Source organism: Aulostomus chinensis, chromosome 22, assembly GCF_037954235.1.
Source record: "Aulostomus chinensis isolate RoL2024-O1b breed Wild chromosome 22, RoL_Achi_v1.0, whole genome shotgun sequence".
Taxonomy (NCBI): domain Eukaryota; kingdom Metazoa; phylum Chordata; class Actinopteri; order Syngnathiformes; family Aulostomidae; genus Aulostomus; species Aulostomus chinensis.
Window position 1 is genome coordinate 7794971 of NC_141341.1, and position 140558 is coordinate 7935528.

Genomic DNA, 140558 nt, shown 5'->3' on the forward strand with positions numbered 1-140558 from the left:
TGGACATATATAAATACACGTATATTAGCAGTTATTTAAATGTCTATGTTGAGGTAGGCCATGTTACGTGTATGACTGCTTCTGTACTGTGATTTTCAGTTCGTTGTAGTTACCACTGGGAGCCCACCAGGACTGTCGAGTTTGTCTTTTGCCTTGATGAGCTTAGAATAAAAGACGGATGTTCTCCAGGGAGCTCGAGTGGGAGTGATTAGTAAGACTCTTGTCTAACGAGAGTTGTCCATCTCCGCTGTAGGAGAATAAAGCCTGCCAACAGGTTGTGGGCCCAGGCTACGACGGATAAGAGAGTTTGCAAGGAACCGGCCCGCTACACAGAGCTACTGAGATGGAGAAGAGCAAGTGGACAATCGTCCACCGCTCGTACATTCTCAGCGCACAAGAAAATCTATGCAGCGCATAAACTCTGTGAGTGACAGGTGTCCAGCCAATGACACGATACGGTTCACTTCGGCTACGCAGCCAATCATAGCATTGGCAGTGCTTGCTTGTCGCCCTACCCATGCGCGCCGTGGCACCGTGCAGGTTAGGAAACTGACAACCGTGCGGCAGAGTAAGAGACAGCGACGGTAGCTCAGCGGTTGAGTTGTACACCCCCGAAAATATTGAAAGTAAACTAATAGAAATTGCTGCTGTAATTTGATTCTTTTAATAAGCCATGTACCTTGCTAAGCTCCCAGGTGTTGAACAGGTGTGTGGCCACAGCGTGCACATCTGATGGTGCTCACATTGATCCTCAGGGAGCTTGTGTGTACACATGAAAAATTAGAGGGAACAATGGCTGTATCAGGCAGTTGAGTGTGTAATTTCAAATTCCCCGCAAGGGAGGATGAAGTAGTCTGAATCCTGCAACAAACATGCTAAGGGCAGCTAATGCCAACATAAGATAATGCCAACACACAGCAAGCTAATCGCTATCGGAGTCAAACCTGTAACCTCCTTGCTGTTAGGCCCAGTTACAATGCCAAATATGTGAAGATATTCTGAGTCAAAACATAAGTCAGAAAGGATTTTAAAATATCAGTCATATAAACACAAAAAAGAGACTTCAAATGTGTTTCAGGCTTTAATTTGCTTTCCAGAGACAGTAAATATCATTGTTAACAAGCACTGAAACACATCCTGGGCTGTTGTACGAGGCCCTTCTTCAGATGCAAGTCCATGAACTCAGTCCAGAACAGAGAAGATGATGTTGGCACATTTGCATCTCTTCAGGATGATGGCAGGTTTAGCTCTGGATGGCCTTGGTCTGGTCTCCCAGCTGCTTGAGGATGGCTTCCATTTGCTGCTGGAGTTTCTCCATCACTGGCTGCATGCTGGTGGCCAGAGGCGTCATCTGCTCTCCAACGCTGGAGGCAACCGTTTTCATCTGTTCCTGGAGCTGGGCAGCCAGAGGCTCCAGCTGGGTTCTCTTGTCCTCCAGGAAGGTCCTGTAAGGTAGAAGAGGAAGAACCACCTCATTATGAATCAGCAATAAACTTGACAGCCCTGGATATTCTTGTATGGGCTCTTTTACCGCCATGACAAATGGATTCTATTTCAGAATTCTTGCAAAGGCAGCTATAAACCTTTGAAATGCATAGAAGCATAAAGAATATCAAAATGGAAACAAGTTCAGGTGCTTACACTGAATATAGGAGGTTAAAACAAATTAAAACTTCAACTATCAGAATAAAAGAAAAACAAACATGCATTGGTTGCTGCTTTAATGATTTCCAGCACAGAAGAACAGCTTCCCGGTTGATGTTAAACAGCAGAAACTAAACCTTCTGAAGGGATGAGAGGAATCTACTCACTGAGCCTGGCCAGCCAGATCCTGGGATTCCATCAACTCAGTCATTTTGCTGGTTAGCCCCTCAAAAAACTGAGTAAGAGCTGCAAAATCGGGCATATCTTGTGCAATGCTTCCTGTGGGGGGAAAAGAAAGAAAGAAAAGTGAAACAAGTGTGTTCTTGCACGGCCATGTAACAGATCGTATACTTTCTTCACTATTAAATGTGGAGAACTACATGTTAGGTACGTGAATGTCATACCATGTGCCAGTGCAAGCACGACCAGGGTTGCGACGATGGAGTATTTCATGGCTGCTGACTGTTGGGGACCTACCAAAACAAGCATTATGTAATTTGTGATCATGCAAATACATTGAAACTCCAGAGAGAGCGAGCAACGTAGGATTTACTCAGTTCATATTTAAAGTTTCCCATGCAATCATTTATGACTTGTCGCTCAGTCAAGAGTCACTGGTGACGCTTCGCAACAAGGGTACATGAACAACAGTTTAATGATGCTGAAAAGTTAACATACACTTGGTAATGGGTCATGATAACACATAAATAATTGTACTTATCCAGCACTTTTATGTATCATTAAGCATTAATTCCGCATTATTAATGTACCTTGATTGTAAAGTGTTACTGACCTGCGGATAAACAACAGCCTGACTTTCCCCCCCTAGCTTAATAGTTATGAAATGAATAATTTTTGTTACTTAATGTTTTGTCTAAATTGTAGAAAAAAAAAAAGTCAGTCTTTGGTTTATCAAAGCTTAAGATTTGGAAAAACCTGGGGTTTAATTTCCATGAAGTTAAAAAAAAAAAGCAAAAACAAATAGAAGATGACGTTTATGAGAGAGACATTCTCAGCAGGTACACCGCAGATAAATCTCTTGCGAATTCAAATACTTTTTTAAAAACTTGCCAATAAAACAGGAAAGAACATAAAGCAGGGCCTTAACTAGTGCCTTTGGTTCTGTGCAATGATGCTTTACATTTGTTAAATACCTCAATCATTTTCTTTTGATTACAGAAAACATAATAGAACGTATCACCAAAACTCAATATTTGTGGAGCAAATCCTACGAATAACAATGTGTACTAGAAGGATGTTTAGCTCTACGGTGAGAGTGAATTATTTTTTGTCATAATCACGAAGGTGCATAATTCCAGGACCCAGCTGCCGAAAGTTAGTAGACAGTTCTTGAGTTCAGATTCCAGCTCACTGCTTCATTGACTTGCAATGACAGTTGTCTCAGGACAAGCGGCTTCTATTTGTGTCTCAAGTGTATCAAAGGCAGATCAAGACCCACTCACCTGTGCGGCAGGACAACTTGGACCGGATGGTGCCTTCCTGTTGGGCTCGTGCGCCTCTTATAGTCTAGGGCGCTGATTCAGCGCCATCCTGATGTGATTCTGATTGGACAAGATTAAATAATAAAGTTTTATTGGGTGTTTGTGGCTGAGAGAGAGAGAGAGAGAGAGAGACCCTTGCTGCTCAGGCTGCCACCTGGGCAAACTGAATCAAAGTCCAGTCCTGTCTCTGCTGACAGCGTGTGAGCGAGCCTCTTATCATATTGATTAAATAAAAACCCTCAATCATCAGCGACAACAACCTCATTATGACACAGGCCACGTTAGGGGGAACTTCTCATACTGCCACATCAGCTTCAAGATAAGATAATGGAACAGATTTTGATTTCAAAATGGTTCTGTTTTTGCTTCGTCTTTTGCTTTTTTTTTTCCATTTAAGGTGTCAGAATTTTGTTTTCTCTGTCAAAATTACCTTAAGATTGTAATTTTGCTAAAAAAAAAAGTTATTTAATGACATTTTAGTCCGTACATCTGATTATTTTTCATGGATATCTCATCTTTATGATGATCTCTGATTGATTGATGTGCCATGTCCATGTGTCCATGTTTCACCTTTTGACATGGAGCTTGTGACCTACAGTAACTTTAGGATGTAAATTATTTTGTAGTTGCCATTGATTTATATCAGCTGTCTAAAATATAATTAATAAAAAGTTTAATGTAACTCTGTTAAATTATTAAATAATTCCCATTTATTAAAAAAAATAACATCATTTTCTTAATAATACTAGTGAACAGTTGGGTTGATCCAGAAAGTAAAAAAAAAAAAAAAATCAAGAAGAAGGAAAAACAAGTAAAAAAAAAAAAGGTCACGAGGTGAATTCTTATAATATTATAAGAGATTAATATTAGTTTTTTTTAACAAATATGAATTATTACACTATGGTTAAAAGCTATCATGCTTAACTTTATCATTTCGTGTTTATTTAGTATATTTCTGACAGTTGGTATGAACTGAGGTTTGATGTGACTGCCATGTTGGGAGGTTTTGTTGCAGAGACTCTTCAGAGTTGTCTTCTGTTGGAGGGCCCTTGACACAGAAGTCACAGGATTATTCAGGTTGAAATCAGCTGGCGTTTATGTTCCTTAAGTGTGGATGTAAATCTTCCACCTTTGCCTGACACTTAACAGGGTGTTGCTGCTAACTTCTATCTTTATGGATGTGGTAAAGTCATTAATTCCCAGTCTCACTCAGTAACAAACAAATCAGTCAGAAAAAAAACACATTTTGAATTGGAATTCACAGCAGTGGAAAACATGTGCTGCCCAATAAAGCTTGACAGACAATCCAGTTCATTGTAAGGAAACCCTTTGCTTGAGTTTAAAAAGTCAGATTTTGGCTAGAAAGCTTTGATCAAATCCAGATGTGGGAATGCGGACGCTGTTCGCAACCAGACGTTGTTTCACTGTCCAGCATCTGTTCACCACTGGCCAGCACTCCCCTGCATGGTGGAAACAGCTCAGACTTATTTATGTGTCTCAAATTCATCCTCTGAAAATAAAAACGGGTCGAGGATTCGTCTTGGCTGTGGTATGTCAGGCATGTGAGGATGACTCCGACCTGAGCGCCGTGTGAATGTGTTGCAGGATAGTTGGGAAGAACATTTCAGGGGTGCAAAATGCGGAAAGATCAGGCTTTGTTTAGCGCGGCGCAGTTAAAAAAAAAAATAAGAAGAAGGAAATAAAACTTTCCCTCCTTTTGAGCTTTTGCAGATCCACATAATGGAGCCTGCGAGGCTCAGACTCGCCCACTGATAGGTTCCAGAATGGGTTTTTTTACGCTCAGTTCATCAAGTCATATGACAGCATACTGAGAAACTGTTTCCTCGGTGATAGTAGCTAAGGGGATGGTGATAAGACACTGTAATTAAAAACACTGCCTCATGATTCTATACCTTCCTTTAAGTGTACCTGTCATGGTGACTTTGACCTTTGACCACCAAATTAGTCATGCTTGGCCCCAGTACATGTTTGCACTAGAATTCCGTCAAAGTGACCTGTAGGTATTGTCCTCATGTGACAGAGATTCTTGACCCGTGGATGCTTGTGGCAAATTTGGAGAAATTCCCTCAAATCATTCCATGGATACCGCGTGTAAGAGAATGAGGAGGACACGGCTCGCACTTGAGGTGAGAGTGACGTTGCCTTTCGACCATCAAAATGTTTTCAGCTCATTTTTGAGATGCAGATGATTTTTGAGCTTTTTTTTTTTTTTTTAAATCACTCAAGGCATTCCAGAGATATCATATTGAAAATAACAAAAACCTATAGATGTAAATATGGACGGCCCAAAAACAAAAGAGAGCTTGACTACACACCCTCAAAAGCCTACACAGCTAAAGGTACAGGAACAGTACTGGGCTGATCCTCATAATTGGAGCCATTTGCATGTTGTAAATTCTCAAAATTCAACTTAACACCAAAAATAATTGTCCTGAGAAAGCTAAACAATGTGAACTTACAGCAGAGAGAGAGAGAGAGAGAGAGAGAGAGAGAGAGAGAGAGAGAGAGGGGGAAATACCTGTCAGCCAAAATCCAGCTGAAATAGGACCAATTATAATCAATTACAAAACTAATCGTTCTTCAATCATAGATCGATCCTATTGTAACTGATTGCAACGGGTCCCTTACCCTAACCTGATCACTATAATTTCAAATGGACTTCCAAATTTATTTTCTGGGCGATTATATCAGATTAAATACTTAATTATTCACAGGAAAGGAGAGAGAGGAGTGTGTATGTGTATGCTGATCTTTTTTCAGAGGAAGCAAAAAGTCTGTGCAGTTCAACAAACACACAGGAGCCGGAACAAAGTGAACATCGCTGTGAATGAGAGGAACAGAAGCCAGACAACTGCATAGTTGAGGTTATTAACAGATGTAATGAAACGAGAGCACGCCCTCCAGTGAGCCAAACACTCATTACAATTGTTATACATGACCTCCCCCCTCTGTAGGGTGTGCACTCTGCAGTAAACAATGTCAACGACTCAATGTTACACTTATTTCTTAGCTTTCCTGAGAATTTTGGTCCCTCTTTCAGATCTAACTTCTTTAGAAATAATGTTTTTTTAGTAGAACCAGACTGTGCATTTGCAGAAACTTTATTCCAATGCATTTCATTTCTCAGAGGATGCGCCCAAGTTCCCCCTTCAAACTTCCCTGGCCTCTTCTCAGACCACAGAAAGAATGAAAAATTGCACAAGACCAAGAAAGTCATAAAAAAAAAACCTCTGGCGAGCGCAAGAGGTGGTCCCATTTCCTTTTTACGTCTTTGTTCTGCACAGAGTTGGTGGTCCTCTTAAACACCATATCGTCAACTGTTTGGCTGTTTCACAGAAAGAAAACCTTTTTTTCCCCCCACCTTCTTATCAAGTAAACAGAGTTTCTCTGTCACCAGGTTTAATCACATGCTCCACGCTGCAGCGCTGGAAACCCTCAAGTTCTCCACTGTTAGTGCAGGAGGGGAACAGAGGAGGCTCAGATTTCTTGGCTGGATGTTTCTCTGACTTTCCACCGCTGCATTCAAGGTTCTACAGGAAACACTGTAACTATAACAACAGCAGTACGAGAAAAGAGTGGAATTTTCCAACACTGGAGTCACTAAAGTCCCATTTAGTTGGATTCCTTTAATGATTGTAATAATAATTGTCTGGTTCTACTTAAAACAAGAGGGAAGCAGTTCGCATCCGACTCAAATTATAAAGTTTTGCAAATAAGTTGAACATGTTAGCAGTGTAATCAAGAAGACATACAGCCAAGAGCCAGCAAGTGGCTGAAAAATGTCATGTTCAGCATTTATGTCTAATCTTATTTTACTACTATATCTTCCACTATAACTCAGCATGTTTCTTTTTCTCCTCAACAATGCAAACACTTGGGCTGCTTCAGTAAAAGTTTCTTTCTATTGAACACCTCAGGAAAGCAAACACAGCACCAACATGTATGACCTAAGAGCAATTACCATAAAGACACTTCACAAATTATCAGCATCCTTTTTGTTATAGTGATGTTTACACTAAATAAACAAATTTTAGCATTAATATTTGCGATCTAATTATAAAGAAAATTACAATCAAAAATGTTAAGAAAACAAACAACAGAAACAAAGACAAAAAAGAGAGTAACAGCTATGATGCGCACTACTCAGAAGTTACAATATTTTCATACTTTTCACACTTTTATGTAAAAATATTTGTTTTTTATTATGGCAAGCTACAGTGAAGCCAGATATCCAAACACTGTCTTCAAGATACATAAACACTGTGCTCAAAAATATATACTCATCGTAAAAATTACATTCTTTCCACAAACACACATCAGTTTTATGCAATGCATTTCACTGTAAATGGCCACAACCAAGAAAATGGCATAAAATAACCTAAAAGATGACAAACGTACTGGTGTTCAACAAAGTCGTCAACATTACGAGGTTTCCCTGAAGGCAGCAGGTGACTGACAATCCCACAGTCTAATCCAGAGAGGATGCATAGCAGCACTGTTAATGTGTCGGTCCAACAACGCTGAAGTTCAGGTCTCGGCAGTGATTGACTAAAAGACTTCGTTCATTCAGTACTCAGTCTGTGTTTTTGGACCTGTACCCGTCGGGTTGGTCGGTGTTGAGCCCAGCCAGACCCGGACTTCACAAACGTTTCGTTGGGACAATGGAATCTAACGTTATCCCGGACAGTATCCGCCCTCAGAGGCTACAGCCAGGCATTGGGTTCGGTTCAGGAGCGACCGGGACCCTCCGCTCCTCTCTCCGGCCCGGGGTGACGGTACCCATCGCGCCGTTACTCCCCTCCCCGGCCTCCTTTGCCTCTTCCTCTGGGCCTCCTCCTCCACCGCCACCGCTGCAGCTACACAGCTTGTACGGCGGTGTCGGTGCCGGGCTGGGGCCGGGGGCTGCCGGCCACTGTAACCCGGGGAACCCGGCGGTGCTGAAGGAGGCGGTGGAGGCTGTGGTCCGCAGCTTCGCTAAACACACGCAAGGTTATGGCAGAGGTAACCTCCAGTGCTACAATGCTCTGTTTCTATTCAGGTTAATGTGTTTTATTGTCTGGAAGAAGAGTTTTATAGACAAGAAAGACACTTTTAGCGGCGCCATTTGTTTGGAAGTAGATTGACGTTAGCATCAAAAATTAGCCACAGTCCTGTAAGACTACAACTAAACGGAACAGTTTAAAATAACACGTTGGCAACTGGACTATACAGTACAAATCCTTATTTAAGCTCAATACACTGTAACATCTCCTTTGATATTTCCATTCCTTTATTATTTACATAATAACATTGGCTTCAGTCTCAATTCATCACAGGATTAAGCTCCACAGATCTGGGGTTTATTTTACATTTACAAACAATAAACTGTAAATTGGGCAAATACAAGCATTCAAGCTGTTTTACTGGACACAACAGTGGTCCTGTAATGGAAATTGTGAAAAATATTAGGAAAAGTGATAGAAAGAAAAGTCAAGGAATCCAATTTTGTTTTGTTTTTTTTGCCATTGACAAAAGTTAACGTTGCGGGAAAAATCCATCCACTTTTGTCGAAATTGAGAAAAAAACAACAACCCCAAAACAGTTCATCCATCATTTTTATTGCTAACCAAAAATATTTTGTGTCAAATCCAAACTATGCATCATAGTAAGTGGTACCAGATGGGTGTATTTTACTCAAAGATAGGAGATGTTTATGGAAAAAAGCATTTGATTTGAGCTTTTATTGATTCTTACTTCCAGGTTGACACCTTTTTATTTTGACACCTTGCTGGCGAGGGCCATGTTTGAGATGAACTTAAGACTTGGCAGTTGGTGCTAACGTTAAGTCTGAGGAGCCTGTCTGATGGTAATAGGATTTACTTCCAAAAGATTGTCCCTCTGTGGTCTGAATAAGAGCCTCTTCCCTCCTCTCTTCCATTAGGCTTAATTAACACCACCAACGCTGGCGAGACAGTGAAAAATATCGAAGCTCTCTTTTTAGTTTTCATGTTGCTCCAACATTTTGATTTCTTTTTTTTGCAGGGAAGAGAGTTTTGTGTGGATATGAGTTACAGAACGTTTACAAAAGCGTGTGTCATTTATTAGCGTTTGGCATCGATCTTTGCTTTTTCTTCATTTTCAGTATTTGCATTAAGCCAGAGATAGCGGTCACATTTTGTCTGTGACGCTTTTATCATCTATATCGCTACAAGTGCCTGGAATGCGATTTTGTTTTCTCTTCATTTTTTAAAAATTCTTATTTATTCATGAGATTCCCTCATTTAATTATTCATTTTGAAGCTATATTGACGGAGCGCAGTGTTCCACTAAATCTCAAATGATCAAATATGAACGCAGACATCTGCCAGTTGTCCAGAACGTACCATTAATCTATCATTACAGATCATGTTTTAAATAAAAACAGACCAAATGTTGCCGTTTTCCTGCAATGAGTCAATTTTGGAATTTCAAATCTAAATTATTTAGCTTATAATACCTAAGTGGATGACTACCTATGATTAATAATATACTTCATTATTGTCAGAATTCCATTACATGGGAAAGTACGTCAACATTCACGCTTAAAAGTAAACGCTTTGCAGATGATCTTTAGAATAAAACATGAGTGATGATTCAATGCTAGTCAAAGTCAGCAGAGAGGATTTTCTTTCCATATTTTTAGGGCAGTAAAAAAACAAAACATGGAGCAGTGTGTGTAGGGTTTTAAACATCATAAATCTGATGTCAGAATTTACCTCCCAGCTTGTTTACAGTGGCCTCAATATTTGGAAAACCCTGCAGCACTAAACTGTTCTGATCGAGCTCCAGGTTCTGTGTGAGCGAGAAGCAGCTTGCAAAGCTCTGCAGGAAAAGAGGCAACACGAGTCAAAGAGCTTCGGGTAAAGTTGGCTGCATCTCGCATCCCGACAGAACCAGTCCTGAAAAATTAGGCGTCACTCCAATGATGTTTCCTAAGTTTATTTGAAAGTAACGTCATGAGTGCGAAATATGTTTGTTTTTAAAGACACGATATATAACTTTTCCACACTGAATTATCGAAAAGTGGGTCAGGAACTTTAATTTGTTTGTTTATTAGCAGGATACCTGAAAAAGTAAAGACGGAATTTGGATAAAACCTGAAGAACGAGGGATTAACTCTCTGAGGTGAACTGGCTCAAATCGGAGGTCCTGGATCCCCCAGTCTCTTTGCCATTGGCAGGATGTTGGTGTGGATATTTAGGGCTGTAAATGGGATTATTTCTCCAGTAATGTGGGGTTTTGGATCTCAGGTGGACACTCGTGGAACTGCAGTTTTTGACAGACTGCTCCTCGGCTACATTTTCAGCCCTGGAATTTACAGATCGTCTGCATCTGGGTCGATGCTGTTTGTATACAAACAACAAATCCTGTGAGCCCATGCTGCTTCACGTAGCTGTGGTTGCTCCCACGTCTTGTTGTTTTGACTGAGAGATTGCTAGCATGAGCAATTTCTTTCTGTGTATTTAAGCTGCTCCACTGAGGTCATATGGGGGTCATATTCTAAGCAGGAAAGCCCCCCCGGCATCCTTGAGATAACGTTCTCCTACTCCTTCAGTTTCTTTTGTTTAGAGAGGATGTTGCAGAGCGCCGTCAGTCATGACACTTACAAAGTAGATAAATCTCAAGAAACATTTCTGGAATTATTTTGGATGATAACAGAGTTCATAAACCACAATGTGATGATGTTTCTTTTGTGTGTGTGCCCTCCAGTAAACGTGGTGGAAGCTCTACAGGAGTTTTGGCAAATGAAGCTGACCAGAGGGGCTGACCTGCGGAATGGAGCCCTAGTTGTTTATGAAATGGTCCCATCCAACAGCCCGCCATATGTTTGCTATGTTAGTCTTCCAGGAGGCAGCTGCTTTGGAAGTTTCCAAGTACGGCATCTGCAGTTTGTTTGCTTGACTGTTAGTAGCTGTGCCCAATTGGGTTCATGTCCGTGTGTGTGTGTGTGTGATTGCCTCTGAAAGCTAACGCAGAAATTCTGCACTGTTTGACAGTTCTGTCCCACCAAAGCAGAGGCGAGGCGCAGCGCAGCCAAGATCGCGCTGATGAACTCTGTTTTTAATGAACATCCCTCACGTCGCATCACGGACGACTTCATCGAGAAGAGCGTCAGTGAGGCTCTGGCCTCGTTCAATGTGAGTGATGGACGATTGTACATTACTGAAGATGTTTGAAGCACAGATTAACTGCGGTACATCACCAGGCTGGATAAAACTGAAAAAGGATGGAAAAGGACATGGCTGCGACTCCTGTGTGGACAACACTGTGTTGTGAGGCTGACGTCGAGTAACAGTAGCTTGCAGTCGTAGTGCCCCTCGCTATGTGTGCTTTGGGGCCTTGCGTTTCAGATGTACCGAGCTCGACATTTATCTGGAGAAAAGTGTGGTTGCAGTTAAAAAGATGAAATGAAATGTGCTGTATGCATCAAATCCTTTAGTCATAGTCCTCGTATGTGTGTCTTTGTTGCTTGCTTCCGTTGGCAGGGAAACAGAGAAGAAGCTGATAATCCCAACACAGGAATTGGGGCATTTCGCTTCATGCTTGAGTCCAACAAAGGAAAATCAATGCTGGAGTTTCAGGTGCAGAAAAGTTGTTATGTGTATTATGCTTCTTCATTCTTCATGAACAAAGGTAGTCTGAAAATAGTTCTGGCCCTGATACTCAGTGAATGTAGAGACTTTTACAACCAAAACGCTGGTATCTTTACAGCAGAAATATCTGTTAAAGTTTAGATTTACTCCAGATCTTGGATCAAAGTTGTGTTTTGTTTCAGGAACTGATGACGGTTTTCCAGCTCCTGCACTGGAACGGAAGCCTCAAAGCCATGAGAGAACGACAATGTTCCCGTCAGGTACTGAAGGATATTCCAACCCATCACGCAGATGTTCTCAATTATCCATGCACCGTAGAAGTAGTCCAGTTGTGATTTTCATCTCTCACATGAATACAAGCAAATGGCGTGTCAAATCTCTTCCTACATGATACGACTGTTCAAGATGGATGTTTTTTGCTGAAAAATATGAACACGGAGACAAAGAAGTGCATAAAGCTGAAGATTAGTTTGCTAATGTGTTAATTATGTATTCAAGGAGTGTCATTAAGTTAAGAATTTCATTTACAGGAGTGATTTGAGATCAAATTACATCATGCGTCATCACAACCAGGCACACTTAACTAAATATTGTTGTGTATCCTAATTATAAGCATCATAAAATACAGAACCTATTGTCCCTCAACAGTTCCAGTAGCAGGGTTCATGGAAGTAGAAATTATTAGATGAGGATAAAAGTACCCTAAAATCTCTGAATTTATTTCCGTCCCAGGAGGTGCTGGCTCACTACTCCCACCGGGCTCTGGATGACGACATGCGCACTCAGATGGCCGCTGACTGGGTGAACCGGGAACAGAGCGTAGCGGGCACTATCGCCCAGGAGCTGGCTTCCACAGAGCGAGAACTGGAAGAAGCTAGACTGGCGGGCCGAGAACTGCGTTTTTACAAAGAGAAGAAAGACATCCTGATGTTAGCTGTGGGCCAGCTTAGTGCTGCCAACACTGCCACCCTGCCCTCACACTAACTCTACCAACCAATGTGGTAAAAGGCCTTCACTCCCCACTGGATTCCTGGTAACAATATTCACAACTTCATAGATATAAAGCGGATTCTTCTGACCTTTTTTTGTTTTTGTATCTTTTGTAAGGACCAAGTTATCAGGCTTTGATTCACAGTTTGTAAATGCATCCTTAAAACAAGCATTTACCGCCACAGCGGTTACCCCTTTGTGCCAAGTAATCACCAGATTTTTCAGATTACCAGCAGGATTAGAGTGTTGGCAAGGTAACTTCAGGGTCAACCTGGGATTTTCTGTACTATGACAGTGGTTCACTTTTCAATGTCGTATATTACCAAGGTAACATCCCTGTAGCCCCGACCTGCTCTGGGGTGGGTCAAGAGGTAAGACACGAGGTCAAAACATATTAAAGCTCCGCCTGTACAACAGTCCCGTCTCATGGGCAGTGTTGTCAGCACTATTAGAGGGTCTGGCTGACCTCTACGCGTGGATGGGTGGAAGGTCTCTCAGGAGTTCTGGGGTTCTAGACAAGCAACTCTATGAGGGCTTTTCCGCTGAGGGAATTACTGACATTTGCAGGTTAGAGAAACCAGATGAAACCAGTGAATTGGATTCCAGTCTGGCTCTCACAGTACCTCAGACTGTGTCTCGCCTCGCGCTGAGTTTCCTTAACTGGCATATTTATGTATTAGATGCAGCTGAAAGAATAATGCTGATGACGATTTACACACTGTAATCTACGCCTCTCATTCATTAAATGTACGTGGTGAGTGTAGTCAGATCCACTCGTGCCTTAATGATGGAACATTGATATTGAAGTCCTTTAATTAACACCGTCAGACAGTCAGCTGATTGATGACAGCTCTCCTTCCAGGCTTTAGCCGCTGTTACTGTGTATTATGGATTTATATTCCTCATATTTGTGAAGGATTATTGTTTGTTCTCTTTAAGGAATTGGCAGCTCTCCATTTTGGTGATTGGTCATCTCGTTGCCGCCCCTTTAGGTTAAATTTAGTGAGTTTATACCTATTGCCATGGTAATGCTTATCCATGCTGAGGATGTCAGAGTTATCCAACCCAGATATCTTGAAAATACCCTGGATAAGTGGAACCTGCGTCGTAGTACAGACCCCTGCTGACCCTTGGCATCGTTTCATCTTGTATTAACTGAAAGTAAACCTACAGTCACAAAACCTGCCTCTCACCGGTGAATGTACGGAGCGTGTGTGAGAATACAACCCATCAAATCAACCACAGCTTGGAGGAATCGCTCTGGAAATGAAATGTTTTGATTTTGTTTACTTGCTTAACATATTCTTCTCAATGACACGCTGAAAGCATGTTGCTGTACATCTATTAATAAACAATATTTCTAAAGTATTACCGCAGAAATGAAGGGGATCCCACCAAATACTCTACAGTGTTATTCTGCCAGTGGTACTGAGAATATTATGATGTGGAAAAACAAATGTGCATTGAAACATACTGATAGAGTGGCTCTATTGGCTCATGTAATAATTGTTCGCAAAATGTCAGAAGGCGACTGATCGCCCTGACAGCTCAGGTGTCTCAAAAATCGAAAATGAACCACCGCCAGGTTTTCGTTTTTAAATGTGTGTGTATTTGTATGTGTGTGAAGGCCCATGACAACTATCTCAGCATCTGACACTAACAGAATGTATATTTTTCCATGTGCTGCCAACTAAAGGACCTACACAGCGATGTTGTTCAGCATATTGAATTACCTTGTTACAAGAGTTGTGTTTGTCATGTGCTTCGCTGAGAGGAAATCAGAAGAGTTTGTCCCTGACGGACTGAAAAGTTCATAAATCTCAGTAAATGTAAGTTGTGGTTGAGGAAAATCATGAATTTAGATTGTTATTATTGAACCAGCTGATTCATTGGAGTCACTGTATACAAAAACAGTACCAGCACATGTACTTTATGTCTTTTGAGATACTAGAAGCAGAATTTGACTGTTAGCAGTGTTAATGTACATACATTCATGGGCTAAAAACAACGTAAGCTGCACCTTCCAAATATTTTTATGTTGAAGGACCTGATTTCTGAAGTGTTATGTTTATATATCTCAGTCTATCTATTCTGTTACATTGTAATGATGAAGGCATTTCAGCAAGTAGCCTTTTAAAGACCCCTGATGGATCGGAAGTGAGAGTTAAAACTGTAATGGGTGCTGCCGGTGGTGAGGAAATGTGGGCAGCAGTTATGCAAGTTAAACAGCATGAGGCCTCTGAATGAGGCTGGATGCTGGATTGTCAACAGCTGAAATTGATTACATGAAAATTTTAGGAGTTGGGAAATTAAAAAAAAAAAAAAAAAAAAGTTTGAATAGAGCGAGATCTTTTTGATCTCCTCCCTGCGATCACTGTGCCTTTAAGAAATTGGTTGAACAGTCAATACTTACATGTAATTTAAAGGGGTCTTTTAAAGGATATTTTCGAAACAATGTTATTTTTGCCTCAGCTCGTGTACATGTAATGTTGAAGATTAAATGCTTTATTACTGCAAGAGTATCTTACTATGTTACACGACATCAGAATATGAAGGATTTAATAATACTCACCACCATTGGTGTACATTTAGCATCATTCTGTATCATTGTGTTGGTACTTAGTTTGCAAAATCTGTGTGCAAGAAGAGTAGAACTGCTGAATTTGGCAAAAAAAAAAAAAAAAATCCGACAGCTTTTTTTCAGCAAATATTGAAATATTTAAATTGCCCCAAAAATTAAAAAAAAAAAACCTTGTTAGATCCTTTGAGCTCAGATTGAATCTAACCCTGTTTATTCACATTTGAAGTTATCATCCCGGAAATCAATAGCAAGTCTATTTCAAGAGCATGTTCTGCAAGTGCACTCATGCTAAAGCTGAAAAAAACTGAGAAAAAAAGTATTTCACTGAGGTTGTTTGAGGAATGAGGCTGGAGATCTTTAACTATGTGTTATTGCTTTTTTCTTCTAAATTAGGTGCTTATTATACATTTGATTTTTGACCACAAGCTATTAATCTCAGAGCTGTCCTCTTATGAAAGCCTTTGACCTTGATCAGTGATGATTATTCGAAACGGCTTTTTTTTAAACTATGTTTTTGCTATCGATTTTATTAAAGAAAAACGTTTTGCTTTGATGCATGATGTGTTGATTATGTTTTGTTTTTATATGTTTCATATTCTATACAGTATGGTTTTATAAAAGCGTTTCTCAATGCCCTTATTGTTTGTATTTTGTATGAGCATTTTGTATCCCATGTTTATACTTTTAGTACATTTATATGATGTAATAAATTGGCTGATACACATTTATACATTTTCCACTTGTTTCACTCCCACTGCTTTGAAGCCCTGTGTAACGGCAAAAGACAAAGCCTATTGATTACTTTAAAATTGAATAATGTTGTATTCATATTTAACTTTAAACAATAGTTTGCGGTGAAAATAAACCAGGGCTTGCTTTTATTACAGCACATTTGTTCTAAAGTTGATGTTGGACCACGTTTATGAAATGTTCCTTAGCTCTAATTTGTTCTAGTACGTTAAAGGAATTATTTGTCTTATAAACAGGAAGCAAAACCAGATGACTGTATCGTTACTGTTGTAACATTAATTGTAAGTCTGGTTAATTGTCAGTCACTAGTGGTACACGATAGATATCTGGAGTAACACATTACCAAAGACCGTCTGGCCTTGCTTTCCTACTTGTTAGACTTAATTCGGGGCTAAAAAAAAAAAAAAAAATTCAAGGAATAGTTTGCTTTTATGATTTCATTAATGTTACTTTCAAAATTACTTTGTATTACTCTTACAATAAGTTGTTCAACTCAGTATTACTGACTTAATTTCATATGTTCGTTTCACTTGACTACTTCCGGGTCCTGCTGCAGGAAGAGGCGCGGCCTTCAAACGCTATCCTGCGTCGTTGTTCCTCCAACATGGCAGCGGGACCAATATCTGAAAGAAACCAAGGTAAAACTCTCACTGCTGCGCCTCTTTCACCTTTTTTCTTTCACCTAAGTTTTCTTATTTATTAAACGTGTACTGCTCGTCTTGAACCGAGCTCAATTAGCCGCCTTGTTCGTAAACTGGTTGTCGTTATCGAGCCACTCACATGGATGTGAAGTTATCGTTAGCTCGGCTCCGGGCTAACTCATTCATTTTTCTCCGGTTCAATCTAATAAACCCATTTTCTGCGGGTTTGCTGCTTACGACCTTCGGTGTGGAGACACATTTTTCATCGACTTCATCAGCTCGAATATTTGTGTTTGTGTTGTGGATGTAGTTTAATACCCGGTAGCCTTTGTTAGCGTAGCAGGCTAAAACAAGTGGGTCTGTGGCTAAAGCAAAGCAAAGCAAGTCACCAAGTTTCTGGTGCATTTATATCACAGTTGTTTAGGATAAAGTTAGAAAACGCAGCCTGGTCTCCTGAGAGTACATGAATATTATTACCATGGCTAGTTAAGCTAAGTTGTACACAACGTTACCTCGGACTTAATAAGAGGAACTAGGAGCATCTTAACATATTTGTACGACGTATGAAAAATACACAAATTACATTTCCAAAGTATATTCAGATTTGATCTCTTGAGGCTACCGTTGAAGTGTTATAGCATCGAGCAAAGCAATTTATTCTCATGATCGGTGTTCCATCGTTTATTAAAATGATCTTTACTTGTGCTCACAAATATAAGGTGTACAAAGAGCTGTACGTGTTTTTGAATCTCGTAATGATGCCATTTCAAGTTTATATTATTATTATTATTTTGTTTTTTCAGATGCCACTGTGTACGTTGGCGGCCTGGATGAGAAGGTGTCAGAGCCGTTACTATGGGAGCTTTTTTTGCAGGCTGGTCCTGTTGTCAACACACACATGCCTAAAGACAGGGTGACTGGCCAGCATCAAGGTGAGTGACGGCTGCTTAAGAGTGAGGAGAGAGCAAGCACCTCTGCAGAGTATTATGGTGATAGATAAAACAGACACTAGCCCTAACGTGCGTCATTCTTCCTCAGGATATGGCTTTGTGGAGTTCCTTAGTGAAGAAGATGCCGACTATGCCATCAAAATCATGAACATGATAAAGCTTTATGGCAAACCGATCCGAGTTAACAAAGCATCTGCGCACAATAAAAACCTGGATGTGGGTGCGAACATCTTTATTGGTAACCTCGACCCGGAGATTGATGAGAAACTGCTCTACGACACGTTCAGCGCATTTGGTGTGATCCTCCAGACACCTAAAATCATGCGTGACCCGGACACCGGTAACTCCAAGGGTTACGCTTTCATCAATTTTGCCAGCTTTGACGCTTCGGATGCCGCCATCGAGGCCATGAACGGCCAGTACCTGTGTAACAGGCCCATCACAGTGTCCTACGCCTTCAAGAAGGATTCCAAAGGAGAACGTCACGGCTCGGCCGCTGAGCGACTCCTCGCCGCCCAAAACCCTCTTTCCCAGGCAGACAGGCCTCACCAGCTGTTTGCAGATGCCCCCCCACCAGTATCGGCTCCACCACCAGTCCTGACCACACTGGGAGCTGGGATGCCCATGCCTGGTAAGCTTTAGGTGTTATTCATGGAGCATGTTGACGGATACGCAATGTTCTTCGCGTTCATTATTAAACCCCAGTTGCAGCGTGTTTCAGAGCCCTTTCATCATCAGATGTGGGTTGAGCCCATTAATAATATACTGAATAATTATGTAAAGCAACCTCATATCTGCGTGGTTTGAAACATAAACACGGTAGCAACATTTCTTTTAAGCATTTATGGCTGTGCAATCTCTGCGCTAATGTAAAAAAAAAAAAAATCCTTTTTAAATTTCTGTTTCAACGTCATATATTAAAGCGGTCGAGAAGCTCGACGACTTTCTGTTTTTATATTTCTATTAATGGGCTCAGCTCAGTTCCCCACCTACAAGTGTGTTGCGTGTTTCTTTTGACATTCGCGGTCTTCATCCATATTCAGTAGCTGCCGCTGATAATTGATGTTAGCCTGCGTCATGTGGTGAGTGCCACAAAGAAGAGAACGGAAAACTGATCGGATTTTAATCATTCCCAGTATTCAGAATGTTCTCATCCTGAAGTCAGCGCGACGTCCGATTGCGTGGCCTCTTTTATGAAATTCTACAAAGTGGCCCTGATGAATGAAATGTTTTAGTCATTCAGCAGTCAGACGGCCTCCTCGTCGTGCTCATAGAACATGAAATAATCCGGCTGTTCCGTGCAGGTATGCCTCCTCCGGGTGCGTTCCCTCCTGTTCCACCTCCGGGGTCCATGCCGCCATCAATGATGGCAAACATGGCCATGCCTCCCAACGCAGGGACGCCGGGCCCACAAGGCGGTGGACCTCCACCTGGACCGCCACCCTTTCCTCCTGGAAACATGCATCCAGGTAATGACTTGCTCTTGATTTGTGTTTCCTGATGTGTTTCAGTACATGTTGGTATCAAACCTCCTAGTCACTCATTCATTTTAGTTAAATACGTGCTGGCACATGTTGACATGGATTTCACTGCTTATGTTTTATACGTGAACAGATTTGTCAGGGAATATCTGATCATGCAAATTTGCCTCAGGTTTGTGGGGAAAAAAACATCATAAAAATGATCGGTCGAAATGGCAATCAACAGAGTTTCACCATTTGTTTTTGCAAAGAATCTGTAACTTGGATTAAAGAAAACAAATTCTTGAAATCTTTCTAATTTAATTTTATCCCTCCTCGTTGTCTCACACTGTTTTTATGTCCTGAGTTTAGTTTTGCTGAAATAGTTTATAAAAAGTTGTAATCTGTCTCGCAGGAATGCCACAGATGCCCATGCCCCCTCCTGCTCCTCCTGGCATGGTGCCGCCACCTCCTGCACCTCCAGGATCAAATCAAGCACGGGCACCACCACCCCCCGGCATGCCCCCACCCCCGCCCATGGGCATGCCACCCCGAGCGCCGTATGGACCTCCCATGGGTAAGCGCCTTTAAATACAGAAGCAGAATTAGAAACATTTTGTTTGGGAAAATCTCAAGGTAACATGACCCCTCTGTGTCTCCCTCAGGTCACCCCGTGCCACCAGGGATGAGAGGGCCTCCCCCTCCTATGCCTCCACCTGGCTATGGTGCTGGTCCTCCTCGCCCTCCCCCCTTTGGTTTCCAGAGAGCTCCTGTAATGCCTCCAAGGCCACCTGGTGCCCCACCGCGGGTCCCAATGAGGGCACCAATGCCACCATAATCCCCCGCAGGCTCCAGAAAAATGGCTGCCCCCCACCCCCCCCCCCCCTTTTTTTTAACGTCTTTAGATTTGCTCCAGTTTGTAACTGTCTGATTATTTTAATAACAGGTTTGTAACTTTTGGGGTCACTGTACAGATGAAAGACCCTTGACGAATAAAACCTTTAGTACAAGTTATGGCTTTTAATTGATGCCTTCACAATCAGGACCTGTTTTGAAGCCAAAATGGGTCAAATTTATCCACTTGGGTAAAAACGGGTAAAAGAATCGCAGATGGGTGGATGACAAAGGGCCGTTCAGTCTATCTACAGGAGGAGTGAGAGTCTGGTTCATGTAAGTCGGACTTGTTCTGAGTGAGGGTTGGACTCTGCCAAAGCTGCCCTTTGTCACCCCTTCTGTTCAAAACTTTTAAGGACAGAATTTCTAGGCACAGCTGGGCGGTGGAGGATGTTGTCTCTGCTTTTTGTGGATGACGTGGTCCTCTTAGTGCCATCAAGCCACGACCTCCGGCTCTTGGCGGGACAGTTCGCAGCTGTGAAGCAGCAGGGATGAGAACCTCCAAGTCTGAGGTCATGGTCCTCAGCCGGAAAAGAGTGACCTGCCCTCTCCAGGTCGGGGGGGAGGTCCTGCCTCAGGTGGAGGAGTATCTCGGGGTCTTGTTAACAAGTGAGTGTAGGATTGAGTGGGAGATTGACAGGCGTATTGGGGCGGCATCCGCAGTGATGCGGGTGCTAAACCAGTCCATTGTGGTGAACGGGGAGCTTAGCCAAAAGACGAGGCTCTCGATTTACCGGTCAATCTATGTTCCAACCCTCACCTATGGTCATGAGCTTTGGGTAATGACCGAAAGAACAAGATCACGAATACAAGCGGCTGAAATGAGTTTCCTCCGCGGGGTGGCTGGGCTCTCCCTTAGAGACGGGGTGAGAAGCTCAGGCAGTCAGCAGGGACTCTAGAGTGGAGCCGCTGCTCCTCCATGTCACGATGAGTCAGTTGAGGTGGTTCAGGCATCTGGTGAGGAAGCCTCCTGGACGTCTCCCGCGGGAGGTTTTCCAGGGATGTCCGACCAGGAGGAGGCCTTAGGGCCAACCTAGGACACGCTGGAGGGATTATATCTCTCAGCTGGTCTGGGAACGCCTCGGGATTCCCCTGGAAGAGCTGGTGGCTGGGGAGAGGACAGTCTGGGCTTCCTTGCTGAGGCTGATGCCCCCACGACCCGAACCAAACCATATAAGCAGAAAATGACGACAACATCCTTAAGCTGTGAGACTGATGTCAACCTCCCTGCTGCTGTAGGGTCAATATTTATTTATGTTTTAAAAATTTGAATGTGAAGATAAATTCCAAGTAGCGTCTTACGGTCACAGTGCCACCGTACAAGAAGCAGCGATGTAGACAGAACACAGCAATGCTGCCTCCATGCTAGATAATCACTAACACTAAATTTGTATTGCGTACATTAAATGAGGCACTCTTCAGAATGTCACTTGTATTTTTCATTCAGTACTCTACTACCACTGCTGCAAGGGAGGCACTGATACTCTACTGGAGACACCTGCCAGTGGATTTACTTGAAATTAGTTGCTTTATTTATTTTAAATGCAAGATGCCTTGTTTGTTTTTTTTTCTCCCTACAGCATTAGAAGACAATAAGGCCCCTGCTGTTAATTTAACAAGGATTATCATATCCCATCTAGTGAGGGTGTAAGTCATTTTCTTACCAATTCCCCTCTGTTGTATACACCTGGCTTCCGGGGTATTCTTAGTTTGTATCAGGGATGTGCTGATCTGATACTTGGTATCGGCCATTGCTGACCCAAATCTCTGGATGGGAAAATGAGCTGTTATTTCTATTTTCTGAAATTCCCATATAGTACGCTCAAGTAAACATCCACTGCAACGCTGCAGAGAGAGAAGAGCCGGACGGGTTTGAGTTGCACCTTTTCTTTTCTTTTTAAACTGTGTATAATGTGATATCGGATATGAAAAGCTGAGCCGAATATGTACTTTTATTTATATAAACCTTTTCTGTGGCACTACTACACATCCATGGAGATTCTTTCATTTTGAAAGTGAGTTGCAAACGTCCAAAATGTCGGGTCCACAGAGACGTTCATGTGCGTCCTACAGGTGATGGCAGGACAGTGTCAAGAAAGCTGCACGTTTCTGTAGCACACTTGATGCAGTCTGAGTGACCGAGAATGGCAAGTGGTTGGCATGGTAACGGGGGTCAGGTGTGCACGCACGTGTGTGTTGTCTGCACACGCAGTTTGACTTGATATTCATGTGTGCAGCCAATCATCTGTCTGTGAAAAGCAGATGGGTGGAAATTGGGTGTAAGTGAACGCATGCGCGCGGGGATGTGTTTTTTAGCATTTCTCAACATAGTTCATAATTAGTGGGTTATTTAAAATATAAATATGTATATACTAAAACACAATCCGGAGGTCAAGGCTCTCAATTAGTGCAGTCTACGTGCAAATCTGCGCCAAAAACCTCCAGATACTAAGGCGTTAATGTGCTCGTGCGCGCGCCAGGGTTGCATGGGGGGAGGGGACCCCTGCTCATGAGTGTGTGTGGATGGATGGATGGCGTGGGCTCCTCTTCTCCACAGCGCGCAGCAGCAGCAGCATCATCACCACCATCATCATCATCATCACTCGGTTCACAGCAACAGCCTCGTACACATCCTCCTCCTCCTCCTCCTCCTCTTCTTCTTCATCCTCTTCTTCATGCTCATCATCCCCGGGCTGGAGAGGAGCCACGGCGCAGGAATCAAAGGTGAGTTTAGGTTTTTAACGGATTATTCTCCGCTGCAAGATCATGGCGTCTTTTAGCGGTGGTCTCTCTCTTTTCTTTTCTTTTTTTTTTCTTTTTTTGGTTTCCTTTTTGCAGTAAGACATCACGAGGGAGACACGATGGGCGTGTTCTCCAACCGTTTGCTTCACACAGCAATTAAAATCGATTTTTTTTTTGTGAGTGTGTGTGTGAGTGACAGAGATAGAGAAACGGGCCTATAATCTTAACAAAATCGTGACTAGGCTGCTGGCAGGGAGATTTCTTAGAATGAGCACAGATGTTGGGGTGCAGACAAGGAGGCATCCGCTGGTATTTGTGACAGATTTTGTTTTGTTTATTTATTTATTTTTTAATCCGACCGCATTTGTGGGCTGTGAAAATTGGCCTGTTAACGTCTGCCCCCCCCCCCCCTCCCACCCCCAAGTGAATTATTACATTTGTAAAAACGTGAGCTGGAATGAGAAAAATAGAAATCTTCTCATAGACAAAACACAAATATTCGTCAACACACTTGAAGATCTTGGTGATGCTAATCTTAGTAAGTGTGCATGTGATGTAAGAGCTTTCTCTCCTGTTCAGTGAGGATATGGTTATCTGATGCTGATTGATTTTAAATGGGGGGGGGGGGGCTGAGAGAAAGAGAGAGAAATACTAAAATAAAATGAAAGGGTTATTGCAAGCAGGGAGCCATCATATCCATCCTCCTCATCCTCAGGCCCTCCTGTCTTTCCACTGACAGGCGTGTGTGTTGCGGGCTGCATGGCACCTTAGAGACACTCAACTGGACCACAGAGACAAAATGAAAGAGGAAGTGGTGTAAAGCAGTTGAGTTTAACTGCTCGCTTCCTTTTACTGGCCATTAAAGGAAGATGAAACTAATTAATAGAGTGCATGTGTAGTTTACCTGTTGCATAATCAATCTATCTATCTATCTATCTATCTATCTATCTATCTATCTATCTATCTATCTATCTATCTATCTGGGGACTGAAGTTGTTCTTTCCCAAAGATCTTTTCCATTCTGCCACATTATTGAATAGCTTTGATAAGTCATGCTGGCGAGGGCTCTGCCACAAAAACAGTTCCTCATATTGTCAATATATATTTGCATTATGTAGGGTAAATATCACATGCAGGCTGACATAGGAGAAGTGTTTGATCTTTTTGATTTGATTATCCCGAGGTGACATTATGAGTCCAAGTATCATTGCCGCTGACATTTTGATTCATAAATGAATGTTTTTGGTGTTTGTAGGCTGCCCAGATGTTGCTCTCAAGGTTTGTGGCCTAAAGACAATGTACTACGGGAGTATTTTTTTGCCTAACCATTTACTGCAGAAAGTACTTTTAAAGCTCACGATACAGTTTACAATCCGCAGCTGGCTGACTTTATGGTTTCTGTTGTCCTGGGACACTTGAATGCAACAACATGATACAATGTTTTAAATTAAAATTTGCCGCTTGATGGTGCTGATAATAATCCTTTTTTTTTTTATTTGATTGTTGATTTTTGTGCTATTAATCCCAACTGTTGCTCCAAAATATGTCTGTCACTCCTTCATGATTACAGTATGAGCACAGACTCAATCATAGGAATTTACCAAGCAGTTTTTGATGTGAACTTTAGCTGCTATGTGAGCCAGATTTATCAGCAGGGGGATTCTCAGCCACTGAAGTCTTCTGAGAAATGAAATTTGATTATTTTACACAAGAAATTAGACAGATATCCCTGGCAAGACTTTACATCGACAATGTTGAATGCATTGAGTTTGAAGTGAATTAACTGAGGTCACTAAACTTAACGTTACTTTATCAGATAAGATAAAACTGGCCTTTCTCACACGTTGTCATAGCACCGCAATAAGAGGCGGCATAATGGCTGTCTAGTAATGGAGGAGTTGCAGGTTTGACTCCAGCTTCCCCTGGAGACTGCGCTCGAATGCCTAATTGCTCCTGATGAGTCGGTTGGCGCCTACAATGGCGGCCTGCTCCACGGGTGTGTGAGTGTGAACGTCGTGCTCTATAAATTGAGTCAGTGGAAGCAGCTAAATGGAACCCGACCAGGATTCATTTAATTTACACCCGTGCTTTCATTGCCGCGACATGTCGAAGAGTGTCACTGGCGCTGTCGCGAGAGGAGGCCAAAATAAGACAAAACACTTGTGTGGGTAAACGGCAGGGGTTTGAAAAGCGTCCGTTTACTCTTGCTCCTATAGGCTGATATTGTCTTCCAAAGCTTTGTTTGCTCGTCTTTTGTAAGGGTCCATAATGAGTGAAGGACTGTAAACAATCCTCTCCCAGATATTATTGTGTTAGTGTCCAGTGTAGCCTGGCTGAGCAGGCCTGCCGGGGTTTCTTCGATCTGTGCCAGTAAATATGCTTGTCATGCTGACAGTGAAGGATCTACAGGCCGAAATTGAGAAACAAACAAGCTGAATAGGGCCCCTGTATGTTGTAGATCAAAAACTGAAAAACCTTAGACTCTAGATGCCGTTTAACCATCTCCAGAAACTGATATTAACAGTCGGACTAAACAAAAAGGTGCGAATGAACAAATCCTCTTTATACTGAGAGACAATTGTATCATTGATGACTTTATACGGTTGTGGTTTTGAAGAATGATGCATAGGTCTTTGTATTTTTAGAACCAGTTTCAGGCAAAATGCTCGAATGTCATGGAAGATAATGAACTGAATTTAACACTTCTACATCTAGTGTGAAAAAAGGTTTGGAGGCAGCACAGTTAGTTTCCCACTTCAGGAAGTTGTGAGTTGTTTTTTTGTGTGATACACACACACACACACACACACACATACACACACACACACACACACACACACACACACAGCATTGTGTGTGTTCTGATGGCAGGTGGCATCCCTGCTAACACATCTTACAACCCAAACCCCCATATACAGTCAGTTTGCTCTGACTGCTGATATTACACGTGAGCCCTTGTTACCATTTAGCTTTGCTAACAGACTCAGGACCTTATGTGGAATTTATCCAGCTGTAATGCTGACGATTGATTAAATCAACAGCTACTCATCTGCTAAATGTTAAACGGTGTCTGCATTGCTGAGTTTGAAGTCTGGGGTCTAAAAGGGGTCTGGGGTCTGAGATGACAGCCATGATGATTGAGATCAAAGTCAGAGATAAAAGCCAGATATAGAAATGTCACACAGCTCACAACCCTTCAGACAGCGAGCACTCTGCTAGTAGTTGATGATAGAACGAATACTGCTACCATTATCTGATTACAATCTGAAGAAAACATGCTCGGTCAAACTCTACATTCAGTTTAGTTCCTCCACTCATCATGTACCACACATGTCTGTCAATATTCTGAAAATGTCATCTTTCCTCACTATTTATTACTTGATTTTTTTTTCCACTTTCTGAAGAACTGCTGGCCGGGTCTTGGTGATTCCTGATCCAGACGCAGAATTAAAGGCGTCAACCACATTGTGAAATCTGTGTACGCAAAATGGCGATGACAACTCCGTGGTGGCGTGCGGGGAACAAATGGTTTCCTCTTTGGAGTTTTTTGAGTTCTGTTTGGTTTATCCTCTGTTTGTACGCTGTCACTGTTTTGCTGAATTTATTTCACGATCAAAGCCATCTTAACCTTATTACGTCAACTCCAACAGGTTTCCTCTTGTAGGAAATAGTCTTCAGTTGCTCCGTTGTAGGCCAACTGTGATTTTTTTGTTTTTTTTTAATTGCTGCTCATGATTTTGTGCTGATACGGCCTCCTCACATCTTTATTTGTAAAATATTGTCTCCAGCCCTCTCTGTACCACACACCTGCCAGACATTTGAAGCTCCCTTGGACCTTTTATTACCTGTCAGATGTGGCCTTTGTAAATGGCGTCAAAATGAGTGTTGCAGAGATGTTTCTCATTCTCTGTCAGTTGTTTCAGAGAGTATTCTGTGCCGCAAATTCAAAGTGACATGTTGTTTTATTGCCCACGGCCCAAGGCACACAGTGTCTCGTAATGCAAAATTACGGAGGACCCTTCAGACCAAGCACATACGAGGGAAAATGCAATAACATGCTTCGAATATGATACAAATTCACGAGAGAAAGCATAAACATAAATGTGAAGGGGTAGCATTTTAGATTTGCAGCTCGTTTTCCCTTTAAAGCTCATGCTTTCACTCCCTTGTGAGCTTAGGGACCCCACCAAACAGACTCAAATACAACAAGGTACTGAGAAACAACATGAGCCGATGCTTTATAGTTGTTTGTGAAAAAGGAGACGTGGTACTGCTGCAGAAAGTTAGATCGGATATGGATTTCAATTTCAAGCTTCATTTGTTTTAGCACGCAGCTCCTGTGAGTCAGCAGTTGGGCAGTTTTTATGGCTTTATTGGATTGATCCGTGAGGGGTACTCCATTCTTTTTCTTCAGTATCGTTAATATTTTATTGTTAGAAGCAATGATTTAGTTCAGGGTTTTCTCAAGGAAGTGTTTACCGTCTTATTGACAAGCGAGGCGATGACCACCCGTCATGGACCACACAGTGACGTTCCTTTATTCCACTCGTGTCTGATCCTTTAGCGTCACCTTCCACGTGAGTCATGGTCACATACTTGACCACAAACAGACGCTTTCAGGGCATTTCCACACTAGGAAACACCCATTTTAAAACACTTTCGCCGTTCAAGGCTCCACGCCCCACCTTGCTATTATTGTTCGGGTCTGTCTGTGACTCAGCAGAGCTCACATGCTGGGCAGATGTAGAAAGGCAACAGGTGTAGTGCTGAAACACATCATCCCAGGCTGGTGGGGTCGTTTGGTTTCGCTAAATGAAAGAAGAAGTTCAAAGAAAGCAACAGATGTGTTTGAAGCTGCATCCCCTTGATCCTTTTTCATTAACGTTACCCCAACCTGCCTGAATGATCATGAAAGAGAGTACAAGATGAGCTCATTTAATGTCACTTCTCTTCCCAGAGACCAGATAAGCCTGTTCTCAGCGTGCTGAACCTGGAGTCACCAAATCTGTGAGGTGTTTCCTGAACTGAATCCTAGGCACGTTCAGGTTGCCTCTTTGCTTTGCATCCTCTGAATATCTTTAAAAAATGGAGGACAGCTATCAAAACCGGACTGCCTTCATGAAAGGTGCCAAAGACATAGCCAAAGAAGTCAAGCGGCAAGCCTCCAAGAAGGTCGGCCGCACGGTGGATCGAATGACCGATGAGTACAGCAAGCGCTCCTACAGCAAATTTGAAGAAGACGACGATGATGACTACCCCACGCAAGGAAGCCAGGATGGAGGCTACTACCGTGAAGATAGCCAGGCGGCCAATGATGATGAGGGCGGCCACAGCGACTCCACAGAGGGACACGATGAAGATGACGAGATCTATGAAGGCGAGTACCAAGGAATTCCCAGAGCTGACTCAGGAAAGGGCAGCTTGGCTGGAGGTCCTGGCTCTGTGACGGCCGGCGCTCAGCAGTTCAGAGACATCGGTGTGTCCGAAGCAGAGAGGAGGAAGGACCAGGAGGAGCTGGCTCAACAGTATGAAACCATTTTGCAAGAATGTGGTCACGGGAAGTTCCAGTGGACCCTGTACTTTGTGCTGGGGCTGGCTCTTATGGCAGACGGCGTGGAGATCTTCGTGGTTGGGTTCGTCCTACCCAGCGCTGAGAAGGATATGTGCCTGTCAGAACCTAACAAAAGCATGCTAGGTAAGACTTTTCCTGTTTTCAAGGTTCCAGTCATGCTCTCTCACACATTTTCAAAATCTGCTGGCTTCATTCTATGTGTTTCTTCTTGTCAACCAAGTCCCAGTCCCCTGATTAGCGTTGCTGCACCCATCAAGCTTTTGCATGTTGATGTTGCCTTTTTTAACAATGTCAGCAAAAGATGTTCCAGCGTCATAATTCAGAAATATCAAAAAGAATGAAGCACAGCCACTACAACGTATTGAGAGCCATGTTCATTGTACAATTTTGTGCAGAGGAGTAAATGAACAAAGATTGAGGGAAAAGTGCCAGTTTGAGTGCAGGCGTCACATCGCAAACAAATCCAGGGACAATAATGCTCTCGCACAGCGCAAACCAATATATTGTTTATTCGATTCATACCTCTCTAAAGGATATATTCAGTGAATGTTAGAGCTAGCAAAACTAAATGATCTTCTCCAGATGCACCCCGGATGGTTGCTGCCACATTTGTCTTAATTAGTGTCTTACCTCGCATTTTTGGCACTGGCTAATCCCGCCGAGGATTATTCTCCTGTGTTATTGAAGGCCTCTGCTGTTCAAAAACAATAACAACAACAACAACAAAAGACAAGCAGCTGCACTGCATGACAGCTTCATCCATGTGTACAGCCGGTGAACATCGGTCCCTCCCACGTGACTGACGTAACAACCCTGATTGGTGTTTTCAGACTGACAGTTGACTGACCGTAGTTTTGTTTGCTCCTTTCTCAGGTCTGATTGTATATTTCGGGATGATGGTGGGAGCTTTCCTCTGGGGAGCTCTGGCTGACCGGATAGGACGTCGACAGTCTCTTCTCATCTCTCTCTCCATCAACAGTATCTTCTCCTTCTTCTCCTCTTTCGTCCAGGGCTACAGCACCTTTCTCTTCTGCCGGCTCCTCTCCGGTGTCGGGTGATTACAAAAATAATTTTCACTTTGATCTTGGCAACTTAGTAGCCTTCTGTTGGTTGTGTTACTGTAACACAATACCACGTTACAGGCAACAGTTTCCAAACGGGATTTTGAAGTAATTTGCTACCTCATGCTGTGACATTGTGTCTCTCATATCGAAGTATCAAGGTAGGAAAAGTCAGTGCACTGTTAGGCCTCCAGTATTTGATTTTGCAGGGTACAAAATAAAATTCACGTCCCTCTTAAACCTTCCTAAAGGTTGACCTATAGAGAGTCATTTTCGCTCAAATCCTCTGTGACATCACCATGTGAACTTAAAGCCTTCCCTCGCCATTTGTGGACAAGCAACCGTGTCTTGCTTCTATTAAATGCTTTCAAACGCTTGGACAGTTACACTCAGTTGATTTCTGATCTTTGCAGGATTGGAGGTTCAATTCCCATTGTGTTTTCCTACTACTCTGAATTTCTGGCCCAAGAGAAGCGTGGTGAACACCTCAGTTGGCTCTGCATGTTCTGGATGATTGGGGGGATCTACGCCTCTGCTATGGCGTGGGCTATAATCCCCCATTATGGTGAGTATAGTTGCCTTGTCTTGAATAAAAGTGGTTATCATTGCACACTAAATTTAATGTTAACTCAGAGTGAAATGAGATATCAGCAGTAAAGAAGGAAGCTTTGGTGAGCAGGTCAGTGAAAAAAATGCAAATTTCAGATCTCCCCATGGACAGAGGAGGAAAAAGAGCATGGTTCAGACCATCACAACAAATTAAACACACTCACAACACTACTTTGTTACAGGTGGTGACTGTCTTTGGTGACCTGGTACGAGTTAGGATTGTTGTGGAACGTAAGACATGAGCTCATTTCTTCCTGTTGTTTTTTATTTTGTGTGTGCGTGCGTGCGTGTGTGTGTGTGTGTGTGTGTGTGTGTGTTTATGCTCTTAGGATGGAGTTTCCAGATGGGCTCAGCGTATCAGTTCCATAGCTGGCGTGTGTTTGTGTTAGTGTGTGCATTTCCCTCCGTTGCAGCCATCGCCGCCCTCAACGCCATGCCAGAAAGCCCTCGTTACTACTTGGAGGTTAGCAGACGTGCTTCCTGAGAATTCACACTAAAAGGATAGAGGGATGAATGTGCAGAACCTGACTTTGCGACCTTTATTTTTCTTCCCTCCCCGAACAGAACGGAAAACACGATGAGGGCTGGATGATTCTGAAGCAAGTTCATGACACGAACATGCGAGCTAAAGGATACCCAGAGAGAGTGTTTTCTGTGAGTGCATCTGAGGAAAACAACCACCGCGATGATTAACTCAGCAGACCCACAAAACCTACTAATGAAACCATTAGGCAGCTGTGGGGCCGCAGCGTTTGGCACACTTTGTTTTTGAAAGCTGCAGAAGAATCAAAGTGATTTATTCCATTTTTTTTCTTTTCCCCCCAAATATTTTTTTCAGTGACAGGAAACAGACCCTTTAGGAAACTCACCCCAGGATGAAAATGTTCAGAAACTCTTTTCAGTGTTTACATGTGAGCAAACAGACACGAACGCAGACACTTTCGCTTCATGATTACGTCTCACGGGCCAGCCGGTCCTGATTCAACATCGTGGTCCTCTCTCAACATTTTCAGGAAGGAACAGACAACCCAAACCCTCATTATTTCCATGATTAATTCAAGGTGGACAACAAATCACAGGCATCACTGACCTTATTGTGATTAGCTGGGACTCCGTTCTAGAGTTAAGCACATTTTTACCTAATTTCATCTGGAAAATGCAGATTTATTCATGTTTTCCATCCGTGACTGTTGTGCAGATATTAGGAGTCGGTCCACTGGGACAAGTCTTTCTCCTCTGGTGTATTCAAAGCTCTTATTGAAACATTTTTTTTTTTATTAGCAGAGGTCGAGTGTCAGAGCTAATTGGATATTAGCGTGTTACTTTCAGCCGATCCGAAGTTTCATGCTCATCAGTCACTCCTGCCTCACATATTCAAGTGTCAGATCCCCCTCAGCTCAGAGTAACATCCCTGCATGTGCTTCAATGTTGGTAACGTCACACGTTTCCATCCACCGTAACGCACCTTCATCTTTTTTTCAAAAAAGGCAACCAAAAAAAAAAAAAAACCCCCAAAAGTAAAAAAAAAAACCTTTCGAAAACCTTAATGAGGAATTTTAGTAGATTTTTTTTTCATTATTTCCATCGACCATTTTCTAATTTTAGTGTGCCAAAATAGACCAAAGCGAACAGGGGTTATGCTAACAGCTGCTGTGCCGTGAAAACTCTGCATCTTTTTATTCTACTACACCAGCGTGTACACACTCATTGTATACTCATAATTTCAGGCTTTTTAATCTGGATAGAGATTATTTCTTAAACACCCTCAAAGTACTAGATCACATTATGCAACAAGACATGTGAATCAAACTAGAAGCCCACAATTTATCCACAAACCGCGACGCTATCATTTCAGGTGTAGCTACAGATATGGTGAGTCACTGGCTGCTGATTTTACAACATATATGTTGTACAACTAAATAATAACAATAATAACAATAATTTAATGCATTTGAGTTAAACCAGTCATGGAAACAGACAAGGCTGTTGGTTTCGTCTACATTAATACAAACATTTGCATCTTGAGGCTTCGTCCTTCACCGCCTTATCTTTGAGTGTTCAACTCCGCTGCTTATCAGGAGAATGTGAACTTGAGAAATATAAATATTGTTCTTTAAACCCCAAAAGAGTGTGCTGAATGTTATCTAGCAGTGTGTCTGCTAGCTTTCTCTGCCTTGCTCAGAGGGCAGAGAAAGCTTGCCAATAAATGAATATGAATTAAGTGGATGAGCAAAGAGTTTTTTGCGTAAATCGACAGACATCCAAGACCGCATCCTCTTGACCTCGAGTCTCTTCAGAAATGCAGCTGTTAAATGTCAGAAAACTCAATCAAATCAATGCTATTTATTTAAATCGAATTCAGATTTGGATGAAGTCATGCTCACGCTCCTGAATGACTGGCGTTTTTTTTTTTTTTTTTTTCCCATCCAAGGTCACCACAATCAAGACTGTGAAGCAGATGGATGAATTGGTGGACACTGGCACCGACACTCCAGTCTGGCAGCGCTACAGACTGAAGATTATGAGCCTCTCCCGACAGGTGAGTACAGCTGAGAGGAGAAGTCACAGTCAAAAATATAACTCGTTGTCGATCTAATTTGGGAAAACGTTGATACAAAATCGCTCTTCGGGGTTTGAACAATGGGATTATTTGCAGTTATGCAAAAAAAATAAAAAAAAAGTTTTGTGCCTGTTTTTAATTGGCAACCGGCATCCATTCTGCTACGCGTAGATGCCTCCATCTTCCTCTGAATCTTTACCACCTGCTTCCTACCGCTGAAAGTCACCTCTGTCGTTGAAGCGCTGCTGTTTTTAGTTTCAAGGACAGTCTATGAGTGGTTTGGAACCACCATGTGCCACCTCATGTTTCAGGTAAAACGTCCCTGGCTGTCCTCCATAAAGTTCATTCTTGATCAGTGGTCACCAGCCTTTTCCAACTCAAGATCTGCGACAATGTTTGACCTTACAGCTGGAAATCTTTGCCGATAAGTCTGAAATACAAAAAAGCCTTTTTGAAAATGCGTTTAGCCCGGGACCACTAGTCTAATACAATTGAAGAGTTACGCCAGGTCAAGCTCGCAGTGGTGGATCAAATCCAAAATCCACTCAGAAAACAGACAGCAAGTTGTCCTGTGGAAAAAAAACAATAGTGAAATGCATAAAGCAACCACCCTGTTACAACAGTGGGGAGTCAGTGTACATAAAGAGAGCTACACTGAGTGGGCAGCATTTCTTCTCATTTGTGAGTCTTTCTTCCAGTTAGTGTGAGTTCACCTGTTCTTTATTTGAAAACAAATTGCAGTGTGTGCCAGAATCCTGTCTTTTGATTTGACATAAATTACCTGTTTAGTTTCCAGAATTCCTTCACAAAACTTGGGCTTTCTTGTTCACGTGTTTCAGATTCGGAATAACATTCTCGCCTGCTTCAGCCCAGAATACAAACGGACGACGTTCATGCTCATGGCCGTTTGGTTTACCATGTCATTCAGGTAAAGAACCACTGAAGTCTCAATTGTGTGGTGAATCATGGCTAGTTTTCGAGGGTCCCGACTCTGGTGACTTTGCAGCTACTACGGTCTGACGGTGTGGTTCCCGGACATGATCAAGTACATCCAGAAGCAGGAATATGAATCACGAACAAGGACCTTCACCAAGGAGCGAGTGGAGCACCTCACTTTCAACTTCACCCTGGAAAACCAAGTGCATCGCCAAGGACACTATTTCAATGATAAGTAAGTGACGCTGGGAATGTTGAATTGTTGATTTCCATTTAAACACCGCTGAATCAAGAGTTAATACGCAACCTGCTCACCAGATTCCTCAACCTAAAGATGAAGTCGATGGTGTTCGAAGACTCTGTGTTTGAGGAGTGCTACTTTGAGGACATCACCTCCACACACACCATCTTCAGAAACTGCACCTTTATTGCGAGTTTGTTTTACAACACAGGTAAACATCAGGAGAACTGTGTCGTGCTGTGTATTTGTTTATGACATCAGAGACCATGAAGAAGAAATTCTCACTTCAACAAAAGCAAACGTTTTCCACCATGAAAGCTCTCGGCTGATTTCCTACCGCAGTTCCTGTGCAGCCGGACGGAAAAATTTCACAAAATGCGATTAAGATGTATGGCAGTTCAATGAAAGCTGTCGAAAACGTGTCCTGATACATCATGGTGGAGTTCTGGACAAGTCTACAGCTAATTTTTGTCTGTGATTATTGATAAATCTCATTCTTAACCAACTCGACTTTAACATTGTGTTCAAATCAGCATCACAACACACCTACTCGTGCTCAAATGAAAAACGCAACATTACTAGCATTCGGTTTGTTTTCTTGTGGGGATCAGACTTTTGATTTTAGGATATCTTAATTACAAAACGGCAGAGCAAGGAAGATCTTATGTGGCATATATTCATTTTAGAAGAAAAAAAACACCGTAATCTCTAGAAAACAGGGCATAATTTACGCTTTTGCACTCACAAAAAAAAAGAAGTCATCTGATGTGAAAAAGTACGATCAAACCAGAATTCCAAGATGGAAAGATCCACCTAGCCTGACTTTGCCCAGATAAACACACTTGATGCCACAGCAATATGGCGGCGCACACGCTGAGATACGTTCGAATCATGAAATGTGCTGTAACAAGTTTGCAGTTGCTGTTTAAGTTGTTATGAGTATGAACAGGGACTTGATCTATTCAGAGGGCTGCTGTGAGCGTCGGTGATTTCCTAGAGCAGGCGCTCGGGGTCCCGGCGGAGATGTGAGGTAAAACACACCCTCGTGTGTTATATGACTTCACTCATCGAATCCATAAAATCTCCAGAAACACTCAGATTAAAACAGACCGCAGAAAAGAACAAACCTGCACATTTGCATATTTGACACTACAACATATCAGCCACTCAAAGCGTTCGCAGTTTACCACAGCCCTCATTGAGACTTTTTTCTTTTAGCAGGCAGAGTAGGAATTTCAGTGAGGTTGCAACCATAGAAACATGTGTTGGTAGTAACCCTGGGTTACACTGTTGGCTGAGCTGTTACCGTAGCAACGTAAACAGATGCACCCTGGCGTCTTGATGGCAGCATTACATGTGACAGTGAGTTGTGTGATGAAGAGAACAGATTCAAGGGTGGGTTTGCGTGCTAATCAGAGCCAGAGATGTCGCTGACTGGAGATGAACTGGTGTTTTGGTTGTTTTTCTTCAAACAACATTTCATCATTTTGAACTCTTATTTGTTGTATAAAATCTATTCACGGTGGGTTTTGGGTGCTTGGCAGATTTTGCTACAATAACTGCGCTGTGTCTGGTTTCGATTTCTGACCGCTGATCCACATCTGAGAAACCTGGAGAAGCTCCACTCTCACAGTGAGCTATCGGGCGTTGAGTTAACACCACACGCTTGACTTCCACTTTAAGCGTCTCAGCAGCCTTTACATTGGCAGTCTCTTCTCATCCCTGCAGCCAACAACTACATTCTTTCATGTTTATGTCATTTGTGCATTTACAATTTTTATGCCCGTTCAGCACTTTCATGCCTGATTCAGTTCAACTGTTACTGGTTATTGAAGCAGTGTCAGCTCCAGCGTCAGATAATATTATTGTTAGAGTTGCTTGAGGGGGTGCAGTCTGACCCCATGACCTTTTGCAGCTTTTTTACTATTCTATATGGACTTATGTTGATTTTATGTCATTTAACATTATGGTGATTTTATATTTAATATCTGCCTAACAGGACTTTCAGGACTTTCTTTAAAAACTTTTGGGGGGGGGGGGGGGGGGCTTAAAGACCATTTAACCCCTTCTTTTCCTATTTTGGGAAATATGATCATGTATGCAGGTTCATAGGTTTGGTTTCAGGGGTAAATGGAAGTCAGTCAAACCAAAAAGGAAAATGAACATCTGTCATATCACCGCAATGGAAAGTACGGCAACCTCTTTAGAGTTAATGTTTGAACTTTCTAAATGTTTCGTTCACAGAGAGCTGATGTGATAAGTAATGTACCCTCGAGCGACGTCCACACCAAGGACTGTGTTTATAGTATTTCAAAAATGATTCTCATTCAGGTGGTGGGCAGGAGCACAACTTTAATACTAAGACAGATGTCGAATGATGTCATTAGAATCGTCGTCAGAGTGGTTAGATGAGTCAAACACCAACAAACATCCATCAGGCTCCAGCAGGATTAAAATCACGCACTCGACCTTTGAGTGAAACGATCATTAGATCATGTGGGGGAAAACCATTTCAACCAAATAGGATCATTTTTCCTGGCGTACCAACAAAATCAACAAGGTCAAGCAACAGGTGGTTGCAGTTGTTAAATCATGAAATAGTCAGCATCAGGGGTCAAGTTCGGGTCCCGGATGTGGGCACCGAACATCGCAGTGGGAGGCGGGTGTTCAAGTCCGCCTTAAGATCAGTTTACCTCGGCGATCGCCGTCTTCCACAACTTTAAGCCAAACCTTTATGTTTTTGGAACTTTAACAAGCTGTTTTTTTTCCTGAACCCAGCCAGACTTCATCATGCTCCGACCCTGGATATAATTTCAAGAAGCTTTTGTCAGTCATAATAAAATAATCTTTAACCTCCATCCAAAGCAGTGTGAAAAAGAATGATCCTAATTGTCTTGTGTGTGTGTGTGTGTGTGTGTGTGTGTGTGTGTGTGTGTGTTTTGTGTGGTTTCAGGCAGTATACTATATTATTGATGTGATATCATTAAATTGATTCAATTTTAATTAATTTGACTCAATTCCGTTGTCTTCTCTCTGCTTCTCTCATCAGATTTGTTCAAATACAGATTCATCGACTGTAAACTAGTGAACAGCACGTTTCTCCACAACAAGGAGGGCTGCATGCTGGACTTCAGTGACGACTTCAACAATGCCTACATGATATACTTTGTAAACCTCCTGGGCACATTGGCAGTGTTGCCTGGCAACATAGTTTCAGCTCTATTAATGGACAAAATTGGGCGTTTAAGGATGCTGGGTAGGTAAATCTAAAAACTGCAGACTGTTCACTCATGACTGCTGAAGCTGTTTGATTGATTTGGATTGTGTGCCTACAAACAGCGGGATCCAGTGTCATATCCTGTGTCAGCTGTTTCTTCCTGATGTTCGGCAACAGTGAGTCAGGGATGATCGCCCTCTTGTGTCTGTTCGGGGGTATCAGCATCGCTTCCTGGAATGCCCTGGATGTGATAACAGTAGAGCTCTACCCCTCAGATAAAAGGTAACACGAGAAGGAAAAGGCTTATTCAAGGTTATTTTTCTGGTGGCGTGAGCTGGATGTTGTACTACGGGGGCCTGTGACAGGAAGCAGGATTAGTGAGTTTACCCAGGATTTCACTTTTCAGCAGGACGTCTCACCATAGCAAATGAAACTGCTCAAGACCATCCAGATAAAAAAAATCACCACAGTAAAAACACTGACGAATGAACATCATCATTAGTCCCATCATGTGGGCTGACTTGTACATGCTGGAAACAATGAACAAGAATTAGTGACAGTGCAATCAAATAATAGCAACTCATCAGCCATGGTTACATATTCAAAACCATTCTACAAACAGCATTGCTTAATTTACTCGTTTTACTCATGTAACACATTATTAATAACACAGTATTTTACTTTATTTCCTATTTAACCAGTCTTTGGAAAGCAAGTATGCTTAAGACCTGCAGTAAAAGAAAAAAAATGGACCAGTGGAGAAATCATATCTGCTTTAAGTCCTCTTGGTGTCAGCTGTTAAAACATGCTTGTGTGTGTGTGTGTGTGTGTGTGTGTGTGTGTGTCTCTCTCTCTCTCTCTCTCTCTCTCTCTCTCTCTCTCTCTCTCTCTCTCTCTCTCTCTCTCTCTCTATGTTCAGGACAACAGCCTTCGGCTTCCTGAACGCCCTCTGTAAGCTGGCGGCCGTTCTGGGCATCAGCATCTTCCAGTCATTTGTTGGCATCACCAAGGCGGTACCCATCTTGTTTGCTGCTGGCGCGCTTGCTGCAGGTAGTTTCCTTGCAACAAAGTTGCCTGAAACACGAGGCCAAGTGCTGCAGTAATGCATAGCGCCAGCAGGGGGCAGCAGAGTAAAGCCGGAGTGTGTGCATGATAACTAGAGCCCGAAAAATCCCTGAGAGCTTCAGCGCTGCCGGTCTCACACCAAGACAAGACTTCTATCCCCATTCTAAGCCCAGAATCCTTTGAAATATGGGTCGCTAAGAGAGAAGAGCACACAATATCTGCGCCATGATAACACAACTGCATCTGAATAGAGTTAGCTTGGTAAAAGACACAGTGTAAAGACAGAGTGGTCCAGTGAAGAGACTGGAAAAAAAAAGCCCTTTGTGGGAGGAACTTTGTATGTTGTTCAGACGCGACTGCAGTGTTTTTTCTTCTCGTCTGCCCTTGGCCTCGCTGACTGGCTTTTCATTAGCTGTTGTAACAGTTCAGTTCCTTTGAAAAGAATGATTTTCAGGATGGAATATTCTTTTTCGAAAGGCGGCCATTACCACTGCCTATTAAAGCCAGAAAGTTGCTGCTGTTTACCAAAAAATATTAAAACATTCCAGTGAGGCTGGCTGAATTCGGTCATTGCCACATGAATCCAGTCTGTTCCTCCACTCACTGCTTTAGAACCCAGACAGGCGATGATGCATTTCACAGGATTCTTTGTTGTAAATGGGAATAGTTCGATCCAGTTCCTGAGTGTTTGGTGTTAAATGTCCAACCAATGTGTCTCCCTCCCTGTTGTTAAACCATACAGCTGTGGCAGCATGGTGGTGTTCACACACAGAGAAATGCTAAATGTAAGTGTGTGTGGGATTGCTTGTGTGTGTGTGTGTGTCTGTCTATCTGTCTTTGAGGAGAGAGAAATTATTTCATGCAGATCAGTACAGCCACCATTTTTTTTTAATAATTGGGGATTTATATGAATCCAACAGCAGAATGTACTAAACTCATTGTAAGGCTAGTTTAGCTCATGCAGTAGCCTGTGCGGTGAGATGCTTAAATTACGTTTACAGTTAGCATTAGATTTTAGCATCGCTGCAGCAAATTATTGTAAATGCAAAATGATTTTATGATATTTTTGGACTCAACTCCAGCTACACTAGCCTTAAATGTATAACTATCACCTCGTGGTTTCAGTGGATTATTTTGCCTTTCTCTTGTTTAGCCTGGACTTCAAAACTATACGGTATAATTCCTTCGAGATGCGTGGCCCCTTAAAAGTTCTGATGTGACATCATGTTACCCATAAAGCACAAATCCCAAAGGACCAAAAGAGGAAGCAGTATAAAGAGTTATTTGATTAGTTATTGTCGCACTAAGAGAAAATCGCAAATCACGTCTGGTTTATTTCAAGGGCTCATGTTCAGTCATTCCATCACTGCACCGCATTTGTCCAAAAAAACCCCAAACCAACATATGAATGAACAATTAAAAGAAAACAATTTAAAACAGTCCCAAAGCACATTTTAAGATGCTGATCTAATCGAAGACTACAACCACCAGCAACGCTAACTGAGTATCATTATTTATGCATCTCAATTCTAATGTCTCTGAAGGTTTTCATCGATTTGTGTGCTGACAATCAGAGAATGAGTTCATGGGCAATGCTGCAGCTGCTGCCCACTGGTTTAAACGCAGGTGGAGTGTGATGTCCTCTGGAAGAAGTGTGTGTGTGTGTGTGTGTGTGTGTGTGTGTGTGTGTGTGTGTGTGTGTGTGTGTGTCAGTGTAAGAAAGTGTGTGATTGGGGGGGATGTTAAAGAAATAGTTGGCCATGTTGGATTCATTCTTTATCTTCTTTGGTGGTTATGGCTCTAAAGCTAGCAGACACTTAGCTAACGTAGCTTAGCTTAACACAAGCACTGGAAGCAAACCCCCCACAAACACCTGCTAACATCTGGCTTTTGTCTACAATGGTGAAGGTCTCCAATGGGACTCAATCCCACGTTAGATGATTGCACCATCACAAAAGATAATACATCCCAAGCTGCACTGACGGTATGGAATGACATCCCTACTTTGCAATCGGGTACAGTCACATGTCCCACCAGTCCCCCCAAAACTCAGTGAACATTCAGTTTTAACTTTTAATTCTTGTTACAAACATAAAACCTATCAAATTTCTGTTTATCAGGTTGGAAAACAGCGCCAGCACCAACCGAGAGATGTGTAACTGAGACAAACAAAGTTAATTCTCTCCTGATTTGTTGACAGAATGCTTGGAAGATATCTGGTTTGTGAAAAATTGGGTCAAATATTTGCCTCGGTGGCAATCGGCCATAATCTTTGCTTAAGTTCACTTTTCCCATCAGTGAATAGACTCAGGGCCTGCGGCTCGTCTCCTGAAGGGGCGGGGCAGTGAAGAAACCCATAAGTCCTAGACACAGGAAAGAGTGCGCCATCTTACTGTATTTCTCTCTGTTCTTTAAGAGATTTTCACCACATCTTCGTCTACTCTGCATGGGTTTGTGTCAGATTTTACACAAATGTCCTGAATCGAGATCCAGGTCAGCAGTTTCCTCTTGCCTCCAGTGTTTAGGCTAAGCTAGGCTCATGACATCCTTCTTGACACCAGACAAGAGAGCAGTATAGATCTACATATCATACTTGCAGAGGCAAAGTCATGGCGAGTACTTCCCAAACTTTCAAACTCTTCCTTCGATGTTGTGAAATCTCGCTTGTATTCTGAGGCTCAAATCTGCCGTTGGTGTTTAAACTCTTGCACGTACTTAATGAACAAATTCGTCCTCTTCATGTTTGAAAGAATGTTTGGGAATGTGTGTGTGTGTGTGTGTGTGTGTGTGTGTGTGTGTGTGTGTGTGTGTGTGTGTGTGTGTGTGTGCGTGCGCGTGTGCGCGCGTGAGCAAACTAAATAGTCTGTCTTGCAAAAATGTCTGTCACATATTTTTCTACTTTTTTCTCTCGCTGTATTTTCATCCCTGCGATGAATAAAGCTCGATTGGGGACCACGGAATAGATTTACACTCTGAAAAGAGGAAAAACAAAACAACTAATGCAATATATGCAGTGTAGAATTTCATGTTGTGTTCTTCATGACAGACTCGGGTGCTCTTTTGCTGATATATTCAGGCTATTAAAAAAAAAAAAAAAATCAAATATAGCCGCTCTCAGAGATGGTTAATAACAGGCGGTCTGTTCCTCTGCTAAGAAAGATCATACCCTTAATTCACAGAGACGACTTAACCCTCTGTATTCAACTGGTCGTGATGCATGTTTGTATCGTATTGTCTGACCTCTTGGGTGTCATGTATGCCAGCTGTTTTTGTCTAAAGCAAGAACTAATGTTTTCATTGTCGTATGATGACATAGATTTGTTGCTTGCAGTGATTGTTCTTAATCAAAGTGGGGTGAAATTGGTGAAACTTGAGTATGTGTCCTGAAAGTAAGTTAGTGGTGACTGTTTTTACCTTGGACCCAGGTAAATTTAATTTTACATATATTCCTGAATTGCGGAGGAGGATGCTTGTGATCGTGCAATTGTCGCAGAGGTACAAGATACGGCTGGAAAAGGGCCATTTGCTAATTGGAAGGGAGCAAGAAAATTCCTCATACATGACCAATATGACATGTCTGTCCGTGTTGGGTATGTTTGAATGGGGGAAATGTACGCAATAAAGTGAAGACTTTCCCCTCTGTGGTTCTCAGCATCTCTGAGAAAACAGTATTTCAGTGGTAAATTCAAGTACTTTTCAAGCAGGGCCCTCTGTACTTGTTCTTGGGTCAAAACGATTGCTAAAGATTGTCAGATATTGAGTGGCGGTACCACGGCAAATCAGCTAAAACAAGCATACGTGCAACTAAAGTCAGTCCACTAAAAGATCTCCTTTTTGCCACTGACAGGCTCATTCATCCAAGCACATTTTCAAGTCTCACCTTAGAAAAAGGAAACACTCAAAAGTTTTTACACTCACTTGAGGTGGTTTTTGCTCCCCCCCCCCAAAAAAAAGAGTAAATGCGCGAGATGGGAGAGTGAGAATGATAGCGTGAGCCTGTCAGTGACAATAATGCACTTTTAGTAGATTGACTTTGACATGTTAAACTTCCCAGTATCATTAGACTGCAGCCGTCGTGTGGTATAGCCAAGGAGGTGATGTTTGTTGTCTGTCTCTTTTGTCTGACTGTTCGCTTGATTATGCAAAAACTATGACACCAAACTTGATGGAGGGGTGTAGCCAAGGAAGATCCCATGAAATTTTTAGGCAGGTTTGTTAAATTTAGGAAAATGTCTGTTTTTGTTTCCACATTGGGGTCGGCTGAGTTTGTCTTGGTGGATGTGTGGACTCTAGTGCCCTCTCACTCAGTATTTGAACGATTCATATGGTCCTTAATGATCATTTTGACCCAAATACGTGGGCCCAGGTTGAAAAATACCTTAAAATCATGAAGAACCATGGTTTATCAACTCATCCAAAGAGCGCCCTTTGTCGATTTGAAGCTCCTGTCCAAAATGTAAAACTATTCAATGTCACTATGTGTAGAATTTAAATTCTATAAATATATAAATATATATATATAAATATATACATATATGTAAAACTATGGAATGGGTCGCTGGTTTGAGTTTTATGTATTATGATGGCAGTGATGGGATATAGTCAAAGTAAAGCAAACACCTGCCTGTATTTTCTTCCTGATGGCGGTCTGGTAAATGAGCGGAGGACCTTTTATGGCATGACTTCTGTCTATTCTTCACCGCACTCTAGTGACGGATCAGTCCAGCTCATGCCAGAAAACACTTCCTTCATCTACAAAGAACTGCACGCATTCCTCGCTGTCATTGGACTGAAGGAACCTGTTTCCTTTAGTTTGACTTTAACCTGCTGATTACTGAGAGCAGTTCTACTCTAAATGTGAGTTCAATTCAAAATTCAATGTACTGTGTGTAGAAACTGTAGGTGTTTGTATGTGCAAGTATGGACTTTGTGGAACAAAAGATCAAGGAAAACTTAAAAAAAAAATGAAAATTTATTGTGTGTTGTCTTTGTTTTGTAAATGACTGAAAATCTTGCTAACTTCAGTATTTATTACTTCTGGATATTGAGAATATTTTAGTGATGCTGAAAAGGTGCTGTAATTATTTTATGTGAGAATTGTTCATCATGCTGGGTTTTGCACTTATGTGCCATTTATCCAGTTCTAAGAAAATGGAAATAAAACTTGAACCAAAAAAAAGACAAAACACCTTACATTGTTGCATTGCGTAACCTGAGAAATGCACTTCAGAGGGAAACAGATTTAGACGTTTTCCAGTTTGTTCATTTAGCCAAATCTTTGATGAAATGCCGTACAAGTGAGGATGTATTTTTCTATCAGTGTTCCATATTAAAGGTGCATTTAGAATCTGTACAGGAATACAGCATCCATTTGAAGAACTTCAGTATTAAAGTTCTTAGCTCTAGTTATAGAATGTCACAAGTTGAAGTTTTCCAGCCTGCATGCATCTTTAAAGTTATAGGTTCAGGGGGACTCTGAAATTATAGTTTTAACAGCTGTTCAGCTAATATTATGCAAGTCTACATTAGCCTTTGCTAGCTCCCCTTCAAGAGGGTCAGGACATTTCAGGTTGGATACCCAGCAGTATTGGGGAAAAAAAAAAGAAAAAAAAAAGAATATGGTGCAGACATGCCAGTGTCAAGCCTCCACATCAGGTTCTAACTAGCATAGCTTTAAACTTCAAGTGTTGCTACACTTACAGCAAATTTGATGGGAATTTTAAGGTTAGATTTTCTGAGACTTCTATACTGTATTTAAAAAAAACAACAACCTGCAAACTGTAGCGCAAACCAGTTTAATAAAAACAACTCAGTATTTAGGTTTTGTATGTAGTACAGGCCCCACACAGGTCACATGGTAGGGAAGCAAGCATAGAGTGCAATGCCACACTGGTTATTTTGGTTCCGAGCCATCTTGATGTAGCCTTCATCGCCGTAGTTTATGCCCCAACTGAAATTAAAGCATTTATAGGTTAGAGTCAAATAAGACTTAAAAAAAAAAATCAGACTCAACAACAGACCTATTTTTGACCAGCCAGTAATCCTGTCCCCTTTCTCTGCCGTAACCTACCGCCAGCACGCCATGGTTCACATTATGGGTGCATGTGTGGTCTTTGTACACACCTGTATAAAAGCAGAACTGTTATTTGTGAAGGGTCACCAGCTGCAGTGGACAGACCACTCATTGTAAGGTTGAGCTTCTCACCGTGGCGATAGAAGACAAATTTGGGCCTTGAGGCATCAATGGCAACAGAAATGGGGCCGATGTGCTTTAGGGCCAACTTCAGTGCCGATTCATCCCCCTCTGGTATGAAGCCATAACCAGTACAGCTAGCAGCTCGATACTCTGGGCTGTACCTGCACCGACCATGCTGAGAAGACATTGATGTCCAAGGTTACTGAATGTGTTGCAGAGATTGTCCATGAATGGCGACCACTGTTTGAAAAGCTCACCTCTCCTTGGTAAGGGTAGGCTGTTTCTGAGTCTATGCCCTCATTCTTTATTACATACTGAAAGGCATTTGTCATGAAGCCACCGTTGCACCCATGGTTGCCATATTTAGTGGAACAGTCCACCAGGTTTTGAGGACTCAGGGACATCAGGACACCTGTGGTTTTCTTGAGTTGCCCTTCGAGAGCTCCAACAGCACTGAAGGCCCAGCAGGAGCCACAAGAACCCTACAATTATGGCAGAAGTGGGCCTGTGACTGCCAAGTTCCAGAAATATACAGCAAGTTCATGCAGTTAATGAGCACCTCACCTGCATTTTGACCTCAGTTACCAGGCCTTTATCCCTCCAGTCCAGAGAGGACAGTTTAGAGTCTCTGCCCCAGCTGAAGTTGGATGGAATCCTCTCCAGGTCGGAGGGCACAACAATACCCAGAGTCCCCGTGATCTCCTCAGTGGTCTGAAAAGTTCACATTACCAGTGAGTCTGCATTTACAGCAATGTGATTTGTCAGTCGTATGACTAGTGTTTTGTCATGTTTTCAGTCACTTGAGACAACTTGCAAGCCTGCTAGTGCGCGATTGATTTGGTGGGACATCATCCTCACCAAGTCTCCCAGGTGGTTCATTGCCAGCTCATAGGTGTGTAAGCCCAGAGAGGTCTCCAGGTTGTGGACATTGATCATGTCCAGGTTCTTTTCCCATATCCGCCTGCGGCCCAGCTCCTCAATCTGGAAACATGGAGCAGATTCGATTTAATCAGCCATCACTCAGGTTAGTTTGGTTGATAGATTTGGAGACGATCAGGATCTGTGGAAGTCAAAAGTTCTTAAACGAGCCCATCTTTCTAGTTTGTGCTAATACATTTCACGTAAGAATTCAGATACTTGAAAGAAGTCACTCAAAGGCCTTATTTCTACCTGATGAGGATACACTTTCTTGTGCATCTTCTTCCATAGCTCCCAGTGTTGATCCAGATCTGGGCTGATAACGGCCGCTGCAAATCCACACACGAAGGTGAAAAGCAGGCTCCAAAACATTTCTGGATCTGTGGTAATGAGGACAAATGTTTTTATTAGTGTTCTAACTCAAGACTTGATTCAGATAAGACTACGTGGGGGGGGGGGGGGGGGGAGACATGACACACCATCTGATAGCAGTTAACAAGGAAATAAGAGACCAGTGGATTCATATGATCCAGTGAATGATGCCAGCATTTTTTAAGTCACTTATTTTACATTTTTGCAAAAAGCTTGCTTAAAAAAAATGTAATTGTGTGTTGGTCTTAAGTTTCTTATTAGTGAATCACCAAAAATATAAACCTCACTTTGCTGGTAGAGCACTGAAACACAACCCACCTGAGCAGATGACCTGGGGAAACCTAGGTTGAAGCCACCATGGTCCTGCATTTATTCTGCAGGCTGCTTGCACACCTGCAAATGATCAGAGGCAGCAGCCCTTGATTTAGTGCTACTTCCTTTACTGCAGGCTTGAACTTCCTCTTGCCAATTTAGATTTGGAAAGTGTACATCTGTCTTGAGGGTGTGTTTATATAAGATTCAGTTTTATACATGAAGCGGTTGAAGAACGTTGTATTTGCATCTCTTATTCCAAGAATATGCATGAGCGGATGGAAACCAGCAAAGCAGACGTAGCCTGACAGATGGCCTCATGAACCCACTAGTGTACGCACTTAAGCTACAAAAATATAATTAAGAAATATCAGTATTAAAAATCCATCCATCCATCCATCCATCCATTGTCTTCCGCTTATTCCTGTTAAGGGTCGCGGTGGGGCTGGATCCTATCCCAGCGGCTACGGGTGAGAGGCGGGGTTCACCCTGGACGGGTCACCAGTCCATCACAGGGCCAACACATAGAGACAGACAACCATTCACACTCACAGTCACACGGTCAATTTAGAGTATCAATCAGCCTCGTCCCCTCTTGATGTCTTTGGACTGTGGGAGGAAGCTGGAGTACCAGAGAGAACCCACACAGGAACGGAGAACCTGCAGACTCCACACAGAAAGATCCCGTGCTGGAGCCGGGACTCGAACCTGGAACCTTCTTGCTGTGAGGCCACAGTGCTGACCACTGCACCACCGTGCCGCCCAATATTAAAAATAAATACATCAAAAAGAATACAACAAACTAAAGAATATTACATAGGATAAAATGTGACTTAATGTAATATGTATGTGTTTAATATTTACAGTATATTTGAAATAATCTGTTTCCTTTTCCCATGAGTGCTAGTAAGAATAGTAAAAATACACGTACACACACAATACTGAAAAATAAAAACACTGATTAAAAAACATTCGTCAATGCAGAAGATGAAGATGACAACTTAAAGAAATAAAATTTTGCAAATATTCACTTAAAAAAAGAAACTAATGAGAAATGACACCAATCAGACACATTAGAATATTGAAATATTATTTATTGTATGTTATTTATAAATTATTTAATGCTATTTTGGTACTATAGTTCAGCACTCACAGTAACACCTGGAAAGTATGTGATGAAGATGCACATTTGATCTCGGCTGCAAAGATAAATAACAGGGATCCAGGCAAGCGGTCCCGTATTCACAGTGTGGGGTAGACGGCAATGCTGGCGATGCCACAGAGATTATTCTTGTTCCTGGCTATTCGAATGAAGCCGTCTTCTCCCCACGCAGTTCCCCAGCTAGAATGTGAGATATGAGTCACCCATGTGTTTATTTGTACTTGTAATGATATGAGATATTTTGAGGGTGAACTCGTGTAACACCCCTAGGTGAGTGTACCTGTTCTTCACGAGCCAGAAGTCTTCTCCCCCGTCTGACCCGTAGCCGACAACCAGAACAGCATGATTCACCAACTTGGGGTTACAGCCGGGGACGTTGTACAAACCTGGAAGATGCACGAGATTCATAATTATTCCAGTCTGCTGCCTGACACAAGGAACCATTATTCCTCTGAGTTTACTTTAAATAATCATCAAGTCAAACGCTCTGAATTGATGCGAGTTTTCTGTCCGTAAAATAAAACACAACAAAAAAGGAGGGCATTGGAAACACACACAGATGACTTTTAATCTTCTCTATGAATCTGACCCCTTCGAACATTTAAGATGACAAACACGGTTAAATTCACAGGAGCACAGGCTGAATAAGTCGTCGTGAAACTTCAGCTTCACAGTGGTAAAAACATAATCTTCTTTACTGTTTTTGGGAACATTTAGAAACATTTAGAGTGTTGAGATGGAGAAGGATAAACTTTAGTCCTCCAACTAGTTTTGTGAACCACAGAAAAAAAAGAAAACACCAAAGCAAAAGAAAAATTCTACAATTTTCAGCATATCATATCTCTGCATAGGAGATGCAACATTTTAAGACTCTGGACATCAAAGGATTCATGAACCAGGAAGTGTCTAAGACAGTGTCATGGTAATAAGATTTTTTTTAAATAATGCCCCTTTCAATTCTGTCCATTAAAAATGAATATTCACAAGTCTCACCTCCTCTGTAGAGATGGAAAGAAGGCAGCATGGCGTTCATGGCTACGGCGATTGGTCCCACGGTTGCCACGGCAACCTGCAGCATCTTCTCATCCCCCTGTGGAAGCATGTGGAACGTGGAGCAGTAGCCGGCTTTTCCCTCGGCAGAGTAGCGACATTTGCCATTCTACGAATACATACATTAACAGTAAGAATTTCATTATTCTTAAAACAAGTAAATATTCATATTTCGTAAATAAAACAGAATTATATAGCTGCAAACACAAGATTGTACAGCTTCATTTGTACAGTCACATTAAATAATTTCAGTGTAGAACAGCATTAATATGTACATTTCATTTGTCACAGCCCTTTAGCTGTAAAAGGGACCTTAGGTACAAAAAGCTTCACTGTATCTAAACCCTTGTGACAAAGGAAATCAAGAATTATGGCTGTCAGTCTTTCTCTGAGCTGCTGCTGAGGATGACCTGGTGTTCGTAAGGGTAAAACCCCTCCGAGTCGACGCCTTGGTTGCGGATGATGTAGCGGTAAGATTTAGTGATGTAACCTCCTCTGCAGCCGTGGTTTCCGTCACCGTTGCTGCAGTCCACCAGGTTCTGTGGGCTCAGCGGCACAAGGACACCTGTTTGCTTCTTCATCTGGCCTTCCAGGGCCCCCAAAGAACTGAAGGCCCAGCATGACCCACATGATCCCTGGTAAATGAGAGGATAATACTATGTTGGGTTCTGGATTGATTGACCTGATTGACAGCTACCTGATGATGCTACTCACTTGGTTCTGGACGGGACTGACCAGGCCTTCCTTCCTCCAGTCGACACTCTGTGGTAACGTGAAGCCTCCGACTTCCTTAAAAGTGAGATTGCTTGACCTTTCAGGCTCCTCCATCTTCAAACCATTTAGCCTCTCATTGACCTCCTCTGCTGTCTTAATAGAGAGCAGAGTTTGTAAGTATATGGTGTCGCTAAAGATCAGCATGACCTCTAATGATGTTGTTAATTGCCCAGTTACAGAAACCTTTCGTTGCTGCATGCCAACATTTATTAGTCAGGAATGTCGATCTTTGCCCCAGCTACATTCTAACAGAGATTTTTAATGTACAAATAGTCTCAAAACCCATTCACGTGTTTCTGTTTTGTATATCGTGTCTTATTTGCTCTCTGGCTGTTTGCCTGTTGGTCCTCGGGGGACGATGCTGTAGTCGTTGCTCTACACTTTTCCTGGGAACAACAAAACAAAGCCAACACAGATGCTCGAGTGCTATTTCTGGACTGCGGCTCTGCCTTCAACACTGTCCAGACATCTATGCTGGCAAAACTACGGCTTCCCACTTCCACCTGGAATTAGATCTTAGATTTCTACTGTACGGAGCTCAGGTAGTAAAACGTGACATCAGGAACTCTCCGGGGGCTGCTGGCTACACGGTACTTTTACACGCTTGACTCCACTTATTAACACCATTACATATTTGAATTTAGAGATGAAAAAAAACAACCCTGGGATTGGGATGGAGCACAAATGAAGCCCCCAACTCCAGCAGCTGGTGGATGACGCAGTTGCCTGTGAGGAGGAGAAGCGAATGAACACTGACCAAGGAACTCGTCCAGGGTCCCAGGAAATGCGCAAAATTTTAGCCCCTGATGCTTTGGATGGCTTGATCTTGGTTCTGCATATCAAAAATTAGTCTGAGATGGTCAGAAAAAAGAAAGCCCCGCAGCTTCTTTACTCAGTGAGAAGGCCGGGCTTCTTTGTCGCCCCTCCTCACTCAAGCCCACAAGGGTCTGGTAGGCAGCATCCTCACAAGAAGCATTGCTCTTGGTTTGGACCCCACTGAGGAGGAGAGAGGTCCTCCGGAGGATTACAAAGATGGCAGCGAGGATTATTGGTGCTCATCCTCCCTCCACAGACACTCCGGTGCTGCTAGAACAAAGTTGCCCTTCAGTCAGCGCTTCCATAAAAACCTTTTTTTTCCAGCAGCAATGAGACTGGTGGTGAAAGTAGTTCTAGCTGAAATGTCATCTCATACCCCAGCCCATAGTATTTGGATTTCTGCCTTCAATTTCTGCCTTGATGATGCTCCTTCAGGTCCAGCAGCTCATTTCTGCTCCTCTGCACCGTAACTGTACAATCCTCCTGTCGTCCGTAGCAACCAACATGACACCTCTGTGAATCCGTCCTCACATTTGATCTCAGAGACAACGATAACACCTCCTCATTAAAGATTAATGGCAGGAGATCAAAATTCTCCAAAACATCGTTGCCAGGGTCCAGCAGAGCTTAAACTCCTATAGTAGGTCAAGCAAATGGAACCATGATCCAAAATCCTAAATGTCCTCCAAATTACATTTTCCTTAACATTTAATCTCGTCTTATCTGAATTGTCTGCACGTAATGCCAGTATTTCATCTCAGAGTAGTCCTCTCCTTGTAAAATATAACATTCATAAACATCTCCTAATTTTAGCATAAATATTTTTCATGGATTAATCCCTTATTCTGGAAAACCCTGTTTCATTAAAAGCTTGAACTGGAGTATTTTAGCAATGAAAAATAAGGAATGTATGTATATTAATCATATTTTGAACTTTGTGTGGATCTCAGATGTACAGTATGTTTTATATAATAGCTATGACTGTCTACATTGAGCCAGCCTACACTGGATTAGATTAATCAGATTATATAAAGGAAGATTAGGGGCTGCTCCATAGGTTTGGGTATAAATTAAGCCCACGGGGTGCAGGTTTAATAGATTAACAGTGTTGGTTAGTGACAACCATCTTGTACCAAAAGCCAAAAAGGTCAATGAGTGTTAAAGGACTTTAGGCTGTGATGTCAAGCACTGATTTGCACAGAATATCCCAGAGATTGGTTACAGTGCTAGGACCACCGGTGCTCAGTGCTTGTCGTGAGGTTTTTCCTCCACTAGAGGTCTCTCACCTACACTTGTAGCACAGACAGTGGTCTGATTTTACTCTCGTCCCCCCAGGTCTGGTACAACTTGTACGGTACAGTCTGTATCACTTGTTTGTTGTCACCTTGAGCAATTGAAGATGATTCTGAGCAGTGGAAATGTACAGATGACGATACTGCTACTTTCTCCTTTTTGTCTTTTAAAAAAAAACAACCTCTGCATACACAGTGCTGCATAGAGACTAATCAAGGGTTGTCATGTAATCAGAGGCTGATTCACCGAGCGAAGAATTAGATGTTGCGCTCGAACGACGACTACTTCCCTGAGTGTTTTTGTTTTCTCAGCGACTATGAGGAGAGGTGCGGTGTGAAAACACACAATGCCACTGCAAAGGTTGAGACGTCCTCTCCTGTTGCAGAGAGTGACTGAGATGATTCAGCATTAGTGGGAAGCAGCCAGGATATTCGCTGCTGTGGATGGATTCGTCTCTGTCCAGGTCAAATGACAGCAAGCAAATCATCTACAAGACAAAACCTCCCTTAGCGCAGTTTGGTCAACGCGCACGAAGCTGTTCGTGTTACTGGTGAATGACTATCGATGAAGAGCTCAGACAGGCTCTACTGGCTGCTTCTGCTCTGCTTCTCAGAGGGATTCAGACCATGTCGGCCAGGTGGTTCAGTCCCAGGGTGAAGCGGTGCTCTCCTGTTGAAGCCTCCTGGTTGTGTCTCAGCACCAGTTTCATGTTCTTCTCCCACACTGCTCTCCTGACGACCATCTCAGCCTGAAAGGAACATGAGCACATGATGGCGCGTGCGTGCGTGTGTGTGTGTGTGTGTGTGTGTGTGTGTGTGTGTGTGTGTGTCAATGTGCATGAATGGAAATAAGACTGAAAGTTGACGAAATCCTACCTTACCTGGTTGTCATAAACCTTGCGATGACGTATTGTCCACTCCTCCCACGTTGTATTTGAGGCTGACGATGAGTGGCAGCTGACCAGGACGGTCAAAAACAACAACGAACTAAAACAGTGCATCCTTCTAAAAAAAAAGAAAAAAAAAAAGGGGGGGGGGCACATTAATTTCCAACTTGCGTTGAAACAGTTCGCTGATTTATCTACGACTCCTCTGCAAATCTTTTTTTAGTCATTTTTCATATTTTTGGCCCTCTTACATGCTTTTATTCTCCTCTCAGATGAATCTGATAGCCGAACTTGTTGCCTACAAACTGGCATTGGATCGTTCATTAAAAAAAGACCCGCAATTTCATGATTTTTAAAACATTTCACAAACGTTAAGCCTGATCATTAAAGGAAAAAGAAGAGACTGATCTTCCCCCAGACCAAGAATATTTAACCATATATATAAAAACCAGTCTTTATGTTTCACAGTTTGTCTCCATTTATACTGTGATCAAGTATTATATATATATATATATATATATATATACTTCGATATTGATATATATTTCAAATATTTTCTGTGAATAAAATTAGGTATTGATATTTTCTAGCCTGCATTCTGAAAATTTTGCTCAGAAATCTGAATTATTTCTGTTCCCCTGGTATGAATTTGGACTGAAATATTTGGAATCTATCAGAGTCATTTTTTTTTTCTTGGTATGAATGATTGAAAAATCACTGAGCTTCTCCTCGGCCGGACAGTTGTAAAACAACACCACACAGTAGTTCAGAAGCGAAAGTGCAGATCTGCAGTATTTGTACTCTCCGTCTCTTTCTTAGCAAATCTTTTCTGCCCTCTTTTCATCCCCGCAATAAACGTTGTCATTTCTTGAATCTAGACAAACTACACCACAACAAATAAGAAGGAAAAGATTGAGTTTACCTCGTTGGAGTTTAATCAACAAAGTTATGTTATCTTGAAGAACCAATGTGCCTGTTTTGTGAAGTTTGGAACTTCAGAAGTAAAAGAGGAAGAATCGTTTCCTCATTCTTCCCGCTCTCAGTTGTGTCATGTGAATCTCATTTACAACCAGCAGCAGAGATGCAAAATAACCTCCCACCGAGCAGAAGCCGCAAAAGTTTCATCGTATACTGTAGTTGCGTGCGAACAAAACTTACTCTGGTTTGAATTCTAGAATACAGAAAGACGAGGGACCCCGAGTGAGACGGATATGTCACTGTGGGTGGAAGCGTCGTGGACTTACAAATGATGAGTGATTTCGATGTTGTTATTCAAAGCCAGAGTGCCTGGCTTGGTGCTTTTGCTGCGGAGGTTATCAGGGGTTTGACCTTGTTTGATTAATTGCTTTCTTTAGCTGGATGGAGGAGGTCGTGTCTCCGGTGCTGGAATGTTTTTTTTTTTCTCTCTCATGTGCTTCCTCTCATTGAATAACCTGCTTTCTCCCTGGTTATCCTCCCTGGTGTGGACATGTTAACTGTTTCTGTGAGTGCATACAGTATCGTACCACTAGAAACCACAAAGCTACCGAAGAGCCGAGCAGAAACACTGAAAGCCTTTTATTCATCAGTAAATATTCAGCGACCTTCCTTTTAACGCGCATTTTTCTTTGACAATGTAAAAGTACTGCAGAGGCAAAGAGAGTGCAAATGGAAACGAGCCTTTTGGTGAACGCATTGATTCTTTAAATGTTTATTATGCATTTTCATTAAAAAAATGCATTAAATTTAAATCCATATGAAATGTTTAGTAATTTTTTAGAGGCTGGTGTATTCATGAGGGGAAAAATGATAAGTTAATAGGGTTAGGGTTTGTTTTTTTTAACTTTTAGTAGCTTTAGTGAATCAAATATAATAATAAAATCTACTTCAATGGTTTAAGTCATTTAATGTGAAGAAAATGAAACTGCAGTTGATTGTTGTTTGAATAAACCTCTAAAAGAATGTTAAGTGTCCTAAAGTTAGAAAAGAAATCATCACAGAATGGTGGAAATGCTCTCAAATTCCCAAATGACATATTTTTCTTGTACGGCTTTAAAATCTGTATAAACTTTGACAATCCTTGATTAAAGATACTGTTCAAAAGATGCATAAAAACTTAAATATGAAAAAAAAAGATAGTGAGATTTCAGGGGGAACAACAGAGAATAAATCATACATAAATCCCAACAGTGACGTAACTGTAGAACAATAAGAAGAAGAAGAAGAAGAAGAATTTTTAAAAAATCTGTCAATGACGTGAAGGAGGGGCTGCACTCCAGAGCTGGTCTGATCCCGGCGTCCTTGTGGAAGGTTCTGAAGTGAACCATTCCCCAGAAAAATCCCAGCTGTCACCACGACGGGGAAGAACGACAACGAAACGATCTGCTGAAAACGAGGCAGAAGGATGTTACGCAATGTTGACGTTGGATTTGGCTGCGATTGGCTTTCATCTCTGATCTTTCCTTTTTCCTGGATCCGGGCTTGGACGGAGATTCGCTGATGAATGCAGGTCCCCCCAAGGGACCAGATGGCCACTTCCTGACTCAGCATTGGCTCTTTTTCCATGGTGGTCACACGTTTAGTGTGTCAACGCGTCACATAATCTCAAATGAGGGACACCTGATTTAACACGGAGCCTTGAATTCAGGCCTATAGGGTGAACGAGGTCAACAGTCTGGTGCATTTATACTCATGTAGCTTTGCTGAAAATTACATAATAACTGCATTATAATATATAATATTAATATATTAACATAATAATATAATAATAATGATAATATATTATAATAACTGTGCATCTTGGGTCATCTAGGAAGTACATTTTTGAATGAAAGCTTGATATTTGCTGCTCGTACAACAAAACAATGGATTTATTGCGCCGCCATGAGTTTCCAATATCTGGCCCACCAGTTGTGAGCGGCATGCTTACAGATCAATTCTTATTCACCTCTGATCCAATATGATTTGGGAAACACAGCTGAATTTATTCAGCGTTGTCTTTTGAATCGGAAAACAAATGGTCAAGATTACAGCCATGACTCCTTCGCAAGGGGAGTCGCAATTTTCATCCCAAGTGTTCTGAAAAATACCGGACGAATTGAAAGGACAACACCGCGCGTGCTGTTACAGTCCTATTTTGTATGTTAAATTTTTGTTTGCTCACAAAGAAATGCTGGAGTATTTGAATAGAGGCCAGAGGGAAGAGACAGGAACTGGTCAGGGAGCCCTGAATTCCTTTATTCCTGCATGGAATGTAAATCTGTCCCGCTCTTTTTCCTCTTGAACTTGTAAGTGTCGTCTCCACATTTCTAAACTTACAGGTCTCTCTAGGCATGAGTTAAAGATGAAGTCATACCGTGACAAATCATTCCTCTTTTCTGCTATTATATATTGTATAATAAGTTGTTTCCAAGGTCCCTCTAAGGTATGTTTTAAATTCTTCTTTGCAATAACCTCATTGTACAATAAATTACTGTACAAAAACCAATAAGTATTGAAGAAGCTCACAGACAGATTTCTGTAGTAGGATGGAACCAGGAATCCCCTGATCCACCACGTCAGGAGGGCGGCATGTTTAATGAGGTCGCACTTGACTCATGTTTCTGATGAAGAGGAACAGAAAGCAGTGAATTATCCTCACTCAGATGTCAACCAGTCGTAAAGAACAGAAGAAAATCACCTCTGATTTTGGGAGTTGAGACTTGACACGAGTTAAGTTTGTGAGAACTTTTGCAGCATAATGTTTTATTATTCTCAATCGACTCGGTTTAATTTCATCACGGGCGCTATTTATGTTCTTGCTGGGGTGCAATATTCAACTCTCACTTCAGGGTAATTGTGTTTCCTGTCTGGTGTTACGAGTGGTTCGGGGTGAGGGAGTCTGATGTGAACCCCATGGAGGACATATCCTTGCTTCTTCATTACATCACACAACTGCACCATCAAGACATCTGGGATAAATCTGCATGCTGCGAAACCCATCCATCATTTTTTAATATGTTTTAAATGTTTTTCCTATGAGGCACAGTTCAGTGCCTCGGCCTGTTACCAATGCCCCTCTAGTTCAGGATTGACTTTTTTTTCTTCCTCACAGATTAATGTCAACTCTACTGGGCATGAACCTGAAGCGTATTCTTCTGTTTTTAAGTGTCATTGCTTAGATTCATTCCCATCTGGTGTTGCTCCTAAATCTCCACGTTTGGCTGACCTGTCGCTGCCTCCGGTCATTCAGAGTTGGACCGAGTCCACAAGCTAGTGCATATAATCCCCCCCAGCCTGCAACGAGCGGCAGCGCCGTGTTGTTGCCATGAGGACAGTAAAGCAAGAGGGGAACCGAGCTGCAGCAGCACTCCTCTCCTCCAGAGCTGAAGCTGATCCGTCTGCGTGCTCCTCTCAGATTGCAGGTTTTGTTTGGATGTAATTTTGAGGGACTTAAGTTTTGAGGTGATGCTGCGGAACAAAACGATGTATTGTGTTTTCACATTCTCTCTACTTGTGTCTGCATCGTATTCAGATCTCAGATCTCAGAGAACTATTTTCTTCAACACAAAATTTTGAAAATGGGGCAATTACCGACTGAAGAGGGGGTGAGTAACCTTTTTTTTTTTTCCTCTGCTTTCTCTTCAAGATTATTTAAATTCTGTGCCTTACATCCTTTGTATCTGAGTCCTTAAAGCTGCCAACCTTCAGCGAATTTGAACTTTGAGCACTATTGTCACTGCGTGGCGTGTGTCTTCTCTGAGGAGTCATCCTCCATCGTTCTCCACTCTGGGGAGGCACCAGCAATCACACAGTGAGGTGTCCCCCGACTCAGTAGTGATAACCGTTTTGTACAAAGAGACCGTCTGAAAATATCATCATGGATTCAGTCTCACCTCACTTCACGCTGCTTGTTTTACCGCAAGTGTAAATAGGAGACTTTTTTTTTTTTTTAGTTTATAACTGAATACTTGTTTTAAAATCAAACTAATAGAAAACTAATCAATTAGTCTGCAGAGAAAATGAACATGAATTCAGTTCTCTTTGGCAAAAAGTCGGTTATTGGCTTTATCAATCGTGGATGACATTTGTGGAGACAGATGAGGAATTAAGAACTAAAATCACATCAATGTTGTCCTCTTGTGTCTTGCCCGTCTGTCTTGTGTTGCATCTTTCAGCATGACAACATGTGAGGAGAGCTGCCAAAGCTGAGGGCGGCTTCACACTCCAAGGTGTCATTTCTTCCTGTTGCTTCCCCCCGCGGAGATTCACACAGTGAGTTTCAGCAAGTTGTTTTTACAGGTTCACCTGGAACTGGCCGCTACCTGTTTGCATATTCCCACGAGAAGAACATGAAGTGCTGCAGAAATTATTTTAATAATTTGTTTGGTCTCTTGATCTATTATTTGATTGCAGCTTCATTTCAACTGAGAGGGAGTTCAACATCTTTATACAAGCTGGTTTAGTAGCATTCAAGCGTTTTTGCTGCCACCTGCTGGTTGCTTTTCAGGAGTTCAAATAAGCTTGTAACTAAAGCAGCAACAGCAGCAGCAGCAGCAGCAGCCCCCTACTCACATAAGCATGACGCCACCATTGATTTAATCTGACTTTAGACACATAATGTTGTTGTTTTCTTGGTTTTAATGGGATCCAAACCTTTTTTTTCTTTTCCAGTTTTAATCATTTGTGTCTTTCGTCTTACAAACTAGCATTGTTAACCTAAAATGTAGGTATTCACCTGCTTGTGTGAGTTATGTATTTTTCGAATAGTGCAACTGAAAACATATTCCTAGTGTCCTAGATGTTTTCATTCAGCTTAAATGTAATGGAGGGAAAATAGAGGGAAAAAAGAACAACAAAAAAAGTCCGTGACTGAGCCAGAACCTGAGTATTTTACTAAACCTTCAACTAATAAACAACAAACCCCCATCAGAAAGAAATAGGTTTTCCAAAAGTGATAAGCTCTCAACGCCTGCAGACCCAGTTGCCTTTGCTGCACCCCCCTCCCCATTATATCCTTTTAAATAAATCCTACAAGCACAACATTCACAATCTGCCTCCGCAGTAACCACGGTACAAACCATCTATCAGATACTGCATCTAAAAAGAACGAGTGTCGGTGTGACTTTACAATTTGCGCAGGGGTTTGCATCGACTGAGCGAGTGTGGATAACGGCGCCGTGAAGTCCTCTGTGCCTCACACGGCGAATGTTTTACTTCAAAGTGTTTGAATAAATCGTTAAAACAAATTTGTACACATGAGACTTTCATTTCTTGTTATGAATATTCTGGATATCCTGTCAAGATGACGTTAAGCCATTCACAAGACTTAAAAGCATCAAATGCAAATTTGTGCAAATGGAACGGCAAAGTTGTCCTGTAGATTCAGAACTTTATCCAGACATTGTGGTTGAATGTTGGCTTCCTGGGGTTTATGGACTTTTTGTCAATTGAAACTTAGATTGTACTGTAGGAGAGGGCCAGAGCCGTCACGTTTTCTCTACATAACGCTGTTCAAACAATTACACGCCTGGCTAGTTTAAATATGGATCTGGCAAGGAAAATGTAATTAATCGCCGGAGGAGGTAAGGCAGTGGTTCCCTTTTAACCTTTTCTCAGAGACCATTTAGAAAAGCCTGCATTTATGCGGCTGATGGGTAACTTAGTCTCTATGAGAATACCTAGAAAGCATCAGTGTGGATGTCAGAGATGCAAATCAAACTCTCAAACATATTGTCTAGTATAATCTTTATTCCTTAAGTCTCCGTAATAATCCTCAAACACTTTAATCTAGTTGAAAAAGCTACGACAGTTGTGGTTCAGTGTGACAGCGTGAGCTTGGATAAGCACCCATCATCGATGTGAGTATTTGAAATGCAAATTAAACTCTTTTTTTTGTGGGGGGGGGGGTGATGTGTGTAAAATTACAGCAACGCAACTGACCACCGAGCAGGATCAGAAGTAGAGAGGTCCAACATTCTGGGCGTCAACTTTCTTGTTTTTACATTTTCTGCCTTTAAATGTTCTCATGGCTGTATTTTATTAGGATGTTGTACTCCGAGGACACTAAAAATATCAAGTTTCTGAAGGTAATGATGTCATTTCCTATATGACCTGTGTCTTCCTCTGTGAATGAAACTTGCACTGCATTTAGGGTAACAAGATGGCCGAAGGTGAAGGAGGCAGAAAGGATGAGACGGTGTCTTTTGTAGTCCTGACATGATATTGATAATATTGCAAAGCTGTGAACGACATACAGGCCCTCAAAATTGTACAGTCGTAGTCTGACAACCATGATTTCGCGTCACATCTGACAAAATTTGCACTGTTTTTCCCCCAGTGTTTATAGACTGTAGAGGACAGAACGCCCCGCCAACAGCTGTCTGGTTATGAAAAGCTACTTCCTGTTTTCTAAGAGGTGAGAAAAGATTTCAAACACACTGAGGCTGCTTGTTTATTCATGTCAAGAATTAAAATATCACTCTGCAGCATCAATGAACAATTATTGTGTTCATTTGGACAGGGAAAAAATAAAACATTCACTTAAAAATGGAAGTAATCGGTCACAAAATATTTGACATTGACTGAATGTAAATGTTTTTTAATCTATTTTTAAAAAATACTTGCTAAACTGAATACCATTTATAATGAAACACCAATGTTACAAATATTTCTGGTGATTAATTTGTTTTTTACTTATGTTTTTTTTCAGCATATTTTTTAAAATACAGTGGAAAAAAAGGAATTGATTACACAAAATATTTGCCTCCATGTAAACTGTTAATTTATTTCTTCAAATAAAGACTAAATTTATCATTATTTATATCGAAGCGACATTTTTCAGGTAATGAATTACACTTTTTTTATATAAAAGTTGTTTTTGAAATACAGTGCAATTCATGAATGCTGGCGCTTGTATTTGTGTGTAAGTAGGGCAGTTATTCATGATTTATGATGTGACATCAGGAAGACTTATGCCTTTCATGCTCTCTTCGCAGTCGTCTCTCTCAAGCAGGCAGGCCGCCAGATGTTTGTGAGCGTTGCTGTCCATCAAAGACTGTGCTGGGGCGCTCTCTACCTGTTGGCAACAGGGCTGGCGGTGTCGTTTGCAACACGCCAGCCGTGTCCTCGTTCCTGCCTCTGCAGCACCGAGGCGTCTGAGGTGAACTGCTCGTATGGCCAACTCACCACGGTGCCTGACAGCCTCCCCCAAGATGCAAAACAACTAAATTTAACTCATAATAAGATAAGAACTCTGGTGCATCAGCAGTTTCAGACTTTAAAACAACTTCTTGACTTGGATTTAAGCAACAACCTTCTGGGAATAATTGAAGAAGAAGCTTTTCTTGGCCTGCAGAGCTTGCTAATGCTGCGTCTTGCTCGCAATCACCTAAAGATTATTCCCGTTGGAGTGTTTGCTGGTTTGCCAAAACTCCAATTACTAGACTTAAGTGAAAACGAGATCCTCGTTTTCCTCGATTTCACTTTCCGTGACTTAGCAGCGCTGCAGGTTATCAAAGCAGTTGAAAATGACTTTGTTTTCATCTCTCATCAAGCGTTCGCTGGCCTAACGAGTCTACAAGAGCTGCACCTCGATGCCTGCAATCTCACTGCTGTGCCGACAGAGGCGCTCACACAACTCAGTGGGCTGAGAAGCCTTCATCTACCCCGCGTTGGTCCTCATACACTGCCAAACTACTCTTTCCGTCATCTGGGGCGGCTAAAGGAACTCTTTTTATCTAATTGCCCCTGGCTGGAGACTCTGTCTGGAAACAGCCTCTTTGGACTAAATCTTACATCCCTCACTATTAGGAACTGCAATCTTAGTGCTGTCCCTTACATCTCTCTGCACCATCTTGTATATCTTGTATACCTCGATCTCTCTTTTAACCCTATCACCTACATTCATGGAAACCTCCTCGGTGGCTTGCTGAGGCTTCAAGAGTTCTATCTAGTTGGAGGGTCACTGCTGCGTATTGAACCCGGAGCATTCAGGGGTTTGGTACATTTGAGATTGCTGAATGTATCTAGAAACCTTCTCAACACATTGGAGGTGGGTGTTTTTCATTCAGCGGACACCCTAGAAAGTCTGGGACTAAACCACAACCCCCTGGTATGTGACTGCCGTTTGCTGTGGGTTGTGAGCCGACGCCTGTATCTGGACTTTGGTGGTTTCCCGCCTACTTGCTCTACTTCCGTCCAGTTACAGGGCTGGAATTTCCTGGACTTTTCTGAATCTGATCTCCCAAGTTTGCTTACTTGTCAGCAGCCGCGTATCCTGAGCCGCAAACCCCAACAAGTCAGAGTAGATCAGGGGCACACCGTAGTGTTTTACTGTAACGTTGAAGGTGACCCTGTGCCATCTGTCACCTGGTTAAACCCACAGTTAAGACCATTATCACCCATCGGTAGAATACGAGCCATCTCAAATGGCTCATTGGAGGTTCGCTATGCACAGCCTCAAGACGGTGGCACTTATCTCTGTGTGGCATCCAACGCTGCAGGAAATGACAGCCTGCCTGTCAGCCTCCATGTTCGAAGCTTTCCATCATCTTCTAAAAACCCCTTTCGTCTTAAAAGCTGGTTTCCCTTTCCATCTGCCTCTCCGGATGTGAACGGACCCCAGAAGCTCCCGTTTGATGTGAAGACATTGCTGATAGCAGCATCCATTGGGTTTGTCTCATTTTTCAGCTCTGTGAGCGTTTGTTTCATTTTCATGCTCTTCTGGAGTAAAACCAAAGGGCAAATAAAACACACAGCCACAATCGCGTACGTGCCACGGAGCGCCATGTCAAGTAGTCAAGGAGGCCGAGGCAACTTTATGGAGACAAGCAGATTTACCATGAAACTGATATGAGTTGATGCTTTTTTAGTTCATTTGCTGTAACTGGGCACAAGGAACATTTTTAGTCACCAAATGTCGAGCTAATAATTATTACACTCACGATTCCGACACAATCTAGTTTTAGAATCTTGCTGACTTGTGCCCAGCAGACTCATACTGTTGATGAAATCATATTGTCTGATGAGCATGTTAGCTGGAGCCTAAATTGTACAAAAGTGAAAAAGACCAGACTGTGCTAGTATCAGTCCATCTGGACTTCAATGAGACTTAAATTTACATGTTAGGAATATTTAATAAAACATGGATGTCATTAATCTGCTTTATTTTTTGTGTCTGTTCCTTAAAGATAAGAAATAAGGTAAGAAAACATGCATGTAAAACAACCAAGTGTGCAACATTTGAGGCTCAATGCATGTCAAGTTTTGAGAATATTCAGTTAGTTGCTTATTGCCCAGGTTGATGTTTATGTGTAAATAACTCTATAGAACTGATATTGACTTTGATCAAGAATCTGTCTTACTTAACTTTATTTTTCTTTCTGTTTTTATATTTGGTTTCTGAAAAATAATCAAGTGTGTTATGATCATACACAAGAAGGTATGAGAAAGCCGTGATACAGTATAACAGCAGCAGTTTAACCTTATATTAAGGTTCATGTACCTATGATTTTATTTAATTCGACATGTTTTGCTTATCCTTTAATATTGTCGCATTTATTTATTTATTTATTTATTTATTTATTAGACTCCCTCTCTTTGTTTGATTTTTGTGTTTTAATTGCTCATGAACTTTTGAAATGCATAAAATAAAGTGATTACATTCACCAAAGTGTCCTTTTTTTCTACTGTAGTTACTGAATGCCTCTCTAGCCAAAATGTTCATGAAGAATAGCAGATTGTTTTCACATTGTGATCGTACAAAAATTTGGGTCACATTTAAGTGAAAATGTAACAGCAGCACCAATTATTGCCAAGATCTAAGGACTTTTATGATATTATAATGATCAGCATTTATCGCCAATTAAAAGGCATTTTCTCATTTTGTTTTATGCATCAAACAATTAATTGAGAACATATGTAGATGAATTTGTAGAGAAAACATGTAGTGCTTGCAGCCATGTAAACCTTTATGTAACAGAAGTAGTGCACCTGACTTTCATTAACTTATCTTATAAAGTTTTTATACATATATAATAATACATAATAAAATGTCAATTCTTTCACTACAATCTGAGAGGTCTAGCAGTAATGTCAGGTATCAATATATTTGTCATACAAAAGACAACAGTGAGATTCATCCAAATTATGTTGTTGCCATGGCAATAACACATAAGCTTAGTGGGTCTTATTTACATGACAGCATCATCGTTGTTAATTATGATTATAATTCATTAACGTGATGGAAATGTTGTTGTGTTAAAAGTTGTTTCGCGTTCCGCTTTGAACCGGAAGTACATCTACTGGAACCGGAAATGCGTTTTGCGCAGGAGCTGAGCAATGCAATGTTGGACCCGCTTGTTAGCAGTTAGCAAAACATTTTTGATAGACTATGGGAATGGTCGCGGAATACCGCAAACCAACATGAAGTTGAAGCTTCGTGTTTTGTTTAATAAATACAGATACAAGTAGATAATTTGATAAACACAGGAAGCAACGGGGCTCCCACAAAATATCCTTTATTAGGTGAAGTTGGCTGACAATTGCTAACGTACCATACGAGATACTCAATTGTTAGCATCGCTGAAGCTATTATTGAAAACATGAGTTTAGCAGTTCACCGCGAACCCCGAAAGACTGCGGGGAACCGGATGTCAAAGTTGTTGGATGCTGAAGAAGAGGACGAGTTCTACAAGACGACTTATGGAGGCTTCAACGATGTGAGTAATGACACGAATAGAATGAGTGAGCATTAGCCCCAAGCTAGTTTAACTTGATGGAATGAATGAATTCTCCGGCTGACTCCTCTAGCTTTGTTTTCAGGAACGGACTTTTTCAAATTCGGTCTTCTTTGGCTGAAATTTATAGTTTCGAGAAAATAGTGGATTAATACTATACGATAATAGTTTGGCATGAGGTCACTCTCAGGAGGAAATAGTAAAGTCAGAAGCATCCCAAAATATTAATATTTCGTCACAGTTGGCTCGTATTGGTTAACGTGCCTATGTACATTAACAAACTAATATTTCTCAAATTCCAGCAAAAGTCTAAAAACAAACACAAACAATACGATTGAGTTTATAGTTTAATACTTTAAAGCCATTCACTCAGCATATTAAATTTTAAATCACAGTTAAATGAAGGGGAAATGGATATATTATTTTTGAGTAGGTAAAGCAGTTCAGTTGGATAATTAATGTTTTTCTTACTTGTCATCTATTCTTATTGTTATAAGTGACCATATTATTTGCATAATCTAATCTGTTTATAACTTAATACAGTTTAATTGACCACACCACAAACTGCAGCATCAAAATGATCATAAAATATCTCTCTGAGTGGTCAAGAACTTACAGCCATGCTGTTAAGACTTGGCATGATGTCTGCAGTTGACACACCACTATAAACAATAACGTGTGAAGGTCATCTGCAGTTGTCATGGATTGCTTATCAGACTGGAGCTTTAGAGAAGTGGGTTGAGTTCCCACCAGTTTAAGGGTCTCAGTTTATACCAGGTCCTATCAAATGTGCACAAATCCACAGCAAAAAGAGAGAAAAATGAATCTATTCAAACAATCTAGTCAATACAACAGACACAGGCTCCCAACATGTGCGTTGTACTGTTCATTGTGGTTTGCGTCGCTGATCATCAGAACCACCATGCCAATATGATTCATTCCAAACTCCAAAATATCCTCTCTCTCAGGCCATCTTTAGAGCTGAGAGCGTCAGCCCTTCTTGCGTCAAACCTAGAAAGATTTGAAGCACTCCAGCCAAAATATGTGTCAGAGCATTGAACACTGTCTGTGTTGTGCTGAAAGTTCATTTCATGTGTTAAAATGCTGATTTATTCCCCAGGTCTTGTAACGGCAATGAAACTAAACTTGTGTTGGTTTTATTTCTGGAGTAGTGCCTGAGCTTCATTGTATTTCATAACATTTTAAGTAAACTTCTCCCCCTTGTCTCTTTGCAGGAATCGGGAGATGACGAGTACCATGGCGAACATTCTGACACGGAGGATGAGGTGGACAGCGATTTTGACATTGACGAGGGGGATGAACCTGACAGCGACCAGGAGGAAGACGCACCTCGGAGGAAAGGTCGTGTTGTCACCAAAGCTTACAAGGTAGTGACAGTAATATCAGGAGCTGACAGATCAAGTTTCTGCAGTAAAATGAGAAACCCATGAAAGTGCTTTATAGTGGCTGGGGACTCAGCACCAGAGCATCGGTTGCCTGGTGTCATCCTCTCAACAGCAGCTGAGAGAACAGAGTGTTACTGATGGAGTTTTGCCACCACATTGTCATCTGAAGCTGTGAAATGAGTTGAATGTTGGCAAACTGGCATTTGGTCTTTCTCTTGAATGTATTTATGAGATGGATGGTTTTGTTTTTGTCTGTGTTTATTCAACAGGAACCTATAAAGGTGGCCAAGCCCAAACCCAAAAGACCCTCAGAGGAAACCAAGAAGGCCGAGAAAACTAAAGTTGAGCTGAAAAGGAGGATTCCACAAGAATTTCAAGACTTTGGAGAGAGTAAGTTTACTTCAAACTCCCAAAATATTCCTTCACACTCCTGCGGCGGGTAGGGATGGAACAGCTTTCATGAGGTGTGACGATTATTAATATGACCATTTTGTAATTTAAATAACCAGTAAAAAGTATGTTTGATTACCATGTTTGAAAAATACTTGACTGCACGTTTGTGACTTGCAGTTTTCATGATGTGACAATGCAGCAGCAGGTTATTGTCCCTCAAAACTGCTGAGATGACCAAAGTAAATGAGGGTCACCAGCTTGCTGCTTGCACCTGCAGACAGCTTGTAGCGGGTTGTGATCTGTTGTATGATAACAACATGATGATTATTGCACAACTGTCTCAGTGGAGTCCTCAAACCGTGCAGGTCAACGCAAACAAAATGTCTCCTTTGTTTGAGTTGTATGCCTTCTCTCCCTGTCTGTCTGTCTCTCTCTCTCTCTCTCTCTAGCTCGGAAGTCTGTGCGCCAGTCCACCAGTGAACACACTCGGAAGACCAACCTGCGGTTGCAAGAGCGCCAGGATGCCCCTCGGCGACGGAGAGGCGCCCACCGTGACCGGCCGCTAACCCAAGAGGAACTGTTGGCTGAAGCCAAGATAACAGCTGAGATCAACATTCGATCGCTGGGTATGTTGAAGTTTTTAAGACTTGTACAGAACTACACTTACCTTCATGAGTTTTGTCTTGGAAAATAACCAGACAACTAGCACTGAGATCTTTGTGTGATGGTCATGCGTCTGATTGTGATGTTACCATTTTTCTCTGTTATGCTTTTTATGACTTTTTATTTCCATAAGTCTTCCTGCACAGATTAAATTATGTGAAGACCAATTTAATAAACTGAAGATTAAGCTGAGCAGTTTGGCTGATGGATACATGTGAATAAAACTTAATATTGATAGTTTTTGATTTATTTGAGATATGGGACTCACCGCTGAATGTTTGACATTACAATTCTGAATGTAGAAAACTATGAACGCCTGGAGGCCGACAAGAAGAAACAAGTCCACAAGAAACGACGTTTTGAGGGACCAACTATCCGGTACCACTCTGTCTTGATGCCCCTCGTCTCTCTCTCGGCCCTGAAAGAGGAAAACGTTGATGTTGAAGGGTACGTATGAGCTCCCGATGGACTTATTTGCCTCTGGATTTCATTTGACCTCTCTGAACCACTGTATAATTTTGTTTTTGTGTTTTGTTTTTTTGTCTGTAATCTGCTCAGTTGAAAATACAATTTTGCTTCAGGTGCTTTGACCATTTAAATATTTAATCCCTTTCAGATCATCATACACTAAACATTATACTGTATGCCCAAGGTTACCAGTTATGTGCTTTGGTCTGGAGATTTATTTTGTAAATGTTAAGTTTTTCATTTCTTTGACCCCTCAGAACTTGATGAAATTAACACTGTCAAAGAATAACATCACAAAAAGTTAATTTTGGCAAGGACTTTTTCATTCAGTGTGTGTTTTTATAAAGTTGTCATTTTTTCATTTTCCAAAGGTTGGATCAGGACGTTCCACAGACGGCTCCGACAAACCCCGGCACACCTTCCCAGCAGCCCGCCGGAGGCTTGTGCTCTCGTACCTACGTAACTTTTAGCGATGACGAAGCTTTCGATGCAGCGTTTCCTCGCAGGGCGCAGTCGAGTCCTCAGGTTCCTGTCCAGGAGGTTTGTCCAGTCACCCACAAGCCCGCACTGTACCGAGACCCAGTCACTGACATCCCTTACGCCAACACACGAGCCTTCCGCATCATCAGAGAGGCGTACCGCAAATATGTAGCCGCTCATGGCTTTCCCAACACTTCTGGAGGGGTGACGGGACTCGACTCATCAGCACCTAAGGGTGCCCGCCAGAAAATGGTGGTCAAGCAGAGTGGTGTTGCAACATAGATTAGAGAAACTTCACAATATTTTTGTAATGTATTTTTTTTAAATTTCCTTTTATTTGTGGGAATGACATGATGGGAAGCTACAACCACGTCCTCACAACCAACAGGAAAACTGTCTGGCTTCCTGGCACCAGGAAGTCAGAGTAATCTTTCAGACTGCTGAGCGCTCATTACGGTAGTTGCCTTGCAGTTGCTGAAGCAATTAAAGCTCATGTGTTGTGTGCTAACATGACGTTATAAAACAAGCAGCACGTCAACAACCAGCCAACCTCATCAGGTGTTGCTTTCCCTTAAACTCCAAGTCTTACCTGTGACGTCCCTTGTGTGTAAGGTTCGTGTTGTAGATTTATACCTCAAATGACAAATCTTTGTTGACAGGATTTTTTAAAAATGGCCTTTGGAAACTTCAAAAAAAAAAAACAAAAAAAAACCTCTGCTTTTTTTTTTTTTACTGTGAAAACTTTTTTTTTTTTTTACTATAAATGTAAATATTTTGTAACAAAAAATAATAAATATTTGAAACTTGAAATAGTTTAAATTCAGTATTTTTCTTGATGTCCGATCGATCAAACCAACCCTTTTTTAACAAGCTAGACACTGTGTGAAGGAGCCTGTCAGACATTAATAATAATAATCATCAGAGAGTCTGTTGAGAGTCTGCGACACCCCCTCCCCACTGATACCATACACTTGTTTCAGCTATTTTGTGGTGGCTGTTCAGAATTCTTGCTCAGCAGTGGATCAATACAAATCTTTGTGGCCCTTATCAGTGAAAAGTCAAGTCAAGTCAATTTTATTTGTATTGCACCAAATCACAACATAAGTTCTCTCATGACACTTTACAAGTAGGAGTAGCAGGTCCAGTACCACACTGCTTCAATGAATTTACTCCCAACAAGTCTCTGTGAGGGAGCACATCCTGCAACAGCGGCGAGGTAAACCTTCCTTTTCACAGGCAGGAACGGCAGATCCAGGCTCAATGGGGACGGCCTTCTGCTTTAACAGGTTGGGAGGAAAGAAAGAAGTAAGGGCGGGGCAGAGACAAAGACAGATGATGGAGGACAACAGATATACGGAAGGAAAGAGAGGGACAGCGATAAAGAGAGAGGGAAAGGGAAGAGACTGATGGACAGAGCAGGTGGAGCTATGCGTGGCTACTTGAGCTTCTTCAGGTCTGCAGCCTCCTCCAGCAGCACCCGGGATCTGGGATGTGGGGAGCCCGAAGGCTCCGGAGAAGAAGACGAGTTAGTAACACATATGAGAGAGCCCAGGTTGATTAAAAATACCGTAATATCCCTCCACCAAACTAAGGCCACAGCTGCACTGTGACAACTACTTTGAAACTCTTGACGAAAACGAGCGTCGGCATGTCGAGGCGGCTTTATTCATTTCCACTAAATACCCTTGAATAACTTTAATCTCCCAGATTCTACTGATACAGTAGGATCTTTTGCATCATGACAACTTGATTACCGAGAAGTCAAATTACAAAAAAAAAAGAAAATCTTTTCCAAAAGCATAATTCCAGACTCAGTTTAGGCTCACTGCTAGAAGATGTTTTCTAGGAAAACGGCATTGTATCAGTACGTGCTGCTTATATGTAACAAGGCTGTGAAGCTTCCCCGAAACTCCTTCTTACATTTAAATAATCAGCAAGAATTTGAAAATATAGACTTTGCTCTCATTTAATCTCTCCTTACTGAGTGGATTTATGGTTTGCCAATTCCTGACACATCCCAACATTTAAATGGAGCCAGACAGACAATTGACCAGCGTTTTCAGTGTTTCAGCCGCTGTGAAGCTCTCACTGTTTTTCTGTTCGTGGATAGTAGCAGAAAATTGTTCCAGTGTCACCCTGAACAATGCCGCTGTGCTGATCCCTGCAGGGCCTTGCATCAGGTTTTCTCTGTTTATTCTCTCAGTGTACAACCACGGAGCAGTAATGTCAACCACAACACTCGACTACCACGTCACCTTTGACCTCTCAAACAATGAGGAATCACTGGCCTGCCAAGTGTCTAGTAGTAGTTGTCCGTCTCAGCCACCAAAGCCTTCTGGGAAATTCAAAGTTTATTGTCATTTCAGTGTAAGATATTTGCAGATTGGGGTTTTCGGGAACATGATTGATAAGGATGACAGCTGATTAACAAATCAGACTTTTGATTATATTTTTTAGTTTTTGGTACAAATCCTTCTGAAACGTGCCTCAAAGTCAGTTTAGCCCTCAGCAGATGGTTCATGCGGAAATTTCACCTTTGCAGGAATGCTCCCAATATTCTGATTCCATGTAGCTGCCAACAGGATCATGTTGCACTGAAGCGGATTTTCTCATGCTGTTCCTGTCTCGATGTTGAGCTGAACATCTCGCAGAACCAACAGTCAACCGCAGCGTTGTTCTGTAGCCTTCGTAGCCCTGCTGGAGATGGAATAAAAACCCGAGCTACATTCACATCTTTTTAACTGACGGCTGATGCAGGAAGAGGGAAATTAATTCCACGTTTAGGATTTAGCCTTTTCACTTTTTTTTTTTAAACTAGGTCTGTTTTTTTTTTATTGAAGAGAAAAGAACTGATTAAAAAGAAGACAAAAGCCAGCAGCTGTGTCACTCTCACCGCTCTTGTTAGCATGCAGTCACAGGAAAGAGGAGCAAATTAAGTCCACTTAAAGCAGAAGTGATTGATGTGGACAGTATTCTCCCTCAATGCAATACTAGATGGTAAAATCGCTTCCCTAAAAGAACAACAACAAAAAATCATTTTTAATCTGATTTGACATTTGTTTTTTTTTTTTACATGTATGAGTTTTAATGCCTTATACATTTGTTTAAGGTACGTTAACCTGGGTGTCAGATCTCACCAGTGAATGCACACCTGCTTTTTTTCTTCAACCCGAATTAAAAACTCATACTTCGTTTGAAAACATCTTTTCAAATTTTCAATGATGACAATATTATTTTTGTTCCTTTCAGTTATTTTAACTGACAAAAACTGTTATACTCTGGGAAACTGATATTTTCTGAGATCACGTCGATGTGAAAATTGCACGCCGCTGCCACCCTGTATTCTGCATCCTTTCCTGCATGAGTGTCGACTTTTCCTTTTTTGTTTTACGTTATGCTTTAATTATAATGAGTGTTTTACCCCAACAGCATAATGTTCAACTGTGGCAACACAATTCAAGGGATAAATGAATAATTCATGAGATAATTCCGATAACACTGAGACCAAACTTTTTAAATAAGGATTGTGCTTCTGGCGTTGGGGGCGAAGGTCCTGACGGATCAAATATTCTTCCGTCATGATGTAAACAATTCTGCTGAAGGAAAGAGCAGAGGCGGATTAGCCATCTGGAAGTTTCTGGGCCGGCGGACAGCTGACCTCGTCTTGCTCTGCATTTGTCATACAATGACTTGATAGACCGATTGACTGTACTGTGTATTAATTATGACCGTCTGCAAACGAAGACGGACAGAGAACAAAGAAAATCCCTTCAGGCTGACGGGACCACAAATTAAGTCATTTATTTGATGGCTGGATGAAAGTCAGCGCAAATATTAGTTATGCTAACGGCAGCACGCTGATGGTTTGGCAGTTACACAAGCTGTTGATAATAATTAAAAGTGGGGGAAAAAAAGTCCAAAATTGGATGAAAAGCTCGTTGACACTGACTGGTGGGTGTTGCAAAGACACATTGTTTAAAAAAAAAAAAAAAAGTCCTTATTCTGATTTCACTCTGGATTAGGACTGATGGTTCACACAGTCGGACTGCACGGTGGTGCAGTGGTCAGCACTGTGGCCTCACAGCAAGAAGGTTCCGGGTTCGAGTCCCGGCTCGGGCACGGGATCTTTCTGTGTGGAGTCTGCATGTTCTCCCTGTTCCTGTGTGGGTTCTCTCTGGTACTCCAGCTTCCTCTCACAGTCCAAAGACATCAAGAAGGGACGAGGCTGATTGATACTCTAAATTGACCGTAGGTGTGACTGTGAGTGTGAATGGTTGTTCGTCTCTCTATGTTGGCCCTGCGATGGACTGGTGACCTGTCCAGGGTGAACCCCGCCTCTCGCCCGTTGACGCTGGGATAGGCTCCAGCCCCCCCGCGACCCTTAATGTGTAGGAATAAGCGGAAGATGATGATGGATGGGTGGGTTCACACAGTCCTCAACACATTTTACCTCTGAGTCAAGTTGCGTCCATTCCACTGCACTGGTTTGTCAACTTGATTTGTTACAAAGACCATGAAGGACACAAAAAGATTGTTTTGGATGATTTTTATTGTCACAAACAGCGAGAACCTCATTGAGAAAGGGGATTCATTTAATCATGTATTTTCAATTCTATCAACCTCGATATTGGTTCTTTGGAAGCCACTGCTGCCCCCACACTTGCTTTAGCCAAGACAAAAAAACAAACAAAAAAAACATTCATTCAAAAATAACAAGTTATCGCTCCGAGTGATGATGATGAGGATGATGAGGATGATGATGATGAATTCAGTGTCAGGCAAAGCCAGCATCACCAGTAGATGTAACGTTTCCAGTTGAAATAGGGATTTAGAGGAAATATAAATAATGCATGTGAAACACTCTCATATCATCTGCAACAACAGAATACTGAAAGCTTTGTCTCCCACATACTGCACAGTACATATGGTACCAATTGAACAGTTTTCAGAATAGGAAGAGAGGGAACTGCATTATCACTCGTTCTCGTGTGGTAGTTGCCATGGAGATGAGTGTAGGTGGTGTACTGTGCTGTACTGTGTGCTGTACTCCTTCCCTTGTCCTCTCCCCTCTTCTGTTGCCCACCCTCACTGTTCTGCTATCTGCAACGTCCCTGTAACTTTGAATCTCTCGTTTTTTCACTTAGAATCTTTCAGAACGCCGTTTCCTCTCCTGGATTTTTTGCTGTTTCATCTAGCAGCCAGAGGAGAACTGGCATTAAAAGCGGATCCGGTAATTACACCCTAAAATCCCAAAGTTGATTCACAGAAGGAAATGATAAGATGGAATGAATATGATATAGGTAATAGATTTAATAGAGTTAAAATACACCCTAGATTAAAAATGAGTTTAAGTGGATTAATAAAGGTTTAAGACAAAATTTATGACAATCAAATTCGATGAAATGGATTATGAGAATAAAGATAGCAATAAAATAAGTAGATACAATTCAGAAGGCCAGGCTGTAGATGTGAGGTTTAAAGACTTGCAGCTGATCCTCAGCCAGACTGCTCCAGCTGCTCAGGGCACTGCAGCTGGGCATTTTCATTCACTTGGGTTTAAAGGAAACAGTGCACTGTCCTTGGCAGACATATTCTTTCTCCAAGCGCGCTTCTAGATTACATTGCTTTTCTAATTTTGAGAGGTGCAACAGTGTCAAGGGCTGTAACCAATTTCCAGTTAAACACTCAGGGGACTCTGTCAGGTGAGGAAGGGCTAGATGTGATCTATTTTCTGGCTATGTGCTGAATGAAGTTCACTTCAGGGGTAATGACAGTATTTTCTTTTCTTTTCTTTTTTTTTCAATCCATAGTCGCAACTGAATTAGGTGATGTAAGGAAAGACATTTAAAAAAATACACAATTCTGAGAGGGTCGAGTCAGCAACGTAGGGATCATTTAGGTTCTGGTCAAGTGAAATAACCAGTTCCAAAGTTACAGCACACTTTAATTTTCATTAAAATGCTGTTAAATATCACTCACACATGATTCAAAAGTCCTTAACTCCATCGAATCGTATTTAGCTTGGCTGCATGTGAGAAAATCAGACAATCAGCATAAACTAGAAATACCACATGGTGGTAATCGCTTCACCGTCGAATCCTAGTGGAGGTTTTTGCCAAATCTGAAGAAATTGCCTCAAGTCATTTCTGAGATATCACGGTTAACTGGGGTGACCGTGGCGTTGACCTTTGACCTCCAACTAAGTCTTTTCAGTTCATCCTCAAGTCCTAGTGGAGATGTATGCAAAATTGAATAGAATTTCTTCAAGGTATTCCTGAAATATTTCATTAACTTGAGGTGAAAGTGACTTTGACCACCAAAATCTTTTAAAGTTCATCCTAGAGTCCCAGTGGATGTTTGTGCCAAAATTGAAGACCTCGTCTCACGATGCTCCTGAGGTATTGCGTTAACAACAATGTGACAGATACTGCATACATGTGATAGAGACCGTGACCTTTGACCTTCGAAATCCTTTCAGGTCATCCTTGAATCCCAGTGGACGTTTGTGCCAAAATTTGAAGAAAATTCCCTCTGGGTGTTCCTCAGTTCAGAGAAGGAGACGGCCATCTGTCATCTCATGACCGTCCCGTCACCGCTGCAGAGGCATAAAATGCAGCTCGACAAAGTTTTGTTGGTTTGCAGATGGTTCTTACTAACAAGGGCGGCTGACAGTTCCAGGTTATGCATCATAACATTCAAGAGGAAAATACTCCAAAGTCAACATCTTTTGTGTTTTATCGTGTCAGTGTGCATCGCAGCTGTTGTTCTCCACCGGAACTCAACACACAACAGTTGCATCCACTACCAAGTTTCAGTAACATCTAGAAAGTCGGAGTCTCCGTTATCGCTACCAAAAAAAAAAAGAAGCTTATTAACGAATTCCCTGACATTAAAACGGCCATATTTGATTTCGATGGCATAAGGATAATATTTAATCAACATTCAGAAGGCAGTGGTATTTTGGTATGTACCAGATTGTTGATGACAGTGCAGTTAGGACTGGTTTTTCGATGAGGGTTTGCAGTTGACTAGAGACAAATACATTACATACATACACCTCAGTCAGAGCAGGAGCGTTTGGGCTGAGGGGAGGTGACCGCATCCACAGTTTTGCGTCAGACCTTTCATTCTCGGGGAGAAACTGGAGGCTAGTGACACCTTTGGACCCTTGTGACTCGAGTGCAGGCCATGTTTTCTAAAGTATGTGTAAGCTACAAAATATATTAAAAGAACACACCAACATTTTGGAAAATACATTCATTTTTCATCCTCTGTCGAGCCAAGACAAGAAGACAGATACCCTTCTCTCCTCTGAGAGTGTGATGGGGAGCTGACACCCACAGAGCTGACTGCAAGGCTGGCAAATCAGCTTATTTTCCAAAAAGTTGGCGTGTTTAACACTGTCTTTGTAAAGTAGTCCATGCATGGAGATGTGTGACAGCTGAAAATTTTAGAAAAAAACTGTAAATCCAGAGAGATGATCTCCCTTGATGACCTTTCAGCAGCTTAAATGAAGGATGAAATCATGCCTCAGACCGCTGGCGACTGATGTCTGATGTTTGTACCGTCACGTAGGCCTGTCACTGTGGGGCGGCTGGGTGGATTCAAGAGGCTAGAAATTCTTTCAGCCAAATCACTCAGTTTTTTTTGTTTTTTTTTTCTGGAAGTTGGGCCCAGACATCCTTGATGATGGAAGCACCGATCAGCATTGTTGGAGCCGGGGTCTCTGAGGTTGGAGTTCCAGCATGTGAGGGGGGAGTTGATTGCATTTGTAACCCCAGCTGCTGAGTTATACTGGGAGGCAGAGTGGTGGCGGTGAGGACCCTCCAGGAGGGACGAAGCCTACATGGTAGGTGCTTCTGTCCGGCCTAACAGCCGGATGCCCTTAAAGCTTTTGCAGATGTAGAAAACCGCGTTCATGCATTCTTTTTTTTTCCCGCCATTTTTTTAAACATCCAACTATTAACTGCAATGAAACAAGTTGGTAAAAACTTACAAGAAAGTTGATAAAGACAAACGATTTTACAAAATAAAAGTCAAGTTTTAGATTTTATTGCGGTGGGCAGAAGGAGCTGGTGGAATTATTGGTTTCTTGCAAAAGCCCAATCGTCTATTTTTGACATGAAAGCAAGATTTATACCCCTCAAATTCCTCCTTTTTCCTCTTAATGTATTCCTTGCTGACCCTCCAACTGTACATGCTATGTCAATCTCCTCTTTTTGTAGACCAGCTATTCTTTTATCAGTTTCCATGGAGATGTGTGCCTGTGTGCATGTGAGTGAATGACTGAGTGAGAGCAAGGGTAAGGATGTGTCTTTCCCACACTAGAATTTAATAAAAAGAAAGCGGATCTAAGTTGAGTCGTAAAGCTTGTCAGATATCAGTGACACTTTCTCTGTGTTTTTGACATCACAACGATTTAACATTTTCTTTATTTGCAGCAACTGACAGCTTTTTTTTTCTTTCTTTTTTAACCTTTGCCAGGAGGTTAAGTTGTTTGTCCGTCAACAGGATAACGCAAAACCTCACGGGGGGATTTTCATCAAGTATGGTCAGTGGAGGAAGATCCCGTTTGATTTTGGAGCAGATCCACTTTCTTTACCAAATGTTAGACATTTTCAAATAATTCCACTTGCTGCTGTGAGAATACTAGCAAACACCAAAGGAGAAATATTTCTTAGCTTCTCACATCCTTTCACTGGCTTCCAGTTAAATATAGAAGGGAATCCAAGGCCATTCTACTGTCTACAAGTCAAGAAGTGGTTAGTTATCAGAGATGAATTTACTATGAGCCTGACAGCCGGATTAGGGCCTTCTCACCTGCTAAAGCTCGTCCAGGTCATTTGGTGGTCTGGTGTAATGTAATCAGACATGGTACACATTTGTTTTTTGGCCCCAGCACGCTTCGATGAGGAAGGCTTCAGATCGGCAAGGTTGCACATGCAGAAACGCAGGTGCAGAACGTGGACATGACATAATCTGGCAGCTCAGCTTACAAAAAAGATCAATTCCAGTGGTGCAACACTGTCAGCCAAGTAGCGAATTTAAATTTCAGGATGCTGTCAAAGTCAAAGAGTATATTAAAGCCCAGGAGTGCCCTGGTTTAACAGCAGCAGTGTCACAATTTTAGCCTGAGCAAATCAATGGAAACAGCTCAGAATAACATCCACAGAGTGACACACAGGATGAACAAGAAGAACGTGTCGAATCAAAGATGGCATCATTAAGTCCTGAGGCAAGTTCCCACGTATTTGACCGTTAATCGAGTACGTTTTTCTGTCAAAAATGGTGGAGAATGATGCACAGTCATGTTGTAATGAGCGAGCAATTAGCTTTCACTTGTTGTCAATCTAATGTCTTGGACTAAGTAACATCTGATGCTAGCTCCTGATGCTAGCTCCTATTAACAACTGTTCTGCATGCAAACTGGCAGACAGTCATGCATCAGAGCAGTAGAAGGCAGCCGGGTCAAGTGTGAATGCACCCTTGGATCTATAGGGATTGACATCCCCCCCCCCCCATTGCATTTTATAAATCTTTTTTCAGTGGTTCTTTAACTTCTAATTCTGCACTTTCATTTACTTATTTAATTTCTTATTACTTAGTATGGTATTTTTCGTTTGCCTTTGAAGCACTTTTAGTCCCGCAATTTAATGTTACGGTTTTCGAAACATTACATGAACCTTGATGGATTTTTTTTGGGGCGTATTTACAAGATTAACATCTGTCAGTGTGTAGGATGTTGAGTGTATCCTGATAAAAGTTTATTAAAGAGTGGGTTGTTGGCCTTGACTGAGGTTTCTGCGCTTCCAGATCTATAAATGTATTCCTTGCTGATCATCCAAGGTCTTGTATATGCTTTGTCAATCTCCTCTTTTTGCAGACCAGCTATTCTTTTATCAGTTTCCATGGAGATGTGTGTGTGTGTGTGTGTGTGTGTGTGTGTGTGTGTGTGTTTGTGTAAGTGAATGATTGAGAGGGGGTGAAAAGAGTAAGGATGTGTTGTATCAGGCCAGTGTCCCGGCTCTGACGTGTTTTAGCTTTAGTGATGTTCCCTGCTTCAAATCTAATTTTCATCAGCTTGTCTGTACTTGTGCTCATCTCAGTTACACATTCAGCTCCAATAAAATGATCAAAACTTGAACAAATAGCAATGCGTGAAGTAAGAAATCCTCAGAACGGTTCACATCCATCTCAGTGTAAAGTAAAGCATTTACTTCCTGTTTCAAATGAGTCAGTTTGTCAATTTTTTAAACAAGCCACCCTTTAAATGACTCATTCTGAGGGATTATTGCCATATCGGAGAAAGGTTATCATTATTCATGTCTTAGTTGAAATCTTTATTTGTCACTAGTCACATGTTTGTGATATAGAGACCGAAAAACCCTCTCTAACCGGGTTATACCGTCTTTATCATGGATTTATGTCACGCTGCCTTTATATATGCCCACCAAGTGATCCATGACACATTCAGAATTTAACAATTAGCGATACAGATTTATGTAACATGTTCATACAGCATACTGCATATTAAAAATAAGAAACAGAACAGTCACTGTTACATTCACACCTAAACACAGTCAAGCAGATTACAGGCTAGTAAAGTCCAAGTGAGGCGTCGAACAGAATTTGACTGTAAATGTTTTGATGTCCTTTCAACAATAGAAACCTCTATTTGGCAACATAGCTCACATTTCTGTATGTATATTCAAAGTGTTAAAGGCGGCCATGTTGGGACGCGTGATTGTTGAATTACAAATTAGAAACAACCTGGTGACGTCATCAGGGTTACACTGACTTGAATATACTTTTTTTTTTTTTTAAATGGTTTGCATTGTAAACTACACTGCGAAAATCTTACCAGACATGCTGGGAAAGTCCATCTAAGAAGACACTGTTTAGTCTTAGGAGATGCTGGCTGCACTGCGACATGAGGGCCCAATGAATAAATTGTTCAATATTCATCGGGGGCACGTGAGTATCTTAATAAAGTGCCTGTTTGTTTGGATTTACTCAAGTAGCCTTGGTGCTTTAGGTGCATCCCTGCTTGGATGAACTGCTCCAGACAATAGTCACACACTGAAATTAAATTATACAGGTGCACAATTATATATTCCTTGAAAATATATTTGTATGAATCGTATTTACCAAATACCTCCCCTAGGTGTACCTCAGCTTTTGGAATCCGTTGCAGACTTGATCCTTGACTCATCTGTGACCCCAGTGGATGTTTTTTTCTCAGAACAACAGGAAACTGTTGGTTTTGTTAAAATGTTGAAACTGAAGAAGCTTCTTGGAGGAGAGGCGAAACGTCTTAACTTGCAAGAGGTGAGTCCAGTTGCCTTTATTGATCATTTTTGAGAATTAAAACGTTGCGTTAAATATTTCAAGTGTTGGATGGGATTTTTTGGGGGCTTTTATTTCGAAAACAGAACCAGTCAGTCCAAGTAGCAGTCCATTCTCGGGTAGAGTCCTCATGATAGTGACCACATCTTTAAAAGTCTGTTTTGTAACATTGACATCACTTAAATTCACACCCGTGTTTGTTAGCAGATACAGATTACATGTTTTAAATGTACACACATGCAGTATACATACACACACACACACACACACATATATATATATATATATGTCAGTAACATAAATCTAAATCTTTCTATCGAAATATACCTGTCAATGAACCAATTATCTGACAAACAAATGGCTAAAAGTCATCAGAAGGCTCCTACAAATGTCCTCCTTTCTCCAGGCTATCATTCGCACCATAGCTGACTGAGACGTTAAAGCCACTGTACTTACAGAATTAACTCGACTAACTTGAACTTTATTACACTCTAATCTCATTTTCGGCGCAGTTTGCGTCATCTTTTTTTTCTTCTTTTTTTTTTTTTAAATTTGCGGGCGCTACAAACTCCAGAGATGGCAGAACTCAGGGCGGACTCTCCTGCCTTCTGGAGGCGTCGGTTTCTGTCTATCTCTCTCACTATCTCCGCCCTCCAGGGAGAGACTCCTACGTTCACCGAGCGCCTTTTTTCACGCACTGCTGTTAAATCAAAATTAGGTGTGACGGACTGCGAGAGCGCAGAGGACATCGCGTCAGTTCGGCTACGGATTCACTCCGCTGTTCATCGGCTGTGGATTATGGGGACGTCGTTATGCCACGCTGGGTGAACTACAGACGCTTTCCAAGAATCAATCAAGCGAGCTGGAGGGAAGAAGCGCGGCGGTAAAAGGTGCATGAAGCAGATATTGTTCGTATGCGGATGCACATCCTCGGGATTTCACCTGCAAACACCTCTGGGATGTTTATTTTGATGCCTTTGTGGGGTTTAGCGAGCGCGATGTGCAGTAGATTTGCGTGCTGCTCAGAGTTGTCATAGCCACAGGCATCACCTTAATATTCGTCCTCATCTTAATATCAGCAGGATCAGTGTGCAGCAAGAGTAGAGCATTTAGAGTGGCTAAAGTAGAAGTTGTAAACGGTGAACTGATGGATGCTTAGACCTGCAGGAGTTCATATTAACCCGACATATTAAAGCGACGCAGCGGCTGTTTGAAGTGCGTCCAGATCAATCAATTAAGATGACAAAATCCGTGACTCTTTATTACATTGGGACCACATCTCAGCTCCTGGATCGCGTTAGAGTTGGAGGACAGGGAGCGGGAGAGGAAGCCAGGGAGGAGAAGCAGAGGAGATCTGCTGCTAGGAAAGCTCTGGCTCCAGAGATGGACTGAGCTGGAGTCCCTATGACAGTCTGCTACACCGTCTCCTCAAAAGCCCCGACACCTGTATGGACACATTGCAGTATAGGTGAGACACGAGGATCAGCCCACGGCCTCATGGTTGAAGTTAAATTATTCCTGAAGGAGGACAACACCGGCCTTTTATTTGGAACCTCAGGTCTGCTTGAACTGATTCCACCTGTGTCCCAACGAGCCTGGAAACCTTAACCCCCCTACCGAGAGCCCAGGAAGCCCCCCCAGAGTCAATCTGCCACCACAGATGTGACTGAAGTGTCAAGATTTCATTACCAGGAAGTCCCGTGTTTTTGGGTAAGTGTCTTATACGAAGGTGGGTGGGTGGACACATGTCTGTGCTGGTTTTTTCCTACCTTACCTCTCATTCAGGGGGTTTCAGGAAGTGTTCTCTACATTGCAGCATCGATATTTGCATACACAGAGCACCAGAGCAACAAAGCTGCTCACCCAGCTGTGAAGGTGTCCTTGCAGCTACACAAGTTCAGGACATGAACCAGTTATTCCAACTTTTTGGGTACATAGGCTCAGCTAAAGAGGGCTATGAGATGAGACTAGAAAAATACAGGCATTGTACTTCAGCTTTGAGGGATATAAAACAGTGTAATGTTACTTTCCTCGTGTCTTCTTGGAATAGACTTGTTTTAGAAACACTCTCCCCAGATGTATGTCCGGCAAAGTGAAATAATGAATCGTCAGAAGCTGAATTAACACAATTTGCTGGACAGTTTTCCTGCCCCCAAATATATATTTTAGTCATGCATGAATGCAGTATCATGAGGTAGGGATGCAAACGCATAATCTATGAATCTATCTCTGAAATGTTTAAAGGTAGTGTCAGGTTCTTCCAGCGAAACATTCAAAACTCAAAGACATTGATCCCCCGCGTCGAGTAGCTGTGAGTTGTTTTAGCGCTAGCGAAAAGACACAGTCGTACACTATAAAATGAGAGCGTCTAACTCCAGTTGTGCTGTTGCCCCACGTTTGAAAATCTGGTCCTCGCCATCTTGGTTTTTCCAGCCAGCTCCTCTTTCCTGATTCTGTGCCACCATGGTAGCAACTTGTCAATCATGTTTTAATGCAGTCCTTTCTCTATCAACTATTTTACTCTTTAAGGGGTCAATTATTTACTAAAGAAACATTACGCTGCGTAGAATAAAACTTGACACTAGCGATTTAGATGCGTTAGAAGTTGCTGAAGAAATAAATCACACCAAGTATTTCCTCATTTGCCCCTTTTTGACTAAATTAACTAAAGTTTCCGTCCCTCATCGTTGTCTGTGGATTGACCTAATTCCTCAGACCTGAAAAGGTGGTGGACGTTAGTCTGCAATGCAGGACAAAGCTCTACACGTTCCCATTGCAGGTTCCTCTTCCTTCTGGATGTCTTCAGCACACACAGCCAAGGCCCGTAACCACGTCATCATTCTGTTGGCCGTGAATGTTCTTGCTGTTCCGCTCCTCGATGTGCCAGTGGAATAACAACGGTTAACAGTCAGTTAGCAGAATTTCTCAAACACCCCGGTTTCTGCCTTCGAGATGATGGTAGTTCTTCGAATGGTTTGCAGGTCAAAAGTTCAAAAAGGTAACTGACGTCTTTGTGCAACCTCTGACGTCGGCCCCCTACAGGCCATCAGATGTAGTGCAGGTGGAGGGCTTCCATTTTCAGACATTGAAGCTTCTTCCTCTTCTGATATGAAGTCTGTGCTCACAATATCACACTGATGCATTTTTATCTCAAATTTCTACATGAAGCATTTGCTAATCGTCACAAGTATAAATCTCTGTATGATACACGTCCCACATCCGTTCATCCTGGGTTTAATACCCAAAGGTGCCCTTTGATCACATGACAGTGCATGTGACAAAACAGGGAAATCTTGATGCTCTTTGTGTTCCTCACTGAGAAGAATATCATTTATTCATATCTTCTATTTCCAGTAGGATTTTAATTGGGTTCCTGCACAAACCTGACGCTCTTCCTATGGAGGCCGTGCACCTCTTTGATTGGCAGTCTGCTTTGCATGTTAGGGGTGTTCAAGGTTATTTGGTCTGCAACGGCTGAAAAACAAAAACAGAACTGCTGTGAGTGACTGGCTGCAATGGCGAAATATAATATTTACTGAAAAAAGTCCCACTGTCACTGGACTTTGTCTATGTTAAGATTAGCTTCCTTTTTTGTGGTTGATTTCCTTCAGCTGATAAAAACTCACGAGTTTGTTGCACTAATTCGACTGGAGGTGAGGGGCTACAATTCTTCCTAAAAAAAGAAAAGAAAAGAAGAGCGTTAGATAATAAAATGTCTGAACACTTGAAGGAAAGATATAAGTCTCTGACTCATTACCCCTCGCAGGATTTTCTCTCCCTCCCCCATATGAGACATCTAAGATATAAGAACTATCTCACACATCTCTTCCTGGAAATATTTTGTTGGATATGCCAATATAGGTAGGCAGGCGTTTCACGGATGCGTGTTTGTCTAACTTATTCGTCACGAACCGTCGAGTAGTGACGCAACTAGAGATTTATTTATGGGGAGGCCTGTGGGGCGGCCGAGGCTACCTCAGGGGAGTTCTTAGCTAGTCGGTGTTGCTGGCTGGAGTTGATGTCCAACCCAACCATAATACAAATCCCCTCAAAACATTTACTGCCACAACTCCGATTAATCAACGTAATCTCAAATAAACACCCAGATGTGTGTACATTTTTCTTTTCAGCCCAGTGTGATTTCAAGGAAGGTCTGATTGGAACACAAACGAACAAATTAAAAAAGTCCAGCAAAACTGCAGTCATTGGATTTTACAATATTTCAATTTATGAGTTGCTAATTTTGAGAAAAAGTCAGCAAAAACAAATAAAATTTCGGGCTGGCATCCTGGGTGGCCGGTCAGATATCAGAGGTAGGCAGTGCTCGGTGGACGAAGGTTGGTCACCATTTGAAATTCATTGATTCAGATTTTCATGGATTCCCAGTTTTGATTCTGACCTGTTTTGAAAAAAATAAATACAAAAAAAAGAGGTCTTGACGGTAGAATAATTTTTTTAGCCTTGTTAACTGAGTTTCCTCTTTGTGATACTGTTCAGCTCTCTCTTTGGTTAGCTTTCCCCTTGTCAACGGCGAGAACGACGTGTGGCAGCTCGCTGTTCCTGGCTTTATGACAGGCGCTTTTTAACCGTCATCTTGAAAAATAGCTCAAAGAAAAACGATCGCCCTGACTCCCACCGTGACATCACTGGTAACAGCTGGGTATTATTTGAAATGTAAGGAGTCCGCTCTTGCGATTCTGTTTATCAGTTTTGTTAGCAGTTCTTACTTGGACTTGGATTTTGATTCCCAACCCTGTCCTGGACACCCCTCTGTCTCCGTCCTGCTGTTGGGAATCTGGACTTGTTACCGCTCAGCTGTCAGCTGTGAGCCTGACGGCCAGCAGAGAGCCGGTTCTGCTCCAGCTCTGAGTTTCGGTCGTAATCATGCTGATCCTCAGCCATCAGCAACACACGGAGGATCTTTCTCCTGCTGCCAAGGACGGAAAGCCTTTGTCTTTGACTGTTCTCAAAAAAGGAAAAACTCCTCTCAATGGAACCCCGTCCTGCAATCTTCTCAAATCTTTTGCCCGTGGCCATCAATTTCTATCCCATCCTCATATATTTGAGCAAATCAACTTAGGAAACAAGATATTTTTATCCTCCTGGAGATTCTTCTCCATCTTGAGCATCTGTTGTCCCTTACCACAGTCTGATAATACACTATCATAATACCCATCTGTATTCCCTCACAAAACTGCCCAGATCTATCCTCCTAATCCTCCTCTCCTTAATCTTCTTCTCTATAGTTAGCCACTCATCTTATTAGGCAGCAAAAGTACTCCTCACGTCGTGCAGCTGTGACCGGCAGCTGTATTCGAGGTATGACGTGGAATGAAGCTGTCATGACACGATAGTCATGTTTTTGCTCCTATTTTTCCAAATGTTCCCAACTGGATGACAGTGAAATACTTCCTGTTTTTAAACATGAATTCCAGTCAGAAAATGCCAAAGAGAATGTGTGGGGAAATGACGAGGCTGGTTTGTCTGGAGGAATCTTATTAATTAATCATAGTAGCAGCTTGTGGTTGAGCAGCATCGTGACATTTAGCAGCGAGGTCATAAAGGGCGGATATGATGTTGTTGTGCTGCTTGTTATTCCAATTCAACATGGCCTGCGTTTGATTTATGTATTGTTTACTGTGAGAAATTAAAGTAAAGCAGCACACTTTGATTTGATATGTGACATCGAAAGTTTGGTGGCTGCAGTACTGTGGCTCACACACAAAAATTTATAATATTTACTGTTTGTGTACATATATATTATATTTATATGTATAATGTATAAGCATTACAGTGACGGTTTAAATATTTTATCGCTGTTCCAAGATTACTCAGAATCCTCTGTTCTAAATTCATCTCTAGAATGATTACAAACTCCACGTTTCGGAAATGTAAACTTTAGGAAATTTAGTCTTCAAATGCTGTGCCGATTTTTTTTTTTTTTATTTATACATCAAAAGCAAAATCTTCCATACCTTTTTTAATATGTGTTTGGATTTTGTCAGCAGACATCCTCAACGAGGCATTTAAAGAACTTTAATTTTCCTTTTTGTTATATTACCAATCATCAGTTTTAGAAATTCTCATCTCTGAAATGCTGCGGATTAGTACGGGAGGTTTTGGGGAAATATGCGTATTTGCGGTCCTCTCCAGAGCTGAGACCCAGGGACCGCTAGTTAGCTTAGCCCAGTGAATTGTAGTGGGTGGGGAGGTTAGCATACCTCAGACAAACGTTAAATACACATCCTAGCATAAATCGAATGAGGGTTATGTCTAACATTAGCTAATGTATATAGAATTAGCAGACATGTTAATTTCATAATTGAATGATTGTCATATATATATATATTTTTTTTCTTTTCAAATTTACAATAACATGTTTATATATTTTTCTTGTGATGTACCAAAGAATCCTGTTTGTGATTGACTGCTGAGTTGTGTCAGAGACTGTTGGAGGGGAACAGAAGACTTGACTTGTGTCTGTGCCATTTAGCTGCATGGACACATCTTCAAAGACGTGGCTGCCGCATCAGGGTCAGTTTGGGTTGGTTGGTCAAGTGGAAGTTTGCTGTGGCGGACCTGGAGTTTTAACCCCAAGTGAGTCGGTTTAGCCTCCCACTGATCTGGATCTACCTCTCACTACTGTCAACTGTGTTGTGCTGTTGTGCTTCACTCCAATTTTTCAATGTTATATATGTTTTTTTACATGTTCCCCTTTTTCTCTGAAATCCATGGACACAACTGAATGGTTAATGACAGGTTTAACAGACACTCCAGCCTCAGCTGTGCCGTTCTGCTCTTTTTCCTCCGCCATGGCTTTTCAATCCTTTTCAGCAAGCTTTACAAAAGTGCCTCAATATATTGAGGATTCTACCCACTCAATCCTCCACCGGAGCATCACTCACCCTCTGAGCCCTGCTTTGTCACACTCCTAGACTTTTATTTTGACATCCTCTAGGTTTGATAGCACCATTTGCCTTTTTCTCCCGCTTTGATACACCTCGAGCTTTCCTCCTCTTTATGCTTCCTTTACTTCCCCAGATGAAAGCAGCCATTTCTGCACCCTCCAGGGACAGGAAGAGAAATCATTTTCTGTTAGTTAGCAAAACTCATTTTGAACTGCTCTGAAGAAACAAACAAAAAAAACCGGGCCATGCTGTAAGGGGATGTCTTGTTACAAATCGTCTTATTTTGACCCGGCGTGTTAACGTAGTGCATCCGCATCCTTTTTCTGCTGGAGCTGCAGAATTTAAATTTTGTGCTTTTTAATTTATCTCAGCTCATTTACAGGCTTAGCAATCACATCTCTCAATGCATTAGTTGAAACGAAGGTAGTTTGATGGAGAGCAGTGCTCAAGCTATGAACATGTTACTATGGTAACCAGGCCACACTCCCCTTGGCTAGCTCGCACAGGCGGAGGGACAGCCAGGAGAGAGACGGGAATGCTGGAAAACACACGTGAGAGACAACAACTTCAGACTGTTTATTTAGGTTATTGTTGGTATGGGGTTTTTTTTTCCCCCCCGAGAGAACATTTTTGAAACAGGTTCCTCGGCTTTGTGGTTACATGGCAGGGTGCATGTTGGAAGTCGCTCTCTTTTGTGCTTTGCCTGTCAGTTTTCAAGCCAATCACAGGTTTGTTCCCGCAGCTTCCTCACACTCGCCCACACTGCCCTTGCTTCCTCAACCCCTCCACCCACCTCTGCTTTCAAATCCTGCAGCTCTACCTCTTCTGTGCATTTTACATGGACTTGATCATAGCTACTTCTAAAAATAGCACCAGTGACTCTAAACACAGTCAGAAGTGTCACTTGTCTTCTTTTTTTTTCTTCCCTACTTTGCATAAACCCAGCGGCTTAAGATTTGTTTTATATTTTTAATATCTTGTCATTAATGCAGCACTAGCTTTAAGAGCAATGTGTTTTTTTTTTGATAGCATACAGCATGTAGCCTCCAACAGAGATCAAAATGGACCTCGTCTGAGTATGTTAAAGATTTTATGTGTAACAGATAGAAAAAAATGTTGCACGCTCAAGCTACATTTATATTTCATTCTAAAATGAACCACTTAGTTGAATGGATTATTTACACCAGGGGCCAAGTAAAAAAAAAAAAAAAATCTCAAACAAGAGCAAAGATGCTTTGTACCAGCTGTGGCTACCAGCTTGTTACAATCTGCTTTCCATTGGCACTGAGACATTGCTTTCCTATTACTGCACCAACGACTTGTGAATGTTATACTTACTTACTTACTAAAATGCCTAAAAGCGACTAGAAGTAGATTATTTATGGTGTCAGTTCTTATCAAACCAGTAATTTTCTTCAAGGTCATTGTGTTTAATTTGGTTACGTGTCATATCAACAATAATATCTAATAACTTTTAAAAACTTTTTCATAACTTGCATGATTTGTTGATACATTTCAATAAATGAGCTTGATCAGTGTTGAAAATGTGCCCCAATGACAGTACTCAAAGTTCGGTTGAAATACAATCGCATGTTCAACATGCATGTCAAATTAATCGGATCAGTCGTTAAAAAAAATCCATAATTCCATGGTTACATGTCATCAGACGGTATCTTTTGCATGCATTTTGATCAGGAGACCCCTTGTGGCAGAAATAACATTCTGTTTTGAGCCCAAGTTCGTGACTTTAATTGTATTAAATATACTAAACATTATTCACCTTGCCATTAAAAACACCAGACATTTTGAGGGAAAAGTTTTTTCCATCCGTTCCATCAAGCTGATTCTCTTAACGCCAGCAGAGTGCGCGTCTGTGTGTTTGGCATCTCCGCCGTCATTCTGAGTTTTGTAAATCTCTCCTCACACTTAAAGCGTTTCAAACCGCCTAGGGCAATGCTGACAGCCTGTCAAAGAGCCGCCATGTTGAAGCGCTGAGGTTTTGCTCCTGACAGTCATGCTGGCTGATTGTCTGGGCAGCTCGTGCTTAATGAACACCCTTAAACTCTCCGCACACATTTGCAGTGTCTGGTTTTCAGCAGCTGTGAGGCTGGTTCAATCCAAAATGGCAGATAAACCACCTTTGACCCTTCGTGCTTTGGAGATCAGCACATATTTCCAGATACGTGACCCCCTCCAGGGGTTGGTGCTGGCTCTAACAGTCAGACACCCAAACTGTAAAATAAATATGTGCTCACTCACCTCTCTTGGTATCTGCCTGTTCCCCATCCCAGTTATCACTAAAAACATGAGCCTAATGTGACCCTGCAGCGTTGTGAGCTGAATAAAACAGACAGTATCAAGCAGACTAATAGGCCCCCCCAAAAAATGGAATCCTGCGCGGCTCTTAGTGTGCTGTTCTGTATAACTGTAATATAAATAGCCTTCATCATCTGTGTATGAAAATATTTTAGAACGAAGTAGTAGACAGACTTTCTAATGTGTAAAAGACATTAACAATGAAAACACACATTGAATCCTCCAGCACTGTGAGCGCTTAAATGATAAAGCCTCCTCTGTCCCTCTCAGGCAGCCAACAAAACAGAGGGGTTGCAATGGCGGGAGTGTTCTTTTGACTGATTGCAGGCATCCAAATTAATGTTTCTGGTTAACCCAACATCCTTAAAATCTAGCATGTAATAATTAGTGTGAACATGGGTGTCACCTTACTGGCGACCCGTCCAGGGTGAACCCTGCCTCTTGCCCGAAGGCTGCTGGGATAGGCTCCAGCCCCCCTTAACAGGACCAGTGGTAGAAAATGGATGGATGGATGGATGGATGGATGGTGTCACATTGTGTGTTAGGGATCAGGAGTTCAAGTGTCAGAAGAACCTGGCAAGTTGAAACAGGCTATAAAACTTTCCCATTGATATTACATGTGTCATTGTTCTCAGGTACAGGAACCTGCAACACCCCTACAGCCCATAGGCCCACATGGGTTCATGCTGACACGGTGGATGACACCAACCTCCACGTTAGATTGATTGTTGGCACATTTTCTTTTGCCAGTTTGTGAAAATTGGAGCTTGGGACTAAGTCAAGTTTTTTGGCTTTTTAGCAGTGTAACTTATAGTGCGTTGTTTTTTGTTTTTTGTTTTAGAATTGTGGCTCCAGTTTCGGGCGTATCATGCAAAGTTCTTTGTTTTGCATAGGCTGACTACAGTTCTTTGGACTTTGTCTCGGTAAATTCAGTTTAACACCGATGTAGTTCAGTTTGTCGGGGCCCAACTTCCCTTTGCAGGCTGAAGCGGTCACTGAAGACGTATAAATCATATGATGGAGGTTCAATAATGAATTCATGAAACGATGGGGCGAGGCTGCTATTTTAAGAACAGAAAGAAACCTGTATCGGTTCAGGATCAGCTGTGCCATTCGGCTCAGGCAGGATATATTTCATATACGTCTGGCAGCGGGTGTGTGGTTGCACCGTATATCTGTAGTAGCCTTGTTCATGTTCAGTAACAGTTTCATGATGGGCAGAGGTGGCTACTGGAGGAAACCGTACGTGTGATTAAAACTGAATAAATAAATTACATATTAAAATTATAATTTCTAGACATAATTACCAGTTAGGCGATATTTACTAGTTGGAATATGGTAATTACAGAGACCAATATGACATGAAGGGGACATCTGTCCCAGCAAGCTTGCTTGTGAGTCACTGGAGACACCTCGTTATCAGATTCTCCAGACCAGATATAATGAGATCTTCTACGTATGATCTCTTACTGGAGAGACACTGGCACTCCAAGCATCTCCATCATGGCCGGTCGCTATGAAAGCTCAGACGCCCTCATTGAAGTGGCATGCAAATACTCACATGCAATGTAGAACAAATTGAGTGTGGCAGCTGTCAGAGAGCTCACCGCCTGATTTAGTAGCATTAACAATGCAGGTTCCTGTTAAGAGCGAGTGATGATCAGTTGCTTCTCATTATAAATGTATTTGGGTGAATGTGGCACCAGCAGAGGCAACCGTACTTGTATTAATCTGACTTTAAAACCAAAAGGTGACAATAGGCACTCAGTCCCTAATACTGGATCGATCCTTATTCTATAAATGGACACATTTGCTGGGTGCACACTAGAGGATAATCTGGACAATTTGGAGCTCCAAATTTCCGCTCCCGACAATGGCGAGGGCGTTCCTCAATCAAGGGGGACCTGAACAGATTTTCTGCTCAAATGATTGTGAGGGCTTCAAGGATTTCAAGCTGTAAATGTTTAATATTTGCAACTTGAAATGAATGTTGGATGTTTTGTACTTGAGCTTTGTAGCTAGCATTATCTCTGTTTTAGACCAACAAAAAAAAACTCTATTTCCACTAATGCTAACTAAGAAATAAATAAGTGTATGTGTGTATATATGTGTGTGTAAATATATATATATATATATAATGTGTATATATATAATGTGTGTATATATATAATGTGTATATATAATGTATATATAATGTATATATATATATATGTATGTGTATACACACATACACTTATTTATTTCTTAGTTAGCATTAGTGGAAATAGAGTTTTTTTTGGTATATTTATTTTTTTATTTTGTATATATATATGTATGTGTGTGTGTGTGTGTATATATATATATATATATATATGTGTATGTGTGTGTATATATATATATATATATGTGTATATATATGTGTATGTGTGTGTGTATATATATATATATATGTGTATATATGTGTGTGTATATATGTGTGTGTATATATGTGTGTGTATATATATATATGTATATATATGTATGTATATATGTGTATATATATGTATGTATATACATGTATGTATATATATGTATATATGTGTATATATGTATATATGTGTATGTATGAATATGTGTGTGTGTGTCTAGATTTTGATAAATGTATCTATTTATAGATATATGTATATATGTATACACATATATGCATGCATACATACACACACACTACACACACTACACTTTTTTTGTCTTCTTAATCATGACTTCATCCATATTCTTCTCTTTTTCTGCTTTCCCATGCAAAATTTTTCTCAGATAAGCCCGAACAATTAGTCTCCGTAGTTGCAACTCTGAAATGGTTACAGATGAATAAAAGCTGCAGCCTCACAATTAAATGTTAGCCACAGATTTACACTTGTGGTTACGTCTGTGGTCTCCAACAGTTTTAAAATCAGTTAAGATTAGAAAATCCTCTCGTGTGCATCAGAATAAAGCGCAGCCTCTAAAATGATCACAATCATCTCTCTCATAGAGATTCAATAAAAGCTGAGAATTATAATCCTCAGTATCCCAGGGCTGTTGTTTTATTACTTTTTGCAAGTTTTATCAGATAAATTAGCAAGTAGGTGGATATAAACTGTTGATTTTAGTATAATCCTGCATGGTCTGATTTTCATGAAGGGAGGATCCATTGCTGCGCTGCTTTCTCAAGGTGTTCAAGTGAGTGTATACTGCTACTTGTTTAAAGCAAGTATCATTCTGCAGGGTGTTTGTATTCAGCTGTAGAAGTTTGCTGACCTAAATCTCTACTATGTAAACCATTTTGCCACCTTCACACCTACCCCGCAGCATTCTCTGTTGCAATTTAGGCTGTTCATAGCCGTGTCCTCCAGATGATTTACTCAAAACTTTTAGAAATAACTTTCAGTGCAACTGTTACCAGTTTCGTAATATGTGTGAAAATGAGCTCACATTGCATCTTGAGCTTCTCTTTTTGATAAAGTGCATCCGCCAGCCGACAAATGGGCACTAGATTGTGTTGTGGTTAGAGATGCAGGGATCCAACAGTGCTGATATACTTGCGTCACATGCTGCGTCTGTATCGCCACTAATTGATGTCAGATTAAACATCCAGAGAAAAACATGCAGACTTGATTCAACTAATGAATAAAAACCCAATTTTCTAAATGTGTATTAGAGAGGTACATGTAAAAGGTTGAGTATGTTTCTCCGACACCCCCTCACAATCTTCCTCTTTCTTTCTCTCCCTCTGTATCACAGTTAGCTGGAGGCTGCTGCCACCCACACACTCCGTCCTGACCGCAATTTACATTCACAATAGCCCGTGTAAACACATCCATGTGCTCTAATATGTCACGTTTTCTTGAGTATCAGGTGACTGTTTCTCTGACAGTTGATGTTAAAATCCTAAATATTCCTCCGCCAGTTCAATCAGTTCTTTACCTCCGAGATGTGTTGCTGAGATTCATCCCCACATGACACACGGAAGAAATATTCCTTCGGCAGAGGAAGAGTCCCCCCGTGGGCAGCCCCATCGCTTCACTCGCTTGTGTGCTACCAGTGTTGCGCCGCAAATGTTTTTCATCACCTTTATTGTGCAGTTGTGTGCCAATATCTTCAACAGTTCAAGCAGAAGCCCATGGAGTTGTTTCCATGGATACCAAACAATTAACTGGGATTCAGAATAGAACCTGGAGAGTAGCTTATTTATAAGCTGTGGGAGCTGGGACATTATGGGATGACCGGGCCTCCTTTGCTAAGGGGTGGGGGGGGGGGGGTAGCTCAGTATAGTGATTTATAAAATAAAATGCCCAAGTGGTCAAATGCAGGCAAAAATATGACAGAATATTGACCATTTGCTGTCAAAGATGGCAGACCTTTCCACGCATGTGCATGCCTTTCGTTTATAGTATTTTTGTTATTTTTTTTTTGCTGAACTCTAAGCTCATAAGCTGCTGCAGGTGTTTCATATTTGATATTTTACAGGCGTTTATCTTCACCCGTCTTTCGCTTTTTCAACGTGGTTATTAAAGTCAGAAGGTTTTCCTGTTACTCAGGATTCTCCTGCCCCTGCACGCAGGCCTCATCTTTATTTAGCCAACACTTAGTCATGTGAAGAAATCCTCGACTACTCCTTCAGGACCTCCCTATTTTCACTGCCGTGTTCAGGCCCAAAGTCAAAAAAAAATGTCAAAGATTGACTCATTTGACCACGTAGTCTATATCTTTTTTATAGAAATCCAATAAAGTTCTCACTTTACCCTTGGATGCAAAAGTTTTCTTAGCTGTAGCTGGCAATAAATAGTGCTCAAACATCTTTCATGCAGTCACTGTGCCGTTGTTTTGGAGCCTACAGCTGTCTGTCCTTGTTGTTGAGTCTGGTTAGTGTGTCAAATAATATCGAATGTTGTGCCTTTCTAACTTGTCTGTTAATTAATGTGCTGTTTCATCCTTCTAATCATGTTCCCTTTTCTGTATATGAGCAAAGCAGCTGCAAGGTAATGACACAAACCATGAATAAGATGATGTGTAATTTATTACTGCATGTATGCATTAATATTATGTATCTTTTATGAAGGAGCAGCATGTAGACACAGTTTGTAGTGTGTGATTGAATGTTTTCAGGTGCACACTGCCATGAAATTGTCCCCCAAAAAACAGCCTCTAATATGGTGGTGTAACTTTCTAATTGTTAATGACTGCGCAGGAAAAGTCTTATTTTGGCACTTATCTTCTCCACGTGTCTTAGGACAACTGTTCCAAAATATCTTGAATTCATTCACCGCCCCCCCCCCCCCCCCCCCATTCAGAAGCCCCTTTCTTGTTTAGCAGCTGTGACTTATTCGCTGTAAATTTGCTGTGTAACCTGAATAACTATCAAACGTAAGATGGCATTGAACTGGCCTTCACGCAGCAAACGGCTGCGCTGCCACTGATGTAGTAACTCTAAGATGTGTATCTATGACTTTTTTTTCTTGTTTATCATGGGTTTTTTTTTTGTTTCTCTTGTCGCTCAGACCAATCACGCAGGGCAAGTTTTGCCTCTGTAAGACAGTCAAGCATGGAAACACCTCCCAATGCCACCCCACAGCCCTTCAGACAGCCGGTGAGTACAGGAAACCCTGGTGTCACTCTTGGTTTACGCTGCGTAGCAAGTGTGTGGCGTACGCATGATTCCCCTCCTGAGAAAACAAAAAATAATAAATTGTATAAGTCGAGAGACAAGTTTTACATTTGAAAAAATTAAAAGGAACCAGAATTATCCATGTGTGTGTTTGAGATAGCCAGCGCCACCTATTGTCCCACATTTCAACGTTGTTAAATGAAAGCTTTGATTATTACCATTAAACATTCTTATGCCATCATGCTGTGTATTTTCCTTCGCTATTGTAACTGCTTCGATTCAACTTTTTGCTCCAGTTTTTCATTTTTCTCTCGTTGAATTTCAGAGTTTCCTCAACCGGAGGTTGAAAGGGTCCATCAAGAGGGCCAAAAGTCAGCCCAAACTGGACCGGACCAGCAGCTTCAGGCAAATGATTTTACCCCGTTTCCGTAGCGCTGACCAAGAAAGGTACGCAATCTTTTAATTTCTAATAATACCATCTGCCTAGTCTGTGGTTGCATTTTTATTTATAATTCAGTGCTCAATGTTATCACAGGATAAACAGATATATTGTAAGTATGTTGTATATTTGTTAGTAATATCAATAATCATCAATAATAGAGTGCTTCCTTGATACTTCTGGTTCAGGGACTTCAGTACTCTGGACTCTCCCACAGCAGCAAGAGGGATTTTATACCATTTTCAGGGGAAGGTTGGTCCAGACCAGACACACAATTGTAATGAAATAATTAGCTTTAGTTTCACACATAAAGTAGATTCAGAGAGAACCAAAACATCATCAAGCAATCCACCGAGGGATCTGATGATTTCTGGGATTCCTTTTGCTCCGTGCTTGTTCTACATTGTTTTTACAAGCTCAGAATTTGCATTGCAGTTGCAAAATTATTATTTTCATCACTATTGTTACTAATTATTACTATTAATCAACTCACAAATACACAGAGAAATTGGAAATACACTGTTTAAAAGGAGAATTGGGGGACCGTTTGTATTAAGGTGCACCATCTGCAGTGGAAAACTGCTGTTCCTAAAAAAGTTCTTGTTCCTTTCATACTGTGAGCTGCTGGTGATATTTTCTGAGACTCTGTTTTAACCACTAATCATTGCACGGATGAATCAAACATACTACATCAGTGAAACAATCCTCTTTATTCAGTCTGTTGTCAATCTCTTGCTTGGCTGGTTGTTGAGTATTATTTTAGCGGTTTAGCGGTGAGCGCTGCATGAAAACCTCTCACCTTTGCTGCTGAAGGACTCTTTTCTTTTGCAGCTGGTGCTAGAACGTCGAACTTCAAGGATGAGCTGATTGCGTACAGTAATTATAGCGTTATTCTGTAATTATAGTGCACTGTATTAAATTATATCTTATGTACTGATGATGTTTTTGACCACCGACGTGTGAATTTTAGGTGCGAAATTGACGATCTCACTTGATCTGCCAGCCCAGCACTCGGGTTCATGCTGAAATATCTTGATTTCTATTTAAAAGGACACCATCACCACTTTATACAGATGAAATATCAAATTATTCCTCTTAAAACAAGAAGTACTGAATGCTTGTGTTTGAGTGCAAGTAAAGTTTCCATGGTTCCATTCATCTGGGTTAAACCTATTCAGTTGCAGCTTTGAAATGCAGTCTTAGACCAACATGTTTTCAGTACAAAATTAAAAGTGCAGTTTGCTTGTTGCTTTGACATTAAAGCACCTTTTGAGATTACGATCAACAGAACAAAATGGTGGAGGCAATCTTATAATTACTAGATTTGTTGCCTTGAGGATATTGTCATAAAAGATGGCCCCTCTGCCAAAGAAGATAAGGAGGAAGTATTGAGGCATCTTTTCTTTGCATCTAGAGAATTCAAACATCTCTGGTCACAGAGTTTCTTCTGGGTCATTTCACTCCCTGTGGAAGTTTCCTATGCAAATAGAAAGATTCAACCACAGCCACAATTCCCAGATGACTCCTGATCTATTGACATCTTATTCAGAACCACCGGATAAAAGTGTGCAATTATTCAAACCTTCACGACAGGATGCCTCAGACAGCTACACGATGTTGCATTTTCAGCCAAAAACAAACAGTCTCAACATAATTTTGATTATGAGCAGACTTGTGAGCACAGAAGAAGGCTTTCATTTATTTTAATGATGTAATTTGAGCTGACTGGGTCTGGAACTCCTGCTAGTTTGTGTTAGAAGAGTTACAGAGGAGGCTAATAAGAGGAAAAAGAGAATATTATCAACTGCTAGTCACTCACGTCTCATCTTTTGATCTGAACAGTGTCATATTTATTTTAGTAAATGTAACTGTTGTTCAACTCTTATTAGCTCCCACTCCAACACTGATGTTGCCTGTTTCCACTGCCATTGTTTGAAATGCACTAGACACAGTAGTATAGACGCCTCGCTGCCAACTAGCTTGTCATTTGCGTGGTTGCAGTGGTGTATGAATGTTCACAGCAGTGTAGGGTCCACTTACAGAAATACATGGATCAATGGTCATGAAAAAGAGGTTATTTTACCAGGTGTTAAAAATGTCAAAAATAAAACGGTGCTGTGGTAAAACGAGCTGATCTCCTTCTTGCTCTCCTAACTGTAGTGTGGTACTCGGCTAATTCTCAGAAGAACAGATTGCAGTTGCAGGTGCTGTACTGTGTTTTACCTCCTGTAACAACAGAGGCTGTTCAATAAAACGCCAAGATTCCGCTTTAAACCAATAATTCCCATCAGCCTTTGCTGCTTCGCTGGAGGAGGGTTATTACTCACGTAGCCATCTAAGGTTCTAATCCTTTCCTCAAATAAAGAAACCTGCAATGCGCCTTTAAGAGACACTTGTGTTTGGAGCTGAAGCAGAAAATGGATAAATCTACCACTGCCAGCGGTGCTCTGAGGAGCCAACCTGACACTCTTCACTCCGACTGGGGCTCTTATCACCCACTCTCTCTCAAGCAAGCCCTGCTCACTAAAAGACACTATTCGTGATACCTCACAGATGGTTTGAGCTAGTGATTTTCCCAGGGCTTTTAGGCAGATATTCACTTGAGCGATATTAATAGTAACAGGACAAAACATTTCATCCCACCATTGCAACGCGGCTATCAACATAAAAGATAAACGCTGGTTAGTCACGTTCATTTTGTGTCTGCACAACAGGAAAAGAATTGGAGCGTAATTACATACACATCACATGTAGGTGCAAGGCTGTTGCAAAACACCATTAAAAAAAAAAAAAAAGAAAGAAAAAGTAAAGCCCACACAGTGACTCTAAACGGCATTTTTGAATAATCACTCCTACTCGAAGAGGTTGTAGTATTTCCGATACTAAAATTGTTATTTTTAGATGCTTTATCAGCCGTGGTGGGTTGGGTGGTTAACCACACGTCCTCATCCTATCAGCCACTCTGTTCCAGTAACATTCCTCGGATTTGTCATGTCAGTATTATTTCTGATTCCGTCGCATCAGGGTGCAATTGCTTGCAGCTTTGTAGGATCTCCTGACCGAGTTTCCTTGTTTAGTGTTCTGGGGTCACATCCCGAAGGAGTCATGTATGCATTGCGATCAAAATTTTATGCAGAACTTACAGAATTCAGTCACGATGCACGTATGGGAAATGTGAGTTAACAGCAGAAAGTAAAAATGCATTGCTGACAGTTTCCTTCAGCCACAGGAGATACATAATAGACATTTTTGGGGCAGGTGTGGGTGTCCGTTGCTCAGGGAAGTGTTTTGTTTAACAATGCATGTAAAAAATGCTCCTGTTACTGAGGGTCAATGCAGAGGCCTGGTTGATATGTTAAAATGATGGCTGGTGGTGTGGAGGAAGCGTTGACGGATGTGAGGGGTCTCTACCTCAGTCAGTCAGCGCTCCCATCTAACCACAACCATTCGCCAGCTCTCACCGCTGCCCGACAGCTGCCTTCACAGCCTGCTTTGAGTTCTGCCCACACGCGCTTAATTCACTCCGTAGTGTTAAGTTGACTTTGCTATAAACCTTCTGCATCCAACTTCACACTCTAGCTCTCCATCGCAGCTGCTCTGCCTCTGCTGCCAAGTCCATTTACCAAAGCATTTTCCATGTACTGCATTCTGTCACTGAAACTAGACGACTCACTGCATCTTTGACCGACGTTAAATTTGGCCTTAATTTAGTGCTCCTTGTTCCCTGCATAATTATTAAGTGTTTCTTCAAAGCTGCTGCTCTAATTTTTATCCTCCACATTTTCTCTCATGTTCAAAGACTTGGTTAACAATTATGCAGCTTGGCAGCTCCAGCTTTTCAGTACAGATAAACTCATCCTCAGCTCACGTTTTTCTTAATGAGTGTAGGCAAATATTTTTCCCTGGAAGGACAAGTGGTGGCAGGACTCTAGAGCGCGTTGGGATACTTTTACTTTTTATTATCTGTCTTTTTACTTTTATTATTTATCACTGATTATCAACTAAAGAAACTTGCCATCCCACTTTCTATGAGAGAAGGGGGTTCTCAGGGACGTCCAGCTGTCAGGGCTCTGTCTCCCAGCTGTGGAGCGAGGAGGATATGTGACCCATCAGCAGAGAGGATTGATGCACACAACTCAGCATTAACATTCAGTGTCAATCTGCTCCCATAAACTGGCTTTTGATAGCTGCTTGCTGAAATATATAGTTTGGAATAAATAGCTGAGGTAAAAACACGCTTCTCCTCCGTTGTGTTGGTTACCACAGTGACGGGTTTCAACCCAATGTCCTCTGACCAGGTGGTTGGTAGAGACAGAGAGAGAGAGAGAGAGAGAGAGAGAGATATCGAAAGTAATTTTTAACTTTTCGTGAGCTATCAAAGTAGAAGCACTCTGGAAGAAAAGGATGCCAGCCTTTATTCCCCGCGTGAGGCTGCACACACCTGCCCCGACTCAGCAGCCATGCTGGAGTTTAGAAGAACACTGCATAGACACACAGGCAGACACAGAAAAGAGAATCTTTTGTGTTTGACTCACATTGATACAACTCTTTTATTGTGATGGTTTGCACAAATACTGGAATCGTCAATCTTGGGTGTCTTTGCCAACTTCAAGTCAAAATTATGCATTATTTTAACCGTTTCAACTTTACTCAACATCTCTCTGATTGTACACCGACTGGTAAGTGGAGTGACCCCTCTTTCGTACAGCTCACAAATCAATGTACTGGCTCACATCCAGCCTGTATTTGCTGCACCGCAGCTGCAACTGAATGCATTCACTGACTGATAACTCACAAATAGGTTGCGCGCAGATTTTATTTGGTTTGTGTCCTCTGTAATACAATGTTTACCTCACTTCAATTTTTCCTTCCAATTGCCTCCTGACCTTGTTTCCCTGAGCCTCGCTTCACCTTGCAGCTTGAGCCTGCTCCTTCATTTTTGTTTTCTCCTTCCTCTCCTCTTCAGGATAAACTGTGATCAGCCATTATCATTCCTATTTAGTACACCACAGTATTTCTGCAGACTGACGCTTATGCCCTATTTACACAGGAGACAAAACTAACATTCCATGTTACATTTTTTGAGTAGTCACGGGAAATGAAAGTTTTCTTCCGCCATGAACTGAAACTTTGTGCTTTTTCCTATGACTCACGTGCAGATGGTAGTCTTGACTTTTCTATAAAACTCATTATAAAAGGATCAAATCTCTAAAAATAAACCCTGTATTGACATTGCGGGTGTGACGCATGTGGATCCTTGAGCTGCACTGACTCATTTTGTATCATAGAAAAATCTTTCTGGACTGTTTATCTAAAGATCGATAAGATCATATCCGAACTATGAAAGTAAATACATCTCTGTTTTTTCTGTCTCACCAGGACACGCTTGATGCAGAGTTTCAAAGAATCCCACTCCCACGAGTCCCTCCTTTCCCCTAGCAGTGCTGCAGAGGCTTTGGACCTGGTTTTGGATGAAGATGCCATAATCAAGCCTGTCCATTCTAGTATTTTAGGACAAGAGTACTGTTTTGAGGTGTGTCGTCTATTGCCAACTTGCAAATTAAATGCAATTTGGTCTGATTTCTGTGTGATTTCTAGTGACTTTTTTTTTAACCATCTTTTTGAATTACAAACAGGTGATTGACCTCATAGTTTGGTGAATTGCCAAAACTAATTATCAGATAAAACAGAAATTTAGATGATTAAGCTTTTATTCTTCTATGAAGCAAAAATGCCTCAATATTTCCAGAAATGTATGACTCCAGAAATGTATGAAATGTCCAATGTAATGAATGCAGGTAAGAAATACCTGCAGGTTTTTGTGTTTCGGGATCTTGTAAGCACTAAAACATTTCTGTCTCCAGGTGACCACCAATTCAGGGACAAAATGTTTTGCCTGCCGTTCAGCTTCTGAGAGAGACAAATGGATCGAGAATCTGCAACGAGCCGTCAAACCTAACAAGGTAATAAAGTACGGTAGTTTCTTTGTTCGGAAATTCCTAATCAAGTTGTGTTGTTAAGTCAAGACGGACGCATATAAGGACTGTTATAATCCAGTCATAGAACTCCTCGTTGTTCTGTCAGGATAACAGCAGACGAGTGGACAATGTGCTCAAGTTGTGGATCATCGAAGCCCGAGACCTTCCAGCTAAGAAGCGCTATTATTGTGAGCTGTGTCTGGATGACATGCTGTATGCCCGCACCACCAGCAAACCCCGGACAGACACCGTCTTCTGGGGCGAGCATTTTGAATTTAACAATTTGCCTACCATCCGTAGCCTTCGTTTACACCTCTACAAGGAAACAGACAAGAAAAGACGCAAGGTGAAGTTGCTTTGGAAAGTGATGTCTCTTTAAAAGAAAATGGGGAACAAATAAATGTACGTTTTGTTACAGATGACGTCAAAGGAAATACAGTGTTTCAAATGTTTTAGCTTCCTAATTCTGTACACTGCATGTGTAAACTTTATGCTACTACTTTCAAGAACATGCTGTTATGATTGTTAATCCAGGAAAAGAGCACATACCTTGGCCTTGTCAGCATCCCCATCTCGAGCATCACGGGCCGGCAGTTTGTTGAGCAGTGGTACCCTGTGATACAGTCCAGTGTTTTGGCTAAAAGCGGCGGCGTTGGAAGTGGTAAAGTCATCAACGCCTCACTTCGCGTCAAGTCTCGCTACCAAACAATGAACATCCTTCCAATGGAGCTCTACAAGGAATTTGCGGAGTACATTACCAACAACTACCGAACACTGTGTGCAGTTCTGGAGCCGCTGTTGAGTGTGAAAAGCAAAGAGGAGGTTGCTTTTGCTCTGGTGCACATCCTTCAAAGCACAGGGAAGACCAAGGTAGACAACCTCAAAACCATTCCTGTCCCTGACGTGTTAATCCTCTACTTGAACGTCATCGATTTGAGATTTTCTTGATGTAAAATACCTCGTTTGTATTGGCAACTGAACTTAAATTGCGCACTGTTTTCAGGAGTTCCTGTCTGACATGGCGATGTGCGAGGTGGATCGATTCATGGACCGCGAGCACCTGATCTTCCGGGAGAACACACTCGCTACCAAGGCTGTGGAAGAGTACCTCAAACTGATCGGTCACAGATACCTCAAGGATGCTATCGGTAAGGCCGGAACCCACGAGATGGATCCTGCTTCCTTCATTAAGGGAGTGTGTGACATATTTCATCTGTCTTTTAGCAAAAATGACAGTGATATTGTTGAATTGTGACACTTTCCTGGGGAATACCTGAGATAAAGAACAGAACAAATCTCTCATCAACAAGACTGAAGAGTGCTTTAGTGACGTCATGTCATGAAAGGCAAAGGTTCCTTCTTTTTTAAATGCTTGATGCTTTGAGAGACACTTAAGAAAATGTTGAGGGTGGCATATGTGACTTTTTCTTAATACAAAACCAATTAATAGATTTAGAGTACCAGTTTTCTCTTTCACAAACAATATCACATTTTCTTATTTTATCAATTTTATCTGGAAAAGTGCCATTTGTCTGTTTATTTTCCGTAACTTTAAGTGTTTGTGCAGTTGTCTTTGGTTCCCGTTGTAGAAGTCATTTCTGGGCTGTGCAATGATGCATTATGGGGAAAATGAGTGTGACGTCTGACTTGCAGGTGACTTTATTCGAGCCTTATATGAATCTGAGGAGAACTGCGAGGTGGACCCCATGCGTGTCCCGCCGTCAGTCCTCGCTGACCATCAGGCCAACCTGCGCATGTGCTGCGAGCTTTTGCTCTGCAAGATTATCAACTCTCTCTGGTCAGTTATGACCCTTCGGTACCTTTCAGACATCTGTTTCAGTCTGTTTTTGAATGAACTGTGAAGCTCTGAAAACGATTTAAAGGCATCATTCTGGAATGTTTGATACTGAATCAGGAATGACTGATAGAAAGATGATCTTGAAATATAGAGTTGGTTTTCCCAGAAATATAATCAGAGTCATAAACAAGAAGTTAGCCTGTTTAAAATCTATTCCACGAGCACATTCTACATCTTTAACTGGGATTATCCAATAATTTTCCCAATGTTTTAATCTCCTTACCTTGTTGAATTCCTAAGGGTTTCAGGTTTAATCTTCCGCTCGTCCTCGACAATTATGGCTAATAAAATCATGTTCTCCTTTCAGTATATTTCCCCGAGAGCTGAAAGAAGTTTTTGCCTCATGGAGAGCCAGATGTGCTGAACGGGGAAGGGAAGATCTTGCTGACAGCCTCATCAGCTCCTCTCTGTTTCTTCGCTTCATGTGTCCGGCCATCATGTCGCCCTCCCTCTTCAATCTGATGCAGGAGTACCCCGCCGAGCGCACCTCACGCACGCTCACGCTCATAGCCAAGGTGATGCAGAACCTGGCCAGCTTCAGCAAGTGAGTCTCTGTCATTGCATGTCCTACTGGCTACAACGTTACATTTTCAGACCGTGACGCTTCTATAAGGTGATACGCTGATTTTATTTTGATCATCTTTTGGGGGTGTTTACAGTCCAAATCCTGCTAAAATTTGTAAAAGCAGCAGAAAAGACCAGCCCCATAAGGTAGGGAACAGAGTCAGTAACAGTGACCAATAAATGATTAATCAGTGGTCAGATCTGTACAGGGGACGGGATGGAGCTGGTTTGACCACCGACATGCAGAGGAAGCAAGACGCGGACTGGGACAGTTAAGATAAGGCGCCTTGAATGATATTTGCCAATAGTACACGGAAATGAATCAGCTGAGTCAGCAGAATGCACGGAAGGCAAGAAGTGGGTCCCCAGATGAAGTGTGCTGGCTTTGAACAGCTGATCGTCAGCTGATATGGCTGGGTTGCAGGAGCTTGATCGCACTGCCTGCCTGAAATAATGCTTTGCAGTTCATTTTGTTCTCATGCACCTGTAATGAAAACATCAACAGTTACCATTGATGAGGCGATGGTTGTAATGTCCCAGACTTTTCATCAAATACTCATCAGAGCTCATGTACTTATGTATGTTTGTTGAGTATGTTTTCCACTCGCCTCTTAAGTGCCTTTTTATGGGCGGGGCTACGGGTTGTGTGACATAATAGCCATCCAATCACACTGAAACCTAAAGAAAGTTAACTGAACGATACACACATACGTTATGTCTTGAATTCAGAAATCAGGCTAAGTTACCTTCTGGATTGGGCCCTTGAGAGCAGGATGAGAACCCGGGTACTCTGGCATTAAAATTTACTGTATCCAAGTTACTCTCTGGCATATTTTTTAATGCATGTCAAAATGAAAAGCAACAGTCCTAAAGCTGGCCATTTTTATTCTTGTCTCCATCGCCAATCCTTAATGATACGATAGTGAAGCTAAATCCTGCAGGTGAATGCAGTGGAGGCCAGGCAGCCAGGCAGCCAGGCAGCCAGGCAGCCAGGTGTGAAACTCATCTTAATTTCTGATCCTAGAGGTAATTCAGTTGGCACAGAAATGATAGCTTTATCTGTAAAAGTCAGAGACGCAGATGATCTGACACACGGATATAGTTGAGTAAACATCTCAAATATGATCATCGTCAACTTCAGTTATTAATCTTGCCTGTTTGTTCAACACTGCTTTACATTAAATTAGTGCACAACAACGGTAAAAGCGGCAATCACTGTAAGTATTTTTGGACCACACGGTTATATAACACTTAAGAAATGCCATTCGACTCAGATTTTAAAACTCAACTCCTACACATGTGAACTTCAAACATCAGATCCATCCACTAACACAAAGTACAGTTTGTTCCCATCCATCTATCTCTCTGTCTTAATGACTGTCCTGTCTGTGTTTATCTGTCCGCCTGACAGGTTTGGACCCAAGGAGGAATACATGTATTTCATGAACGAGTTTTTAGAGATGGAGTGGGGATCCATGCAGCAGTTTCTCTATGAGATTTCCAACATGGACGCTGGAGGAAACGCTGGAGGGTTTGAGGGTTACATCGATCTCGGTAGAGAGTTGTCCATGCTGCACAGCTTATTGTGGGAAGTCATGGGACAACTCAGCAAGGTAGGCCGAATAAATGAGTTCAACATGAGATATCTGTCCGTCTCAAAGGTTCGAGTTCCTGAATATCAGACAGAAGAAGAATATTGGAAGCAATGTGGATCAAGTGCATTTTTAAATGTTTAAATCTAGTGCTAACATTCACTGAAATAATTACCTTGTTGCGTTATGATGAAAGTCATAAATATTGTGCTAAATTGTCTCATTAAAAGACGAATGTGAGATGATATTCGAGTGATTTTTATTTCTTTATCCTTTCTTTAGTGATTTAATAGGTTCATGAATGAATAAACGTGGAGTAGTTTTACTATCATAGAGACTGAAAAGTACCAAAAATGTGAATGGTATTTTGGACAAAAGTGCATTAGTTGACCATTATGCTTCATTTTATACACCAAGCAACGGCAACAGTCGACACGAATAGACCAGTTGATATTATTTAAAAAAAAAAAATCCTCTCTTTGTATCAGGATGCTATTCTCAAACTCGGACCCCTACCACGTCTGCTGAACGACATCAGCGTCGCCTTGAGGAACCCGCAGCTCCACATGCCAACAAATCACCAGCCAGACCGACCGAAGGACAGACTCTTCTCTCGACCATCCTTCAATCGCCTCATGTCCTCGGACTTCCAAAGCCTCATGATGCGTGACTTAAACAGGTATTCCTCATCTGTTGGACTGTGCACCCACGTGGGTAAGGCTAATGGTCTAGTGCTGAAAACAGGACTGATTATTAAGACAATGTTAGTGGTCATGACTGCAAAATGAAGACTGCAATTACAGTTGCACGTGAGTGTAGTTAACGGTTCAGCATACAAAGACCAAGAATACATAATAAACCTGAATTGAGAAGCTGTAACGTAACTCTCTGTGAGAGCCTATAATGCTAATGCTACCTAATGCACCTCCTCAGGCTTTGTAAGTATTTTATCAATCAGTAATTGCCAGCGCCATCTGTTCCCAGCCTCTTACCCAAACCGGTCTCTCCTCTGTGTTTCAGTTCCTTTCAGCACTCTGCTATTATCAAGAGGCAGTCGCTCTCATTACAGCCTAACAGATTCAATGAGAACGTCTTGCGTTAGAGAAATAACAGCGGTAATATCAGAGGACTCCTCTGCAACCATTTTGTATTTACCCTCATAAATCGGTCCTACTAACTAACTAAGCATTTGTCTGCTGGGAGCTAAATCTGTAGCCATTAATAAACATGTTCTTGAATAAGCATGACTTAAATCTGCTGGAGGCAGATGTAAGACGGCAGAGATCAAACGTCTGGAAATTCAAAGCAACACGAGGAAAGCCTCACCTGCCGCTTCCCGTAGATGTATCAGGCTTTGAGTGAGTGGCAGGCTGGCGTCACATCTCCTCTCATCATCAAACCGTCACATTACAAAGTGTCTAGTTCTTTTGTTCGGTTACGATTTTCCAGGTCCCATGGGGTCTTAAATAGTCTTCATTTACTTAAAATGTCTTAAATATGAATGCAGACGACTTTGGTGTATTTTAAGAGGTCTTAAAAAATTGTATTGGCTTAGACTGGATTTTTAGGATCATCTTTCAGGGAAATGTAACATAAGTAGCAGTTCTGCCAACAATTTATATGGGAATCAATCATTATGGAAACAATAATCATTAGCACACATTATCATTTTTTGTGAACTTATTTCTTGTTACATAGTCGTTATCCTTACCTTAGCTTCCCTTTATGCTCATGAAATAAGTATGAATGTTCTAATTAAAATGGTCTTAAAAAAGTCTCACACTTAATTGGTAGAAACTTGAAAGTATGTTGGCTCAAAAAAAAAAAAAATCAAATGAGAAAGAGATCAAACAATTAAGGAACCTAGTTAAATGAAACAAATGCAAAATTTACTGTCTGTTTTGATTGTGTATCATAAGTTCAATAGACATTTCTCGCCTGCCGTCGCCTACGACTGGAGTATCAGCTGTCGAATCTCTCTCATCTAACCTGAACATGAGGCGTCACGCAGAACGAGATCTTCGCTCATCCAGGGAAGTGTTCTATGTGACTCGCCCACCGCTGGCTCGATCCAGCCCCGCCTACTGCACAAGCAGCTCTGACATCACTGAACCTGATCCTAAGGTAGAAATGTTTATTTACTCGTTGATTATATTTGTTTAATTATTATCTTAGATTTGCCGACCTTTTATGCCTCCTCAAAGATGTGATAGACCTCAAAATACGTACATTTTTTTTTAAAGAGAACGTCATGAGTAAACTGTTACAGCTTGAAATGATGTCAATCTGATATGACTAGGGTTGACCTAAGGTGAGCATCAGATCTGATTCTTGCTCTCCAGTTCTAACCTGACGTGCCAGATGGTTTGTTACACAGAACCATCTGGGTGGTTGTCCTTAAAATCCATTTGGAAAAGGGCAGGCTTTTTCAGTACTTGCCAGGGGATTGGACGAACCATCTGTCCATCATTCTAGTCATAGAGAAAAGCCCTCAGTGCTGCTCAAATCCTCGCAGGTCTGATAGAACTGAGGCTGTAGCAGCATCTATGCTAACATCCTCAGCAGCTACGTGTGACCTCACTAGATTTTCCTTAACTTGACCATTAAGGACATTTCAGGAATGTGTATTTCATCATGTATATAACAGGTTTGCAACCATTTTCAGTTTTTTTTCTCCTACTTGATAAGATTGAAGTGAGATTTGTTTAAAAAAAAAAATCACTGTTGCCTCACTCTTGGTTTTCTTTCTATTTTTAGAAACTGAAAGGCAAGGTATGTTTATTTGTATAGCAGACATTTCAAAATGCTGTGTGAAAGACATGAAAGGCGTGAAAAGGTATCAAAGAAGCAAGACGTTAAAAATACCTATAAATAGGATAGTACTACATACACTCACTGTTCCTAAACTCCCTCATTTATATATTTTCAAGTACTGCAGAGTTTTCAGATATAGAGATATGGATGTGTTCATCCAACAATTGTCTTGACTTTTTTTTCTTTTTCTTTTGGATATATGTGAAACTGATCAATTCCACTCCTTAATTCAGTAATACATGTTGTGTTGTTGTGACTTCTCTCAGGTCCACAGTGTGAATAAGAGTGTGTCCATGATGGACCTCCAGGACTCCCGGATGAACAGCATTTCCAACCTCAACTCTGTGGGGGACATGCTCACCTCCTCTCAAGCCTCCATCGCCGGCCTGGGCCACAGCTTTGGGAACCTCGGTGGTCCTCTTCGCATGGGAGGGCATATGCCTGCTGGCTCGGCGGGCTCCGGTTTGAGGCTTAGTCAGATGGGCCACATTGGGGGGCCCACCGAATCCATCTCCCAACAGCAGCAGCAGGCAGCAGCCGCCATGCACTTCCCCCTGTCTTTCCAGAATCCTCTATTCCATCTGGCTGCCCAGAACTCTCCGGCTCAGCCTCAGTCTCAGGCTCCTCCTCCTCCTCTCCTCCTCGCCCCTGAGCCTGAGAATGGCCACCACGACTATGCACCCGCCTTTGGCAACAGTGCTTTTTCCCGCAGCGAAGACCTGTCCGCCCTGCGGTCACAAAGCAGTCTGGTGCAGCCCAGTATTGTCCACTCACACAGTTACAGTGATGATTTCACCCGGCAGAATCAGAGCAACGACTTCGTCTGGCACCAACTGTCACTGCAGGTGCAGGTAGGAATGTCCCTCTGATTTCACATTTCACATATTACAGACAGTTTGAGGTTTGTTGTAATGTGCAAGAATTTTTGCAGAACCTTAATTTGCTTGAATTACATTCGGCTTAAGCTACTAATTTATTGAAAAATGAGCAAAGGGCTACATCACATCATCATTGCAAATAAACAGTGCAATATAGTTTATCACTCCCTTAGCAGAGGAGTCCAACTCCTCATTTTACGGCCAGAGACCTGACAGACCTGTTATTCCCATTATGAAGAGAGTACATGCTGTAAGAAGCCATGTCTGGCAAGATAAAGATCCCCATATTTGCACTGTAGTATAAGATAGTATTTTATTTTAAATAGCACCACTAGGGGGAGAACTTACCAGTGTTTAATGCTTTTGGGTGCAATACATGTTGTGGCCAGTATAATAAATGGAATGGAGTGTGGTAGCGCAAATGGAAAGCTTCTTTGAGGGCAGGGTTTAAACAAATCCACCAAAGACAGATCCTGGTTTAACCCACTGTGACTTGAGCTTTAGGTACCTCACTGCTTTCTACTTCCTGTGTGCATGTACGGTTTTCTGCCGGTACACAAGCTGGCCTCACTACCCAGAAATATCCAATGTGCAACATGCGTTTTGGATTAAAGAAGGATGGATTTATTTTCATTCAAGAAAAGACCCTCGATTATTTTCACAGGAGAATAATTTATTCAGCTTAATATTTTGAGTGCAACAAAAAAAAAAACCGTCTGAATGAATCTGAATTTTTAGTAACTCTTGCACTCTTTCGGCCCGTTTTTTCCTATTGGTTTCACTATTGTTGAATAAATCTCTGCTTTAAATGATCAGTGGATCATATTTATGCAAATCTAACACTAATGCAAGGACGCTGGAGTGACGCTTTGGCTGTAGACTATGATCCCTCACTGGCCTCCTCAGCTGAACCGTGGAGGGTGCTTGACATCTATCATACTGTCCCTGTTTCAGCTGTTGGGTGGAAAAAGAATGCTAGATGCTGATATGACTATCAAGATTATTATTACGTCACAATATGCTGATTCTAATAGTGCTAAAGATTGGCCTGTTTTACATTTGGAACATGCAAGGGGCACATTTTTAATGCTACATAAACTACTGGTTGATCTGTTTTACAGTTACGTCATGGTTGTTCTCCTTTTCAGACCAGATACTGCGTCCGTGTCATTTGCTTGCTTTTTTTAGTTGAAACGGGTTCAAATACATCTGAAAACACACACGCGGACTTAACCTGTCCTTTGGTGCAGTCGAGAAGGATGTGTTTTGTGTTTTAATTGTGTAAAATATGAAATGACCTTTGGTCTATGACTCATATTGTGGCTGCTGACTTGTCACAAAGATAAGTTTACTACATCATGTCTGTGCCAAATTACTGTGTTTAGTGATACTGTCATGTTGCCTTGAGCTATTTCTGTCCTGCCGCGTGGGCTCTAATGGAACAAACATCACAAGCATCCTGTTATTTAATGCAGATGGTGTTGGTAGGACAGTCTTTTTTGAATTAATTATAAATTCGTCTGTTTTATTTAACCATCACTCTGATCTTCTGTCCATCTATCTGTGGATTTGGGCGTTAGTCCTGCAGCCTTATTGGATTCAACCACCGGGGGGCATTAAGGTTGAATATCTGCATCTTCTCTTGTCTCAGGAGTCCCTCCAGCAGCAGCATCTGATGGGCATGGCTTCCCAGACACCCACTGGGACAGGCACCCCCGCCTCTCTGGCCACCCCCCCCACTACTGTTCATCCCTCCCGCCAGTCATCCATGGCTCCGCCACAACACCTCAAGTCACAGCGCTCCATTAACACTCCAGCCACCGCTACACCTCCAAAGGTGCGACCCCAGAGCAGGAACCTCCTGCTCGACTCCGCAGACACAAACTTCAGCGGCAGTCAGCCCAAACAGCGTCAAAATCAGCCGCAGCAGCAGCAGCAGCAGCAGCAACAGCAGACACAGCAGCAGCAACAGGACACGCAGCTGGCTGTGACAGACAGTCCGGCTCCTGGGCTCCCATACCAGACCAGCTCCGCCAAAGAGAACCAGGGCCCGACGACGGCTGCAGAGGAGTCGACTGACACGCCGACAAAAAGCACCAAGAAGCCTCAAGCGTCACAACTGCAGCCTCCACAGCAGCACCTCCTCAAACCAGTTGTCAATAAACAGGTCGGCCTGGTTTAAAACTTTCATCTTCAGTCACTAGAGAGAATATTTACAACTGCATCAGTATGGAAAGAGACATACAAATATGCAATTCCATCTTTTTGAATTATGACAACATAATCAGGAACTGCTTCATAAGACAGATAATTAATGCCACACATTTATTAGTTTGAGCCTCTTTAATGTGAGAATTAGTTTTTTTACAGTCACTATGGTAGATTGAGTTTTTTTTGTGTTATTTTTCCCACATTGATTGGAACTTTTTTCTGTTCTGTTTTTGACCAAAAATAAATAATGGAAACAATTAGCTGATATATAAATTAACTTTTGAAATAGATGTTAATTGCTTGTCTTTTTCAAGTCCACAACCGAGGCTGAGTGAATTAGGATTTCTCTTTATTAATATTATTGTTTAATATGGAGGCAGGAATCTCAAGTCAGTAGAACTCAGTTCTTTACGTGATGACGTCAGTCTAAAGCTTGCTCTTGTTGTCTCAGGGTGCTCAGTCGACGTTGAACACGCCAGCGCTCAATGAGCGGACGGTGGCCTGGGTGTCCAACATGCCGCACCTCTCCGCCGACATCGAGAGCCTGCGGCCGGACCGAGAGGGCCAACTGAAGGAGTACTCCAAGAGCATGGATGAATCACGACTAGAGAGGGTCAGTGTGTTTTTTTTTAGTTTTTTTTTAATTATTTAAAAAGAAAAGTGAGTCAAAGTGTTTCAGTGAAGTGCTTCTTAAGATTGGGCAGTGGTGCTGGAGGTTACAATAAGAGGTAAACGTATTCTTATCAGGTCGACTTCGCTCATGGATTGAACGGTTTGAGAGGAGGAGTATCAAATTCTTGTGTGTGTGTGTGACTGATTTTTAACTGAATCAAACCAGCTGTTATTGTATCTTGAAGGATACTCTGAGCAGATTCTCTTTAATCGGCCGGTTGCTTGAGGTTGAAAACGCCTCTTATCATTTTTCAATTTTTCCTGTTAAAAATAGTCGTGTGCTTTTTCAAAGCCAAACTTTAAGACTAAATGAACACTTTGGCTGTGTACCTGGCAAAAGAGAAAAAAAAAAAACATCACACACTTTTTTTTTTGTAGTGCCAAAGTGTAGGTGGTGAATCATCAGTAGCCTATGATGAAAATACATCTACCATTTAAGTCAAATCTAGAAAAGGAGACTTTGTAGAAATCAGGAAAAAATGGGGGGGGGGGGTGTCGTTTTTCTGCAACTGCAATTCTGCGTCAGAGCTTGAAGAGACTCATGAGTTAAATTTAGTTGTTGTGCCTGTTACATGAGAAAATGAACGAATTTATTTGACGTGTGTTTCAAAACGGGTATTTATACAGCCATCAGCTCTTAGTGAGACCAAAAAAATATATATAAACGTTAAAAATCATCAAGGATAACACAAGAGAGCCTTGGGCTTATTTCCATCATGGTCCTTTGATGATAATAAAACAAAGTCTGAATAGCACAAAGCTTTGATAAGTAGTGCCTTAATCCTGCATTCGTTCTAACGGCCAGTAGGGGGCATCTCCAGTGGTGAGAAAAACAAGACGGACTATTTTAAATTCAGTGTTACAATTACCTTTTAATCAATTGAATTATTACCTAACAGTAACATTTTCATGGAGAGTTTATACCTCTGTTTTGTCTCCACATTTATTCCGCTTGCTGCTAGGCAATAAAGGACTACAGAGTTCTGTCTGCATTGGTAAAATCATTCATAATTCAGGAATAATTCCTTGTATTTCAGGTTAGGGAGTACGAAGAAGAGATACATTCCTTGAAGGAGCGGCTGAAGATGTCTCATCGCAAGCTTGAAGAGTATGAGCAGAGACTTCTGTCGCAGGAACAGCAGACAAACAAGATCCTGCAGCAGTATCAGTGCCGCCTGGAAGACAGCGAACGTCGCCTAAAGCAACAGCAAATGGAGAAGGATTCTCAAATCAAAGGCATCATCAACAGGTGATTATTGTTGGAGCCGAACCGGAGCTGCAGGCTGTCGAAGATGCTGCTGTTCTAAAGCATCAAAAATGCCGCGCAAAATGTAAAAGTTTTTTCCAGTTGAATCACACAGAAAAGTTACTTGTGAAAACCTATTTCCACCAGGACAAGTAAAAAACAAAACAAAAAACTTGGCCTTAATAAAAATAAATCCAATGCGAAGTCATAATTTTGAATAGTGACTTTATCTCATAAACTTGATTTTCATAATTTTAACTTTGTCTCACAATTACGACTCTTATTTTGTATCCCCTAATGTTTTTTTTTTTTAATTCTTCATTTACAAAACCTTGAATTTCATAACTCCGACTTTCTTTTCACTTGACATTTGGACAATTAGGACTTGACATTGGAATAATTTTTTATGAAGGCAAGGATTTTTTTTTTCTTTTGCAGAGAGAAATGAGAGTCCAGTTGCGACTGAACTGCCTCTCAGTCATCCAAATATTTTATACAACATAAACATGGTCACATGAATATCAATGACACTCAAATCCAATATATTTTGTCCATGTATTCCTTATATTACATTCAGATGTGTGGTCGAGTGTTGGGAACCATTAAAAAAAAAAATACTACACTTATGCATTTAGAGATTCTCTCTTCAGTCTGCTGTTATTTTTTTATATGACCTGGTAAGTGGTCAGGTAATAACAACCATCAACACCGGAGATAATTTGGATTAATCTCCACAATCAACAGCAGGCGCTCTGTTTTGGTGCTTGAAAGTCTGGTCATGGATTTTCAGCTCCAAAAGCAAACGTGACGGGAGGAGGAAGAGGTGGTGAGCTACTGTTTAAGTCTGTTGTGAAAGTGCGGGAACACAAAGGAACACATCTGTAGCTCATTCTCTATTAAGGCTGAACACCTTCACAACATTTGTAATTGAAGACGTCATCCACTGAAATGCAACTTGCATCATGTCATGTGTATCTGATTTTAAGGAGTAGTTCAACATTTTGGGAAACTTTAAGCTTTAATCAGGAGCTAGAGCAGTTAAGCTAGGCAGTTAGCCTAGCTTAGCATAACAAGGGAAGGGTCTCTAATGTGAAAAAAGAAAATTGTTTTCCAGGTTTTTTTTTTTTTTTTTTCAAATTACATACAACTGCCATGTGCTTGATTCCCTTTGTTTCTGGTCTTTATGCTAAGCTAGGCTAACTTCATTATGACAACAGCGCAATCGTGTTTCCATATTTTCATACAAATTTTTAGTCGTTTTTGAAGGAAAAAACCATCAATTTTGCAGAAACTTTTTTTTCCCCCGTAAACATTAAATGTGCACAATAGAAACCGGATGTCAGAACCCCTTTTTCAAATAAGCTCTGAAGTAGTCGATCTTTAATTCACAAGACAGACTCCCCCCCCCCCCCCCCCCCGCTGCTTCTTCACAAATTCCCAAACTTTTCTTTGCAACATGTCCAGCAGAACAACGAACTGAAAGTAATTCCTCGAGACCCCTTTTTTCTTTTGCTGTAGATGTCCAAAACAACCTCTTCTTCTTCTACTCTGTCATAGCCATCAGTAATATTGCCTTAACTGCAATTTTCTCTCAAAAATATGTATTTCATAGCCCAGTTTCTTCCCAGGTGATGGAAACACATTTCAAATTGCACTTACCTGTACTTGTTTGGGATTTTCAAACTTCTCATGTAGCCTTTAGGAAAAATAAAGAGACAGATTCTTCCCAAAATGTTGAACGTTTCCTTTAAATGTAGCTCATTAAGTGATGCTGAAAAGCATGCCCATTCGGTTCATACTAAATAGATTAGAACTGGTCTCTTTTTACCTCAGTAACTTGATTATATGGACATTCAATGTAAGCTGTAGCCACCAATTCATTGAGGAAATTGAATAAATACCTATTGGAATAAAGTGGGGTTCCTACTGAATGAAATGAGTGTGCACCGCATTATATATTTATTTCCATTTGTTTTCCTGCTGTCATGTCATTCAATAGGAAGCCTCCTAGTAGCCACGGCAGATTTCTCATTTCACAAGCACTGTTGAATCTGAACTGTTCTCAAGGCAGTTCAGAGTCACCTCCAGAAAGCTCTGAGGATAGCGGATTACACCCAGAAATATGTCAAGACCTTAATATCATCATATGGCCACGTAATCCAACGGCAAATTTGAAGAGCACTGGCTTCATAATTCTATTTTTGTCAAGCGGTATGTTTGTTTCTATTTCCCTGTTGTCAGACTCATGGCTGTGGAAGATGAGCTGAGAGGGGGTGCCATTCCTGATATTAAGCCTCGAATCCTCACAGACCAGGTTTGTGCCTGAGTCTACATCTTTTATCATCCCTATTTGCTAAAACAGTCATGTCCTAAAACAGCTTGCATCATTCTTATCTCATATCCAGAGCATTTGCCAAAGTCAGTGCAGGAGAAAGCTTTCATACACCTCACCTGCTCCCATCTTTCAAAAGTACATTTATGTCATATCTCAAACAACATTTCATCATTTAATGCCTGAGGGGAGACTGAAAAACAGCCCTAATCCCAAAAAAATCGAGAGCTGGATGGAGCTCAAATGTACGTATGGAGGTTAATCTAGTTTGTGACTGTGAAAGAATATTAAGTCTTGAACACTGAAACGGATTCACCGCAAAATCAAATTACTATACCACCGAACGTATTCACCACTTTAAAAAAAAAAACAAAAACAAAACCCCAACAATCCAAACTCAACTGTGAATCACCAGCAGCGTCACAAGCTTCAGGAATGTGGGCTGGATTGTGACGCAGGTGAAGAGGCTGCAGCGTGTGCAGCCTTTATGTCAAGTAACTTGTCGGGAAGAACTTGAAATCCACTGTCACCTTCTTTCAGCTCTCTTTATATAGAGCGAACGGACAGAACGACCTCTCGCAGACACCGCGTCTACTACATTTTTACTCCAGACTTAATAAATACGAGCGAGTGATAAGAGTAGATGTCCAAACAACCCATATTTAGAGGCTAGTAAATGGGTTTCAGGCTGGCAAAGCAGGATTAGTCTGCAAGCCTCCTTTATGGCTCCATGTATCATCGCAGCTATGGCGCTCATTTGTGATGTTGAATGTTACAGTGCTTGGAGGGCCATTAAATATGATTAAGTGTTGAGAAATGCTGTTCCTTTAGTGGGAGAGGCCTTTTATTTTGTGGTACAAGCATGAACTACCCAGTCCTAATGGAAGGAATAAGATTTAAAGGAATATTTCAACATTTTTAGCAATATTATTTGCTTTCTTGCCAAGATGACCTGGATATCACTCGTGTCACAAGTTAGCGCAGTGCACATGAATGTAAGGCAGAGTTTTACGAACAGGCTTTGCCAGGGTGCACTTTAGCAATGCAGACTAAAGACAGGCAGTTGTAAAAGACCTCTGTCCTAGAATTGGAGGTACTGGTGCAAGAATGCAGTAAATATAAAACATGATGTTGCTGCAAATTCGAGACATTCACACCTATTCTATGCCGATTCTGATTTGGCCTCTTAAGTAAATCCAGTCAGAAGTATTTTTAATGCTAAAAAGGGGATTTGTGCCAAAGTAAAACATAGCAACATAAATCTGGTCCGAGGTGTTTTGGCCTGTCTGGCAACCACGAGCATTCGTTGGTTGTTAATCTAATCTAATCCATCATTGGCCAATTTGGGGTTTTTGCAACCCAAGAAGATTCTGCAGCAGAATTCTGATGCGAATGTGTCAGCCAACATCTGTCAAACGAATCGATCTCTCAATTTAATTTCTGGCAAGAAAGTGAATGAGTATATATTCCAGAATGTTGAACTACTGCTTTAAAGGCTTACCCTCGTGACACTGAACACGGGAAGAAGATTTAATTTCATCCCTTTTCTTCTCCCTTCAGTCTATCAGCCAGGGCTATGGGGGCCACCCAGGATCCTGACGACCACTTCCACCAGAGTCCATGATGGTCACTCGAGTGTAAGAAGACTCTCCTACAACAACCCAAGGAGATCAGCGTCACAGTGAATCCAGCAGGACTTCTGAAGGCTTCTTTTAAAAAAACAACAACATTTTTGCACATGTTCAAACTTTGCCTGTACTAGAACTTGACAATCATTTTAGTGCGAGGACCAACATGAACCGAGAATTGTCTGCACACCTCGATTGAAATGTAAGTCGATGCTACTGCAACAGTGGCATTAGCGAACGTCAGTTTATTTATTCCTAAAGCAGCATTCTTCATCTGTGTGGCTGTAGACGAATCAGGCTTTTACAAGCACAAAATCCCACCAGAATGATGCCTGTGACCATTCACCATCTATGACCATCAGATCCCCAGCAAAGACCTATACTACTATTTGATTCCCATTTAATAACATATTCTCACCAACAGAGGGAGTAATATGATTTTTTGCATCCTTTATAGCACAACAATTCCATTCAAACAGACACCAAACCAATCCTACTGTGTATTATAAAGGTTTTCAATACAGTGTAAAGCCTCTCGTTGATGATATTTCCCGTTGACTGAGTGTGTGATTCCAGGACTCTTGAATTTCTGTGTATAGATTTCTCAGACCTTTTTAACAATGGAAATTAAAAAAAAAAAAACTAAAAGAAAATAAATTTTTATACTTTGGAAGAATAATAACTTAGCATTGTTAAGAATCATAGCTAGAAGGCCTTGGAGAGCGAATACCTCCGCCTGGGTATCTTGCTGACAGACGACTTGGAAACTAAAAATGTTGCTATTTTAAATGGATCTACTGCAAATGGGCTCTTCCTTGGCCCTCGCTACACCCCTCCACAAAGTTTAGTGAAATTCAGCTTTGTAGTTTTTACACAATCCCTTAAACAGTCAGGCAGACATGACCCCGATCACATGACTTCCGTGACAGAAGTAAATACCTTAAATACTTCAAATGACGCTAGAAATTCTTCACACAAATACCAGAATATCGTAGAGAAATATGCAAATTAATGAAAGCATGAACAGCAAAGTGGAACACCACCAACTTCTCAAGTACGGGAGTATTCTAATTTGTCGTCTTCTGTGGCTCTTAAGGGGCTGTGTGCTCAATAATGATGTCATCGGGGTTATCTTGGTAAGGGATCAGACTAAAGCAAAATCCTGTATGACCGCTTTGGAGGCCTGGATTTTGGAAGACTTGGGCATTCACGATGTAGGGAATGAAACACAATCTGATATTATAATAGTGGCTGTTTAAATGAATACATATTTACAAAATTCTCTGACCTAGCTTGTTGATAGCAACAGCAGGACAAGCGCATCCTGACAATGAATGCTGGTTTGTGGACGCTCACGTCTGAGAGACGGTATTGGTCGGGAGCCACCCTAAACAGACCAAGCCTCAAACAAAAAAAAGTCTAGCACTTCATTATTTATCCTTTAACTTTTTTTAAAAAAATTTATTTGTTTTGCCGTACAGCACTTTGTAACATTAAAAAGTGCTATATATATATAAATAAATGAAATAATTATAAACATGATGTACAACTGGAAAGTAATCATATTATAGCAAGTAGTGAATTACTCATCTGTTGTGTTTAATGTTTCTGAAGCATAGATGTGCAACAGTTCTGCATGTGCTTTTTAAATGCGAGGATGAGTAAGTCAGTTTGCTTTCAGGTATTAATCTTATCTAGAAAAGAAAAACTGACATGGCTTTTTTAAAAATTATTATTCAAAGCCTTTTTTTCCTCATCCAACCTGCTGACTCTGTTTTTTTTTTAATTTTTTTTTAGAAGAGTTACCTTCATCCTTTTGCGTGATACAACATGAAATTGAAAGAAACCGCAAACAAGGAAAAAAAAACAAAACGTTGAAAACAGCAGAACAGTCGGAGTTTCCAAGCAGGGAAATGTAGTATATGTGCATAGAATTTGACTGCCTTACAGTCTGAACCACAGGGCCCGAAATAACAATGCCAACACAAAAACAAGTGTAAACTTTGTATAATAAATGTCTTTTTTTTTGTAGTCAGGTGATGAATAAATAAGCAGTGTGTTGGTTAACCTGTACGTTCGTCAGAATCATTTATATTACAGATTTCATGGTTGATATAATTTATCTTAACCTCTTGCCTTTACAAAGACATTTTCTTTCCAGATAAATATCAATTATACAAAGTTATATGTTTGTTACCAGAAAAGTATGAAATTAATGTAAACTCACTAGCTAATTTGTTAGGTACCCCTTGTTAAAACCTGTGCCACAAATGTGCACAAAACATAAAACAACAGCTCTTGAACAGATTCAATAAAAACAGGATTTGTATTGTAGTGCATTCGTTTTTTTGTTTTTTTTTTAGGTGTACCTAATAAATTGACAAGTGAGTGTATATCTATTCTTGTATGTAAAATGTATTCAAATCAAGGGTAGGCCTTCAGGCATGAACTCGTGGTCAACTGATTCTTAGACTATCGAATCTTAATGCTGCAATCCAGACGAGGAGTGAGTTCACGGGATCAGATCCAGCACAGCACCTTTCTGTTCATACTGCGGCACAAAATGCCCTTCAAGTATCTCGCCTTTATTGTGTAACCAAAATAGCAGTGGTGCTTTCAACAATACTGAATTGCAGTTTTAAGTACTCTTTTAAAAGACATTTCTTTATTTGGCCTGCATTGCAATACAGCATTTTGAAATGTCGTACTGAACATCTCTGTTCATTTTACAAGAAGTTGTGATCCATAAATAGAGAAATGTTTTATAAAGACATGAAAATTTATGATCCGCCCGTGTATTCTTGAAGAGTTCAACAACTCCATTCTGTCTTAGCTGCAGTGGTACAGTGTGCTACCTCTTAAAATGTCCCCTCTCTGTTGCAGTGAAGGATCCTTGTGTTGCTTTATATCGCAACCTGGGAGGATACGTTTGAACAGACAACCTGTGTTTATTTTCAGACACAAAGCTAAAAATGTGAAAAGCTAACAGTTATAATTGTGTTTCGAAACCAGTTGCAAAGTGAGGCTTCGTTTTTTTGGATGCTTGTTCGTTGCTGTATAATATTGCAGTTACAGGGCCATTTGTAAGATTTATTTCCTTTTTAATATTCTATTTAAGTGCCATTACATTCATACAAAATGTCCTTTTTAATTATAGATAGTGTTCAAGACTTCATCAGACTCTCAGGTGTTAAGAACACGGAGATAACTTTTGACATCGTCAGCACAATCAGTACTGAATATTTGGCGAGGGAGTATAAAACCCAAGCATTTAAAAAAATCTCATTAAATAGTATCAACAGTCTGCTTTTATTTTGGTCAACTGGCCCTCGTCTCCTCATGAATATTTACACTCGTATTATTTCTAACATCAAGACACACAAGTTTTGTTTTAGAATGACAAATATGACAAATGCTCTGTCATAATCAAAGTTACTATTGAAAAAGTGCTTTACGTTTACAGGAGTATTTATGCGCCTATGTTGATCCAAAGGGGAATAACTGCCGCTTTGCTGCAGCTAAAGCAGGACCTAACAAAATTAAATGGAGTATCTTGTATATTTTGATGAAAGGTTATTTAACGTCATGCAAAAATATTTATGTTTCTGAAATGGATGTATACAATTTTGGAATGGAACAAAGTATTTTCTTGGCAGCTATCATTCTGCACAATTGATTGACTGTGTCTCAACTGAGTTAGTTGGATTGCTGACTTGAATTAGGCCTACTGGATGTACTAGCTTCATTTACTTGACATTTCGTTTTGAAATAAGCCATGCCCCATTGATAAGCCATACCCTCCAGTCCCCTGATGTTGTGTGGTGGATGTTTAATGTTGGTAGTTTTATTTATAATGGTAGTTATTGTAGGTATGATTGCGCTTGTAATTAATTATTATCAGTGATTGATATAATTTGTTATGTTTGAACAAAAGGAATGTATTCATTTTTCAGGTGATCCCCTCCCGAGTGGTTTGAATAAAATTAATAAATCCCTAATTGAAGATATTTTATTGAAAGTTCCCAAGTGAGATATTATCAGCTGCTTTTTTTAGGTTTGCTAGCAGGAAGCGTCAGGTTTACATTTGGGGTTATGTTTTTTTGTTTGTACATAAATAAGCACTATGTAATACAAATTATTCATATTATTTGACACAACGACCTAAAAGATAGAGAGGAAAAAAGACCAAACGCATCAAACAACCTTAAAACATCCTCGGTCTCTCAGACGTCGTTTATGACGAAATTCAGCTACGCTTGCTGTTTGTTTTGTTGTAAAAAGGTTCTGGGAATCACGCTCTAGTGGCCTTTACGGATGAAAGGTTTTTCTTCTTTTGGATTTGTTTCTGGGTTGCAACTTTTTTCGGTGGCAAACGGTAACATTTTACTACAAATATGTGTCCCAGCCCCCCCCCCCACTCCAAATATTATGAATAAAGTATATAATATTTTAACGTTATTAGAACATTATGACCACAATCCTGTCACTCTTACCATTATAAGCTCAGTCAGCTGCGATTATACTTAGCATTCTGATAGTGTCATAAAAAAAATAATGAAACCACAAGTGTTGTCAAGGCAACAGATTATAAAATGTAACCAAAGCAACAGGAGAATGTTATAGCTAAAATATTACTCATACCTTATAGGTATAATTTAAAATGAATAACACTCTTAACATGTTGTTTGTTTGTTTTTTTTTAAAGCTGAAGTGCACTTAGAGGATTAATGTGTATTAACTTCAATAATCTGGACAGTGAAACATTCAAGTTGAAAGCAATCATTTTAGCAATCAATTCAACAGACCAATATTAGTCCAGTATGACCTCAGCGTTTGCAAACTTAATAGAGACATTAACAACTGGGTCGGTGTCACTGGACTGTCAACTTTTCTCTAATTATACGACATTGTATACATTGTACACTTATCAAGCTACCAAGTGTCGCCGTCAATTACACCTTTAAACACAGCGACAGCTCTTACATTCGTGTGTCCGACTATTTAAGTCATGATCGTAACAAGCCACACCAGATCCATATCCATCCACCCGTCCCTCATTTTCTTCTGCTTATCCTGTTAAGGGTTTTGTGTGTGTGTGTGTGTGTGTGTGGGGGGGGGGGGGCGGGGTCTGGAGCCTATCAGATCCAGGTCCTTCCCAAATAAGGTGGGGGTGAAAATATTAAAGATTAAAATAAGATCATACGCATAATCATCTCTCAGCCCCTTGTGTGTCGTAGCCATTCATGTCATTTGATCTGCATGAGGTTGACGCAGGCACACACTCTCCCCTTGAAAGGAAGCACCCACTGCTCCCTCATGTTTCTGGCTGGTGTGTGCTTCAAAGACAGCTGATAAGAGCAGTTAATCAGTGAAGTAATTAGCATCTTTGCCAAATTCAAGCCATTCGGGAATCCTACAGAAATCAGGAGAAATCTTTTTTCTCAAGGCCGTTCTTCAGTGATCGATGTAGATAAAATCGAAGATGAAATTAGACTGTGTTGAACCTCGTCTGTCCATCAGAGATGATACAGTAGGACTCAGACCATTAAAAGCAATCATTTAGCAGCAATTTAGACAACAGGAGCAACTGGTTTCAAAAAATTGAACAACAGCACCACCCTGTGGCCTTTTGGGGCTATGATTTAAGAAAATGATTTTTGCATTACTGGACAGACATGATATATTCAAACTCTACGATTAATCATTCATATTGAGGAAACGTGTCCTTTAATACACGTCGGAGCATAATGACATTGAATTCAGGTGTAATGATAAAATGGAACAAAAACACCCAACAGGTGAACCCGTGGTTGTCATGATGGTCCTTGTTATCGGGGTCAAATAGTGGAATAAAGCTGACTTTAGGGAAAAGGGGGATGAAAAAGGCCAGTCTCACCCAGGCAGGTGAAATTCAGGACAAAAAAATACATATCATAATAATAATTATACGAACATTAAATGAGTAGAGTGAAATATATCATTTGAAAACACTTAACCTGATGACTTGAGGATTAGGGCTAAGATTGCAAGGCACACTGGTGTTAAGGTGCTTTAAGTAACCACTATGTTAATCATAATAGTCATATAAAAAGTGGTAGAGAATAAAATGAAAAAAGGGTGTGTCCTATATGTCCTGTCTAGTACAAATATCTGGTTCCCTTCAAGGGAATTAGAAGGGAATTAGCAAAGAAAGCCCTGAATTTTGCTTAATATAAAGAAGTCCTACTAATTTTGCAGTAAAATATTAAGGAAAAAAACAGAAGGCATTAAAATGCAACAAAAACAGGTTTACCTGATATTTCCAGTCCAGTGCAAATGCATGGTACTTATCTGGTCATCCATCCATCCATCCATCCATTTTCTTCCGCTTGTTCCTGTTAAGGGTCATGGGGTGGGGCTGTCCTATCCCAGTGGCTACGGGTGAGAGGTGGGGTTCACCCTGGACAGGTCGCCAGTCCATCGCAGGGCCAACACATAGAGACAGACAACCATTCACACTCACATTCACACCTACAGTCCATTTAGAACATCCAATTAGCCTAGTGCCCAATTGCATGTCTTTGGATGGTGGGAAAAAGCCGGAGAACCCGGACAGAACCCACGCAGGCACAGGGAGAACAAGCAGACTCCACACAGAAAGATCCCGTGCCCGAGCTCGAACCCGGAACCTTCTTGCTGTGAGGCAATAGTGCTAACCATTGCACCACCGTGCCGTCTCCTATAGGTCATATAAAAGGGAAATCAGTAAAAAAAAAAAAAAAAAAAAAAAAAGGATTTGGTAGTCGTAGAATATGACTAAAAGAATGAAGTTTGTACAAAAATGTTCACACAACATCAAAGATGCCATGATTTCTTCCAGAAAACTTACAAAATGTCATCTGCTCTAAACTGTAACTTTGTAAAAGGTAGTATCAGAAAGGAGGTATTTAGAATCTTTCCTTGACACATCCAGTATTCTTTATTTCTTTTCTCTAAATACCCTTTTTGTTCAGTAAAGAGTGGGAAGAAAAAACCTACATGGAATACAGAGAGACCTAAATTATTGAAGACTTTGAACAATTTTAGAACAGCCTGCATGGCGTGAAAGGTGAAATCACAATCAGAAGTGAAATGGTTAGATGCGGAAGAATTTTATTTAGGAATTATGATTCAATCAAAACAAAGACAACCATAATTCACACATACAATATTTCATACTACAGTTGTAAACATTTATACATTTGATATATACAGCAATGAAATACTGTGCTCATGTTAATAATGCGTTAATACTCCTGCAGAGTGGGCTTGTGAAACTTTGCCATCACCTGAATCAGAGCCACTCTAAGAGCGAAAACGGTAAAACACAAAAGCTACAGGTACATCTCTGCGCTGCAGCACATCAGTGATACCAGCCTGCTTACATGAAATTGAAGTTAAGATTTAAAGACCTTCATGACGTCAATTTACAGGTTGGAGTCCACTGTTGGCAGTGTTGACAGTGTTTCGTGTCTCCTGGTGTCAGTTTGGGTTGTTTGGCTGTACTTGTTGAGGGGAATGGTTAGTTGGCCAGCTTGTCCTGATCCCTCATCAGAGGTGATGCCACAAGGCATTTTGGACAGAACAGCCAGGCTCAGTTTGAAGAGCACGTTATGGAGAGCCGCTCTGTATTCTTTGCGAACCAGGCAGTAGATGACTGGGTTGAAGCAGCTACTGGTGAAAGCCAAGCAGTTGGCCAGGGGAAAGAAGTATGTTTGAGCCAAGTAGAATGAGGGACTGATATCAACAATGTCAAGTTGGATCAGAACACCCCAGAGAGTGAGAATATTGTAGGGAAACCAGCAGGCACAGAATGAAAGTACCACCACTGCCACAGACTTTGAAATATCAGCTTTTCGGCGAGAGTTACTGCCTTTCAGTTTATGCCGACAGAGGAAGCGCAGCAGAAGCAGGTAGGAGAGGATGATAATGGAATATGGCAGCAGAAATCCCAGCACCACTCTCAGGAGCTGGTTTATTCCAAGCCAGGCTGTGCCATCTGGGAAACGGAGCAGGCATGCTGTGTCGTTACCACTGCCCACACGGCTCAGATCTGCAAACACAGCTCGTGGGGTCGCTGCGATGAGCGCTCCAGCCCAGATAAAAGCCGTGGCCACATGAGAAGTGCAAGATCTTCTACACAGGGATGCGCTGGGCTTCAGTGCTGTTGCCACGTAGCAGTAGCGGGTCAAACTCATGGCTGTAAGGAAAAAGCAGCTAGCAAAAACATTAAGGCCAGTGAGTAAGGACACGGCCTTGCATGTGGCCAAACCAAAAGGCCAACTGTAGTCCAACGCAGTGTCAACAGCCCAAAACGGCAAAGCTAGAGAGAAAAGTAGGTGAGCCAGAGCCAAGTTAAACACAAAAAAATTGATAGTGCCTGCAGTGATGGTGTGAGTAGAATAGAGCAGGAACAACACTAGCAAGTTCCCCAACACTCCAGCAGTAGCCACAACAAAGTACACCACAGAGATAAGTATTCTCAGCCAAAGAGATCCATCATCAACTATTTCCAGCCCAGGGTAAGTGCTGACATTGTGGAAAATCAGGTGGGAGTTATTACAAGATGGGTCCGCACTGCAGCCATTCAAGATGCTGCTGAAGAGCTCAAGTCTCTTAAAGTCAGTGTGTGACATCCTGTTGAGGCTGTTCTACCTATTATCGTCTCCACTTGTCCCCTTTGTGCTGATAATGAATGAAAAGTGTAAGTTCTGGCTGCCCGTTCACTGGCTGACAGTCATCTATTCCTGAAAGGAAAGAGGAAATTATTATTACATAATGCAGTTTATGAGTAAATAAACAGATTAGTCTTGTCAGATAAACAAATTAGACCAAAGTGTTAACCAGAGAGTTAGATAATCCAATTTTGATGTCAAAGAATAAAACTTCTCCCTGGGAGGAATGTGATCGCATCAATACAAGTTTACTGAGTACAGTAGAGAATCAAGAGTACTTACTTTTTTCACATGATCGCGCAAATGCCAGAAAACCTGAAATATTCCTGTTCTGACGGGTATCGTGAAATATAAATATGATAACTGAATAAAAATTAAACCTTGCTGATTCTAAGAATGCATACAGTAAATGTGTCTTTGTATTCCCTCCCCTCTTATTAAAGTGGGAGTTTCTTTTGCAAATCATTTCTTTTTATTATTGATTCGCTTGCTACATAAGTGTTTAAATGGTTACTTTATGCTGTAGCTATATCAACACAAAACATGCACTGTATAAACCAGAGGGCAAACATTGCATTTGTTATCTATGTTGCCAAAGAACCGCTCCGTTAATCCTCGCACGTTATACGCATGCAAATATTTTTTTCTACAAGAATTTGCAGACCAACAATGTCTAAGGATACCAGTTCAGTTCGAACTAAATCAAATGTAAACCCGATAGAAAAAAAAAAGTTGATACGAATCGTTTCAACCACAGAAAATCGATAAAATCTTACCTGACCATCAGAAATCATGGTCAAGAGTCTACTTGCAGCCACCACTTCTGCAGCTCAACAGGCAACAGCAACGAAGTCGCCCACCCTGACTTCATGCTCCACCCCATCATATTCCTCACTCTGTATAATCAGACAGGAAATAACCTGAAATAGCATTACTGAAATACACAAAAGAACATTTATTATGATGGACAGATTAAAAACAAAATATATAACTACGACAAATTCAACTTTTTTTCCCTCACAGAAGCAGATCTGAATCAAGATCGTTACAATTAGGCGCTCCCTCTGGGTTACTGTTTTGAAACGCTCCCTGCTTTTCTTTATTTTTGGATTATTCTTCTTTGGCTGATTCAGCCTAAATGAATAACGTTTTTAGGGTTAATCATGGATCTGTATCTACACAGGCGGATGAATATAAACTGAGAAGTGTGTTATGTGAGGCTTTGAGATCGCAGTCTCGTGCGGAGGAGGTGTTTATTGAGTCGCTGCTTCCTTGCCATAAATATAAAACCTGCGGTTTGAAAGGACAGAATTTTCAATTCTGATGGGGTTTTTTATGCGTGAGGAAGATCTGCGAAACGGCGCCTTCTTTTTTTCTTAAAAAGGGGAGAGTATGAGGACATATAAATACCCCTTGGTCACCTGTCTAATTAAGTTATGTTTTGATTATTACCTCTGTCAGAGAAGTAGTGTTTTCTGTGCTATTTGTCTGCTTGTTAGCAGAATTATACAAAAAAACATGAATCTGATTTTTTACCAAACTCGACGGATGGATGCACCATAGAGCAAAGAAACCCCACTAAATTTCAGGGCATATTAATACAGCATATGATGGCTTTTAATTTATTTTTTCTTTACGAAGTTTGTGCTATTTGAGTAGCCTCGAGTTAAACCTGTTGTTGTGTGTTCATTTTAATCATTTTAAAACTTGTTGTTTAGGAAACCAGGCTCTTACTCAGCTGTCTTTCAGAGAAATTTCAGGTTTGTCACAGACAAGTTTGTATTACTCCATACAGACATTTATCTAAGTTTAAGCTTTTTCAGTTCTTGCGTCTTCTTTCATGAAAAAAATAGAACATTCAACCTAAAGTTACATTTCGGCGTAGCATTATTTTCTCCAGAATAAACAGTTCAATGAAAATTTAGAAGCCACTTTGGAGTTTTGCACGGAGGCTGCATGTCATGTGTTTAGGAAGAAATGCATTTTCTCTTTATCCAGAAGGATGTTTGAGGTTCTTTGTGCAAGAAGATGACAGCCACAGTTTGACACGAGCAGCGCATTCATATGCTGGGGAGAAAAATATTTCTGTGCTCACCAAAAACCAAACAAAAAACATCCCAGTTTAAGCATACAGGTAAAGAAATGCCAAGAAAAGGAAAAAGTACAAGGGGAGCAAATGTGATTTTTTTTTCTTCTCTCCCCCTGTTGGTTCTAATTATATCTAGGCTTCAAGATTAGATTGAGCTGCAAGGATGACTCTTCATTATAAATCGTTGATAGTGGAAAAAACATCAGCAGTGAATGACTAAATGAGATTAGGCTGGAATAGGCGGAAGAGTGGGGCAGCTGATTAATGCTGCTCTGTCAAAGCTGAGCCATCTCCATAAACAAGCCCAAGAAAACATGCAGCTCCCCGAGTCTTCATGTTTTCAACGCCAGCAATGTGGATTTCAGCTATCATTCACCCTATTTTTAGTGCACTGAACTGTAATTAGATGTGTTCTTTGTGTTTTGAACCTGTGCAGACTTGGCAGCGTCATAACATGCATGGTATGGTAGCATTGTAGCTTAGCTTCATTTCACAAAAGGTGGGGGAAAAAAAGGAAATGGAAATGCAGCCTCTGTCTTAAGTAAAACTAGAAATATTTCATTGCGGAAGTCACAGTGGCTTTTCAGATCATCCTCGAGTCCCTGGGGATGTTTGCTTTGTATTTAAAGAAATTCCCTCAAGGTGTTCCTGAGTTATCATGTTGAAATGAGGTGACAGTGAATTTGACCTTTGAGCACCCAAATCTTTACAGTTCATTCTTGAGTTCCAGTGGAAGTTAATGCCAAATCTGGAGAAGTTCCGTCAAGGCGTTTCTGAGATGTCACATAGGGGAGAACGGGGCCGACATTGTTTTTACACGTGAGTTAATGGTGACTTTGACCACCAAGAAAATTGTTTTTCTGCGGATCGCTGCATCTGCGTTCTACACTTGAAGACATTCCCTGAAGGCGTTCCTGAGATATCACATTCATACAAGGTGACAGCGACCTTCATTCACTAAAAAAAAGCAACAAAAAAACCTTCTCAGTTCCTCCTTGAGTATCAGAGGACGTTTGGGACAAATTTGAAAACTCTCTGTTGAGGTGTTCCTGAAGTATCACAGGACGGTTGGGTGGACATCCTGAAAACCTAACGCCTCTGGTCCACAGCTGCCACCGCCGCCGAGGCATAAGAAAACAGTCCGACACAAACAAAGTACAAAAACATCAAAAACAGATATATTAGTTAGTGTATTGTTACCCACAGTTGAGGCCGTTAGTGTCGTTTTTTTGTTTTTTAAGATTTACAAAACACAAATCAGCTTGGCGTGTGCACGTTATCTTAGATCCTTGGACTCATGGTGCAGACATATCTGAACATGCCACAGGAGTCGCCGAGGTCTGTGAGGAGACCGCATGTACGACAGCAACACGGCTTTATCGCCACCCTTCGTAAAAACTAGACACAACACCTCACTGTGTACAGAGGAGAGGGAGGCTGCAGGAAGGGCCTGCTGCAGCAGCTCTCTCCTCAAGTGAGCCCCCTGGTGACCAGCGTCTGCTCCAACAACATGAAGCCATTTGCTCATAACGTGATACATTCAGAAAAAACAAACAAACCGGCAGCTGTATTTTTGACATTTTCCTGCCTGTGCCATCAAATAATTTGCTACAGTTGAACATTTTGTAAATAATTACTTTTGATGGCGGCAGCTGTGTTGCTCTTGCATCTTTGTTGATATTCTAGAACCTTGTGAGAAAAATAATCTCAATTCTGCACACATCTCTCTTTTTAAAAAGAAAATTAAAACAACTGTACTAATGGCCATGACCGACAGTCGTGAATGGGAGAAACATATCGAGTGAAACCATCATTGACACTTAAAAAAAAAAAAAGATATGGAGCTGTTCAAATGAAATCTGAAATCATCGCATCGACATTCAAACTGCTGCAGAAAAAACAAGCAAGTGAACCTCCTTTGAGGAAGAAAGATCTGCCTTTATCCTAATACAAAACGGTGTTTCAACTATTTTTTTCCCTAAATTTCTTACTTAATTCTGCACATGCAACTGAAATGGCAACACTTAACATTTAGGGTTCGTTAATCACAACTAGTTTAGCCTCAGTTAACCATTAATTAACTAAATTGTCAAGGGACCATTCACTAATGTTCATTTTAACTCAACAGGTTGTAGCAAAGACAAGACAGAAAAAGTGTGTGTGTGTGTGTGTGTGTGTGTGTGTGTGTGTGTGTGTGTGTGTGTGTGTGTGTTGGGGTTAGGGTGAATTCTAATCTAAGAGATTATAAAAAGACAATAAGAGTATTGATAAATGTTACATGAAATATATGTATTTTCCTTAAGTGTGACCATACTACCCTTCCGTACTTACACCTGGCAGCTGAGTGTATTTTAGGTGGATTGTCCCTTTAAAGGTCCTAACATTTGGGCCTTTCTCACACGAGTTTTTCATTATTTTCATCCATAAATAGTCGCATTGACACAATAAGTGTGGTTCAAGCTACGTGAATTTAAGTCAGATGATCAATTAATTATTCTACTTTTTCACTAAGAGGACTCAGCGGAACTTTGTGAGCCTGATGGACACCGCCGACTACCTGCCGTCGTCGGGTACAGCAACAGCAACAACAACAACAACAAGAAGCACCCTTTTTTGTGAACGCAGGAAACTAAACTAACTGTTAACGCACGCGCGGCCGGTCGCCTCGCGCCGTCCAGTGAGACTGGAGATGGAGTCGCGCGCATGCAGAGATCGCTCGCGCCGCTATTAACGTTAATAACGTTGTCTCTCGCGTCACTCACGTCCTCGCCCCCCTCATTTGCATCGCAAAAGGACAAGGAGGAGGGGGGGAGGAGGAGAGGAGGAGGAGGAGGAGGAGGAGGACGGGACTGCTGCGGTTCAGGTGCACCGCTGCCGCTGTGATTGAAAGCTAGTGAAGTTCCGTTGCTGCAGACGAGAGGTAGCACACACACGAGAGGAGGAAGAGGAGGAGGAGGACGTGTGTTTATCTGCCCTAAAAGCAGAAAACAAAAAAAAAAAAAAAAAAAAAACGTGGTTCGCCATTGTTTTATGGGATTTCTCCAGGAGCGACCTGCCGCCTCACGTTAACCCCTCTAAGGTAAGAGTAAACGTCGGTTAACTAACAACAGACAAACAGAGGAAGATGTTGAGGCTAGTTTACACGCAGGGTGTGTGTGTATGTGCGAGTGTGTGTGTGTGTTTAGGAGTTGCGAAAGTTAACTACTCAGGATGTTCTCAAGTGTCCTGCGAGTCGTGTTGTGGGGGCAACTCGACAAGCAGCGTGCACCCTCTTCTCGTCATCTTTTATTGGGCTCTTATTATCGTCATTACGGCTTCTATTTTGCACAGCTGTGTACGCGGTCAACGCACGCAAACTTGCGGTTAGTGAGTGCAAACGGGACAGACAACAAGGCTGCCATTGTACCGGATCAGCGATGGATTAACGGAATTCCTTTTCTCTGCACTGTCTGAATGGCCTCCAATCTCTCTCCGTGCTCCTGCCTATTTAGGTGTCACATCCTGATTTTCTAGCTGCGTGTAATTGTTAGACAAAGTCAGCTAAAACACCTCCATCACACCGGAGATGTCCGACTGTGGATGGGACAGCCAGAACATAGTCATCAAGGCCTGTGGCTCAAAGCTGGGAATTAGCAAACAGTAGTAGGGCGGTAACTAAAAATGCTCATCATTTACTCAAAAAAAAAAAAAAACCCCAAAAAAACAAAACAGAAAATACTTTTTTTCTAACAATTTCCCAAGGGGTAAAGAGACAGATTCTTAAACAAGCAACTAACATCATTATTTACTAAAAGAAAACAGCAAATGCTCACATTTTAAAGCTGAAATTGTCAATGGATTCCCTTATAAATGTCATTGTAAGGTGATGTCATTCTGCTTTTCACCCAGACTGCATAGAGTTAATGAGCCTGAGAGGACAAATATGTGTCACACAGGTCTTCAGGGTGTTTGTCCGCCCTTCTCCTAAAAAGACGTTGCCTCATGACTGATCATCAGTGTAACCACTGGTGGGTGATGGTTGTTATTAAGGCTGTGAAACATGATGATGACAGGGCTTTACTTGGTTCTTCCCAGACAATAAACAAGCATAAACCCAAATTATCAAATGTTTACTCCTCCACACTCCTGTACACTTGCACATCATACACCATCCCAAGCACCCCCCCACCCCCCACGCACACACACCCCACCCCCTCCCCCCTATATGTGGCCAACCAACATGTGGGGAGGTAATCCCAGCTATTAGGGTAATCTCCTCAGCATGACGATCAATAGGGGAGGGTGTGTGACAACTACCAGACAAGAGTAGCGGGGGGACAAAATTTGGGCTAAAGAAAAATGATTTAATCATGGAGATTGGGTCAGGAGACTGGGGTCTGTCGCTGGACAGAGGGGGAGGGGTGCAGACACAGCGTACAGGAAGATGTGAGGGGCATCTCCACTTTGGGTAGCTCTCCTGTGTGTTAATGGTTTGGAATATTGTTTTGCACTCTTACTCAAATAAAAACAAGTGTCTGCACATTGGTAGACTCATTGCAGGATTGTGTAAATGAAATGTAAATATTTTTGGTAGACATGATTTGATAGAACTCACTTGCTTACAGCAGGATTCAGCGTGGACTAAATTGCATTTCAGAATCTGCAAGTATGTAAATAGCCTCTGCTGAATGAAATGAAAATGGGATTATTGATTATTGAAACCTATTTGGCTAAAGGAAAGGAGTGACAGGCAGTGGAGAGAGAACTGTTCCATAAAGATTATTATGCTGTCGCTCCTGGGAATCCATTGTACTGGAGAGAAAATGCAGCACGTTCTGCTCAACAGTCAATAAGTCAAAAAAGGTTTTGGCACACATCTATGTATCTTTACTTCAAAACTCTCAGATGTTTTATCAAAAAAACTTGAGGAGAGTTTGAATACACTTTATTTTTTTTAATAAAGCAAGTGTATTTATAGCAAATTTTCCTACACAGGGCACCCTTAAGTGATTCAAATGAACAACATTGACGGACTGTAACAATACAAGCATGGAGTTTGGATTTAAAAGTGCACGGATTGCCTTAGGTGGCTAAACACGGCTCCAACACATTCGGCTCTACCCCGGGAACAACAAGTAATCCTGATTTTCGTCCAGATATCCACTGATTTAGTTGTAACATTTGATACGTTCGGAAGTAGGTTGTTATCTTGAGCTGGAGTTTTGTTGAGGGCCTCTGTAACAATCCTGGCTGCAATGTTCCGTATCATGCTGATTTGGTAAATGATTTGATACCACCTCTGACTTCCAGGACTGAATGAGGATAATGCAGAGGTTTCTAGCTTGATTTTTGCCTGATATCGGGTCCAGGACCAGAAGTTCCATGACTTAAGGCCTCTTATCTCTCCCTCACTGGTGGGATGCGTAGCATGTGACAGGTGGACAAACTGAGATTTACGATTAAATCAGAGAAATCTCTGTGTGCCAAGCACCAAGTTTGAAGTCTGGCGTCTAAGGGGGTTAGAGTTTAGGGTCTGAGATGACAGTCATAATTTTGAAAGGGCACACAGTTGCAGACACAATGTTACCAGACAATTTAACATTTATTTGCATCTAAAGTTAGTGCTGGTCATTCCACTTAAACATCTGGTAAATGTAACTGCATTGCTAAGAGTCTGAAATAGTAGTATTTGTATGTAATGTGCATACTCGGAGCGTGTATTTTCTCTTCTGACATTACCACTCAACAGGTGCACCATATAGTAGATTCTGTTATTTTGGTACAATGCTAGCTGGGACTAGAACCACTAGCATTGTCTCTGCCCTAAACCTGAATCAGTTTGACCTGTCCCATGTAGTACAAAGAAATCTGATTCCATTCCATATTTCTCTATTGACAAAAGTATGCAGTTGGAAAATTTATTTTTGTAATATTTGACAGGAAAGCCTCACTGGTTTCAGCTTTACAACTAAAACCTTGAGCTTTTTATGCCCTAGAGAGCTGCAGCAGGAGGCATTGTTTTTGGGTTACCCATCCCTCCATCCGCCCCCGTTCTCCTGAACATAACTCAAGAACGCCCTGAGGAAATTCCTTCAAATTAGACCCAAACATCCACTTGGACTCAAGGAGTAGATTTTGGTCCAAGGAAATTTTTAACACAGTGATAATTTCAATTTTGCTACAAAACACTTGATCATGACATTCCTTCAAAGTTCCCTCTACTATGGACTGTAGACAGACATGAATGTAATGAATGCACACAGCCACAGGCCAGAAATTCTAGCTTCTCTTCGAGATCTTTGCAAACCCAACATTTACAAAGCGGTACAAATTTGTCTCTCAGATGGGTATTTTTCATTTATTTTCTTCCATTTGATATACAAACAAGTAATCTGCAAACTGTTATTCTATTAGATGATGCCTTGTGTTTCGATGCATCAACACATTATTTATATCCATCCATCTACCGATCATCTATCTATCATCCATCCATCTATCTATATGTGTGTAGAGAGAGAGAGAGAGAGAGAGATATCTCCAGTGAAGGAAGTGGAGTGTAAACACTGGCAGAATGTCCAGATGGAAGATGGCAGGGATGAGTAAGGCGTTCACAGATCCCTTCTGTTTGGCCCCATTGAGACAGAGAGAGGCGAGATTGGATGAGTCTGAGGGAGTCAGGTTACTATAGCCCCATTCTACTCCCAAGAAGCGCTGGTGTAAAAGATGCAATACCCCTATGGGAAACCTAATCCAAACCCTGCTGCCAGCTGTCATTCTCTAGCTCCAGGGTAAAATCGCTGAGCACGTATTATCTTACCCTTCCTCAAACATTACCTTAATCATAGCAGGAATTATTTTTTTTTGCCCTCATGTTCTGTTCTACAAATCAGCCATTTAGTTCGACATAATTTGACTTTTGATATTAGGTGTAGAGTGTCAAAACAGCAGCTTTTAAAACCTATTAGACATCGTAGATTCTGCTTTTAAAATATCAAAACAATTAGTGCAAAATTTGCCCAGTACCAGGTCTTAATGGAAGTAATAGAAGAGGAATTCAAACACTCATAATAAACCACAACATTAATCCATACTGTAGCAATAATTACATCTGCACTAAAGGTTTTGTGTCTGCAATTCTTTGAAGTCCTCTATTGAAATGAGTAAACTGGAACAAATTCTGTTCATTTGACCAAAATTAAAACGGAGGTGCACCAAATTCGGTAGGTTCTACTCTGCCTGTGGTGAATGGTTGAACTGAAACAGAACTTTGAATCTTACTGAAGTCATGAACATGGAGAATTTTTCCATGGAGACTTAATCAGATAAAATTGTTGGATTTCAAGTCTCAGTTCCTCAGTTAGACTCAAAAAAGGTCAGATGATTTTGAGCTGAAAGAGATCATAAATTAATCAACTGATGCCTTTGTTCTTCAAGAACTTGGCACCATTATCTTACATTTGCTTGACTAATGATGGATTAGGAAAATAATCAGCACATAAATCAAAAATGGAAAGGTTGTTTTATGGTATCATAATATAAGTCAGTGGTGCATTCTTTATAATTGAATCAGTAAAAGCAGTCTGTTGGTTTGTAACACGTATTTGTTATGCTGCATGAAAACATCTTGTATATTTAATCTGTATTAATATGTTGTGTTTACTTTGATTACATTGGCAGTGGAATTAAGATTTATGCCAGATTAAATAAAATCAGTGACAGTGCTGAAATGTACATCTGATGGAGTTAGCGGGGACAACTGAAGATTACAGGGAAACTGATCAAGTAAAAGACAGAAAGCAAAGTGATAGAGAGACATAAAGAGAGACAGTCAGAGCGAGTCTGAGCTGACCTTGCCATGATAATCTAATCCCTGTTGAGAGTGCTTTTTTTAGAGAGCAAGTTAATGCCAGCAGATTATACTCCAGTGTCTCCCACACCAGCCAATCCACACTGAAAAGAGAGTGGGGCCGTAGTGGATCCTCAGACCTACCGCAGTAGGAAAACACAAATTCAATAATGAAGGAGGCACTATACACCAAAAATGGTTTTAAAATAATCTCTACTCATAAAATCTCTCTTCATCTTTGATTTTCTGCTCTCACTGGCAGCAGATGTTTTGCGTCTGATGTCTGCATTTGGGATTGCATGACAATATTTTTTTTTAGACAAACTGTTACCATTTCCCAAACAGGTAAAATGTCTGCTTGTATTCCTTCTCCTTGTGTCATCTCCTCGCCCATCTTCCTCTCCTGTGTGGGCTTTATTTCTCTCACAAAGGGGCTTCCATGATAAAAGGCCACTCATGGAGCAGCCCATCTAATGCTATGAAGAGTAATCCCTGTATATGTTGTGTAACCGAGTGGAGAGTTGGACAAGGAGGGGGATGGGAATGAATGTGTGCAAGTTTGTCCATGCTTGTGACTATTGAGCTCATGGCTGTCTAATCTCTTAGGTACAAGAGGCTGTTCGCCCACATTAGTTTGCTGCTTCAGTCTGTTCTCTTGCTGTTAAGTCATTCTAGGAACCTGGCTGACACTGAACACTATCTATGGGTTATGTGCAAGTTGATAGCTGGCTTTGTTTAGGTAGTGAGGTATGTGCCGGTCACATTGGACTCATTACAGTGTAAACATACAACACAGGGAGGTGTGTCCCAAGCTAATTAAATAGTAGGGAGTGATGTAACTTTTGGTTTCTGCTCCCCAAAGTCTTGCAACACCCTAGCATGCACCACGTCCTTGTGCGGTTTACACTCAGGTTTGTGTAATTCCCAGTTGGCTTTCTTTGATTTGTATTTGTATTACTTTTGTATTCACACATATTTTTTCTGTTATTGTGATGCATATCTTTCATTTCCTGATAGTGTTTCTTATGTTTACTCTGTTTGCACAGTAGTCTCCCTCGTGTTTGATTGGATTGACATGGAGATGCGCACTGACCATTTGAAGCCACACCCACAAGAGGCAGTGACACACACTGAGTCAGTCTGATACCTCTGAACCGGATAATGGCCAGCCTCCCCCTTTTTTTCATGAACGTATTTGTCAGAATTTATGGTATTTTTTGGATGCATGTGTTGTTTTTTTATTTCTGTAAGTCTTTTTTTTTTTTTTTCCACAATTTCAGGTCACTGTTGTGATAAAGAGTAAAAGGGAGTCCCTGCGATTGACTGGATACATAACCAACTAGAAGAAAAGCTGCTGTGTTATATTAGTGATGTGTGTGTTGTTGAGCACGCTAGCCTGTGTTAGACAGTCAGACACCTCAGACAAAAACCTGCTGACTCCTTGTAACATCTGGAGGGAGTCATGTTGATCTGCATCAGTACTTTTCGTGTTGACTAAACTACTGAGGGGAAAAGAGAGCTATTTGTAATTTTTGCCCTTTTACTTGTCATGTAACATATGAAATCTTGCATGTGTACACACTTCAGAACATTATGAAGGAGTTATCAGAGTGAGAGTTTGCAAAATAAAACTAAAAATTAGATGACCATCAGATATTTGGCACAGAAAATTATATTCTGAGGAATTTTTTTGAGCCGTCTACACAGACATGTTTTAGTAATTTGCTTTAAATCCAGCAAGACCTAAAATGTAATGTAAAGTACCTTATAGAGAAAAGGGAACGCATAAACAATATAGTCATTTTATCTTGAACACAAAATCGAGGATTTTGCAATGGTAGCTTTTGATAGTTATTCAAAATCAATCGTTTTAGAAAACAGTGCTTTGATTTGGTGGAGAGAGGAAAGGGCACAGCAGACAAGGTTTCTTAGATTTAGGAAAGCTGCAGGGATTATTTGAAGATGGGGGTAAAAATCCTGGAGAAAAAAAAAGCCTCCCTTTGTATTTAGACAACATTTAAAAGCAAAGAAAACATTCTCAATCTGCGTATTAGATTTGTTTCATGCCTCAGTTGTGTTTGCAGCTGATGAAAACAGACAGGATTATTGGACACAAAATAGTAGATGCGAGTTGAGGCTTAGTGAGTGACTATGGCTTTGAACACTAGCATAAGGACAGTCACATGCTATCTCCAGTCAGGGGTATGTTGGCACAGGCTTGTTACTGGTTGTTGGAAATATTTGGATGACTTCAGCTCTCACACACTCACAGTCATGGCACACACACACACACACACACACGCTCAAAAATGTCGCCTATTCCACTGATTTACATATACAGTCTGATGTATTCTGGTGTGTTGCTTTGGAATCAAAGTGAATTCAGGGATGAGGCTATTTCCAGTCCCTGGCAGGAAATTACACCCACAGTTTTGGTGCAGCAGACAGTGTGCACACATACGACTCGCCGACAGTGGATATTTTCATGCAAGAGCACACACGCATCACAGCACACAGGCTCTCAGCATCAGTGCCCTAACCATAGGGAGTTTGTGCTGAGCTGGTTGGGACGTCAGGATGAATCAATGCGAGGACAGCTGACTGGACATGCCTATTCATCTGCCAAAGAAAAGAGAGAGAAAAGGGGAGCGAGGGATTCTAAAAGATATGAGTGAAGCCCCTGGAGCAACATGTTTAGCTATCTCCATTACTTTACAGATCTTTCGAAGGGTTTTCAGTGTTCATAGAATGAAAGAGGTGAAAAAAGATGGGATTTAGGGAAGTAGAGGGGAAAAAATAGAATGCAAAATTTGTTTTATAGGATTAGTTTTTAATTAACGATGCAAAATAAATCCTGCTTTTAGCAAACAAGGACTGCACAAAGGAAAATTTGTATATTATTTAAATGAAACTAGAATACTGCAGATACAAATATGAACACAGACTCAACATGTAGGCTGCTTTGACAATGGCGTAAGCTCATACTGTAGTGGCGCGGCTAACTCCATACTGATGGCCTGTTTATTCCCATCTGTTGCCCTCAGCTCTGACTTTATCCCCATTGTGTTAACTCATTACATTCGCCTTAACCTTAACCCCCTTAATTGCCACCCTCCAGTTTCTCTTGCACATCCTCCCCCTCTTGGAGACAGTGTGCCACATTGCCCATATACTAATCTGATGGCGTCTGCCTAGCAAACACCTGCCATGTCCAGAACAACCTCCTAAACTCCACCCATTCCAGATACAAAACCCATCCCAGTATGAGAGCACAAGCAGGCCTCACATGCAGACAGATGTAACGCTGGATGCAGATACAGATAATTAGACAGACAACCTCATCCCCTGAAAATCATACCAGAGGCGGTCTCTTTTTTTCCAGCCTTTATGTGTTTGTGCACCTAGAGCTTCCTCACATTCAAAGACTGACAAGACAAGTAGGAGTTGTCTGTTGTCCTGTCTCCTTGCCTATGTCGAGGCTGGGACGTGTAGGCCGAGGCCTCAATGCTTTAACAATAACTCTCCCGACCCCCCAGTGTGGGCTGGAGGGCCAGACATGAGGCGATGTGACAGTTCTGGTGCGGCCAACACAATAGCAGGTTTTACTTTTTACTGCCTGGCTGCGTAGGCCACAGAATACTTTCTTTCCCTATAACAAATGTTTGCCTGAGGAGCATGTTAACCACACTAGCTTGTGCTATAGTAGTAATTTTTATATAGTGCACAGCAAAACTTTTTTTTTCCTGGATGATTGTGTTGTGGGTACAACCAGATGTCTCAGAGGTATTTGGGCCGTATATATCAAAGTTCTCTTCCTGGCTGTTGCAGTTGGACCCCAGTTATGATGGTTTTGTAAATGGGGCATTTTTCTTTACAAATGAAAATGGATGATGAGTGGAAAGGAAGAACATGTAGCATGCTTTCCAATCTGTCAATGTCAATGCTTCCCCCAGAATCAGGGGTATTTTGTGTGTCTGTATGAGACTTTCTGAAACCAAGTTTGTTCAGAATGGATTATTGATCGTGAATTCGAGTGTACTGCCCCTGAGGGCTCATCCTAGTTGGCCAGGAATGAATACATCTCTTCATGCTTCGCATCACATACTCTATTTAGACAGAGGAAACCAAGGACACAATCACATTCGCTTGTTGAGACACAGACCCTTGCTCTAATGCATACAGACAGGCATCGCTCAACTAGTAAGGGACAAAGGTTATTCTGGAGTCTTTCTGACACAGATGGTCCTAATAGGCTATCTCTCCCAGTGCAAGGTTTATGTTTTCTCCTCCACATTACTGCGTGAAACCCCCCTATGTGTAAGTGAACTCTGCTGCAGTGTGGTCATAATGAGATATGTGTCTCTGGAAGCACTCTGTGGACAAAGAAACAACAACTAAAGAAACAAAGAAATATTTTCTTTGACATGTTTTTGTCATAAAAATACGGTACTTAAACCATACAATGGTGACTGACAGCTAGATGGTTAAGTACCGTGTATTGCATTTTTTTTCCTTATGTGGCATAATTTTAGTCTGCCTGAATTACTTTGTGTGAATCTTATTTACCTTGGTTTCCTTTAGTCTGTGTGGCAGTCCCTTTATAAGGCATTAAACAAACATGCCACTGGCCAGATTGTGGAATATGTTTTTCTAATATTTGTGCATGTTTTGCATGCTTAACTTCTTATACTCCATTTAGTTTTATTGTTTACTTAATGGAAGTATAAAAATTATGTAAAAGAGCTCCAGATGTGCTGCTTAGTGGTGATTCCCCCCCCCCCCCCCTCAATAATGTGACTATGTTTCATTGATTTGGACTGTTTAATTTTTATTTATTTATTTTTTTTACTAACTGTAAATTCTTGTTCTGTTTACAGGCTCTCTTGCCAAGAGTGTGCAGCTTGCTTAAGGAGAACATTCCCTCAAATGTCAGGATGACACCAAAGCAGTGATGGTTTCCGTATTTTTTACGCCCTGCGCTGAGAACTTACTGACTTTTTGAAAACTAACTTGGCATAGTTTTTCACAACTATATGTCTAAACTGACCAGTGCTCCAGGAAAAGTAATGGAGACAGAGGAGAAGGAGGATGTACAACATAAATGCACAGTAAATGCAAAGGTAGAGACTGAAGCAGATGTCCCGTCCGGCCACACTTGTGGCGTGTGTGGTCGTGGCTTTCCTCTTCTAAGCTCTTTGTCCCAACACATGAGGAGACACACTCGGGAGAAGCCATACAAGTGTCCGTACTGTGATCACAGGACGGCTCAGAAGGGCAGTCTGAAGGCACACATCCGAAGCCATAAACTCGGTTTATTCAGCCAGAACCTCAGTGACAAGGAGGGGGATGGAGTTCAAAGGAAGGAAGAGAATGCAGAGGTAGCTGATGACAAACCTGAAATCTTTGGCACATCTGACAAAGGCCATAATGTCAATGGGAAGGTGAAGAAGAAAGGAGCTAAGAAAAAAGTTAAGGGTAAAAGTGGAGTTGAGGTTGATGGTGGAGCTGATGATGGGCCCTTTACCTGCAGCATTTGTAGCCAAGTTTTTCCTCAGGTATTACTCCTTAAAACACACATGAAAAGGCACCGCAGCACCCAGGATCATGGTTGCCGGATCTGTGGACGTCGCTTCCGCCAAGCATGGTTCCTCCAAAGTCACATGCGCATTCACCGGGTTAAAGCTCACCTGCGGGGGGGTAAGAGCAATGAGCCCCCCTCCACCATCAATGGGGTTCCTCAGGACCCAGCATCACTGATAAATGAAGAGTGCCTCTATGAGCTTTGTGCTGGCTGTGGTAACTTCTTTTATGACCGCAAGACATTGAATATACATGAAAAGCTACATAAACTGAATCACAGCCACAGTCAGATTCAAAATCTACCACAAGAAGACCTTGAACCCTCTGAGTTGAACATTGCTAAGAGGCAGTTTTTGGAAAGCCTGAACCTCACATGTGTTGGACCTAAGGCAACCCCTGAGGATAAGAGCCTGGGCAGGCGAATTCCAGAGCTTGATCCGGTTTGTAGCTACCAGGCATGGCAGTTAGCCACAAGGGGACGACTAGTGGAAGCCACAGAGAAATGTCTCGGATGGGAGGAGAGACTTGCGGATGCTGAGGTGGCATATGACATGGAGAAGGGCGAGTATGTACCACTGAAGTCAGAGAAGAAGAGAAAGCAAATTGACACCTCAAGTTCCAACATGAAGAAGAAAAAAGGTGACACAGCCCTTGATCACACATCAAAAAGTTTGGCTCACAGTAAAGGTGTGGAGAAGAGGATTTGCCAGAAGGACCGTATTCTGTTGAATGGACTTGGGCATGCCTTTTATGAGGCACTACAGACAAAGAAAGTGAAAGAGGTTGGCCTCTCACCTAAACAGACCAGCAGCAGCAGGAATCAGGACCAGGAGGGTAAGATAGGTGTGCCACACAACACTGCTTTATCCCTTTTGTTGGAACAGTGTATTTGTTTCTGTTGAGCGCTGCGCCATTCTGACTAATTAAAGCAATCAAATGTCATGTTTGTAGGCATGTGACTGAACTGGAGAAAACAGATTCATTCAATGTTCAGTCTATCATTCATAAACACAAACGAGGACCGAGTGTCCTTGTGACATTGCTGTGTTGCTGT

General features: G+C 41.4%; 11 protein-coding genes across 23 annotated transcripts in view; 7 read left to right on the forward strand and 4 right to left on the reverse strand.

Annotated features, from left to right (window-relative positions):
- Positions 1–1120: 1120 nt before the first annotated feature.
- Positions 1121–3243, reverse strand: LOC147240588 (type-4 ice-structuring protein-like). Its single transcript, XM_086193260.1, has 4 exons — positions 3108–3243; positions 2049–2117; positions 1812–1923; positions 1121–1445 (listed from the first exon to the last, which is right to left on the reverse strand). The coding sequence occupies exons 2-4, from the start codon at positions 2095–2097 to the stop codon at positions 1244–1246; spliced, it is 363 nt and encodes a 120-aa protein (XP_086049386.1). The 5' UTR covers positions 2098–2117; positions 3108–3243; the 3' UTR covers positions 1121–1243.
- A 4391-nt stretch (positions 3244–7634) lies between these two features.
- lix1l (limb and CNS expressed 1 like) lies at positions 7635–15107 on the forward strand. The gene is made up of 6 exons (XM_086193962.1): positions 7635–8168; positions 10896–11059; positions 11183–11323; positions 11672–11767; positions 11962–12039; positions 12512–15107. The coding sequence occupies exons 1-6, from the start codon at positions 7829–7831 to the stop codon at positions 12761–12763; spliced, it is 1071 nt and encodes a 356-aa protein (XP_086050088.1). The 5' UTR covers positions 7635–7828; the 3' UTR covers positions 12764–15107.
- Positions 15108–16652: 1545 nt separating this feature from the next.
- On the forward strand, positions 16653–21979 carry sf3b4 (splicing factor 3b, subunit 4). 2 transcript variants are annotated; one of them, XM_086193007.1, is made up of 6 exons: positions 16653–16738; positions 17545–17673; positions 17780–18322; positions 18996–19160; positions 19567–19728; positions 19817–21976. In XM_086193007.1, the coding sequence occupies exons 1-6, from the start codon at positions 16705–16707 to the stop codon at positions 19987–19989; spliced, it is 1206 nt and encodes a 401-aa protein (XP_086049133.1). In that variant the 5' UTR covers positions 16653–16704; the 3' UTR covers positions 19990–21976. The 2 variants fall into 2 exon arrangements, with proteins under 2 accessions (XP_086049133.1, XP_086049132.1); XM_086193006.1 differs by lacking the exon at positions 16653–16738 and adding an exon at positions 16791–16986 and having other exon boundaries at positions 19817–21979.
- Positions 21980–22588: 609 nt separating this feature from the next.
- On the forward strand, positions 22589–40886 carry LOC147240591 (synaptic vesicle glycoprotein 2A-like). Its single transcript, XM_086192582.1, has 13 exons — positions 22589–22769; positions 27745–28482; positions 29233–29413; positions 29834–29985; positions 30359–30492; positions 30594–30683; positions 32461–32568; positions 33429–33517; positions 33596–33760; positions 33844–33977; positions 36816–37022; positions 37106–37265; positions 37903–40886. The coding sequence occupies exons 2-13, from the start codon at positions 27873–27875 to the stop codon at positions 38084–38086; spliced, it is 2214 nt and encodes a 737-aa protein (XP_086048708.1). The 5' UTR covers positions 22589–22769; positions 27745–27872; the 3' UTR covers positions 38087–40886.
- A 2941-nt stretch (positions 40887–43827) lies between these two features.
- Positions 43828–45988, reverse strand: LOC147240592 (cathepsin S-like). The gene is made up of 8 exons (XM_086192586.1): positions 45853–45988; positions 45415–45542; positions 45103–45225; positions 44809–44955; positions 44502–44726; positions 44254–44419; positions 44069–44171; positions 43828–43998 (listed from the first exon to the last, which is right to left on the reverse strand). The coding sequence occupies exons 2-8, from the start codon at positions 45532–45534 to the stop codon at positions 43899–43901; spliced, it is 984 nt and encodes a 327-aa protein (XP_086048712.1). The 5' UTR covers positions 45535–45542; positions 45853–45988; the 3' UTR covers positions 43828–43898.
- A 965-nt stretch (positions 45989–46953) lies between these two features.
- On the reverse strand, positions 46954–52884 carry LOC147240593 (cathepsin K-like). 2 transcript variants are annotated; one of them, XM_086192584.1, is made up of 8 exons: positions 52750–52884; positions 51822–51945; positions 51567–51689; positions 48773–48925; positions 48469–48693; positions 48002–48167; positions 47289–47394; positions 46954–47188 (listed from the first exon to the last, which is right to left on the reverse strand). In XM_086192584.1, the coding sequence occupies exons 2-8, from the start codon at positions 51939–51941 to the stop codon at positions 47089–47091; spliced, it is 993 nt and encodes a 330-aa protein (XP_086048710.1). In that variant the 5' UTR covers positions 51942–51945; positions 52750–52884; the 3' UTR covers positions 46954–47088. The 2 variants fall into 2 exon arrangements, with proteins under 2 accessions (XP_086048710.1, XP_086048711.1); XM_086192585.1 differs by having other exon boundaries at positions 51822–51942; positions 52750–52829.
- A 5869-nt stretch (positions 52885–58753) lies between these two features.
- Positions 58754–62314, forward strand: LOC147240594 (leucine-rich repeat and immunoglobulin-like domain-containing nogo receptor-interacting protein 1). The gene is made up of 2 exons (XM_086193074.1): positions 58754–59202; positions 59783–62314. Exon 2 carries the CDS (start codon positions 59812–59814, stop codon positions 61639–61641), a length of 1830 nt encoding a protein of 609 aa, XP_086049200.1. The 5' UTR covers positions 58754–59202; positions 59783–59811; the 3' UTR covers positions 61642–62314.
- Positions 62315–63090: 776 nt separating this feature from the next.
- Positions 63091–67678, forward strand: vps72a (vacuolar protein sorting 72 homolog a). The gene is made up of 6 exons (XM_086193096.1): positions 63091–63505; positions 64759–64911; positions 65199–65319; positions 65772–65948; positions 66288–66432; positions 66825–67678. The coding sequence occupies exons 1-6, from the start codon at positions 63389–63391 to the stop codon at positions 67213–67215; spliced, it is 1104 nt and encodes a 367-aa protein (XP_086049222.1). The 5' UTR covers positions 63091–63388; the 3' UTR covers positions 67216–67678.
- An 11147-nt stretch (positions 67679–78825) lies between these two features.
- Positions 78826–119306, forward strand: LOC147240596 (ras/Rap GTPase-activating protein SynGAP-like). 6 transcript variants are annotated; one of them, XM_086192618.1, is made up of 21 exons: positions 78826–79747; positions 79838–79989; positions 84773–84876; positions 92999–93087; positions 93431–93552; positions 98924–99077; positions 99409–99507; positions 99629–99868; positions 100057–100392; positions 100526–100670; positions 101176–101320; positions 101688–101924; positions 103356–103557; positions 104025–104215; positions 105456–105660; positions 106617–107201; positions 108880–109395; positions 109891–110052; positions 111149–111360; positions 113599–113671; positions 115250–119306. In XM_086192618.1, exons 3-21 carry the CDS (start codon positions 84777–84779, stop codon positions 115286–115288), a joined length of 3852 nt encoding a protein of 1283 aa, XP_086048744.1. In that variant the 5' UTR covers positions 78826–79747; positions 79838–79989; positions 84773–84776; the 3' UTR covers positions 115289–119306. The 6 variants fall into 6 exon arrangements, with proteins under 6 accessions (XP_086048744.1, XP_086048743.1, XP_086048745.1 ...); XM_086192617.1 differs by having other exon boundaries at positions 78826–79169; positions 79564–79989; XM_086192619.1 differs by having other exon boundaries at positions 78826–79169.
- A 3161-nt stretch (positions 119307–122467) lies between these two features.
- The window catches only part of LOC147240597 (relaxin-3 receptor 1-like), a 58733-nt gene continuing 40642 nt past the window's right edge, over positions 122468–140558 (reverse strand). For 3 of the 6 annotated variants that reach the window (XM_086192971.1, XM_086192970.1, XM_086192972.1), the window contains exons 8-9: positions 124787–124906; positions 122468–124082 (exon numbers count right to left, since the gene is read on the reverse strand). In XM_086192971.1, coding sequence (XP_086049097.1) covers positions 122763–123971 — 1209 coding nt within the window. In that variant the 5' untranslated portion in view covers positions 123972–124082; positions 124787–124906 and the 3' untranslated portion in view covers positions 122468–122762. Of the gene's footprint in view, positions 124083–124786; positions 124907–127079; positions 127209–128430; positions 128705–140558 lie in introns of those variants that run through there. The other 3 variants (XM_086192973.1, XM_086192975.1, XM_086192974.1) reach the window with 3 other exon arrangements.
- LOC147240598 (zinc finger protein 516-like) overlaps positions 128924–140558 on the forward strand; it is a 16782-nt gene continuing 5147 nt past the window's right edge. Inside the window, exons 1-2 of the mRNA XM_086193868.1 lie at positions 128924–129178; positions 138802–140338. Of these exons, the coding sequence (XP_086049994.1) occupies positions 138958–140338 (1381 nt within the window). The 5' untranslated portion in view covers positions 128924–129178; positions 138802–138957. The remainder of the gene's footprint in view (positions 129179–138801; positions 140339–140558) is intronic.

Excerpts from the sequence above, each read along its gene's own strand:
- LOC147240588 (XM_086193260.1), bottom strand. The coding sequence starts at position 2,097 with ATGAAATACTCCATCGTCGCAACCCTGGTCGTGCTTGCACTGGCACAT. Across the intron at positions 1,924-2,048 it reads CGTGCTTGCACTGGCACATG|GAAGCATTGCACAAGATATG; the intron begins GTATGACATTCA and ends TTCCCCCCACAG. Across the intron at positions 1,446-1,811 it reads GATCTGGCTGGCCAGGCTCA|GACCTTCCTGGAGGACAAGA; the intron begins GTGAGTAGATTC and ends TCTACCTTACAG.
- lix1l (XM_086193962.1), top strand. The coding sequence starts at position 7,829 with ATGGAATCTAACGTTATCCCGGACAGTATCCGCCCTCAGAGGCTACAG. Across the intron at positions 8,169-10,895 it reads CACGCAAGGTTATGGCAGAG|TAAACGTGGTGGAAGCTCTA; the intron begins GTAACCTCCAGT and ends TGTGCCCTCCAG. Across the intron at positions 11,768-11,961 it reads AATCAATGCTGGAGTTTCAG|GAACTGATGACGGTTTTCCA; the intron begins GTGCAGAAAAGT and ends GTTTTGTTTCAG.
- sf3b4 (XM_086193006.1), top strand. The coding sequence starts at position 16,881 with ATGGATGTGAAGTTATCGTTAGCTCGGCTCCGGGCTAACTCATTCATT. Across the intron at positions 16,987-17,544 it reads TTTGCTGCTTACGACCTTCG|ATGCCACTGTGTACGTTGGC; the intron begins GTGTGGAGACAC and ends TTGTTTTTTCAG. Across the intron at positions 19,161-19,566 it reads TCCTGGAAACATGCATCCAG|GAATGCCACAGATGCCCATG; the intron begins GTAATGACTTGC and ends TCTGTCTCGCAG.
- LOC147240591 (XM_086192582.1), top strand. The coding sequence starts at position 27,873 with ATGGAGGACAGCTATCAAAACCGGACTGCCTTCATGAAAGGTGCCAAA. Across the intron at positions 30,493-30,593 it reads GCCCTCGTTACTACTTGGAG|AACGGAAAACACGATGAGGG; the intron begins GTTAGCAGACGT and ends CTCCCCGAACAG. Across the intron at positions 33,518-33,595 it reads TGGTTTACCATGTCATTCAG|CTACTACGGTCTGACGGTGT; the intron begins GTAAAGAACCAC and ends GTGACTTTGCAG.
- LOC147240592 (XM_086192586.1), bottom strand. The coding sequence starts at position 45,534 with ATGTTTTGGAGCCTGCTTTTCACCTTCGTGTGTGGATTTGCAGCGGCC. Across the intron at positions 44,727-44,808 it reads TAACTGAGGTCAAAATGCAG|GGTTCTTGTGGCTCCTGCTG; the intron begins GTGAGGTGCTCA and ends CCATAATTGTAG. Across the intron at positions 43,999-44,068 it reads TACTGGCTGGTCAAAAATAG|TTGGGGCATAAACTACGGCG; the intron begins GTCTGTTGTTGA and ends CTTTAATTTCAG.
- LOC147240593 (XM_086192584.1), bottom strand. The coding sequence starts at position 51,941 with ATGCACTGTTTTAGTTCGTTGTTGTTTTTGACCGTCCTGGTCAGCTGC. Across the intron at positions 48,926-51,566 it reads TGAACCACCTGGCCGACATG|ACAGCAGAGGAGGTCAATGA; the intron begins GTCTGAATCCCT and ends CTCTCTATTAAG. Across the intron at positions 48,168-48,468 it reads TTTACCCTTACGAACACCAG|AATGGCAAATGTCGCTACTC; the intron begins GTCATCCTCAGC and ends ATGTATTCGTAG.
- LOC147240594 (XM_086193074.1), top strand. The coding sequence starts at position 59,812 with ATGTTTGTGAGCGTTGCTGTCCATCAAAGACTGTGCTGGGGCGCTCTC.
- vps72a (XM_086193096.1), top strand. The coding sequence starts at position 63,389 with ATGAGTTTAGCAGTTCACCGCGAACCCCGAAAGACTGCGGGGAACCGG. Across the intron at positions 64,912-65,198 it reads TTGTCACCAAAGCTTACAAG|GAACCTATAAAGGTGGCCAA; the intron begins GTAGTGACAGTA and ends TTTATTCAACAG. Across the intron at positions 66,433-66,824 it reads GAAAACGTTGATGTTGAAGG|GTTGGATCAGGACGTTCCAC; the intron begins GTACGTATGAGC and ends CATTTTCCAAAG.
- LOC147240596 (XM_086192615.1), top strand. The coding sequence starts at position 84,777 with ATGGACACATCTTCAAAGACGTGGCTGCCGCATCAGGGTCAGTTTGGG. Across the intron at positions 107,202-108,879 it reads AACTGTCACTGCAGGTGCAG|GAGTCCCTCCAGCAGCAGCA; the intron begins GTAGGAATGTCC and ends CTCTTGTCTCAG. Across the intron at positions 111,361-113,598 it reads ATCAAAGGCATCATCAACAG|ACTCATGGCTGTGGAAGATG; the intron begins GTGATTATTGTT and ends CCCTGTTGTCAG.